General features: G+C 51.2%; 5 protein-coding genes across 5 annotated transcripts; 1 reads left to right on the top strand and 4 right to left on the bottom strand.

Annotated features, from left to right (window-relative positions):
• Positions 1-4289: 4289 nt before the first annotated feature.
• LOC130483414 (5'-nucleotidase domain-containing protein 2-like) lies at positions 4290-32562 on the bottom strand. The gene is made up of 14 exons (XM_056856178.1): positions 32488-32562; positions 26236-26420; positions 23986-24060; positions 22016-22071; positions 21411-21504; positions 20202-20330; positions 16699-16759; positions 15450-15552; positions 13145-13246; positions 11711-11792; positions 10380-10466; positions 9431-9571; positions 8687-8751; positions 4290-4566 (listed from the first exon to the last, which is right to left on the bottom strand). Exons 1-14 carry the CDS (start codon positions 32504-32506, stop codon positions 4305-4307), a joined length of 1461 nt encoding a protein of 486 aa, XP_056712156.1. The 5' UTR covers positions 32507-32562; the 3' UTR covers positions 4290-4304.
• A 7331-nt stretch (positions 32563-39893) lies between these two features.
• LOC130478241 (protein bicaudal D homolog 2-like) lies at positions 39894-61035 on the bottom strand. The gene is made up of 9 exons (XM_056850395.1): positions 61022-61035; positions 54865-55084; positions 53778-53990; positions 53001-53153; positions 50882-51298; positions 44525-45292; positions 42970-43121; positions 41933-42134; positions 39894-39899 (listed from the first exon to the last, which is right to left on the bottom strand). The coding sequence occupies exons 2-9, from the start codon at positions 55075-55077 to the stop codon at positions 39894-39896; spliced, it is 2124 nt and encodes a 707-aa protein (XP_056706373.1). The 5' UTR covers positions 55078-55084; positions 61022-61035.
• A 6179-nt stretch (positions 61036-67214) lies between these two features.
• TKTL1 (transketolase like 1) lies at positions 67215-84321 on the bottom strand. The gene is made up of 14 exons (XM_056856157.1): positions 84212-84321; positions 81966-82083; positions 81420-81533; positions 79586-79683; positions 79018-79209; positions 78393-78520; positions 78091-78284; positions 77156-77320; positions 75981-76137; positions 74512-74642; positions 73200-73283; positions 70511-70607; positions 70177-70296; positions 67215-67387 (listed from the first exon to the last, which is right to left on the bottom strand). The coding sequence occupies exons 1-14, from the start codon at positions 84319-84321 to the stop codon at positions 67215-67217; spliced, it is 1881 nt and encodes a 626-aa protein (XP_056712135.1).
• On the top strand, positions 84320-97455 carry TEX28 (testis expressed 28). The gene is made up of 6 exons (XM_056850384.1): positions 84320-84378; positions 87036-87133; positions 89719-89801; positions 92963-93660; positions 95224-95359; positions 97144-97455. The coding sequence occupies exons 1-6, from the start codon at positions 84320-84322 to the stop codon at positions 97453-97455; spliced, it is 1386 nt and encodes a 461-aa protein (XP_056706362.1).
• Positions 97456-99888: 2433 nt separating this feature from the next.
• Positions 99889-104419, bottom strand: LOC130483468 (green-sensitive opsin P521). Its single transcript, XM_056856230.1, has 6 exons — positions 104270-104419; positions 103078-103374; positions 102511-102679; positions 101489-101654; positions 100437-100676; positions 99889-100094 (listed from the first exon to the last, which is right to left on the bottom strand). Exons 1-6 carry the CDS (start codon positions 104376-104378, stop codon positions 99978-99980), a joined length of 1098 nt encoding a protein of 365 aa, XP_056712208.1. The 5' UTR covers positions 104379-104419; the 3' UTR covers positions 99889-99977.
• Positions 104420-104688: the final 269 nt, after the last annotated feature.

The following is a 104688-nucleotide window of genomic DNA, read 5'->3' as shown; positions in this document are numbered from 1 at the left end:
CGGAGAGATCGGGTGTCTTGGGGGCCGCCATCCCGGCCGCAGGGGACAATTACCAGCAGATCATTGTCTCCGACGTCGTCGCTGCTCCCCGGCCTGCCACCCACGGCGGGCAACGGAGCAAGCGAGAAGACACCAAGAGGGAAACCAGATCCCACTCCTGAAGTGGCAGAGCGGAGAGAGCCGAGACTCCTGCAGAGAGGTCGATTCCGCAACCCAGAAAGGTGCTTTGTGATCCGAAGCTGCAAACCCCTTCTAATTCCACCACCGGGATGCTCAGTTATAATCCGCACATACTAAAAAGCCATCAGAGATCAGATCAATAGTATCTAGACCACACGGAGCGGAGAGAGCTCAGACTCCTGATTACAAGAGAATTACTCGGCTTTAAGGTTGACAATGAGGAAATTGAAATTGTTCAAGACTTTCCATTCCTTGGCTCCATTATCAACCAAAAGGGAGACGGCAGCCAAGAAATCAGGAGGTTGAGATTGGGAAGGGCAGCCATGAAGGAGCTAGAAAAGATTTTGAAGTGTAAGGATGTGTCACTGGCCACCAAGATTAGATTAATTCATGCCATCGTATTCCCTATTACTATGTATGGGTGTGAAAGCTGGACGTTGAAGAAAGCTGATAGGAAGAAAGTAGATTCCTTTGAAATGTGGGATTGGAGGAGAGTGTTACGGATTCCGTGGACTGCCAAAAAAACAAGTCAGTGGGTTCTCGATCAAATCAAGCCTGAACTGACCCTAGAAGCTAAAATGACTAAACTGAGGCTGTCGTACTTTGGGTCACATTATGAGAAGATGAGAGTCACTGGAAAAGACAGTCATGCTAGCAGGGCAGCAGGAAAAGAGGAAGACCCAACAAGAGATGGATGGACTCTATAAAGGAAGCCACAGCCCTCAGTTTGCAAGACCTGAGCAAGGCTGTTAAGGATAGGACGTTTTGGAGGACATTGATTCATGGGGTTGCCATGAGTTGGAAGCGACTTGATGGCACTTAACACACACACACATACCACTCAGAAGGGCCAAACAACACCTTATTTTGGGTAGTTTCAGGGGGGAGCCATGTTGGTCTGCAGACTGCGGGAGAAGAGCCAGATTTGAGTCCAGGAGCACCTTAGAGATCAGTAAGATTTTCGGGGTACGAGCTTTCGAGTCAAACCTCCCTTCGTCAGATGATGAATTTCATTTTGGGGGATGTGTGATCGGAGGCCCTGATGAATAAACCTCAAATAGCAGCTAGGAAGCTGACCCCGCTTAGCTTCCCACTTACAGTAACGTATGGAGTTTTCAAGGACAGTGAGAAGCAGAAGCGGTTTGCCATACCCTTCCCTAGCAGCATCTTCCATCCATCTTCCATCCAAGCCCAGCAAGGGGCTTTCAAGGTAAGTGAGAAGCAGTTTGCCATTGCCTTCCTCTGCAGTAAGAACATAAGAACATAAGAAACGCCCTGCTGGATCAGACCCAGGCCCATCAAGTCCAGCAGTCTGTTCACACAGGGGCCAACCAGGTGCCTCCAGGAAGCCCACCAACAAGACGAGTGCAGCAGCACCATCCTGCCTGTGTTCCACCGCAAGTACCTTCCAAGTACCAACCTGATGGCGACTCACCAGCTAACAGCTGTGATGTAGCACAGCAGACAGAATACCTACTTTCATATATAACAGTGATACATGTCGGTACTTTTCTCAAAAGAATCAAGCAATCCCCACCGAAACCTCATAAGGCAGAAGAGTTGCTGAACCAAGGTTGCCAACCTCCAGGGGGTCCTGGAAATCTCCCGGAATTACAACCGAGCCCCGGTCTACAAAGATCAGTCCCCCATGGAGGAAATGGGTGGTGAGCTCTAGGGCATTAATACTCTGCTGAGGGCCCTCTCCCCGCCCAACCCTGCCCTCCCCAGGCTCCACTCCCCAAATCTTCAAGAATTTCCCAAGCTGGAGTTGGCAACCCTTTGCTAAACAGATGGTTCAGTGGACGGGGCTCAGCGCCCTTTGTAGCACAAACAAGACAAACCATGCAAAATAATAAATCCTGCTAACGTGCAAAATTTACTCAGGCCACAGAATTTAGGTTACCATGCCCCAACATTTTAAGCCGAAACACCTATTTGTTCACAGACCAATGGAAAGGAATTCAGTAGCAAAACCACCCCATTTACCAAGTCTCTGATATATACATCAGGAGTAGCTTTCACAAAAACCTTTATTAAAGTTATAAAATTTCAGTTATCAGCTAAAAACATCCTGTCTCTCCCCTCCCCTTAGCAACTCTTGCTTCTAACCCTTCACTAGGAAGCGGGATCTGTCCCTCCCGCGCCGCCCCCCCCCATAACAGTACCCTGTACCCCTTTGCTGTTGCAAACACAACCCACCCAACCAGGATGGGGGGAACATAAAACTTCACACATTACAGCAACATCTATGGGTTTGCAGAGTCTCAAAGTTAAGGAGATGAGAAACTTGTAGGGGAAAGTGGGAAGAAAACTCTGAAGGTCTCCCTCCTTTGGCAGATGCTGAATGTGTTGGGGTGGAGGGAGCATCTCAACGCAAGCTGAAGGCTGAGACACCCCCCCACACACTGTGCGCATGGATTTAAGTAAACAAAATTCCCAACTTGCTAGGGCAAGGCACGGGAGACAGTGGATCCTGGCCCGCTAACAAATTCCCACTGAATGACATGGCGACTGCTAGTTGCTGAGATCCTCATCAGGAATGCTGGACTAGAACAAAGCTTTTTAAACTGTGGGCCGCGACCATATGGGGGTCGCGTAACTTAATGTGGGGGGGGTCGCAAAAAATTTGGCAACAGTAAATGGTAAAACTATATGTATACCAAAGAACTGTTTTAAAATAAATCCCTTTATGATTTATTATCAGTAAATGTTTGGTTTGTATACCTATTTTATATACCTATATACCCGGGGTTGCGTAAAAATTTCTTGGGCGAAAAGGGGTTGCGAGTCAAAAAAGTTTAAGAAGCCCTGGACTAGAACAGGGGTCCCTGATGTGGTGCCCGTGAGCGCCACGGCACCCACAAACACCTTTCCTGGCACCTGCCGAGTTTTGTAGAAAGCTGGCGGGGCCAAGGGGGGGTCTTTTCTCCAACAGGGCTTCTGATTGGCTGTGCAGAATTTCCCCCGCAATTTGCTTCAGCAGCTGCTGCCACTACGTCACAAAGATCTTCACCGCCCGACTAAAGGTGTATTGCAAGACAATATTTTTAAATAACACGTTCATTTTAAAAAGCATTCTGTGAAACGGAGCTTCTGTCTGAAATGTTGAAGGCTTACTATTAGAGTTATGCTTGACCTCACTCCCGGACATTTTGTGGTTGAGCCTGCCCCGTTGTGTCTGAAGAAGAGTTTGTTTTTATACGCCGACTTTCTGTTCCGCTTAAGGAAGAATCAAACCGGCTTACAATCACCTTCCCTTCCCCGCAACAGACACCCTGTGAGGTAGGTGGGGCTGAGAGAGCTCTAAGAGAGCTGTGACTAGCCTAAGGTCACCCAGCTGGCTTTGTGTGGAAGAGCGGGGAAACCAACCTGGTTCACCAGATTAGCGTCCGCCGCTCATGTGGAGGAGTGGGGAATCAAACCCGGTTCTCCAGAATAGAGTCCGCTGCTCATGTGGAGGAGTGGGGAATCAAACCCGGTTCTCCAGATTAGCCTCCATCACTCATGTGGAGAAGTGGGGGATCAAACTCGGTTCTCCAGATTAGCCTCCATCACTCATGTGGAGAAGTGGGGAATCAAACTCGGTTCTCCAGATTAGCCTCCATCGCTCATGTGGAGGAGTGGGGAATCAAACTTGGTTCTCCAGGTTAGCCTCCACCACTTATGTGGATAAGTGGTGAATCAAACTTGGTTCTCCAGACTAGAGTCCACTGCTCAGGTGGAGGAGTGGGGAAACCTACCTGGTTCACCAGATTACCATCCACTACTCATGTGGAGGAGTGGGGGATCAAACCCGGTTCTCCAGACTAGAGTCCACCACTCCAAACCACTACACCACACTGGCTCTCCAAAGGTACCCGCAGGCTCAAAAAGGTTGGGAACCCCTGGACTAGAAGGTCTTTAATCTGATACAGCCAGGCATGTCTGAAACACAATGAGAATAATTTAGCACTGGCCTGTTAGGCCTTGACAATTAAGAGACTGCTTGTGTGCACTCTTGTTTTGCAAACGGAAAACATGTCGGTGGAACAACAGGACTCTAACATAAGAGAGCCGGACTTAAGTCAGCCCGTGGCTACCCTAGGGGACGTGAAGCCGTGGGGCCACAGCCCCCTGCTTGGCCCCTAGCGGATGTGCGCCATTTCTTCGAGGAAGGGCGTCTTCATGCAGCCGGTGCACAGCTGGTCCATCCAGAGTGGCGCCTCGTGCTGCAGCGGGGTGCGTCGCGGGTAGAAGGTGTAGTTGAGGTCGTAGTTCAGCAGGCAGCTGAGAGAGGCCATGTAGATGTCCGAAAAGCGGCACAGGCGGCGCGAGAAGTACGTGGGGTTGTGGCACGTGCGGAAGATGCTTCCAAACTGAGGGTTGAAGAGGTTCTTGGTGAGAGCTCTGCAGGGGGGGGAGGGGGACAGAAGGGAAGAAGAGTCAGACAGCAGTTATAGGATTAAAAAATTAGGGTCCAGAGTAGGGTTGTGCATATTCGAAAATAAAGCCAAAATTAGCCATTTCGGCAATATCCGGGTTTTACCGAATACCAAAACCTGGGGATCTCCCTGAAGCCGAATACGTGATTCCCGAAAAAGCCAAATAAATATTCAGCTTTTTCGGGTTCGGCTATTTGCCTTTGCTCAGATAGACTATAATGGACCTGGATTTTTCGGTAAACCCAGAAATAAAGCTGAAATACTATTTTACCAGTATGGGTATTCGGCTTATCCCGGGTCTGTGGGAAAGAATTGGGCCCAATAAACCCGAACCTGAAATTTACTGATTTTTTTTGCACAACCCTAGTCCTGAGAGTTGGAAACGTGGCATTCTCAACTGATGATTAATCAGCCACAAAAGGGCTCCGTGGCTCTGTGGAAACAGCAGGATACAGCCCTGGCCACCAATTGAAGCTTTCTAAAAAACCTCAGCTTTCATTTAGTCTTTTTTTAAAGTCTCTAGTCCTCAAAGCTGCAAAGATAGGCTCTAAAATGTGTGGGCTGGGTCTGTATTCCCAGAAGTTATGGGATGAAGTTCCCAGTGTGCAGAGGGGTGGGCACGCGTCCGTGCCTTTGCCCCTCCCTGTAACCAGCTCAAGCAGAACACATTAGAATCATAGAGTTGGAAGGGACCACCAGGGTCATCTAGTCCAACCCCCTGCCCAATGCAGGAAAGTCACAACTACCTCCCCCCGCACCCCGACTCCACACCCAGAAGATGGCAAAATAAACCCCCTCCCGGATCCCTGTCCAATCTGGCCTGGAGGGAAATTGCTTCCTGACCCCAAAGTGGCGATCGGCATTTCCCCAGGCATTTAAGAAAGGGCCAAACACTGATGTAACCCCTCCTGCCCTCCCTCTCACGATCTGCCTAAGTTCACACAATCAGTATTGCTGACAGATGGCCATCTAGGCTCTGCTTTAAAACCCCCAACGAAGGTTATGCGAAGTCAGTCAGAGAAACTTTGTTAATTCACACCATTTAACCAGGTTGCAGAAACCAGCCTTTCTTGGAGCAGAATCTGGGTTGCCCCCACTGCAGGATTTTATTTTATTTTTCAAGCCCAGCGTATACACAGCCGTGGACTAAGGAGACGCGCGAGAAGGAGGGCAGCACAATCCAGGTTTGGGGCAACCCTGGGCAAGGGAGTGCAGACTAGGCTCCATCATCTACACCGGCTCATGTGAGGAAGAGCAGAGATCCAAGCAGGAGGCCGCTGCAAGAGCTATCCAGTTGCAAACTCCGGCTGCGGAAATCCAATTCCACCAACCGATACAGCACACGACCGCAACGCCTCCACCTGTAATTCTCTCTTGGAATTTCCTGTGTGTGCACTCAGAAAAAGGAAACTCTGGCCCCCGCTATTCAGCACCCAAAGAAAGGCAGCCTAATTGTTCTTAAAGATCTATAGGCTCAAGAGTGGCACTTCCAGTGGTTATAAATACTAAACTACGGTAAAAGTAGAATTCACAAATTTCCAGAGATCATAACAATCCTCTACCTCGACACCGGCTCAACACAGAACGCCACCACCCCTAGAAAACGATATGGCAGAGCTTGAGAAGGTGCAGAAAAGAGCAACCAAAATGATCAGGGGGCTAGAGCATCTGCCCTATGAGGAGTGGTTAAAAAGCTAAGGGCTGTTTACCTTGGAAAGAAGGCGGTTAAGGGGAGACATGACAGAGGTCTATAAAATTACGCATGGTATGGAGAGAGCGGACAGGGAGCTTTTCTCCCTCTCTAATAATACTAGAACGTGGAGTCATCTGCTGAAGCTGGAGGGTGAGAGACTCAAAACAGATAAAAGGAAGTATTTCTTGACGGAACGCTTAGTTAAATTGTGGAACTCCCTGCCCCAGGATGTGGTGATGGCTGCCAACTTGGAAGACTTTATGAGGGGAGTGGACATGTTCATGGCAGAGTACAAACCCTCTTCCTCTCCCTTCAGTCACAGAGATTAAGGTTTTCCTACACTGAGCGACCTCTTGCTTAAACCAATTAAAACTTGAGAAGGAACCACGCTCCAGGATTTTCAGACTAACCACGCAGGCCTGGACGTGTCCTTTACAGGGTACTTAGAATGCAAACACACTTGCTCGGGTCATTTGGTCAGCCCGCTGCCGTCTCCTTGGGGGGAAAGAAGCAATGCAAACAGAGCCGTGGATCGCTGCCTCGGCAGCCAAATCTCCAGCCCGCCAAGAACAAATAAAACTCAGCAAACAAACCAAAATTCTCACACGTACGCAGAGCGGTTGTCGCCTTACAGCTTCACCACCCGCGGCCCAAATCCTGAGGCCCCCAAATTATGGATCCTCCTGGATTGCAGTCAACTCTCATTGAATCCCTGCAGAGTAAGGCTGTGAACAGAAAGCTGAGGGGTTCTTTTACCAGCAAGGTGGAAATGGGCAAGGCTGAGATAAGAAGAGAAGAATTTCTTCCCAATTCCCTGAGGCTCAGGGAAAGAAGTTACCAGGAGATTGAAAACAGAAAAAATACAACTTCTTCCAGGGACTGAGGGAATTCCCCAAAGGCACCTTATCTTTAATTTTGTAATTTATTGATAGCTTGCTTTTCTCCTCAATGGGGACCCAAGAGGCTGACACAGATCTCTTTCATTTTACCCTCACAACCACCCTGTGAGGATCCAGGAAGAAGGACAGCACTTCAAATGAGCGCTTAAAACCCCCTTAACTTGGGAATGGGAATAAGTCTTATTGAGCTCAACAGGATTCACTCTGAACAGGGGAAAGGATCATATTGTGACTCTGCAACCGAACAAAACACGTCACATGCCCTCGGAAGCGGGTCCGCCAGAAAGCCCCCTGGGCAAGCCACACAAACAGAAGAACTTAAGGAAAGCCACGCTGGATCAGACCAAAGGCCCATCTAGTCCAGCACTCTGTTTCCACAGAGGCTGACCAACTGCGTCTAGGAAGCCCACAAGAAGGATGGGTGCTGTGGCATCCTCCCGCCCCTGCTCCCCAGCAACTGAATCATAGAATTACAGAGTTGGAAGGGACCACCAGGGTCATCTAGTCCAACCCCCTGCACAACGCAGGAAATTCACAACTACCTCCGCCCCACACATACCCCCAGTGACCCCTGCTCCATGCCCAGAAGATGGCAGAGGTGCCCTCCCTCTCATGATCTGCCTAAGGTCATAGAATCAGCATTGCTGGCGGATGGCCATCTAGTCTCTTCTTAAAAGGGAAGGAGAGCTCCCCACCTCCTGAGGAAGCCTGTTCCACTGAGGAACCGCTCGAACTGTTAGAAAGTTCTTCCTAATGTCTAGATCACTGGTTCCCAACCAGGGGTCCGTGGACCCCCAGGGGTCCGCGAGAACTAAATTAAGGTCCGCGAAACAAAGTTATAAACCCATAATAAATTAATATTTTCAATTAAAAGTTCTCTATTATAAAAATATATATTCAAATATTATTCTAAGTTTAATGTTTAACTAACAGTTATGATTAAAGTTTATTTTCAAATTCTCAGAATTTTTATTTTGAACCTTGGGGTCCCTGCACCGAACAAAAAAATCCTAGTGGTCCCTGGTCAAAAAAAGGTTGGGAACCACTGGTCTAGACGGAAATTATTTTGATTTAATTTCAACCCATTGGTTCTGGTCCGACCTTCTGAGGCAACAGAAAACAACTTGGCAACTGGTTTAAAGATGCATACTGCCTCTGGTACCGGAGGGTGTAGATCTCCATCGTGGCTAGTCACCACTGATAGCCTATCCTCTATGAATTTGCCTATTCCCCTTTTCAAGCCTTCCAAATAGGCAGCCATCACCACATCCCGTGGCAGTGAGTTCCACAGTTTAACTATGTGCTGTGTGAAGGAGTACTTCCTTTTGCCTGTCCCAACAAACGCTTCCGATTTGCCAACGTTTCCTTGCCTGTAGTCGTCTGCAGGCAAGTCCTGCCTTCCACCATGTGACCAGGCAAGCAACTCTTTGCAAGCCTGGATTGAGGGCAGCAAAGCCGAAGAAGAGAAGAAAAGAGAAGCCATAACGCTCTACCTGAGTTCCTGCCGCTCCTTCATCCAGTCCTTCAGCACTTGCTGGGATTCTGAGTCCTGGTACATCTTAAAAAACAACAACAGTTGGTTAGACAGGCACCCCCCCCCCAAGCAGCGAAACACAATTGCTGCAGGAGGAACCTGCCATTTTGACCCTCTGGCAACCAAGCAGAGCAGGAGAACGCCTCTGTCGTGCAGAGGTTAGAGTATCGGACCACGATCTGGGAGACCCAGAGTTCGCTGGGTGACCTTGGGCCAGTTGCACACTCTCGGCCTGTCCTACCTTGCAGGGTTGTCGCGAGGATAAAATAGAGGGGACGAGAACAATGTAAGCCACTTTGGATCCCCATCGGGGAGAAAGGCAGGGTACAAGAAGAAGAAAAAGAAGGAGAGTTGGGTTTTTAGATGCCGACTTTCTCTCCCACTTAAGGGAGAATCAAACCGGCTTACAATCAGCTTCCCTTCCCCTCCCCACAACAGACACCCGGGGAGGTAGGTGGGGCTGAGAGAGCTGTGACTAGCCCAAGGTCACCCAGCTGGCTTCATGTGGAGGAGTGGGGGAATCAAACCACTGCTCTTAACCACTACACCACGCTGGTAGGTAAACAAGAGTGTTGGCTGGCTTTTAGGGGGCTCACTTGCAAGGCTGTTGTGGAGGGGCCCATAACGCCCCCCGGTCCTCAGAAGCGCCCTCCCCCTTCCCATCCAGAGTGACACGGTTGCCCTGTGGCTTCATGGCTCCTACCTGCATACGTTCCAGCAACCCAGTTAAGGCCTGCAGCCAGGTGAGTGCTTGCGAATACTGCTCGGTGTTCACCATTTTGGTCTCCGTCTCCAGCTCAGGAACAATGGCTCCCGTACGCCAGCCATGGCGCAGCATGAGATCCTAGGGAGGAAAGAAGAAGCAGAAGCAGAAGAAGCAGCAGCAGAAGAAAAAGAAGCAGAAGCAGAAGAAAAAGAAGCAGAAGCAGAAGAAAAAGAAGCAGAAGCAGAAGAAAAAGAAGCAGAAGCAGACAAAGAAGAAGTGGAAGAAGCAGAAGAAGAGTTGGTTTTTATAGGCCAGCTTTCTCTACCACTTAAGGAAGAATCAAGCTGGCTGACAATCACCTTCCCCTCCCCGCGACAGACACCCTGTGAGGTAGGTGGGGCTGAGAGAGTGTGACTAGCTCAAGGTCACCCAGCTGGCTTCGTGTGTAGGAGTGGGGAATCGAACCCGGTTCACCAGATTAGCCTCTGCTGCTAAGGAGGAGGAGGAGGGGAATCGAACCCGGTTCTCTAGATCATAGTCCACTGCTCCAGACCACCACTCTTAACCACTACACCATGCTGGCTCTCAGGAGGCTCACAGCACCCTCTTCCACCCCAGCTAGGGTTGCCAGCCTCCAGGTGGAGCCTGAAGACCTTCCAGAATTACTACTCATCTCCAGATGACAGAGATCAGTTCCCCTGGAGAAAATGGTATTATATCCCAATGAGGTCCCTCCCCTCTCCCAACTCTGCCCTCCTCAGGCTCCCCCCCCCACACAAGTCCCCAGGAATTTCCCAACCCAAAGTTGGCAACCCTAACCCCAACCCGCACACCGTTTCCAGAGTGGAGAAGAGATTTAAAACATCTCGGGCTCTCTGATTCCACCCCACCCTCTCTTGCCCGTGGGCTCATTCATGACCCAGAGAAAGAGGCCCTGGATTCTCACCGCCAGGTCACTGTAGAGATGGTCTCCAAAGTAGAGGACCTTGGATCCACGCCAACCCGTCAGCCGGAGGAAGTCAAAAAGGTTGCCCTGGTGCAGGAAAAACGGAAGACGTTAATAATCGTTCAACCAGCAGTTGAGGGACCCCCCTGATATCTGCTGTGCATACCTTGAAGCATTTGGGTGGCACCCACTAACTCCTAGACCAGGGGCCCCCAACCCTTTTCAGCCTGCGGACACCGCTGGAATACTGGGGTGGGCGCAACCATAAAAAAATGGCTGCCAACCACGAGATATCAGGGAGTGAGGTTCTGCCTAACTCGAATAGCGACTGCTCAACATCTCACGCAGAAGCGCTGCTTAACGGGATGCCTTTTAAAACGAAAGCATTGTTTTAAAAATATTTTCTTGCGTATACACCGCTTGTCTTCAGTCATGCTTATGCCAGGAAAGGGAAGGTAGAAATCAAATAAAATAATAATTATCCTAGTATCCTAGACACTATGCGATTATTCAGTTCTGCAATGCCTCCATTTCTTTGTAGGTGTAGTTTTAACTGACTGTAATTTTAAATATTTTTAGTTAAACATGCCTTATATTTTTGTTATACATGTCATGCTTTACTGTTCTCCCTTTAAAGTATGCATGACATTCTGCTAGCTGCCAATTCTCTCCTACCCCTGGCATATACAAGAAAACCACTCTTCAATGACATTGGGGGGGACATTGGGTGCCTGACAAAAATCACTCTTCAATGAAGGGGCCCAGAGAACCAATCCCATGCCACTGCTGAATATATAATCCCAAGGCCTCTGCTGCAGTCCCTCTATCTGGGCAAGACCACGCTGAGGGGCCATCTAGATTCCCCTCAAATTGTACCCTTTGCCCTTGTTCTTGTTCTAGGCACTTGTAGCTTCTCTACTCACTGGGGCCGGACATTAGGTGCCTGACAAAAAAAAAAACAGGAATTAGGTTTCTGGTTATTAAAAGGTAAAGGTAGTCCCCTGTGCAAGCACCGGGTCATTACTGACCCATGGGATGAAGTCACATCCCGATGTTTACGAGGCCGACTTTGTTTACGGGGTGGTTTGCCAGTGCCTTCCCCAGTCGTCTACCCTTTACCCTCCGCAAGCTGGGTAAACTCATTTTGCCAACCTCGGAAAGGTGAAAGGCTGAGCCAACCTTGAGCCGGCTACCTGAAGCTGACTCCCGTCGGGATCGAACTCAGGTCATGAGCAGAGCTTTTGACTGCAGTACTGAAGCTGACCACTCCGCGCCATGGGGCTCCTCTCTAGTTATTAAGAGGGGTAAAATCCCGGAAGGGTCTCTTTCACCTGCTTGTACACCTGCCCCTTTTCCAACTTGTTTATTTTGTCCCACTGGAGATCACCGTTGCTGTCCAGTCGCCGGAAAGGTCTGAGGACACAGAGAGAGAGTTTTGTGAAAGGGGGGGGGAGAGCTATCAAGACTTTCATGCTCATCTACCTGTACGTTTTATGCAAATCCCTACATGAAGCACCCTTCAGGACCGAGAGAAATCAGCACGTTTAATTATGGTTTTTTTTTAGTGCCATCAAGTTGATTTATGTCAACCCCGTAGGGTTTTCAAGGCAAAGAGACATTCAGAGGTGGCTTGCCGTTGCCCGCCTCTGTGTGGCAACCCTGGACTTCTTTAGGGGCTGCCCCTGCTTAAGTTCCGAGATCCGATGAGATCAGGCTAGCCTGGGCCATCTAACTCAGGGCAAACTGTGTACCATTAAGTCGCCACTGACTCTTTTCCCACCCTCTTTTTATTTCCTTCAGAAAAAAAGAAGAAAAAAACTTAAGCCAGATCAGAATAGGCAAAAGGCGTAATTTATAAATGCATCGCATGTTCATGAAAGTGGACAATCGTTATAAGAACATAAGAAAGGCCCTGTTGGATCAGACCCAGGCCCATCAAGTCCGGCAGTCTGTTCACACAGTGGCCAACCAGGTGCCTCTAGGAAGCCCCCAAACAAGACTACGGCAGCAGTATTGTCCTGCCTGCGTTCCACATCACCTAATATAACAGGCATGCTCCTCTGATCCTGGACAGAATAGGTGTGCATCATGACTAATATCCATTTTGACTTGTAGCCATGGATAGCCCCATAAGGAAAGCCCTGCTGGATCAGACCAAGGCCCATCAAGTCCAGCAGTCTGTTCACACAGTGGCCAACCAGGGGCCTCTAGCGAGCCCACAAACAAGACGACTGCAGCAGCAGCATCCTGCCTGTGTTCCCAAAGCACCTAATATAACAGGCATGCTCCTCTGATCCTGGAGAGAATAGGTATGCATCATGACTAGCATCCATTTTGACTGGTAGCCATGGATAGCCCTCTCCTCCATGAACATGTCCACTCCCCTCTTAAAGCCTTCCAAGTTGGCAGCCATCGCCACATCCTGGGGCAGGGAGTTCCACAATTTAACTCTGCGTTGTGTGAAGAAATACTTCCTTTTATCAGTTTTGAATCTCTCACCCTCCAGCTTCAGCAGATGACCCCGCGTTCTGGTTTTACGAGAGGGGGAGAAAAATGTCTCCCTGTCCCATCTCTCCATACCATGCATAATTTTGTAGACCTCTATCATGTCTCCCCTTAACCGCCTTCTTTCCAAGCTGAACAGCCGTAAGAGTTTCAACCGCTCCTCATGGGGCAGTTGCTCTAGCACCATGATCATTCGTTTCAATTCCACCACCCCCTGCCTTTGGCCCAGAAATGAGATCCCAAGCCGGGGCATAACTCACTTGACACAATCGTTGAAGAAATGAGGTTTGTCTGCCTGGACGATGACCACGTCAAAGAATTCCCGCCACTCTTGGCCCACCATGTACCGCATTCCTTTGTCACTGGGGAGGAGAGCAAAAGAGGAAAGCAGGGAGAGATGACGTGAGCGACGACTGACAGCAGAGGGTGCTCCGCTACCGTAGATCTATGCGCTCCGGGAACAGAACTCACGGGCATGCGGGAATTCTGCTCCAAGCGGCTCCCGCAACTAGGGACAGGTGCTGCCCAGCCGTTTCAAAAAGAAGAAGAAGAAGAGTTGGTTTTTATATGCCGTCTTTCTCTACCACTTAAGGAAGAATCAAACCGGCTCACAATCACCTTCCCTTCCCCTCCCCACAACAGACCCCCCCCCGTGAGGTCGGTGGGGCTGAGGGAGCTCCAAGAGAGCTGTGACTAGCCCAAGGTCACCCAGCTGGCTTCATGTGGAGGAGCAGGGAAACAAATCCAGTCCACCAGATTAGTCTCCGCCGCTCGTGTGGAGGAGAGGGGAATCAAACCTGGTTCTCCAGATCAGAGTCCACCGCTCCAAACCACCACTCTTAACCACTATACGACGCTGGCTTATGTACAAAAAGTTGTATATAAAAATAAACTATTCCCCACCCCACTGTCTAAAGGTCATCTGCCTATCCAAGCTGCCTTCAACTTGGAGAGCCGGCGTGGTGTAGTGGTTAAGAGCAGTGGACTCTGATCTGGAGAGCCAGGCTTGATTCCCCACTCCTCCTCATGAGCAGCGGAGGCTAATCTGGTGAACTGGATTTGTTTCCCCACTCCTACAAATGAAGCCAGCTGGGTGACCTTGGGCTAGTCACACTCTCTCAGCCCCACCTACCTCTCAGGGTGTCTGTTGTGGGGAGGGGAAAGGAAGGTGATTGTAAACCGGTTTGATTCTTCATTAAGTGGTAGAGAAAGTCGGCATATAAAAACCAGCTCTTCTTCTTCTCATTCTTCTTCATAGTATTCAGATCAAGCTGCTTTTAAAAGCCGAGGGAATGGTTTGCTGGAACAACTGGTAACTTCTTCCTTATAGCTGGGCTTTGGTGATTTTCTAGGCACTGTGGATCCAAACAGAAGTTTGGAAGAAAGCGTGGTGTAGTGGTTAAGAGCGGTGGTTTGGAACGGTGGACTCTGATCTGGAGAACGGGGTTCAATTCCCCACTCCTCCACATGGGCGGCAGATGCTAATCTGGTGAACCAGATTGGTTTCCTACACATGAAGCCAGCTGGGTGACCTTGGGCTAGTCACAGCTCTCTTAGAACTCTCTCAGCCCCACCTACCTCACAGGATATCTGTTGTGGGGAGGCGAAGGGGATTGTAAGCCTGTCTCCCTTAAGTGGGTAGAGAAAGTCGGCATATAAAAACCAACTCTTCTTCTTCTTCTATTTAAATACAGAAAGGCACTATTTTCCCCTACAGGCTGCAGTACCTTAAAGACTAGCCGTTTTATTGATTAAACGTCTTTGGGCTGGAGCTTGGCGTAGTTGATTTTATGTGCAGCTTTCTAGTCCACAAGGTTTTGTGCAAAAGTCTGCAACGGGATGGGACGGGGGGGGGGGAAGCAAACCAACACTCAAGGGGCCTGGGGGACCTTTGCCAGACCTTCTGGCAGACTGGGGCTTGTGGTGGCAGAGGGCAGGAAGCCACGCAACTCTGCATGACTATGCAAGATCAACACTGAAAGAGAACCCATTGTTTCTCTCAGAGTATATAGACACACTGTTATGACCTTTGGCAGGGTCTGTCATCGGGGTGGGGGTGGGGATAGATAGAATGGCCATTTGACCTGGGCCTAAAATGTAGACGTTTGACATTATCTCCAAATGAGGTTATACACGTAGAAGAAGGAAGAGTTGGCTTTTATATCCCGATTTTCTCTACCTTTAAGGAGTCTCAAAGCGGCTTACAATCGCCTTCCCTTCCTCTCCCCACAACAGACACCTTGTGAGGTAGGTGGGGCTGAGAGAGTTTGGAGAAAACTGTGACTAGCCCAAGGTCACCCAACTGGCTTCATGGGGAGGAGTGAGGAACCGAACCTGGTTCTCCAGATTAGAGTCCGCTGCTCATGTGGCGGTACAGTCCCCGAGATACACTGACTGGATTGAAAAATGTTCATCATGCAACTTTAAACCTGTTTCCCATTACTGGGATTTCTTAATTTATTTTTTTTTAGATCAGAGGAGCCTCAAAACATGGAGGTGGCTCGGCACCTCTCTTGACCTCAGAGAGGCCCTCGCCGTGGGACAGAAATACGAGCACAGACTCACACGAAGCTGAAAGGGCTGTTGGTGATCAGGAAGAGTTTCTTGCCGCTGTCGGCCAGGCGATGGAGCACGGCGTAAGTCTCGTCCCCACGCAAGATGTACTTCTCTGCAGCCAAAAGAGAGGCCCACGGGCATTACTGAAAAATGCTGTCGGAGCAGGGGGAAACTAAGCTGTTGAGTAGAAGCTAAGACCATCTGGTGATGTTTCCTTTTCAAACAAATGCTGCCATTCCAGAGGCTATGGGGTGGACGGTTCCTTTAAATAAAAAGGTAAAGGTCCCCTGTGCAAGCACCGGGTCATTCCTGACCCATGGGGTGACGTCACATCCCGACGTTTACTAGGCAGACTTTGTTTACGGGGTGGTTTGCCAGTGCCTTCCCCAGTCATCTTCCCTTTACCCCCAGCAAGCTGGGTCCTCATTTTACCGACCTCGGAAGGATGAAAGGCTGAGTCAACCTTGAGCTGGCTACCTGAAACCGACTTCCGTCGGGATCGAACTCAGGTCGTGAGCAGAGCTTGGACTGCAGTACTGCAGCTTACCACTCTGCGCCACGGGGCTCATGTAAGGTTCCTTTAGCACTGTCTTTAAGGTGCATGCTAGGGCCGGTTCCAGGTATTTTGTTGCCCCAAGCAAGATATGCCCGTGCTTTCCTGGGTTTGTGCCGCCACCAATGTCTGGGGACAGGCCAAACCCTTGCACTAACCTAGATCCATCCCCAGTAATTACTTGGGTATCTCGGGCAGAAAACTGGCCCTTTGTGGACACTTCTAGGGACAGGATTGTTGAGCAGGGGTGAAACATTGCTAGAAGGCCAAGGAAGTTCTCCTCCACAGAGCCCTGGAGGCATGTGTTGTTGTTTTTTGCCATCTTCTGGGCATGGAGTAGGGGGTCACTGGGGGTGTGGGGGGGAGGTAGTTGTGAATTTCCTGCATTGGGCAGGGGGTTGGACTAGATGACCTTGGTGGTCCCTTCCAACTCTAAAATTCTGTGTTTGCTCTGCTCTCAGACTCAGGCTGGAGTGCGGGAGTCTGCAATTTTGTGGGAGCACAGAATTACCAGCAGAATTCAATTCCTTAAAGCAGCAAACCTTTCTTTTTAAAAAAAAGAACATCTTTCTAGTCCTTATTGTTGTGTGTTTGGCGATGCCAGCTAATTGTGTAAAGGATGAACATGTGTTAAATGGGGGCAAGCTCAGAAGATCTGGTAAGTCTGTTCCAACCTCCCCCGCACCGCCGCAGATGGAGACTCACCCAAGTCCTGCATGATCCACTTGTACATGAAACCTTTGATGTGGACATCTCGGATGGCGTCCTGTTGAAGACATGAAAACGTGGGTCCCGAAACAAGTTTAGTACTGCATCCACGGAGGCGGGCAGGCAATTCCTGAGCTTTTCTCACAACCCGGAAACTGGCTCTGGTAGAAGGGATGGGAAAAGGAGACTGGGCATCTTTCTTTCCCCCCCTTCCTGTCCATCTGTCCCTTATGCCTTCCCTCCCCACCACCACCCCAATCTGTTTCATCTTATTTTATTAATTTGAGGTCCATCACTCCCTCTGCATATATAAGATTAGTAGTGTGCCCTGCAAAAACATCTCTTTCTGCTGGGAATTTATTTGGCGCTTTGAATTTGGCTATTGAGTAAATCTCAGCGCCGCTACAACTAATTGTTATTTTAGTATATTATGTATTTTATGGTATGTATTTTAGTCATGATGTGAGCCGCCCTGAGCCCAGTGTTGCTGGGGGAGGGAAGAAGAAGAGTTGGTTTTTATATGCCGACTTTCCTAATGTCTAAACCGAAACTCTTTTGATTTAATTTCAACCCGTTTGTTGTCTAGCTCTTTTTGTTGTAAGGAAAAGTGCAGAATACAAATTTCCCTTGATAACTGCACAATGAAAATGGCTACAGGCTTTTTTTTAAAAAATAAAGCTGGGAACTAGTAGGTAGTGGCAACAGATCATTAAAATGTTATGGCGATTGGGAAATACCTAATGTTTTTAAAAGCCCTCCAACTCGGGGAGGAATATCAGCCGGGGGTGGGGGGGCGGCTAAGGCTAGGCGTTTACATGGAAAACTTGTATGTGGATGCTCTGTTGGAGCTGCAAAAGCATCCGCATTCGCAATAGCAACAAGAAGTACAAGGTGAATGATAGGAAGCAGCCTTTGCCCCTCTCCAACTGGTCGCCTGCCTTCTATTTCTTGGATCCCCTCCAAATGTCACCAAAATAACAGCACCTTCCTGACAGTTGCTATGACTCCTTCGTTGGAACAAGTTTGAAAATACATTGAAACGTGCGAGGGGCGACTGCTGTAAGCTGATCTGAGGCCATGGGATAGAGCAGGAGGAATAAATAATACAAACATGCACAGACAGGTGCTGAAATGCTCACATGGTGAAGACACAGAATGACAGAACCAGAAGGAAGAGGAAGAAGAGGAAGAAGAGGTGGAGGAAGAAGAGGTAGAAGAAGAGGAAGAAGAAGAAGAGGTAGAAGAAGCAGAGGAAAAAGAAGAGGAAGAGGAGGAAGAAGAAGAAGAGGTAGAAGAAGAGGAAAAAGAGGAAGAAGGGGAAGAATAGCAAGAGGAAGAAGAGGAAGAGGAAGAGGTAGAAGATGTAGAAGAAGCAGAGGAAGAAGAGGAGGAAGAGGAGGAAGAAGTAGAAGCAGCAGAGGGAAAAGGGGAGGAAGAATAGCAAGAGGAGGAGGAGGAAGAGGAAGAAGAGGTAGAAGAAGCAGAGGAAAAAGAGGAAGAAGAAGAGGAGGAAGAGGTAGAAGAAGCAGAGGGAAAAGAGGAAGAAGAGGAAGAGGAAGAATAGCAAGAGGAGGAGGAAGAGGAGGAGGAAGACCCTAACCTGAGCCAGAAGAAAATCATTTCTCAAGGTGATCCCCGAGATATTCTGTTTCCATTCTTAAAGCAAGCTTCTAGCCCTTACGAAAGCATAACGAAGTCACGGGAGCAGTGCTATGCACAGATCTTGCGCCCGGCTTCCCCATTATCGGCAGGTGCAAAACAAAGATATGGAAAAACGGCCTGTGTTTACGTAGTTTGGCCTGCATTTACATAGTTTAGACCAACTGCAGATTCAACTTCTGGGTGCAGAATTTTGAAATAGTCGTTCCAGCATATAGGACACACGGGCAGGAAATCTTTTTTTTCTCGCTTGTGCCGTTTAAAACAAAGCACATGAGCCAGACCCACCAAAGACTCCGGGAGGGATTTTAGGAAGTTCCTTCTCTCCGTCGCAACCAACCCCACCGCTCCGGTAGCCACTGGACCCGCAAGCCTCCTCCAACAAAATAAATTCCTGATTCCCCCCAAAAAACAGCCCCAACGAGACCCTCTCCCCTTTCCAAAGGCAGCCAGGGATAGAAATCTGGAGCCCCGTCTTCCTATTCTATTTTCGAACACAACCCCGATGCACAAAATCATCAGCAGCATTGTTGTGCTTGGGAAGAAGAAGAAGAGTTGGTTTTTATATGCCGACTTTCTCTACCGCTTAAGGAAGAATCGAACCGGCTTATACAATCTCCTTCCCTTCCCCTCCCCACGACAGACACCCTGGGAGGTAGGTGGGGCTGAGAGAGCTGTGACTAGCCCAAGGTCACCAAGCTGGCTTCATGTGGAGGAGCGGGGAAACAAATCCAGCTCACCAGATTAACCTCCACCGCTCCTGTGGAGGAGTGGGGAATCAAACCCAGTTCTCTAGATCAGAGTCCACCGCTCCAAACCGCAGCTCTTAACCACTACACCTCGCTGGCTCTCCATAGGGTCTTGGGAGGCGGGACAGCGAAGAAAACATCTCTGGGTATTTGCTTAGCGCAGATCTGATATGGGTGGAAGCAGACAGAGCGTCTCCATGAGCCTGCCATTGCCTCCAGGGGGACTGTTCTCTTTAGCCTGGAGATCAGTTGCGACTCCGGGAGATCTCCAGGCCCCACCTGGCGGTTGGCAACCCTAGCCCGCTTCCAGAGCAACGCCGGCAAAAGAGGGAGGGGTCCTTGTGTCAACGAGGATGCCAGCTCTGACCTCTGGTCCCAGAGAGGCCAAGAGGCAGGAGGGATGTTTTGCAAGAGGGGCCGTAAAAACGCTCAAAACCCAGACCGCGTGTCTCCGAGCAGCTGGATTCCTCGATAAGCCCCCGCGGCCGCTAAGCAAGCGGCCCCTCCCAGCTTTTCCTCCGGCTCAGGACGGCCTGTTCTGATGCAGCGGGACAGAGAGAAACGTCATTCCCCCACCCCAAAACACAACAAGAACGCCAGAAGATCACGGCCCAAGAAAACCACCACCGCAGCAATTTGCCTACAGGGCAAGCACAGAACAAAAAGTCCGGGGACTAAAGAGAGCGCCTGACTTCCCTGCTTCCAAAAGTTACAACCCACCTAATGGTTCCCTCCTCCTCTAATTGGGGAATAAATCCACCCGTTCCTGGCACCCGCCGGCCCGCCTGCAAATCTGCAGTCCAGAAGAATCTGTTCCACAGCCAACCAACCAACTTAGGGTTTCCAGCTCTGGCATGGGAAATTCCTGGAGATTTGGGAGCATGGTTTGGGGAGGGAAGAGTTTGGGAAGGGGAAGGAGCTCAGCAGGGAGGTGATGTCCCTTTAGGACTTGCATGTCTCCTAGACTGTACGGCAGGGGTGTCGAACTCATTTGCTACGAGGGCTGGATATGACATAAATGTTATAAATGCAATTGGAAAAGCTGACCCTAAGAAATAGACTCCGGGAGACTTGGGAAGGAACCCGACATACCGTGACGTCTTTGTAGAGATGGATGGGATCGTAATCGATGTCGTTGCTGATAAAGAAGTCGTTGGCTACGGCCAAGAGGGTCATTTCCGGCAGGGAGAAAATGTCCATGAACTGCTTGATGGCCGGGCCCTGGAAAGGAGGCAGAGAGCAGGGGAAGGGTCGTGGGAAACCCATCTTTTTTTTTTCCCCTTTCGAGAACCAGACAACCCTCAGCCAGGGCTTTCCAGCCCTCTGTTGCTCATTGCACAATAAATCAGGCCCCGGCAATGACAAAAATTAGCCGAGGAGACAAAATCATCAACGGGGCTTCCGGGATCCCAATCACTGCCCCCAAGGTGGAATCCTGCTCCCATTATTCTAGGTGCTCGCTAAAAAGCCCACAATTAAGAAAGTTATCCAACAAGGACGTTAACCAATATTACACCATTTCTTCTGCCTTTACATCAGAGATGTGAAGATTTTTTAAAACTGGGCTGACAGAGTCACAGAGCTTAGATCATAGAATCGTAGAGTTGGAAGGGACCACCAGGGTCATCTAGTCCAACCCCCTGCACAAGGCAGGACATTCACAACTACCTCCCCACCCCACACTGCCAGTTATCCCTACTCCATGCCCAGAAGATGCCCTCCCTCTCATCATCTGCCTAAGCTCATAGAATCAGCATTGCTGACAGATGGCCATCTAGCCTCTGCTTAGAAACCTCCAGGGAAGGAGAGCTCACCGCCTCCCGAGGAAGCCTGTCCCACTGAGGAACCGCTCTGACTGTCAGAAAGTTCTTCCTAATGTCTAGACGGAAAACTCTTTTGATTTAATTTCAACCCGTTGGTTCTGGTCCGACCTTCTTGGGCAACAGAAAACAATATAGATCGGGGTCCCCAACAGGGTGCCTGCCAACACATTTTTTTTAAAGAAGTGGGTAGGGCTTTTGCCCAGCAAGGCTTCGTGTGGAGGAGAGGGGAAACAAATCCACTTCACCAGATTAGCGTCCGCCGCTCATGTGGAGGAGTGGGGAATCAAACCCGGTTCTCCAGATCAGAGTCCACCGCTCCAAACCACCGCTCTTAACCACTTCATAAACACAGGTTAGGGCACCTAGGATAACATAAACGGCACCAGCCGGCCCCTTTCAGTAGGGAATCAAGACGGATTCAGTAGGGAATCAAGACCCTGCAAAGACCCTTTGGGGCTAGCCAGCGAAGGAAGCCTACCTTGCCGTAGAAGCCACTAGCCTGGTGCAGGGGGATATGGTGGGTGCCGTCATACATCTCCAGCACCTCCTCATCTGGTACAGGTTTCAAGCCCCTGAAGGAGACAAAAGGAGTCAAACCCCATCGATTTCAAATGGAACTGGAGCCAGCGTGGTGTAGTGGTTAAAAACGGTGGTTTGGGGCCATTTATGCAGGGTCCACGCTCACTGCTGATTTTTTAAATCCGACCTTTAAAATGACAATTCACATTCCCGATGCAAGAGGAGAAAGTCAAACAAATTCCACCACCACCCCGCTCCCTGCTCCTTTGTTCCTTCGTTTGCATAGCCATTAGCAGTAGTAGTTTGCATAGCTCAGCAGAGGCTGGGATTCTGCACGCTTCCTTCGGTGAATGCTTCCATGCGGGGGCGGAGCAAATACAAAAGGTCATTAGAGGGGCTCTTAAGAAAAGCGAAGCAGGTACGCGCCGGTGACCTCTGGAACTAGCTACTAATTACCAAGCATAAATGGCCAAAGTCAGGTCCAGAAAACAGGTCCAGAAGACAGGAAATCTCCCTTTCCATCCTGTTGTCAGCCGCACAGAGGCTGACCTGAGCGACACTTACCGGTACACGGTGCCCAGCTGGATGTAGTGAAAGGCATCTATCTTCATGAGCAAGCCCTACAGGGGAGGAGAAAGAGGAAGTCAGCACGAATAGCCCTCCTAGGACCTTTGCCCTAAGGGCTCCAAGAGCTTCCCCTGGCCTTGCAAACAAACCCACAAATGATTTCTGGGCTCTGGGAGAATACTAAAAGTCTAGGGTAGAACCCATGCATTGTTTCCAAGCCCAACGGAAAATGCTAAGTCTTCCCATTAGGTCCTAGACAGCTTGAGGCAGGGACACTTATTTACCTATGTACTTCATTTATACCCTGCCTGTCGACCCAGAGTGACGTTCCCCCCACCTCCTTCATTTTATCCTCCCAACAAACTCTGTGAGGTAGGCTAGGCTGAAAGTGGGTGACTCGCCCGAGGTCAACGGCGGCAGACCGGGGATTCGAACCTGGGCCTCCGAGATCCTCCTCCATCGCTTGAGCCACTATGGCCACGCTGGCTCACTTGGAAGGACCCCCCTCTTCTCATTGTACCATCCACTCCGCCTGTTAGGCTTCTTTTCTTATGCTCTGTCCTCAGGGCCCTGCCTGCAGAGGTGAGGAGGACTGGTGACCAGAGACAGGGCTTTTCGGTGGTGGCCCCTCACCAGTGGAACACTCCTGCCTCAAGGCTCAGCTGCCACCTCTCATATTTTCCTTCCGTCACCCGGCCAAAACATGTCTCTTCGCGCCAGCTTTTTAGCCTTGAGCTCTTGAGGCGGCCGTAGTTTTCTTTCAACCGCCTGCTATCGGCCTGAGGGCCATTTTAGGCATATTTAACTAGATGAATGTCAGGTTTATCCTCCCTTTTTGCCCCTCTGCAGGCTCCTCGCTTATTTTACTTTGCTAGTTTTTAATGCCGGTAACTCTCCTGTTCGTTTTGCGTATGATTTTGTCGCCACACTGATTTGACCTCACGAGCCGTCGAGAGGAGGTCTCTTTTTTAATTATTATTATATTTTTGTTTTCAGCTTACAAACTACAAATTACAAGCACAACGTAAAACATGGCATTGACAAAACCCATAACATATACAACATCACGCTTTACCAGATGTGCCTTCTTATGCCTAAATTGACCATCTATTCAATGAATTTCTATTTCTACCATCTCTTCAACCCTGCTTTTTTGTTATCGCCAAGTAATTTATTTGAGATTAGTCTCTAAACCACTGGTTCCCAACCAGGGGTCCATGGACCCCCAGGGGTCCGCGAGAACTAAATTAAGGTCTGCGAAACAAAGTTATAAACCCATAATAAATTAATATTTTCAATTTAAAGTTCTCTATTATAAAAATATATATTCAAATATTATTCTAAGTTTAATGTTTAACAGTTATGATTAAAGTTTATTTTCAAATTCTCTGAATTTTTATTTTGAACCTTGGGGTCCCTGCACCGAACAAAAAAGTCCTAGTGGTCCCTGGTCAAAAAAAGGTTGGGAACCACTGCTCTAAACTATATTTAATCTGCATTCTAATACGAAAAACTTTTTACTATTACATATCTTTGTGTCTTATACATCTATATCTCATATTTCATAGAATCATAGAGTTGGAAGGGACCACCAGGGTCATCTAGTCCAACCCCCTGCAGAATGCAGGAATTTCACAACTACCTCCCCCACACACACCCAGTTTAATATCTATATTAAATAGTTTAATATGTATATATTAAACTATTCGTATCATTTTTACAAATTATGCATCTGTTTATTTTCTCTAATAATGCTGCTTGGTTGATTTAAACTTTATGTTTGTACCTATATTTTTAACATACTGAACATAACTCTACTTAAATCGTTCTCATACTTTCTAAAAGTTACACGTTTGCATATTCATACTAAGGTTTCCGTTTTCTTTGCAATTCTTCCGTGAGGAGGTCTCCGGAGAAGCGGAACGGTCTAAATAAATAACAAGATTAGCTTCCTGGGCCTCTCTCACCTTGGCAATGTCGTAGTGCAAACCCCGGATTGTAAAGCTGGGCCAGTATTCGTACTTCAGGATGCCCTTTGGATACTGAGGAGACCAAAACAGACAATTAGCATTGGGGGGAGCGGGATTTTTAAAAGCCACCAGCATTTCAGGAGAAGTAACATTCTGGTGGAAAGGCAGATTGATGGAAGCATTTCAGAAGAAATGGATATCTTATTTTGATTATACAAAGCGGAAATCATAATTTAAGAGAAGGGTGGAAATATACTCGCGCATCACAGCAATAGTAATATAAAGGCAGTAGATTCTCTGTATACATGAAATAGTTCTGTTTGGAACAGCGTGCGGAGAATGAAAGTAAAGCCCAGATGAAAAGGCACGATAAAAAACGGTTAAAATTATTTGCAAAAACGGGAAATATGAATTGTATCAAGTATGGTATCGACAGATAGCTAGAAGGGCAGTGGAAATAGTGATGAAGGGTTTAGAAAGATCACTAACGAAACAATTTTCCTGCATGGTTTGAAACATCAGTTCAAAATGAATCCCCTGGAAGACTAATTATACTGTATGTATGGGAATAAATGAGTTTGCTATGTGTATTTCCCCCCTCCCTGAAAATGTCAATAAACAATATTTTTTTTTTAAAAAAGAAGTCACATTCTGGCAGGGTTTTGTGTAAGAGTTTTCCTTGACTTGTCAACACAGGTAAAAACACCTGTGAAGGCGTTTTATCTCTGTTTCCCAGAGACGGGCGGGCTCTCAGCAGGAGACACGGCACGCCCATGGGCAGAGACACGTTCTACCCATTCCTCTAAGGAAGGGGCACGCTAGCTGCACCAATTATGACCATTTTTGTTGCCCGTGCATATGCCCGTACGTCAGGTGGCGGTGGACTGCGGTTTAAACCCAAAGGGCGCAGGCAAGTGAAGGAAGCCGACCTCTGTGGAAGTAAAAACGAACCGGAGAGGAGACATATTAGAACGGTGAAGTCATGAAGGCTCGGTAGGTTATGCTGCGATTGCAAAAAACAAAGAGGAGTAAGTGACCTCGAAGCCAGAACTAACTGGTACGGATCAACCCGTGCCAGCTGCAGAGAAAAGATACTAAAAAGTCTGTTTCACCGGAAAAATCCCATGTTTAAGATCTAGTTGCGCATGCTTATCTGGGGATCTGTGAACATACTGAAGAGCCCCACGGTGCAGAGTGGTAAGCTGCAGTACTGCAGTCAAAAGCTCTGCTCATGACCTGAGTTCGATCCCGAGGGAAGTCGGTTTCAGGTAGCCGGCTCGAGGTTGACTCAGCCTTCCATCCTTCCGAGGTCGGTAAAATGAGTGCCCAGCTTGCTGGGGGTAAAGGGGAGATGACTGGGGAAGGCACTGGCAAACCACCCCGTAAACAAAGTCTGCCTAGGAAATGCCGGGATGTGACGTCACCCCATGCTTGCACAGGGGTCTACCTTTACCTTTATAAGACAGTGGTTGCCAACCTTTTTCACTTGGGTACCCCTTGGCAGCCCATTTCCATAAATTGTACCCCTCATATTAATAAAATGTTTGTAATGAATATAGTCGCTGTTATTTCAAATGCCTTTTCCTGCCATTATTCAATTTTTTTTCTTGAAGAAGAGTTGGCTTTTATATGCCGACTTTCTCTGCCACCTCCGGAAGAATCAACCCGGCTTACGATCACCTTCCCTTTCCCCTCCCCACAACAGACACCCTGTGAGGTAGGTGGGGCTGAGAGAACTGTGACTAGCCCAAGGTCACCCAGCTGGCTTCATGTGTAGGAGTGGGGAAACCAACCCGGTTCACCAGATTAGCCTCCGCCGCTCATGTAGAGGAGTGGGGGATCGAACCCGGTTCTCCAGATGAGTCTACTGCTCTTAACCACTATACCACGCTGGCTCTCTTGTACCCCTAAATGTCCTGGTTTGTACCCCTGGGGGTACGTGCACCCCAGGTTGGGAAACATTGGCATAGGTAAAGGTCCCCTGTGCAAGACCGGGTCATTCCTGACCCATAGGGTGACGTCACATCCCGACGTTTTCAAGGCAGACTTGGTTTGCGGGGTGGTTTATTGGCTTACAAAATTATTTTTAGCGGTTTTTTCCTCACCACCTCCACCTCAGCTCTGATACCTGGCATGAGTCAGGTCAGGAATGGAAGAGGAAGACGCGGCTGAGCAACAAAATAAAGCACTGCGCCATTGCTCCGATGACCAGTCGGCAGGAGAAAGGGGCGTCCGCATCCTGCGTACCTTATACTGCTCCACGAGGATCTCCCGAGCGGTGTTGTAGATCTGGGAGTGAAGAGCGGGAGAGTAGAGCGCCAGGGTGTAGTCATAGTCAAAGCCATAGACCTCGATGGTGCTCAGAGAGATCTCGTTGTTGGCATAGATGGTCGAAGGGTTCAGGAGATTGCACACCCCGGGCGGGAGCAAGTCTGGAGCAAAAGACAAAGGTGTGAGAGGGCCAGAAATTACAGCTCAACGCCCTAACGGGATGCCCCTTCCAGAACAGGTCTGACAAAAGGACCCACATCTAACCTGGCAACCTTGGGCCAGTCGCACACTCGCAGCCTAGCCTACCTCACAGGGCTGTTGTGAGGATAAAATAGAGGAGAATGGTATGAACACACGAAGCTGCCTTCTACTGAATCACACCCTCGGTCTCTCAAAGTCAGCACTGTCTGCTCAGACCGGCAGCGGCTCTCCGGGGTCTCAGGCGGGGGTCTTCCACATCACCTACTTGCCTGGTCCCTTTAACTTGTCACTGACTAGCCCAGGCCTTTCAAGTTGGCGGCCATCACCATATCCTGGGGCAGGGAGTTCCACAGTTTAACTACGTGTTGGGTGAAGAAAAGAGAAACTGGCTGGCCACTGTACGAGACGGGATGCTGGACTAGACGGACCATCCCTGGTCTGACCCAGCAGGGCTCTTCTGACGTTCTGCTGCTCAAAATGCCACGCGGCTTCACTAGTGCTCAGCACGGCTTCTGCAAAACCACAAAGCGGGCAGCGTCTGCGGGCAGCACCAAGTCTTGCAAACATGGGTCTCGGGCCGCTCAGAGGTTCCGCTGCAAAAAAAAACCACGCAGCAGCACCCGTTCAACCGGAGCTCCGCTGTTGTAAACATCATCAGAGTCGAGTAGGCACGCTCACGCAGACGCCGATTTCTTCTGGGTGATGAGTCAGCCCGTCTGGGAGCACGGAGGACACGTTGCCCTCTGTTTCGCGTCTCCCCCCCCCTCCCAGCATCCCCCCAACTGGTCTAGCTGGAAATAAATCCCTGCAGTCAGCACAAATGTCACCCGTTCGCTAGAATGAGCACGGGCAGGGCAGAAGGGAGAGCTGCCGGGCGACCCCCAACGCAAGACGGCGAGCTGAGGTCGGCACAGCCCCAGGGGAAGGGACTGGCAGTGCCCGAGAAAGGAAGCCGAGGAATCTTTGGGCACAGCCGTGTGAAGGAGGAGGAGGATGGAAGGGAGGAAGAGACGGGAGAGGCAAGATCAGCCTCTCAATGAAGGGGAAACCGGGGATCAAAGCCCCATCCTGCTTCCAAATAAGTAACATTTTTCCACCTGTAAAGTGGGATAGGACGAAACACAGAAGAACAGTTGGTTTTTATATGCCAACTTTCTCTACTACCACTTAAGGGAGAATCAAAGTGGGTCACAATCACCTTCCCTCCCCACAACAGACACCCTGGGAGGTAGGTGGGGCTGAGAGAGCTGTGACTAGCCCAAGGTCACCCAGCTGGTTTCATGTGGAGGAGTGGGGAAACAAATCCAGTTCACCAGATTAGCCTCCGCCGCTCATGTAGAGTGGGGAACCGAACCCAGTTCTTCAGGTTAGAGTCTGCCGCTCATATGGAGGAGCGGGGAATCAAACCTGGTTCCCCAGATCAGACTCCATCGCTCCAAACCACCACTCTTAACCACTACACCACGCTGGCTCTCAATAATGTCCGTTCCAATAGCCCTTTACTCTGGATTTATTTTTAAAAAGCGCCTGTGTGGATTCACAAAGGTGAGCTAAAATCATCACTGAACAAAACGGCCTGGAATTCCCTCTTGGGTTAGATTTAATGTCTAACTGAGCTAAGGTCACTGGGCCCAGCCAACTAGCGGCATTTCAGGGCTGCAAATTCCCAGGAATATTCCCAGGGAGTTCAAGCACCAGTCCCTCCACCCATGCATGTAATGTGCCCTCAGGTCACAGCTGACTTATGGCGACCTTGTAGGGTTTTCAAAGCAAGTGACTTTCAGAGGGGGTTTGCCATTGCATGCCTCTGCAGAGCAACCCTGGGCATCCTTGGTGGTCTCCCATCCAAGTACCAACCTCACCCCACCCTGCTTAGCTTCTGAGATTAGACAGGACAGGGCCAGCCTGGGCCATCCAGGTCAAGGCAAGAGTCGAACAGAGGTGGTTTGCCATTGCTTGCCTCTGCAGAGCGACCCAGGACTTCCTTGGTGGTCTCCCATCCAAGAACTAACCAGGGCTGACCCTGCAAGATCCAACAAGATGGGGCTAGCCTGGGCCATCCAGGTTAATTAAGGCAAGAGAACAGAGATGGTTTGCCAACGCTTGCCTCTACAGAGCAACTCTGGACTTCCTTGGTGGTCTCCCATCCAAGTACTAATGAGGGCTGACCCTGCTTAGCTTCCAAAATCTGGCAAGATCAGGCTAGCCTGGGCCATTCAGACCAGGGCAGACACACAGAGGTGGTTTAGAATCATAGAGTTGGAAGGGGCCAACGGTCATCTAGTCCAACCCCCTGCACAATGCAGGAAATTACCTCCCCCTCCCCAACACACCCCAGTGACCCCTCCTCCACGCCCAGAAGATGGCCAAGGTGCCCTCCCTCTCATCATCTGCCTAAGTTCATAGAATCAGCACTGCTGACAGATGGCCATCTAGCCTCTGCTTTAAAACCTTCAAAGAAGGAGAGCCCACCGCCTCCCAAGGAAGCCTGTTCCACCGAGGAACCGCTCTAACTGTGAGAAAGTTCTTCCTAATGTCTAGACGGAAACTCTTTTGATTTAATTTCAACCAGTTGGTTCTGGTTCGACCTTCTGGGGAAACAGAAAACAACTCGGCACCCTCCTCTATATGACACCCCTTCAAGAATTTGAAGATGGTTATCATATCACCCCTCAGTCTTCTCCTCTCCAGGTTTGCCCTGGCCTGCTTCTGCAAAGGAACCCAGAACTTCCCTGGCAGTCTCCCCATTCAAGTATTAACCAGGGCTGACTCTGTTTAGCGCCTGAGATCCGATAAAATCAGGCTAGCCTGGGCCATCCAGGTCAAGGCGTAGACAAACAGATGCGGTTTGCCATTGCCTGCTTCTGCATGGACTTCCTTGGTGGTCTCCCATCCAAGCACAGGGCCAACCCTGTTTCGGTTTTATGACCCAACGACAGATCTAAAGAACAAAACAAAAAGATTCCTTTTTCCCCTGCCGCAGAAAAAGGTAACCAGATTACAAAACGCAAGCAATTAAATCCGCTGAGTTCTCTTCCCTCTGGAAACAGCCCAAGTTCAGCTCACAAGTCCTGATAGTCTGCGGCCTCAAGAACAACAAACAATCCCGTAGCACCTTGAAACACCGTCTCTTGCAGCAAGCGGGGGGGGGGGGGGAGAGAAACTTCCCAGGCCAGGAGCGAATAATAACAATGTGCCACCAAGTTGCAACTTGACTTATGGCGACCCCAGGACCACATGGTTTTCAAGGCAAGTGGCGTTCAGAGGTGGTTTGCCATTGCCTGCCTCTGCGTAGCAACCCTGGACTTCCTCGATAGTCTCCCATCCAAGTAATAACCAGGGCTGACCCTGCTTAGCCTCCAAGATCTGATGAGATCGGGCCAGCCTGGGCCATTCATGTCAGGGCACAGACAAACAGAGGTGGTTTGCCATTGCCTGCCTCTGCGTAGCGACCTGGTCTTCGATGGTGGTTCTCATACAAGTACTAACCAGGGGCGTCCATGCTTAACTTCTGAGAACTGGCAAGATGGGACTTGCCTGGACCATCCAGGTCTGGGCAGAGAAAACAGGTGATTTGCCATTGCCTGCCTCTGCATAGCAACCCTGGACTTTGTTGGCGGTCTCTCATCCAAGTACTAACCAGGGTCCACCATGCTTAGCTTCTGAGATCTGGCTTGCCTGGGCCATCCAGGTCTGGTCAGAGGAGGGGCTGTGGCTCAGTGGTAGAGCATCAGCTTGGCATGCAGAAGGTCTCAGATTCAATCCCTGGCATCTCCAGTTAAAGGGACTAGGCAAGTAGAAGAAGAAGAGTTGGTTTTTATATGCCAACTTTCTCTACCACTTAAGGGAGAATCAAAGTGGCTTACAATCACCTTCCCTTCCCCCTCCCCATAACACCCTGTGAGGTAGGTGAGTCTGAGAGAGTTGTGACTAGCCCAAGATCACCCAGCTGGCTTCGTGTGTAGGAGTGGGGAAACCAACCCAATTCACCAGATTAGCCTCCGCCGCTCATGCAGAGGAGTGGGGAATCGAACCTGGTTCTCTAGATCAGAGTCCATCGCTCCAGACCACTACAGCATGCTGGCTCTCAAGTAGGTGATGCGAAAGACCTCTACCTGAGACCCTGGAACATCCCCAAGAACAGATACCAGTACAAGGTCTGGTACATGGTCAACTCCACAGGCTTTGAGTACATCATGTTCATTCTCATCCTACTCAACACCATAGCGCTGGCTGTACAGGTGAGAGCGGGTGGCAGACGGCAGAAGGGGGCAGTGTCCGTGAAGGGGAGGGGCTGTGGCTCGGTGGCAGAGAATCTGCTTGGCATGCAGAAGGTCCCAGGTTCAATCCCCAGCATCTCCAGTTAAAGGGACTAGGCAGGTAGGTGATGTGAAAGACCCCTGCCTGAGACCCTGGAGAGCCGCTGCCGGTCTGAGTAGACAATACTGACTCCAATGGACCAAGGGTCTGATTCAGTAGGGAAGGGGCCGTGGCTCAGTGGCAGAGCCTTTGCTTGGCATACAGAAGGTCCCAGGTTCAATCCCCGGCATCTCCAGTTAAAGGGACTGGGCAAGCAGGTGATGTGAAAGACCTCTGCCTGAGACCCTGGAGAGCCACTGCCGGTCTGAGTAGGCAATACTGACTTCAATGGAGCAAGGGTCCGATTCAGCATATGTTCAACAGAGGTGGTTTGCCATTGCCTGCCTCTGCGTAGCAACCCTGGACTTCCTTGGTGGTCTCCCATCCAAGTACCGACCGAGGCCCACCCTGCTTGGCTTCCGAGCTAGGAGACTGTGCTAGTTTGGACTAACAAAAGGATCTGGGCCAAAATAAAGCCCCGGCCGCCAAGGACTCTTCTTCGTTGTTTCTCTCCCCAGCAGTGGGCTCTGGGAAGCCCTGCGCTAGAGACCAGACACAAAGGCGGCGGGAAGCGGGGGGAGATCACTCCCTCCCACCAGCCTGCCAGCCCCACCATGCAAAACAAGGGGGCGGGGCTCGGCTGCCAGACCTGCCTGGAGAAAACTCCCCATAGACCCAAGGGGTGGGGGAGACCGTCAGAAAGAACCGGGTCAGCCGGATCCCAAAGGGGAGAAATGATAATCGGCAGCAGAAGGTCTGGGGAGGCGGACCGCAATCCCTGTAGGCCAAGAGGCTGATCCCGCAGGCTGTAGGGTGGTCGTCCTCCCGATGGGGCCTGGAGATCTTCCGGAGAGAGATCTCCAAAGAGAGCAAAAGCCCCCCTGGAGGAAATGGCCACTTCCAAGGGCAAGACTCCATCGATGCATTTATGCATGGGGGGGTTTTGCCTCGGATTTGCATTCTCGATGCACATTTTTCCCCCATCCGAATTCTCGACACTCAACAATAAGCCCCCCAAGCAGAGTCTGGCGAACTCGGATGGGGGAAATGTGCATTTGGAGAGTGGCAAACCCAAGGCAAAGCTTCCCATGTACAAATGGCCCAGGCCTTCTAGATGCACATTTCCCCCATCCAGATGCTCAAAACTCAACCATAAGCCCCCCAGGCAGAGAACTCGGGAGGGCACAACGTGCATCTGGAGAGCCGCAGATCCAAGGCAAAACCTCCCATGCATAAATGCCCCCAGAGTTGGAAGGGACCTTCAGGGTCATCTAGTCGACATTTCCCCCATCCAAATGCTCAAAACTCAACCATAAGCCCCCCAGGCAGAGAACTCGGAAGGGCACAAGGCGCATCTAGAGAGCAGCAGATCCAAGGCAATGCATCAATGCCCCCAGAGTTGGAAGGGACCTGCAGTGCCATCTAGTCCACCCCCCTGCACAATGCAGGAAACTCCAAACTACCCCCCTCCACACACACCCAGTGACCCCTGCTCCATGCCCAGAAGATGCCCAAGATGGGGAAAGCATCGAGAGAGAAGCAACCCCAAGGCGAAACCCCCATGCATCAATGGCCAAAGGTCTAGCGTCGATTCGAGGCCGAGCCCCCTCCCCCCGCCCGACCTCCAGGGCTTTGGCAGCCGGGAGTTGGCAACCGGGGGGGGCTCACCCTGCACCAGCCGCTTCATCTCCCCATAGCGCGCCCAGAGGAAGCTCTTGCGGTCCGGGGGGCCGGGGGCCGGCGCGCCGCTGGAGAAGGCGCCGTAGGGCGGCCGGGGCGGGGGGGCCTCGGCCCCGAGGCGGGTGCAGTAAGAGGCCGAGGGGGCGGCCAGGCGCCGCAGCGCGCCCAGCCCGGCCATGGTGCCAGCCGCCTCTGCGGGGCGAGGGGAGGGGAGGGGAGGGGAGGGGGGCGGAGGCTCCGCCCCGGCGGGGGAGGGGCTCCGTGCGGCCCCCTCCCCTCGAGGCGATTGCCTCCTGGAAGGGGGGGTCCTCGGAAGGAAGCCCTGTTGCTTTGGAGGCGAGCCCAAAGGTAGTGGGGGGGGGTAAGCTGAAAGAAGAGCCTGGCTGCATCTGGCCAGATGTTACCGAAGAAGAAGAAGTCCAGTTGGGTTTTATACGGCCCTTTATGCCTGTTAGGTTTTGCCTCTCTCAAGATCAGTGGTTCCCAACCTTTTTTTGACCAGGGACCACTAGGACTTTTTTGCTCGGTGCAGGGACCCCAAGGTTCAAAATAAAAATTCTGAGAATTTGAAAATAAACTTTTCAAATGTTAGTTAGTTAAACATTAAACTTAGAATAATATTTGAATATTTTTTTATAATAGAGAACTTTTAATTGAAAAGATTAATTTATTATGGGTTTATAACTTTGTTTCACGGACCTTAATTTAGTTCTCGCGGACCCCTGGGGGTCCACGGACCCCTGGTTGGGAACCAGTGCTCTAGATGCACGTTTTCCCCATCCGAGTTCTCAAAACTCTGCATGGGGGCTTCTTGTTGAGTTTTGGGAACTGGGATCGGGAAAGGGTGCGTCTAGCGAGTGGCAAATCCAAGCCAAAACCTCCCATGCGTAAATGGCCTTAGATGCACGTTTTAGCCATGTGAATTCTCAAAACTGCATGGGGGCTTATTGGTCATTTATGCCTGGGAGGCTTTGCCTTGAATCTGCTCCTCTCTTGATGGACATCTTTCTCATCTGGATTCTCAAAACTCTGCATGGGGGCTTATTTTTGAGTTTGGAGAATTTGGATGGGGAAATGCGCATCTAGAGAGGGGCAGATCCAAGACAAAACCTCCCATGCATAAATGGCCTAGGACGACTTTCTCTACCAATTAAGGCATAATCAAACCGGCTTACAATCGCCTTTCCTTCCCCTCCCCACAAGAGACACCCTTTGTGAGGTAGGTGGGGCTGAGAGAGCTCAAAGAGAGCTGTGACTAGCCCAAGGTCACCTAGCTGGCTTCCTGTGTAGGAGTGGGGAAACCAAACCGGTTCTCCAGATTAGCCTCCGCCGCTCAAGTGGAGGAGTGGGGAAACAAACCCGGATCTCCACCGCTCTTAACCACTATACCGTGCTGGCTCTCTTTTAAAAAATGTCTGCTTCAGGGAACAGAATTGGAGGAGAAGAGTTGGTTTTTATATGCCAGCATACAATCCCCTTCAGCTCCCCACAACAGACACTGTGTCTAAACCAAACCGTCCATAAAACAGTTAAATCTCATTAACACCCCCCCCAATAATGGCAATATTCTGACTCTGGAGCATTAACATCTGTGCCCCCAGCTTCAAAAATAAGGACATAAGAGCACAGGAAAGGCCCTGCTGGATCAGACCAAGGCCCATCAAGTCCAACAGTCTGTTCATGCAGGGGCCAACCAGGTGCCTCTAGGAAGCCCACAAGCAAGACGACAGCAGCAGCACCATCCTGCCTATGTTCCACAGCACCCAATAGAATAGGCCTGCTCCTCTGATCCTGGAGAGAATAGGTATGCACCATGACTAGTATCCATTTGGACTAGTAGCCGTGGATAGCCATCTCCTCCATGAACATGTCCACTCCCCTCTTAAAGCCTTCCAAGAGGCTAGATGGCTGTCAGCAATGCTGATTCAGACCCAGGCCCATCAAGTCCGGCAGTCTGTTCACACAGTGGCCAACCAGGCGCCTCTAGGAAGTCCACAAACAACACGACTACAGCAGCATTGTCCTGCCTGTGTTCCACAACACCTAATATAATAGGCATGCTCCTCTGAGACTGGAGAGGATAGGTAAGCATCATGACCTGTATTCCTTTAGACTAGTAGCCATGGATACCACATCCTCCATAAGAACATAAGAAAGGCCCTGCTGGATCAGACCCAGGTCCATCAAGTCCAGCCATCTGCTCACACAGGGGCCAACAAGGGGCCTTTAGGAAGCCCACAGCAGCATTATTCTGCCTGAGAATAGGTATGCATCATGACTAGTAGACATTTGGACTTGTAGCCATGGATAGCCCTATTATCAATGAACATCTCTCACCCTCCAGCTTCAGCAGATGACCCTGCATTCTCGTATTATGAGGGAGAAAAGCTTCTCCCTGTCCGCTCTCTCCATACCTTGCATAATTTTATAGACCTCTATCATGTCTCCCCTTAACCACCTTCCTTCCAAACTAAACAGCCCTCATTGCCACAGCTTAAGGAGGGGCTGAGAGAGCACTAAGAGAGCTGTGACTAGCCCAAGGTCACCCAGCTGGCTTCGTGTGTAGGAGTGGGGAAACGAATCCAGTTCACCCTATTAGCCTCCGCTGCTCATGTGGAGGAGAGGGGAATCCAACCCGGTTCTCCAGATCAGACTCCGCCGCTCCAAACCACCACTCTTAACCACTACACCACGCTGGCTCTTAACTTCAGTCACACAGTGTAGATCCTTGCGCTGTGATGGCAGCTGCTGCCAAAGCAACATTTTAAAAAATCTGCATGGCCAATTGAATCTCCAATAGTTAATCAGAAGCCTTGCTGGGCAAAAGCCCTACCTGGCCCCACCCACTTCCTCAAAACACTTTGGCGGGTGCCAGAAAAGATGTCAGGGGGCCTCATGGCACCCATGGGCACCACGCTTGGGACCCCTGTTGTGTAGTACAGCAACAAACTCCATGGACCACCTAGCAGCCCCCTCCCAAGAGCCAGCGTGGTGTAGTGGTTAAGAGCGGTGGTTGGAACAGTGGAGTCTGATCCGGAGAACCGGGTTACATTCCCCACTCCTCCACATGAGTGGCGGACTCTAATCTGGCGAACTGGATTCGTTTCCCCACTCCTCTGCATGAAGCCAGCTGGGTGACCTTGGGCGAGTCACAGCTCTCTCTGCCCCACCTACCTCACAGGGAGTCTGTTGTGGGGAGGGAAGGGGATTGTAAGCCTGGTTGAGTCTCCCTTAAGTGGCAGAGAAAGTCGGCATATAAAAACCAACTCTGCTTCTTCCAAGCACAGATGAAGATGATTCTCATTTTATCTTCTCCTACAAGAGCCCCTTGTCCTATATACCCGCTTCCAGACATCCATTTGGCCCGTTTCTCACTGCACCGTTGTTGATACGAGAGAAGGCCAAGCCGACAAGCTGCATGGACAGGCTTAGCCGGACGGCGGCGTCTCCTATCTGCAGAGCAACAGCAGAACTGTTTCCTTCCATAGAGCAGTGCATCTTCAGGCTGTGGAGGGGGGGATTTAAAAAAAAAAACTAGACAGGCCTGGCTAAGCTCCTACTGCCGCTTCCACCCCGTGCCTGGCACTGTCTCGGCTCGAGGCACAGAAGGGGCCTTTCAGGACAGCCCAGCGTCCAAGCCAGCGAGAGCGCCGCGCTTGGCAAGAGAACAAACACGCACCTCTTTCCCTGGCATGAGAGAAAAACCAGACGCGGCAGTTCCATCGATCCTGTCGCGAAGGGGCACGATCGACAAGGAAAACCTTTTCCAGGTGTGGGGTGTGATTCTGCAGAGCGAACGAACTCCACCGGCGGTCAGCCCACAAATAATTTTAGGATACGCAGTACCCAGCTTGCTGGGGGTAAAGGGGAGACGACTGGGGAAGGCACTGGCAAACCACCCCGTAAACAAAGTCTGCCTAGTAAATGTCGAGATGTGACATCACCCCATGGGTCAGGAATGACCCGGTGCTTGCACAGGGGACCTTTTACCTTTAGTCCCTGTGGATCAAAGGGTGTTCTTGTCGACACCCCTTAACTATACATCACGAAATTGTACCTGAGCTACACCTACTACGATAGAAGGATGCAGAGGACCAGACAGGTCACCTAAGGCAGTGGTTCCCACGCTTTTTGAGTCATGGAGCACTTTTCAGGAGAGAAAACCTGTCACAGAGCACTGATTTTCACCTAGCACCTATATCGCTTTACTCTGCTCTGGTTAGACCTCACCTGGAATAGTGTTCAGTTTTGGGCACCACAATTTAAAAAGGATGTAGACAAGCTGGAACGTGTCCAGAGGAGGGCAACAAAGATGGTGAGGGGTCTGGAGACCACAAGTCCTATGAGGAAAGGTTGAAGGAGCGGGGGATGTTTAGCCTGGAGAGGAGAAGACTGAGATTGGAGATGATAACCATCTTCAAGTACTTGAAGGGCTATCATATGGAGGATGGTGCCAAGTTGTTTTCTGTTGCCCCAGAAGGTCGAACCAGAACCGATGGGTTGAAATTAAATCAAAAGAGTTTCCCTCTAAACATTAGGAAGAACTTTCTAACAGAGCAGTTTCTCGGTGGAACAGGCTTCCTCGGGAGATAGTAAGCTCTCCTTCCCTGGAGGTTTTTAAGCAGAGGCTAGATGGCCATCTGTCAGCAATGCTGATACTATGACCTTAGGCTGTTCATGAGACAAAGGGCATCCTGGCCATCTTCTGGGCACGGAGTAGGGGTCACTGGGGGCGTGGGTGGGAGGTAGTTGTGAATTTCCTGCATTGTGCATGGGGTTGGACTAGATGACCCTGGTGGTACCTTCCAACTCTATGATACTAAACTGAAGGACAGTAGTATTTTTCTTTCCAGTCTCTTCACGGAACACTAGATGTTTCGCGAAGCACCGAGCGCTCGGTGGAGTACAGTTTGGGAACCGCTGACCTAAGGGAACTTGCAGTGTCAGAGATCGATCGGTGAGCATTTTAAAAGGGGGGAAAAACGATGAACTCTTCAAGAGGGGTTTTCTGCACTGTACAATATGGCTCTAACTTCCTTGGGTAAATGATTGGAACTGACGTCTCTACTGCTGTGTATAACTTACTTAAGTAGGATCCTATTATGTAACTTTGGTACCACTTAATGTGTCCTGTGAATACTTTTATTCTGTGCTTCAGTTCTGTCTGGTTGGTTCCAGATTTGTACAATCCTAATGCACTGGTTAAGAGGCCCATGGCTCAGAGGGGTAAGCTGCAGTACTGCAGTCAACAGCTCTGCTCATGAGAACGGAAGTCAGTTTCAGGTAGCCGGCTCAAGGTTGACTCAGCCTTCCATCCTTCTGGGGTCGGTAAAATGAGTACCTGACTTGCTGGGGGTAAAGTGTAGATGACTGGGGAAGGCAATGGCAAACCACCCCATCAACATAGTCTGCCTAGTAAACATTGGGATGTGATGTCATCCCATGGGTCAGGAATGACCAGGTGCTTGCACAGGGGACTGTGTGTGTGTGTCAAGTCGCAGCTGACTTATGGCAACCCCTTTTGGGGGTTTTCATGGCAAGAGACTAACAGAGGTGATTTGCCAGTGCCTTCCTCTGCATAGCAACCCTGGTATTCCTTGGTGGTCTCCCATCCAAATACTAACCAGGGACTACCCTGCTTAGCTTCTGAGATCTGATGAGATCAGGCTAGCCTGGGCCATCCAGGTCAGGGCCACAGGGGACTACCTTTACCTTTAATGCACTGGTTATTGAACATCCCATTTTATTGACTGTACTGACTCACTATGCGTAATCCACCTCAGCACCCTGCGAGAAAGGTAGACTACAAATAAAAGGTAAAGGTCATCCCCTGTGCAAGCACCCGGTCATTCTTGACCCATGGGGTGGCGCCACATCATGACGTTTCCTAGGCAGACTATTTTTACAGGGTGGTTTGCCATTGTCTTCCCCAGTCATCTTCCCTTTACCCCCAGCGAGCCGGGTACTCATTTTACCGACCTTGGAACTATGGAAGGCCGAGTCAACCTCAAGCCAGCTACCTGAAACCCATTTCCAGTGGGATCAAACTCAGCTGCTGAGCAGAGCTTGGACTGCGGTACTGCAGCTTACTACTCTGTACTATGGGACTCTTGCACTATAACATAAATAAAAATAAATATGTTTGGATCTAGGCACCATTCACATAAATATATATGCTGTTCTTGCCCTGGCGATATAGGTAAAGACCAAGAATAGCATTTGTAATGCGTGTGTGTGTGTGTGTGTTAAGTGCCGTCAAGTTGCTTCCGACTCATGGCGACCCTATGAATCAGTGTCCTATCTTTGACAGCCTTGCTCAGGTCTTGCAAACTGAGGACCGTGGCTTCCTTTATAGAGTCCATCCATCTCTTGTTGGGTCTTCCTCCTTTCCTGCTGCCCTCAACTTTTCCTAGAATGACTGTCTTTTCCAGTGACTCCTGTCTTCTCATGATGTGACCAAAGTTATGACAGCCTCAGTTTTGTTGTTTTAGCGTCTAGGGTCAGTTCAGGCTTGTTTTGATCTAGAACCCACTGATTTGGGGTTTTTTTTGGCGGTCCAGGGTATCCGTAACACTCTCCTCCAACACCACATTTCATAGGAATCTACTCTCTTCCTTTCAGCTTTCTTCAATGTCCAGCTTTCACACCCATAACAGGACAACACAAAGACAGTTGGATTTTATCTCTTTTATTTAAGTTATTTTTGTATTTCCAGTTATGATCAAGTGAGAAAAAACATCAAGGAATCCAGGAGAGCCATTTGAACGCAATATTCAGGGGCTCCCCTAGAAAGTTTCTGTACTGTTACAACACCGCTAGTGGGGAGGGGAAGACTCTTGACACTCATCTTGTGTCCCCCCCAACCCACTACAATAAACGTTCCATGAACTGAATGGACCTGTTTTCCTTCAATCTGTGCAAGGAGCAAAACCAGTCCACAGCTATGTGCAAAACCAAGAAAGTGGGGTAGAGCTTAAGAAGTGAACCTGGTGAATAAAACAGGACAAGGAGGAAGGGTGTTTTTTTGAGGGGGGGACCACACCCAACCTCCTCTCAGCCAGCCGACACAAAACAGACCCTGGTCATTAAGGCAGACACTTGTGACTTTTTACACCGGAGCTGATGAAGGCACAACGTTACAGGCGCTTTGGGAGGGGGGGGGAACAGTGCCAGGGGTGAACCCAGGGAGGGGGAGTCTTTCAAAAGGCACCGAGGGACAGAAATAATCTCTGGCCAGAGGTTTCCTCCGGGGTAAGGATGCTCCTGGCGAGTTCCGAGCTTTTCCCGTTTTGCCACACACACACAAAAGGGATCGGAGTCCCGTGGTCACGCTGAAGGCCATCTGAATGCCAAGTTAGAATTGCATAGAAGCCTTGCACCGGATGCGGATCATCTCATCTCTGGAAGGGGACAAGGAAGAGAAGGACGGAGTTTAGAAGAGGGCTGCCACACTTCTACTGCACAGCAGAGCAAAAGCAGCAGGAATTCACTTACGGTACTAACCGTTTCTACCGCACTGTATAGATCAGTGGTCCCCAAAGTGGGCAGTACCACCCCCTGGGGATGGGGTGGGATTACCTAGGGGGGCATTAAGAGCCAAGAGGGCAGCAGGGGGTGCTAGAGGCGGGCCCCTTCAACTGTGTTGTTCACTAATTTACAATAGATCAAGCTATGGCACCATGCTGGCAAATTTGGTGGAAACTATCAGAATTTCCCCCCAGACTTTGAAGAGCTGGTACCACTGAATCAAGTTCATCAGTTTTGTTGAATAAATTTCAGCTAAAAAGTTTTAATTTGATTTTGAATAGATGTGCAATTGTTACTGTTTTAAACTTTTATTGTTATTATCTTTACTGAGTCATGCAAACCCCTATTTTGAATAGTAGGATAGGGGGCGCTGGGGTTGAGTTTGTGAAACCAAGGGGGCGGTGGCCCGAAAAAGTTTCGGAACCACTGGAGATTGTAGCTTTCATTTTTGGGAGAGAGCACGTTTCTAGCCCTCATAGAGGACTTTTTGGGGGAAAGGTGTAGACGGTTTTTAGGAAGCACTCCAGGCAACGGAGCTTCCTGTGTCTCACACAGCTACTTGTTCCTCTTGTCTTGGCTGTCAAATGAACACATGAAGCTGCCTTATCCTGAACCAGAGCCACGGTACATCAGAGTCAGTATTGTCTACTCAGACCGGCAGCGGCTCTCCAGGGTCTCAGGCAGAGGTTTTTTCAATCACCTGCTTGCCTGGTCCCTTTAACTGGAGATACTGGGGATTGAACCTGGGACCCTTCTCCATGCCAAGCAGAGGCTCTACCACTGAGCCACGGCCCCTCAAATGGGCTTACATAGCATGTCCCGTTGTGCTTCGTGGCTGACTCTTCCTGCCTCATCCCTTGCCCTTAACTCTGCAAGCACACTGAAATCACTGTTGCTTCCGCAGCAACTGTGGGCAACGATTAGGGTTGCCAACCTAGCCCGCCCTCATTCCCAGTCCAACCGGGCTCAGGGCGGGTTACCACCTTTAAAATCAACAAAGTCATAAAATGTTAAAATCAATCAAAACACAGCAAACATAGCAGTGAAACAAGAGGGCAATTACAATAGTAGTAGGCCAGACAGCAGACTCCCCCACCCCCCAGATGACAAGGAGGGAAAAGGGGGATGGGGGAGGCCAGTACGATGGAGAATTCAGAATAGCTAGAGCTGCCCTCATAGGCCTGGTGGGACAGCTCGGTTTTGCAGGCCCCGCGGAATTCTTTCAAGCCCCACAGGGCCCTGATGTCACCAGGAAGACTATTCCACCACGCCAGGGCCAAAAAAGCCCTGGCCCTCGTTGAGGACAGCCGCACATGCTTTGGGCTGGGGACCACCAGTAGATTATTATTAGTAAAGAGCTCTCGGGAGAAGGGGGTATACCAGGAGAGGCGGTGCCATAGGTACGACAATCCCAGGCCGTGTAAGGCTTTAAAGGTCAAAACCAGCACCTTAAACCTGATCCGATACTCCAGCTGGAGCCAGCACAGTTGTTTTAGCACTGGTGTGATATGATCTCGCGACGAGGTCCCCGCGAGGAGTCTCGCCGCGGCATTTTGCAGCCGCTGGAGCTTATGGTCAGCCTCAAGGGCAGCCCTGCGTAGAGTGAGTTACAGTAGTCTAGCCCAGAGGTGACCGTCGCGTGGATCACCGTGGCTAGATCGGGGCGGGAGAGGTAAGGCACCAGCTGCCGGGCCTGGCGAAGATGGAAAAAGGCTGCCTTGGCTACGACTGTGACCTGAGCCTCCATTGGTGGTCCTGACCCTGGTGGTCCTGACCCTGGTGGTCCCTTCCTGCTCTGATGATTCTATGACTCTCACACACACCCTGGCAGTGCCCTGCCTGCAGCGAGCCAATCATCCCCCCTGCAGCTCTCCCCCTGCCCCCCTCCAGCTGTTCCTGTCCTCACCGCAGAGCTCTTGGCTGCCCTGAGGGTCCTCCGCCTCACCCCTATCACCTCCACTGGGCTCTCCAGGGACTCCAAGCGCTGGGTGAGCGCCAGCTTCTGCTGGATGGCCATGCGCAGCAGGGAGCTCAGCGTCTTCTTCTCGTCCTCGGCGGCCGCCAGCTGCCGCTGCATCTCATCCAGCTGGCTCACGTACTGGTCGCACCTGGGCAGGCGGAGGAGAGTCGAGGCTAAGTCGAGAGGAGCGCCCAAAAAGGGCCAACCCACGGAACCTGCAGCTGGACTCGTGGTCTCAGCCACCTTGGGTGCCACACCGCCGACATAGAATGTTTTAGTTAACTGGGATTCTTGGCTTAGCTTTTAAGAATGCCTCTTTAAAGTGTCTAGTCTTGACTGCAGAGCTTGCTTTTGTGGCCAACGCCTGGTGGAAACAGGGCCAACTCCCACCAGGTTATTCACCTGACCTCACCCTGCGCCTGGTGGAAACAGGGCCGACTCACAAAGTTTTTCACCTGACTTCACCCACACCTGGTGGAAACAGAGCTGATATCCCCAGGTTTTTCACCTGACCTCACCCCCGTGCCTGATGGAAACAGGGCTGACTCCCACCAGGCTATTCACCTGACCTCACCATGCGCCTGGTGGAAACAGGGCCAACATCCCCAGGTTTTTCACCTGACCTCACCCCACACCTGGTGTAAACAGAGCTGATATCCCCAGGTTTTTCATCTGACCTCACCCCGCGGCAGGTGAAAACAGGGCCGACATCTTCAGGTTTTTCACCTGACCTCACCCTGCGCCTGGTGGAAACAGGGCCGACTCTCACCAGGTTTTTCACCTGATCTCACCCCGCGACTGGTGGAAACAGGGCCGACTCCCACTGGGTTTTTCACCTGACCTCACCCATTCTTATTACTGCCCCCGCCCCTTTTACAGCACTGCTAGCGCAACGCAAGTGTCCTCTCCGGGGCAACTCTGCTCCATGACACCAGGGCAGGCCCGCCTCCCTCCCCAGTCTCTCCCCGCCCAGGGCTCCTAACCTGCTGGCAAACATGGCTCGCAGCGAGCAGAAGGTCGCCGCATCCTCCTTCAGGGCTTTGAGCTCGTGACGCAGCTTGGCCATCGTCTCCGACACCAGCACCTTCTCGCCATCGTACTGGCCCTTGAGATTGGAGAGGGCCGCCTCCGCTGTCTGCAAGGGGAAAGGCCAGGGAGGTTGAAAGGAGGCCCAGGTGAGGCAGATCCGCCCTCGCCCCGGTTCCCGGCTCAGCCGCTTTGCAGACAGCATTGATGCTGGCATGGGAGCCAGGCTTTTTCTGCCTAGTGTTTGCTCAGTACAGGGCAATCACGGAGGGGAGCCATCAAAAGCAGGACAAGAGATTCCTCAAAGCAGCTGTGTTTTCATCGTGGGGGAAAGTGCCGTCAAGTCGCAGCCAACTTATGGTGACCCCATAACGGCAAGAGACTTTCAGAGGTGGTTTGCCATTGCCTGCCTCTGAATAGTAGCCCTTGATTCTTAGAACATAAGAAAGGCCATACTGCAGGGGTGGGGAACGTCAGGCTCGGGGGCCGTATAAGGCCCGCGAAATCATTTGGTCTGGCCCTTCATGGGTCCTGGCAGATCTTTAGCTCAGAAGGATGCTGCCCTGCCTGAATCTCTTGGCCCCAGCTGGGGACAGCAGAGCTCAAAAGCGAGTCGCTCTATGTGGCAGACACTCGGAGCCGCCTCCAGTCGTGCCTCTTGGCTAAACGTCTGACCAAATACAGCAGGCTAATTTTAAGTTGATAATTTTGTGTGGCCAGCGAACGATGTTATAAATATCTAAATGGCCCTTGGCAGAAAAAAGGTTCCCCACCCCTGCCATACTAGATCGGACCAAGGCCCATCAAGTCCAGCAGTCTGTTCACACGGTGGCCAACCAGGTGCCTCCAGGAAGCCCACAAGCAAGATGACTGCAGCAGCATTACCCTGCCTGTGTTCCACAGCACCTAATGTAATAGGCATGCTCCTCTGATCCTGGACAGAATAGGTATGCAAAATGACTAGTATCCATTTTAACTAGTAGCCATGAATACCCCTCTCCTCCGTAAACATATCTACCCCATTCTTAAAGCCTTCCAAGTTGGCAGCCATCACCACATCCTGGGGCAGGGAGTTCCACAACTTAACTATGCGTTGTGTGAAGAAATGCTTCCTTTTATCTGTTTTGGATCTCTCACCCTCCAACTTCAGCAGATGACCCTGCATTCTGGTATTATGAGAGAGGGAGAAAAGCTTCTCCACTCTCTCCATACCACACATGATTTCATAGACCTCTCTCACGTCTCCCCTCAGCTGCCTTCTTTCCAAGCTAAACAGCCCAAAGTGTTTTAACAGCTCCTCATAGGGCAGTTGCTCTAGCTCCCTGATCATTTTGGTTGCTCTTTTCTGCACCTCCTCAAGCGCTGCAATATCCTTTTTTGGGTGTGGTGACCAGAACTGTACACAGCACAACTCTTCCAAGCCCGCCTGTAGGTTTACGTCTTCTCCACCCCCTGCCCCATACCAAGAACCAATTCCCACTGTAGCCAGCCCACACCCCCGGTGCCCCCTACCTGCTTGTTGGCCTTCAGCACCGTGCGCAAGGTGGCGATCTGCTCCCGCTTGGTGCTCAGCAGGGACTTCAGCTTCAGCACCTCCTCCACCAGCGCCTCCTTGTCCCGCTCCAGCTCCACCCCGCGCCCCGCGGGGCTCTGCCGGTGCGCCAGGGCCAGCGCCATCTGCAGATGCTCCAGCTGCGCCCGCAGGACACCCAGCAGGCTGCCCATGTGGAGGGGCTCCAGGCCGCAGGGCGAGCCAGGGCCGCTGCTGGGGGACCGGTCCCCGCTGCTGCTTGCCTCCCGCTCTGCCGCTGGGAGCTTCCTGGAGGACCGCCTCCGGGATGCTCCCTGGGCCCCGCGGCCGTCCCGGTAGTAATCCAACACCACTCGCTGTGGGGTGATGCTGTGGCAGGTGCAGATGTGGTGGTACAGCCCGGCCAGCTCCTCCGAGAAGCCCAGGAGCTCCTCCTGGGCCTGCGCCAGCCGTGACTGGCACTCCAGGGCGACCCGCCGGGCGACCCGCAAGTCCGCTTCCAGCTGCGTGGCCACCTCCCGGTCCCGTTGAGCGGCCAGCCGGGCCTTCTCCACCGCCTCGCGGCAGTCCTCCCTCTCCTGGAGCGACAGCCCAGCCCCGCCGCCACGAGGGCCAGCCTCTGGGGCCTGATGGTGCTCCGCATCGCGGCGGCTGTGCACCTGCTGCTGGGCCAGGGCCTCCTTGGTGGTGGTGAGCTGCGCCTTGAGCTCCTGCAGGTCGGAGGCCAGCGAGGTCTTCTCGTTTTCCACCTGGGGACACAAGCAAACAAGATGTGGCAGAGGTGGGAGAGACTGCGCACAGCTGCCGGATCGGTGGAGGCTGACAGGACACTGCGGGCGAGCCGCGAGGCTTAAAGGTACTCTTTCATACTGCTGCGTACAAAGGCCGGCATGGTAGCCAGAAGCAAAAAGTCCGGAAAATATAAATAGAAGTAAAAATCCAAGGCCCAAGCGTACACACTAAAAATTATGTAATTTCAAAATATGTATACTTTTTAAAATTAAACACTTTATTGATATAACATATCATAAATACAATTCAATACATACTGCCCTTATTAACTACAACAACCAGTCAACTGTACTCAACCTTACATTTCCTGTTCAAAAATACTGCCAGTTATGATATATTAAATTTGAAGGAAGTTTATCAAGGTCAGTCAAATACTGAACTATCGGAAACCAATTTTCTACAAAACTGGAAGGGCTATCCTTATTTAAGGAGTCGAAACCATCTTGGATTTTTCCCATATGTATACGTGTCATGAGTTAGCCTCTGATGAAGGGGAAATGGAAGCCAGAACAGAGGGACATCCTCAGGCAGAAGTCCCACAGGAACAAACACAGGGCCTACAGCCTGCCAGAATAGAGGATCAGCCAAAGTCAGGAGATGACTCACCATGCCTGCAGCCTGCCAGCTCAAGGACTCCAGTTGGACCTGACACCTTGCAACACGCAGTGTCTCCAGAGGCCTCGCCAAGGCCACTGGAGCAGAGAAGAAAACAGGTCCGTCTGGCAATGCAGCAGAGATGGCAGAGTGCTAGACTGAAGGCTTTATAGAGGAACCTCCTCAGTAGCAGTGATGAGGAAGAGCAGGGCTGAAGCACCACCTGTGAACTCAGCCGAATCAGCATCAGCTGGCTCTTCTACAGCAGCAGGGGAAGGGATTTAAGCCATCAGTTAGGCTTGGATGTTGTGCAAGCAACTTGTCACCAACCCCCTTGTGTACCGGCCTTGTTTCCCTGCTATCGTTTGGATTCCTGGTATCCTGACTTCTTGGACTGGCTTTGACTAACTCCTCGGACTTCCCTTGCCGGTATTGAGATCTTGGACTTTGCCTGAACTGTGAATGACCTTGGACTGTTCCCCAAACTACGCTTCCAGCCCTCGCTCCTTGCCTGCACCACGACAATACGTTGATTTTAGGATAATACCACATATAACACATACAGGGCATTGCAACAGCCTACCAAATTGACATACTTGTATACCATAGTAAGACACAAAATAACATAATTATACTCTGACCATGTGTGTTTTGGCCATACAACCGAATGTGAAATTGGATTTTAATCCTGAAAAAAATGTATACATATTTTGTACTTATATAATTTTTAGAGTGCATAACCTTGGGCCTTGGATTTTTACTTTTATTTATATTTTCTGGACCTTTTGGGTACTTAATTCTGGTGTTTAGGGTTATTTTTTCCCCTTTGTTGTTGGTGTGGTAGCTAGGAGCACTGTCCATCAGACGCATCTGATTTACCAACTCTCTCAGTTACCTAGACTCGGGCCCTCTGGCCTTGCTGATCCACGCTTCTCCAACCTCCCGGCTGGACTACTGCAACACTCTCTGGGGCTGCCCTTGAAGACCACAGTACCCACAGACACCATGTTGGAGACTCTTGCGTTAGGGGAAAGGGGTGGCCAGGGGCTACGATGGGCATGCACGTTGACAGTGACTTTCAAAGTTCCCTAGACAGGCAGCTTACCACCACACCAAGCATAGCATTAAAACCTGGAGTGAAGGGGATATTCTAGTCCAGAGGTTCCCGAACTGTGCTCCATGGAGCACCTGGTGCTCCACGGAGCACTTGCTGCTCTGCAAAACATCTCCTAGTCGTCCGTGAAGAGACTGGAAAGAAAAATACTACTGTCATTCGGTTTAGTATGTAGGTGCTAGGTGAAAATTAGTGCTCCGTGACGATTTCTCTCCTGAAAAGCGCTCCATGTCTCAAAAAGTTTGGGAACCTCTGTTCTAGACAATGCAAAGGTGAAAGGGCCATGCCTTTCCAGCCATCTGCAAGGATGGTGCCGCTTCCACATCTGCTTCTGTGAGAACACTGGCAGAGCTAATCTTCTCTGCAGACTGGCAGACTCAGAGGGGAAGGCAGAACAGGGCAGGGCGAGAGCCCGGGCGCCAGCTGGGCAGGATGTGCGGCTGCTCAGAATAACTTACAGGGGCTTCCTGCCGTGAGCCCAGCAGGCAACCAAGACACGCCTGGCTCCAGGCAAATGCCGGCACGTCCCCTAGATGTGAGCAAAGGCTCCGGCATTCTGACACCGGGCAGCTAAGACACCCTATCAACCCCAAAGGAAGAGAAGCCTGAATGTAAAGAGCATCCCCCTAAACATTTACCATTATACAGGCTTGAACACATGAAGCTGCCTTCTACTGAATCATACCCTTGGTCCATCAAAGTCAGTATTGTCTACTCAGACCGGCAATGGCTCTCCGGAGTCTCAGGCAGGGGTCTTTCACATCACCTACTTGACTATTCCCTTTAACTGGAGATGCTGGGGACTGAACCTGGGACCTTCTACATGCCAAGCAGATGCTCTACCACCGAGCCATGGTCTCAGGCTGAGGTCTTTCACATCACCTAAAGCCTGATTCATAACTGGAGATGCCAGGGATTGAAACTGGGACTTTCTGCATGCCAAGATGCTCTACCACTGAGCCACAGCCCCTTCCCTAAGGAGGACTGAACACATGAAGCTGCCTTATACTGAATCAGTCCATTGGTCCATCAAAGTCAGTATTGTTGACTCAGACCGGCAGCGGCTCCAGGGTCTCAGGCAGAAGTCTTTCACATCACCTACTTGCCTAGTCCCTTTAACTGGAGATGCCAGGGATTGAACCTGGGACTTCCTGCATATCAAGCAGATGCTCTGCCACTGAGCCACGGTGAATGTAGGACAACCCTACAGGGCTTGGGACTGTGGGATCTGAAAGACCATCTTCTCCCATATGTTCCTGCCTGAGAATTAAGATCGCAAGGAAAGGCCCTCGTGACCATTCCAGGGACTATAGAAGCTTGTCTGGTATGCACATGAGAGAGGGCCTTCTTGGTGGCAGCCCCATAATTATGGAACAACCTCCCCAGGGACATACGCCTCGCCCCCTCTACTTCAATCTTTATGAGGTAGTTGAAGACAGTTTTATTTAGGGCTGCATTTGGTTAAGTTTACTAGCAGTCCTGTGGTTTTAACTTTTGAGTTTTATGGCTTTTTAAATGTATTTTCTTTTATGGGTTTTATCGATGTTGTAAGCCACCTTGACCTCTGTAAGGAAGAAAGGCAGTTAATAAATGTTGTAAATAAATAATAAATAACCTCCTCTTTTCCTTGATGGCAGACCTGGGAAAAGGCAGATCTTTATTTTCAGTAAGCACAGTATTTCTCCTTGCGTGCAGTGGGCCACCATACTAATTCCCATCTGCAAATCCCCATTTAAGGTTTACTTCTAGGTCTTTCCCATCCGCAAGTCTCTACAGCATCCCCACCACTAGTTCTAGTGTGCAGCTGGTCAGTTTATTATGGGATATGCATTGATGAGCAGCTATGACACCTCACCCATAAGTTATACAACTGTTCCAGTTGCGACTGCCGTAGGGCATTTTGCAACCCGCGTTTTTTGTCCAGCTGCTAATAAGCAGCTCCATGTGAGGTGAGACTGGACTACTTTAGACTGAAGGCTAGGAAAGCCGGCCCCACAAACCTAGCTGGTGGCAGCAACTGCCCCTGGCCTTACACGCCCGGGGGAAAGAGCCCCATAGAATTCTCTCTGCAATGCACGGAAGAAGAAGAGTTGGTTTTTCTATGTCAACTTTCTCTACCACTTAAGGAAGAATCAAACCGGCTTACAATCACCTTCCCTTCCCACATGTGCGGCTGCTAGCTTTAAACAGAGAACACCCCACCCCTCCCAGTTTTGTGCAATACATCTCCCTAGGGCAGGGGAGGGGAACGTTTTTTCTGCCAAGGGCCATTTGGATATTTATAACATTCGCGGGCCATACAAAATTATCAACTCAAAAATTAGCCGACCAATACGTTTCTCCATGGCCCAGATGGGAAAGGGTTAACACAGTTTCTTGGGTGGTCCTAGCAGCTCCATAGCTCAAGACTCTTCTGGAAGGGGGGGGAAAGGTTCCTTTTCTCGGCAAAACAAACTCACATCTACCTTGAATAGAGGCTATTCCTGTCCGTGGGAGGGGGTGGATCGCCAGTCTTAGATCCTTCTGAGCTAGAGATATGCCAGGACCCACGAAGGGCCACACCAAATGATTTTGCAGGCCTTAAACGCCCCCCGGGCCTGACGTTCCCCACCCATGCCCTAGGGCTTAGGAGGGTAGCCGCACCGGAACCAAGGGGGCGGTAGCCCAAAACAGTTGAGGGACCACTGGTATAAATGCTAAAACCTGCTCTCATGAAAATACAGTGACAGGCCCATATGAAGCTTGCAGGACATAATTTTTTGTAGTTACATTTTTGCATTAATTTAGCAACAGAAGAATGAAAAGTAATTCCTAGAGTATTACACACGTAATAAAATAAATATCAAGCTTGTAGGATAGATATGATGCAAAAATGTAACCATAAAAAAATTAATTTAGCAACAGAAGAATGAGAAGTCATTCCTACAGTATTACACACATAATAAATACCTATCACTAACCATCAATTTGTAAAACGCTATTGTCAAGTTGCAGCTGACGCATGATGACCCTGTAAGGTTTTTGTGTCAAGAGACAAACACAGAGAGGTGGTTTGCCGTTGCCTACCTCTGCAAAGCACTACCACGGCTGATGTAAAATTAAGAACTCCTTGGAATTAATTACAAAGAGTCTTATTGCTGAAATGTTTGGAGGAAAGCAAAAAACCCAACTCTAGATGGCCATGGTCTTCTCTGGTCATGGCCCCCTTTGAGCAAAATTCACTCACAATTAGATCGGTTTACAAAAACGTGGTTAATAAATGAAGGTAGTTTCAGAGGGTAGCTTGGACTCTCGAGTGCACATACCCCCCAAAACTTTGGTAGTCTCTAAGGTGCTACTAGATTCGAACCTAGCCCACCACAGGGCTGGTTCTGCAACAGCCAGCTGCCTGGCTCGGGCCATAAAGAGGGAGCCGTGATATTTCGCCATAGCACAGCCGACGCCACCATCTGACAGGAATGCAATTATGCATAAGAAAAGTCCTGCTGGATCAGACCCAGGCCCAGCAAGTCCAGCAGTCTGTTCACACAGGGGCCAACCAGGTGCCTCTAGGGAAGCCCACAAACAAAACGACTGCAGCAGCGTTATCCTGCCTGTGTTCCATAGCACCTAATATATTAGGCGTGCTCCTCTGATCTTGAAGAGAATAGGTATGCATCATGACTAGCATCCATTTTTACTAATACGTAGTATTTTACTAATACTAGGATGTAGACCTCTATCATATCTCCCCTTAACCGCCTTCTTTCCAAGCCTTAGTGTTTTAAGTGTTTTAAGAGTCTTACCACAGCTCAAGGCACACCTCTCACATACCCCTGCCCCCTTTCAACCCCCTCACCTGGAGCAGCTGCTCTTGCAGCTTGTGGATCTCCGCCAGGCTAAGCTCGCTGAAGAGGTCGGCCACGAGGCCAGGGGCGGGCTGGACAGGTTGGGGCGTGGAGGCCCTGCCGCCCCTCAGGGCGCTGCCGTTGGCAAAGCCACTGTCCAGCTCCTCGCCTTCCACCTGGCTGTGGCTCAGGTCCTCCAGGTTGGCCTGCAAGCTGCTCAGCGAGGCGTGGTGGCCCCGGGAACAGGTCGCCAGCTCCCGCCGCAGCTCCTGCTTTTGCTCCCGCTCCGCCTGCAGGGCCTCCAGCGCCTCCTGGAGCTGGTGCTCCGCTAGGTCCCGCAGGCGCCCCAGTTCCGACAGCTGGGTCCCCGCCAGTGCCAGTTCCTCCTCCCGGCATCTGAGCGCACGTTTGACGCTCTCGAACTCCACCTGAAGAAGGAGGAGGAGTTGGTTTTTATATGCCAACTTTCTCTACCACTTAAGGAAGACTCAAACCGGCTTACAATCACCTTCCCTTCCCCTCCCCACAACAGACACCCTGTGAGGTAGGTGGGGCTGAGAGAGGTGGGGTAGTCTAGCCCAAGGTCACCCAGCTGGCTTCATGTGTAGGAGTGGGGGAATCAACCTGGTTCACCAGATTAGCCTCCGCAGCTCATGTGGAGGAGTGGGGAATCAAACCCGGTTCTCCAGATCAGAGTCCACCGCTCCAAACCACCGCTCCAAATCACTACACCATGCTGGCTCTCTCCCCACCAGGGGACGCCATAAGAGGACACCTGGAGGGGCGAGACAAGCCGTCAGCACCAGCAGATGCCTCCTTACAGGTCTGCCTCTCCTTTTATGTCATCTGACATTTATTTGAAACATTTATTAGCAGCCTTTTTTTCCTTAACGGAGCTCGCAGCAGCTTAAAACAGGTTTTTTTTGGCTGCCAAGTCACACCTGTCTTATGGCGCCCCCTGGTAGGGTTTTCAAGGCAAGGGACATTCGGAGGTGGTTTGCCATTGTCTGCCTTGACATCACGACCCTGGTATTCCTTGGAGGTCTCCCATCCAAATACTTGCCAGGGTCAACCCTGCTTAGCTTTTGAGAGCTGACGAGATCAGGCCCTTTTTTCCGGTTTATTTATTTACTTACTCGATTTCTTGCCCGCCCTCGCCAGCCAAATCCAGGCTCAGGGCGGGTTACATCGTTTAAGATATACATTACTGCATGCCAGTCATCAAAATTAAAACAATAAAAAGCAATAACGTTCCACTTAAAACAAGCAAGCCCGAGTTGGCGCTCCACTTTCTGCTGACTTGACTGAGCAACCAGGTAGGCCACCCCTCAGATGGAGATCAGCAGATAATACAACGGGGGGCGGGGGATAGGGAGGCCAGCAAGTATCATATCCGTGGCTGCCCTCAACCATAGGCCTGGCGGAATAGCTCTCTCCTACAGGAACTCCTTGATGTCTTCGCAGGGCCCTGATGTCACCGGACAGAGCATTCCACCAAGCCGGAGCCAAGGCCGAAAAGGCTCGGCCCTTGTCGAACAGCCGCACACTCTTAGGGCCGGGGACCACCAGCAGATTATTATCAGCAGATAATAATGCTCTTTGGGGGCATACCAGCATCTGAAATCAGTTTCTTGTGCACCAAGACAATAGAACAAGATCCCAGAAGAGAAGTGAAAAACCATGAATGTACAGGAGTCTTGTAAGCCCGCTCTTGAGTTAACATTTCGATTCCAGAAAAAGACCTGAGCTGCTGCCCTTACTCACACCAAGCCCTGCAAAGGCCAGAAAAGAGACATGCGCAGCTAAGGCTGCAAACGCCAGGTTGGGAAGCTCCTGATGATCGGGGGGCGGGGATGGAACACGAAGAGGACCTCAGTGGGAGAGAAAACTATGGAGTCCATCCTCCAAAGTTGCCATTTCCTCCAGGGGAACTGATCACTGTCATCAGAAGATCAGTGTCATTCTGGGATTTCTCCAGGGGCCCCCCAGGAAACTGGCTACCCTATGCACAACTGCCACGTGTTGGCCCCTATATGAGTCACGCTTGCTTTCAGATCAGGTGCCCGGTCGCTAAAGAGACAGACCCGTCGGCCAGTGCTGGGTCACTGGGGAATGGGCCCTGGCCAATACCTGGCTGCCCTTGAGCACGGAGATCTGCTTCTGCAGGGAGATGTTCTCCTCCTCCAGCTCCGTGCAGTCCTGCAGCTGGCGCAGCTCCCTCCCCTTGGCCTGCTTCAGTTGCTCGCGCAGCCGGACGCGCTCAGAGTCCATGCTTTGGCATTCCTGACGCAAGGAAAAGAGCAGCCAAATTCAACACAGAAGGGCTTACAAAAAATCACAACACAGGTAAAGATCCGCAACAAATGTACGGTACAATTCACTTCATACACTACAATGCTTATTTCTATTTATCCAGTGATGAATTCAAGTATAGTCCCTTATAACATATGTTCTAGGAAGCCCACAAACAAGACAGCTGCAGCAGCATTATCTTGCCTGAGTTCCACGGCACCTAATAGAATAGGCATACTCCTCTGATCCTGGAGAGAATAGGTCTGCATCATGACTAGTATCCATTTTGACTAGTAGCTATGAATTCCCCCTCTTCTCCATGAACATGTCTGCTCCCCTCTTAAAGCCTTCCAAGTTGGCAGCCATCACCACATCCTTGGGCAGGGAGTTCCACAATTTAACTATGCGTTAAACTATACGTTCAATCCTGCTCATTCAACCTTTCGTTATAGCTATACAAGCCCAGGTTTCCCAGCTTCACAGCGGCAGGGACTGCTCAGGTGAGGACAGGGCTCGCAGCAGCTAGCGAATGGTCATCGCATTCGGCTGGTGTATAACACTGCAGGCAACCCACACTGCAGGCAACCTCCCCGTTCTCCATCTGGCCCAAGTTACCTTCCTCAGGTCCTGCAGGGCCGCACCCAGGCGTTCGCTCTCGGCTGCAGTGCTCTCCAGCTGGGACCTCAGGTGCTTCACGTCACCCTGCAGCTCCTCGATGCACTGATTCAAGTCAGCCTCCTTGCAGGCCGTCTCTCGGAGAAGATGCTCTTCTCGGCTCTCCCCGTCAGCCGCGGCCCTTTTGTGAATGCTGTGCGACTCTGTCAAGGCCTGGGGAATACATGAATATACATGTACCCGACTTATCAGTCCATCAAAGTCAGTATTGTCTACTCAGATTGGCCATTGGCTCTACAGGGTCTCTGCTAGAGGTCTTTCACATCACCTACCTGCCTAGTCCCTAACTGGAGATGCCAGGGATTGAACCTGGGACCTTCTGCACGCCAAACAGAAACCTTCTACCCCTGAGCCCCGGCCCTTCCCCAATGTTTACACATGACGCTGACTTATACTGAATCAGTCCATTGGTCCATCAAGGTCAGGACTGTCTACTAGGACTGGCAGTGGCTCTCCAGGGTCTCAGGATGAGGTCTTTCACATCACCTGCTGCCTGGTCCTTTTAAGTGGAGATGCCAGGGATTGAACCTGGGACCCTCTGCATGCCAATTAGATGCTCTGCCATTGAGCCATGGCCCCCTCCCCAAATATGAAGCTGCCTTATACTGAATCAGACCCTTGGTCCATCAAAGTCAGTATCATCTACTGAGACCGGCAGTGGCTCTCTAGGGTCTCAGGCAGGGGTCTTTCACATCACCTACTTACCTAGCCCCTTTAACCGGAGATGCCGGGGATTGAACCTGGGACCTTCTGCATGCCAAGCAGTGTGATAACGGTATCCTTTTCAGGACTGGCATCCTGGGGAGGAGCCCCTTTTAGAGTTGCCAAACTCCAGGTGGTCTTTCACATCACCTACTACCTAGTCCGTTTAACTGGAGGTGCCGGGGATTGAACCTGGGACCTTCTGCATGCCAAGCAGAGGCTCTACCCCTGAGCCACCGCCCTCCAATAGAGAAGAGGCAGGGAGATCACAGGAGAACACGCTACCCACGCCTGGCCCAACAGCACAGACCAAGACTTCGCTCACCTCCTTCATGCGGGCCATCTCCAACCGCATCATTTCCAGCTGGCCTTCCAGCTCCCCGCAGTGCTGCTTGAGCTCGCCATTCTCCTCCAGCACAGCCAGCCCGTACTCGGCTGCCTGGACCTTCTCCTGCGTTGCCTCCCGTAGCTCAGCAGACAGCCGCTCCACCTCGGCTTGCAGCTTCACCGGGTCCGGGGCCATGGAGGCTGCCGGCATGCCGCCCCTGGGGAAACAAGAGGCAAGAGTCAGCCTGGAGACATGGGTGAAAAGCAGGCTGGAGAAAGGACGCCTCCACCTGGGGATCAAAGACAGCACCCACTCAGTCCACATGAGAATAGAAGGCCATGCCGGATAAGACCCAGGCCCATCAAGTCCAGCAGTCTGTTCACACAGGGGCCAACCAGGTACCTCTAGGAAGCCCCCAAACAAGACAACTGCAGCAGCATTATCCTGCCTGCATTCCATCTTATATAATAGGCATGCTCCTCTGATCCTGGAGAGAATAGGTATGCACCGTGACTAGTATCCATTTGGACTAGTAGCCATGGAAAGCTCCATCCTCCATAAGAACATAAGGAAAGCCCTGCTGGATCAGACCAAGGGCCATCCAGTCCAGCCATCTGTTCACACAGTGGCCATCCAGGTGCCTCTAGGAAACCCACAAAGACGACTGCAGCAGCATTGTCCTGCCTGTTTTCCAATACACCTAATATAATAGGCCTTTTCTCTCTTTTGAATCTCTTACCCTCCAGCTTCAGCAGACGGCCCCACGTTTTAGTATTACGAGAGAAGGAGAAAAGCCCTGTCCGCTCTCTCCATACCATGTCTCCCTTTAACCGCCTTCTTTCCAAGCTAAACAGCCCTAAGCGACTTCAAGGGATACAACTCTGGCTAGGACTGCACAGCTAATTTGCTTCGGCCCAGGAGAAAAGCCCCCGCCACTTAAAGCCCATTAATTAATTATACACCGTAGATGCTTATAGGTTTTTATGATGGAGGAAAGGCAGCCGGGTCATATCGTGCCATGCGCCGCTGCGTGCTCCAGAGGCCTCCTGATACTTCCATTTTTATCCAGTTTGCCTCCAGCTCCTCTCCTAGCATGGTATAAATGGGCGGCTTCAACAGAGCCAAAGGAGAAGACAGTGGTCCCCCTGTGAGAGGCAGAACAAGAAGCTCTCATTCGTACACACAACCCCCCTTTCCTCCACCCTGGCTGTAAGACATATAGCTGAGAAGAGACGCCCAGCCTTTCTTCTGGAAGAAACTCGGGAGCAGAGAGCTCAAGGCTCGGAGGGAGCCACTGAGAAGACGTCTGTGTGCATCCCTGGCCTCGCCCCATGAAGCAGATGGAGAGACTGCGGACTGGCTTAATATAAGAACATAAGAAAGACCCTGCTGGCTCAGACCAAGGCCCATCAAGTCCAGCAATCTGTTCTTCAGCACCTGTTATAATATGCATGCTCCTCTGATCCTGGAGAGAATAGGTGCGCATCATGACTAGTATCAATTTTTACTAGTAGCCATGGGTAGCCCCATCCTCCATAAGTACCTAAGACCAATGCCCATCAAGTTCAGCAGTCTGTTCACACAGGGACCAACCAGGTGCCTCTAGGAGGCCCACAAGCAAGACGACTGCAGCAGCATTACCGTGCCTGGGTTCCACAACACCTAATATAATAGGCATGCCCCTCTTATCCTGGAGACAATAGGCATGAACATAAGAACGTAAGCAAGGCCCTGCTGGATCAGACCAAGGCCCATCATGTCCAGCAGTCTCTTCACACAGTGACCAACCAGGTGCCTCTCAGAAGCCCACAAGCAAGACCACTGCAGCAGCATTTATCCTGCCTGCGTTCCACAGCACTTTAATAGGCATGCTCCTCAGATCCTGGAGAGAATAGGTATGCATCATGACTAGTACACATTTTTATTAGTAGCCATGGATAGCCTTCTCCTCCATGAACATGTCCTCTCCCCTCTTAAAGCCTTACAAGTGGCAGCCATGACCACATCCTGGGGCAGGGAGTTCCAGCATTTAACTATGCTTTGTGTGAAGAAACGCTTCCTTTTGTCTGTTCTGAATCTCTCACCCTCCAGCTTCAGCTTCCCTGACTACAGGAGGAACACAGCAAAGCAGGGGGCTCGTGAAATGATACGGGGGCCCGAGCAGTAACGAGTTAATGTCAGATCCGATGGGTCCAACTCATGTAGAATATAGAAGAAATGCCAGGATTAGGTCACCTTCAAAGTGCAGCCAGGGGCTTCTCGGAGGTTCCCCAGCGCGGCAACTGTCACCCTCTGCAGGACCCTAAACTCTGGAATTCAGAGTGACGTGACATCTGTCCGGGAAGAGCGACGCACGCTTTCAGCTCTCTGGGGGCGGGTCACCAATGACAGGCTGAACAGGCGCTCTTGGGAAACTAGCAGCCCATACCCTTCCTTTGGAACTCACTCTACGGAGAATGCTTTAAGGGAGACTTTTTAAAAAGGGGGCAAGCGCTCGTTTTCAAAGCTGTGCTTCCTGATCCGATAAACCCACAGCAGGGGTCCCCTGCCATGGCGCCCACGGAGACCTTTCCTGATGCCAGCCAAGTGTTTAGAGAAAGAGCAGGGCTTCCGAGCCAGCGTCGTGTAGTGGTTACGAGCGGTGGTTTGGAGCGGTGGACTCTGACCTGGAGAACAGGGTTTGATTACCCCACTCCTCCACATGGGCGGTGGACTCTAATGTGGTGAACCGGGTTTGATTCCCCACTCCTCCACACAAAGCCAGCTGGGTGACCTCGGGCTAGTCACAGCTCTCTTAGAGCTCTCTCAGCCCCACCTACCTCACAGGGTGTCTGTTGTGGGGAGGGGGAAGGGAAGGCAATTGTAAGCCGGTTTGATTCTGAAGTGGTAGAGGAAGTCGGAATATAAAAACCAACTCTTCTTCTTCTTCTGATTGACCACTGGAGATCTCACTGACTGTGCAGATTAAAATAACATTTTTTGGCAACAACTGCCAATAGAAATCACAGTGCTGATTCTGTTCTCTAGTTCTTCTTGCCCCGGGTATTTTTAAAGTTTCTCCTTTTGTCCCCTGCACTTGGGCTTCGGTTAAGGATGCGCGCGCATGGGGTCCCCCTTCTTACGACAACCATTTTGTGGTTCTTTCACATCACTGCTTGGCCCTTTTAACTGGGGATGCCAGGGAGCGAATCTGGGATGTTCCGCATGCCAAGCAGATGTTCTATCACTGAGCCACGGCCCCTCCCCAAACACACGAAGCTGCCTTATACAGAGTCAGACCATCAGTCCATCAAGGTCCACATTGTCTACTCAGACTGGCAGCAGCTCTCCAGTGTCTCGGGCAGAGAAAGGTCTTTCACATCACGACGGCCTGGTGTTTTCCACTGGAGATGCCGGGGATTGAACCTGGGACCTTCGGCGTGCCAAGGAGATGCTTTACCACTTAGCTACAGACTCTCCCCATAGCGAGGGAAACACATAACTGCTCACCAAGACCAACAGATGCAAAGGCGAGAACCGTCTTCTACTGCTGTGGTAATCAGCCTTGCGTCACCCTAGTGACTAATAGTTACTGTCTCCTTCGGCAAGCACAGAGGGCGGGAGGAGAGATGTTGCTGCCTGGAGAAAGGCCAGAGGAAGACTTCTGCTTTCAGCGAAAGGGCTGACACACAAGCAGACCAGCCCAGCTTCATCGGGAGGAGGCAAGAAGCTGCACTGTCAAGGGCAGAGCAATATGGAGGAAAGCTCATGCCCAATTTGCACTGAGGAATCAGACTTGAACCCAGGCCACACGGCTTCAGAAAGCGGGTGGTCCATCTGAGGTGAAGGGCAGAGCAGCAAATCATTGCCCGGCCTCTTTAAGGCACTTACTGCAACTGAAAGCTTCCATGTGGAGGAAATATTTTTATTTAACGAAGGCACTGACCCTATGAGGAAGACAGTTGAGCCAGAAATCTTCTCCACAATATGCCCATCTTGATACGATAACCATCTTCAAGTACCTGAAGGGCTGTCATAGAGAGGAGGATGCAGAGTTGTTTTCTGTTGCTCCAGAAGGTCAGACCAGAACCAACGGGTTGAAATTAAATCAAAAGAGTTTCCGTCTAGACATTAGGAAGAACTTTCTAACAGTTAGAGCGGTTCCTCGGTGGAACAGGCTTCCTCGGGAGGCGGTGGGCTCTCCTACACTGGAGGATTTTAAGCAGAAGGATTTTAAGCAGAGACTAGATGGCCATCTGTCAGCAATGCTGATTTTATGTCTTTAGGCAGATCATGAGAGGGAGGGCAGGGAGGTGTGCATCAGTGTTTGGCTCTTGTGGCCCTTTCTTGCATGCCCAGGGTAGTGCTGATCGCCACTTCAGGGTCAGAAAGCAATTTTCCTCCAGGCCCGATTGCCCAGGGATTTTAAGGTTTTTTTTTTAATTGGCCATCTTCTTGGCATAGAATGGGGGTCACTGGGTGTGTGTGTGGGGGGGAGGTTGTTATGAATTCCCTGCATTGTGCAGGGGGTTGGACTAGATGACCCTGGTGGCCCCTTCCTACTCTATGATCACTCTGCATCCACCAACAGGCAGAAGGGGTGCTGCCCAGATACAAGGGAGAAGAAGGCCAAAGCTGAACAGGCAAACCCAGGTGAGGAGGCCTGGATTAGGGAGAGAGAAGAGCTTCACCCCACGGCTACCAAGCAAGACGCAACCAAGGCCACAGATCAGGGCAAACTGGACCGAACATTCATTGTCGTGGCTTCTGCCCAGTCCTGCACACACATCCCTGATGTGTGTCTGCACAGAAGACTACCTGAACAACAGTTACAGGTTAAGGGGCTGTGGCTCAGTGGTAGAACATCTTCTAGGCATGCAAAAGTTCCCAGGTTCAATCCCCGGCATCTCCAGATAAAGGGACCAGGCAAGTAGGTGATGTGAAAGTCCTCTGCCTCAGACCCTGGAGAGCTGCCGCTGGTCTGAGCAGGCAATACTGACTTTGATGGACCAAGGGTCTGATTCAGTAGAAGGCAGCTTCTTGTGTTCAACCCTGATACACCACCTGATCACATCCTTCCGGCAACCACCCCCTGCTTAACAGCGAGAGCGCACATGCATGGAAAACATACACCCTGCCCATAAGTACATACAGGGAGGATGGGGCCCCAATGCGATTGCAGCATTTTACATGATTTTGAAGCCGATACCTAGAAAAACCACCACCTCATGCAGGGGGAAAACGTATCCAGAGCAGCTGTTACCTCTGCTCCCAAGTGCAGGAGGAAATTGCCTCTCACCGCACTCCACCACCAGCATGCAAAAAGTGGAAGAAAGCGCCTTTTTCTCCCCCCCACCCCCAGATCAAACCACATTGGGCCAAGTTTTAAAACAATCTGAAATAACTGATTCTGGTTCAACAATTCCTTCTTTTTTTAACCTAGCACTTTTTAACGTTCACCCTACTTTCAAGGACACTAAGCACAGTCCCCCCCCCATTTTATGCTTACAACAGTCCTGCGAGGTAGGCAGAGCTAAAAGAAGGCTACTGTCAAGGACAGTACTACTTTCAAGGACAGCAAGCGCAATTTCCCCCCCACCACCACTTTATGCTTACAACAGTCCTGCGAGGTAGGCAGGGCTAAAAGAAGGCTACTGTCAAGGACAGTACTACTTTCAAGGACAGCAAGTGCAGTTTCCCCACCACCACCACTTTATGCTTACAACAGTCCTGCGAGGTAGGCAGAGCTAAAAGAAGGCTACTGTCAAGGACAGTACTACTTTCAAGGACAGCAAGCGCAGTTTCCCCCCCCACCACCACTTTATGCTGACAACAGTCCTGCGAGGTAGGCAGGGCTAAAAGAAGGCTACTTTCAAAGACAGTACTACTTTCAAGGGCAGCAAGTGCAGTTTCACCACCACTTTATGCTTACAACAGTCCTGCGAGGTAGGCAGGGCTAAAAGAAGGCTACCGAATGGGCCAAGGTCACCGAAGGAAGCTTCCCTGGACCCAGACCTCAGACTGACACGCCAAATCCCTGCCTTACCGGCTCACGCGGGATTTCCGACTCTGCCAAAAGCGAGCGGGGTCAGACTAGAGGACCTCGAGGGAACCCGCCGCCAGACTTCCGATTTCTATCTCCGCGCGCGCGCCGCCCCCCAGGTCTGGGCCTCACCTCAGAGGAGGGGCGTGGTCCGCCTCGGCAGCCAATCAGAGAGCGAGCAGGGAGAGTCCCGGGGGAAAACTTCTGAAGGGCGTCAGTTTTCCTCGGCTGAGGTCCGTTATGCGCTAAGCGGCGACCGCGCCGGGCGGCACCAGCGGCGCCGACGTCTGACCCACCCGCCTCCTCCCTCCCCCTTTATAAGCCCCGCTCCCTTCCACCCTCCCCGGACGTTTGAAATTCCTCGCGCGCCTAAACGGGAGGCTCTCCTGTCCATTACGGCTGATTGACACGCGAGGACGCGCTCGATTGGTCGCTTCGGGGACCCCGGTTTGGCGGGTGGCGGCTCTGATTGGCCGCCTCTGACGCCAAACGGGGCACGGTCATCTCTAATAGGCCAAGGAAGTTGGCGGGGTACGCCTTCCGAAGCCACGCACCCTTCTCTCGGTTTGGCCGCTCTCTCTAGACCACGCCCATGAACTTTGCCTTCATGCTAACGGAAGTCTTTCGCCCCGCCCGCCTGTTCTTACGGCCACGCCCCTTTACTGGCTTTCTAACGGTCGAGGGGAGGCCGGGATATTGGTTGAATGGCATGTCTACGAGCCAATGAGAATTCAGCTTTTTTGCAGCGAGGCCTCTGCGAAGGGCTTCAGGGATCGCCCTCATATTCCTGCCCTCCCACATCTGAGTGAGGTGAGGGAGGGTTTTAAACACAGAATTATATATAAATATATTTGTGTGTGTTTCCTCCACCCTGTAAGAAACGATCCTGGTCAAGCTAATGGGGCCTAAGGTGGCCACATAGTGTAAAAACAGAAAAGGGGAGGCAAACATAATTTATGTGAAAATAAATTCTGTGACTCTCTGGAGGAGGGTTGCCAACCTCCAGGTACTAGCTGGAGATCTGCTATTACAACGGATCTCCAGGCGAAAGAGATCAGTTCCCCTGGAAAAAAGGGCTGCTTTGGCCATTGGACTCTATGGCGTTGAAGTCCCTCCCCAAACCCCGCCCCTCCTCAGGCTCCACCCCCAAAACCTCCAGTTATTTCCCACCCCGGAGCTGGCAACTCTACTCTGGAGTGACCCTGGACACCTGTTAGATTTTGCTGCTACAGTAGGGTTGCCAACCTCCAGGTAATTGTTACACAAATACACATAAACAGGTTGCAAAAAACACATCTATAATGAGTAATGAAGATGGAAAGAACAAAACAAGTGCACAACATGAAAGCTTAGCAACTAAGTGATTGGTTATGTACAAATGTACAAGCATGAAACAGTCTATTGGTGTGTATCTGGAGGCAAAAAGTCCTGAGTTTCAAAATTAATCAGTTCAGCAGGATATCCAATAGTAGGTATAAATCCAAAAGCTAGGGGACGGCCGTTTCACATTCGTTTCTTCAGCCCCACATTGCATCATTCATTTTGTAGTAAGTCAATTACATATACAAGTCCATTTCAATTCAACATTCTGCAGCAGCACTGTCAACAGGTCCCCAATGGGATACTAGTGTGGTCTCCTTTGGGGCTCGAAACGATCGTCTCCTCGTTGCCAACTCCTCTTCACCTGTTGAATTCATAACTGGAGACTTCCTGCAATACTTATATGGGACTTTGAACCTTGACTTAATCAATTTTTTGCTAATTTTGTAAACAATATCCTCTTTGTATAGTCACTTTGTATGTGTATTGTCATATGCTCATTACTGATATATATAAATATCGTTTTCACTTTTGCATACATTGTTGCTCCTGTACTGAATTCCTTATCTCCATTATATTAGTGCAGTGGTGCCTTTTCTTCTCCCACCTGGAGGTTGGCAACCCTGGCTGACTGACATGTGAAAGGGGCATAATCCGGGGCCCTCTCAAACACCAGAGCATTTTCAGAGGGGTACGTGTCTGCTGCAGCAAAAAAAAAAAAAAAAAACCCAACGCTTTTTGCAAAAAAAGCCTCCAGGGCTCAATGACCATGAATTTAGAGTCAATGTGTATAAACTGCTTTTTCCTGGCTCAGCTGCCCAAAACAACCCTACTAAAATAAATCCCCAAAACAGAAGAGCCGTGAAAAACAGTAAGGCTGCCATCAACAGGCAACCCGTTTCATCTCAGACTCCGCAGCATTTGCACCGACGTTTCAAATAAAAAAAAAAAAAAAAAGGAAGGAAACCATCCCAGGATGTGGAAACCTCCTCCCGTCATGTCATGTGAAGTTGCGGCAGTGACACGAAGCAGTTGCGCGGGTGTTTTGTAGCCCTCATTCTAAATCACAAACCCCCGCACCGTTGTAACTTCTCATTTCACAAAACTGCATCAAACCTTTTGGGTTCCGCCCCCCCACCCGGCCCTTACCCCCTGGGGGGTAGGGGTGCCAGATCCGGGTTGGGAAACTCTTGGGAGATTTGGAGGTGGAGCCAGAGGAGGAAAGGGACCTCAGTGGGGTACAAGGCCACAGCGCCCACCCTGCAAAGTAGCCATTTTCTCCAGGGAAATTGATCTCTGTCATCTGGAGATGAGTTGTAATTCCAGGGTAGGGTTGCCAGGTCCCTCTTCGTCACTGGTGAGATGTTTTTGGGCTGGAGCCTGAGGAGGGCGGGGTTTGGGGAGGGACCTCAGTGCCATAGAGTCTAATTGCCAAAGTGGCCATTTTCTCCAGGTGAACTGATCTCTATCGGCTGGAGATCAGTTGTAATAGCAGGAGATCTCCAGCCACAACCTGGAGGTTGGCAACTTTATTCCAGGGGATCCCAGGTCTAATCTGTAGGCTGGCATCCCTAATTTTCAGAGACAACGCCATGTTCATCTGTTGCAGTAAAACCACTGCTTCTTGAAAAAGCTCACTTTCCTGGGGGGCAAAATTAACATTTATTTTTAGTACATTTAGAACTGCTTTTTCTGTAACTCAGCTAATAGAAACAGCCCAATCCTAAGAACACTTTCTTGGGAGTAAACCCTATTGGATTGACCTAAGTAGGATTCTGTATAGACCTCTTCAGGATTGTTCTCTAAATCCCAAAACAGAACAGCCATGAAAATCAATTTGGCTGCAATCCACTGCACGCTTTCCTGGAAGAAAGTACCATCAAACGCAGGCTGTTACTGCACTTGTATTCCCACCGATGTATTAAGAGTTTGAAAACGTTATAAAAAATACTGTTCACACTTTGTTTGGCCCTTTAGGTGTGAAGACGTCTTCCAAACATTTATAAGCCATGGTATCCAAAAACCCTTTTAAAGCGATGTTTTTTATAACATTTTCAAACTCGAGACTTACTTGTGAGTATAGGAATGCATGACCCTATATCCAAATGCCATCTGAAAAGGAAAAGCTTATGAAACCTACAAACTTCTTGTCAGAGTTCTGTCATGTGGCACAAAGGACTCTGTTCTTATCCGCTAGTTGCCATTACCTATTGATCCAATCTTGCCTTGCTTGTGAACTAATATAGGGAGAGGTCCCATACAGAGCTTTAAGGGTTAAAATCAGGATTTTTGAATTGGTACTGGAAACAAATAAGGAACAATTGGGTACAGAGCAGTTCTTCGGTGAAACAGGCTTCCTCAGGAGGTGGTGTGCTCTCCTTCCTGGAGGTTTTTACGCAGAGGCTAGATGGCCATCTGTCAGCAATGCTGATTCTATGGCAGGCAGATGATGAGAGGGAGGGCATCTTGGCCATCTTCTGGGCAAGGAGTAGGGGGTCACTGGGGGTGTGTGGGGGAGGTAGTTGTGAATTTCCTGCCTTGTGCAGGGGGTTGGACTAGATGACCCTGGTGGTCCCTTCCAACTCTATGATGCTATGATTCGAAGACCAGCTACAAGTATCTTCTGATGCTGTCATAGCATTTGGGGCTTTTGGACACATGCTGAGCCTAGAATCATGGAACGGGAGCCACCTTCAGTCTCTCATTATAGTCACACCTTCCTGCTGCTATGGCTGACCAGCTTCCCATCCTCGGTGAATCACCACTGGGTGAGGCAGTGTTTTTTTCGGGCAAAGAGAAGAAAACCGTGTCCAAGACACACTGCAAGATGCCAGATCCGCTTTCCAAGAACACGCTGGCATTCCAGCAACTCTATCAATGGCGGGCTTTAATTTTGCTTTTGTAGAGTGCTCATGAGTCAACCTGCCAAGTCACGCAAGAAACGTCAAGACTTATACAAAAGAACCGAGCCACAGGAGACATTCCTCCGACATCAGGTGCATTGTGCCAGCACTTCCAGAAGATAAATTTGCCTGACCAACACACTTGGGGTCAAGATCTGTGTGGCTGGGAACAGAAAACAAGTGGCAGTTTAACCTATCGGCCTCTGTATACTTGTGTGTATACAGAACCACAAGTAATTTTAGGAGCAAGTAGTAATTGGGGCACTATGCAAGTCAGAGGGATTAGTTTCATTGCAATAATAGTAATCATGCACCATCAAGTCGCAACTGACTCATGGCGACCCCAGGACCATGGGGCTTTCAAGGCAAGAGATGTTCAGAGGTGGTTTGCCATTGCCTGCCTCTGCGTAGCAACCCTGGGCTTCCTTGGTTGTCTCCCATCCAAATACCAACCACAGCTGACCCTGCTTAGCTTCCGAGATCTGACAAGGTTGGGGCAGCCTAGTCCTTCCAGTTCAAGGCAAAATATGTACAGAGGGGGTTTGCCATTGCCTGCCTCTGCGTAGCAACCCTGGACTTTTCTCCCATCCAAACACTAACCACGGCCACCTCTGATCTGATGCGATCGAGACAAACCAACTCATGGTGAACTCCATCCATGGGGTATTCCAAGCAGATGTTCAGAGGGGGTTTGCCATTGCCTGCCTCTGCATCGCAACCCTGGACTTTCTTGGTGGTCTCCCATCCAAGCACTGACCAGGGCCCACCCTGCTTAGCTTCCAAGATCGGGCTAGCCTGGGCCATCCAGGTCAAGACAAGGGATGAACAGAGGTGGTTTGCCATTGCCTGCCTCTTCGTAGCAACCCTGGACTTCCTTGGTGGTCTCCCATCCAAGTACTGACCAGGGCTGACCCTGCTTAGCTTCCATGATCTGATGACATCAGGCTAGCCTGGCCCATCCATGTCTAGGCAAGGGACGAAGAGAGGTGGTTTGCCATTGCCTGCCTCTGCATCGCAACCCTGGACTTCCTTGGTGGTCTCCCATCCAAGTACCGACCAGGGCCCCCCCTGCTTAGCTCCCAAGCCCTGATGAAACCAGGCAGAGATGGGCTATCAGGCTGCTGCATTTCATTATAAACCAGTTTACCTGTGGCATGCTCAGGCGAGAAATTGTATGGCCTGTGATAAGGATTATAATGGATTAATTTCATACACAACTGTGGCATTTGGGTTATTTGATGGTATTGGGGAGGGGTTCAAAATTAGTTTGCTCTGGATTGTAGGTATGAAGTTTGTAGGCATTTTCAACGTGTAACCGCCGCCGTTCAAAATCTTATGTAAGAAGCCAACGTTTAAAAACTTATATAGGGGCTTGTGGGAGGGGGTTGCAGGAGACAACATCGGAGGGCCCCAGTCGACTCCTTCTTGCCCAGTCGACGAATCAGCCACAAAATTCAGTCAAGGGGTGGTTTTGGTTTTTAATTGAACCTGCTAGAGGAACACTGTTGGTGAACAGCAATTCTTGAAGTGTAAACAGGAGACGTTATCTTGGTCACATTCAAGTCTGATTAGGACAACAGAATAAGTAGCACAGCAAGAGCAAGGGCTTCTGTAAGTTGCATTTCTTCAGGAAGGAACTAACAATGCGTCCTTAATCTCCCACTAGAAGACAACCCAGGGAAACATGACCGCCCCCAAGCAGCAGGCCTGAGAAAAGAGAGAAACGCCAAGTAGGGTACGATCCAGACCCGGGAACCAGCAAACTCAGGTAAGACAAAACAGCTTGGTCCACATATCATTGGCTTTTTGGCCCAATTAAGCTACTCACATGTGAACAGGATGGCTCAGTAAAGAGGAGGGGGAAAGATTTTAAGCACAGAGAGATCCTAGGAAGTGTCATTCTCACTCAGGAAAAGGTTCACAAGCCCACGGAAAGCTCCTTAGCAGCATGTGTCAAATTGCAACAGGAAACGAAAGCAATTTGGGATTGGGAACTGAGCGGGGTTTGTTAACAAAGAGCTCCCCCTCTGCCCTTCTGGAGGCTCCCATTTTTCACACCTCGGTGGGCCCTTACCCCCCCCCCGCCTGCCCCAAAGCCAACATCAGTTGGCAAAGCTGCTCTTCACTGCCGCCACAATCTTCTTGGCACTGATCCCAAACAGATCGAGGAGCTCGGCTGGTTTTCCGCTCCGAGGCACTCCCGAGACGGCCAGGCTCTGGACGAGGAGGCCGGGTTCTCCCGAGACGGCCGCTGCCACCGCCTCGCCGATACCTCCTAAAGAGGGAGAGAGAGAAGAAGAGTTGGTTTTTACATGCTGACTTTCTCCACCAGTTAAGAGAGAATCAAACTGGCTCACAATCACCTTCCCCTACCCTCCTAACAACCTCCCCTGTGAGGTAGGTGGGGCTGAGGGACTGTGACTAGCCCCAGGTCACCCAGCTGGATTCATGTGTAGGAGTGGGGAATCTAATCCAGTTCACCAGATTAGCCTCCGCCGTTCACATGGAGGAGTGGGGATCGAACCCAGTTCTCCAGATCAGAGTCCACCGCTCTTAACCACTACACCACGCTGGCTCTTTCAATAGGCATCCCCTTTGCAGAACAGACCTGAGTCTACCTGGTTCAGAGAACATCTGTATACAAGGGCACCAAGACCCAAAGGCACCATCTAACCCCCTGAAGATAGTTCTGAGAAGGTAGAAGCTGCCTTATCCTGAATCAGACCCCCAGTCCATCAAAGTCAGTATTGCCTCCTCAGACCGGCAGCAGCTCTCCAGGGTCTCAGGCAGAGGTCTTTCACATCACCTACTTGCCTAGTCCGTTTAACTGGAGATGCCGGCGACGGAACCTGGGACCTTCTGCACACCAAGCTGATGATCTACCACTGAGCCATGTTCCCTTCATGGCATTATACTGAACCAGACCCATCTGCAAATAGGGTTGTCTCCTGATAACACTTCTGCTCCCCCCCACATTCTCCCACATGTGCCTGCGCAGGAAATGAGATCACAGGCAGAGGCCCCCAACTGTCCCATCAATCCGTGAAGCTTGTTTGGCGGGTACACAAGAGAGCCTTTTTGGTGGTAGCCCCAGGATTATGGAACAATCTCCCCAGGGAGGCGCGCCTGGCCCCCTCAGTGTCAGTCTTCAGGAGGCAACTGAAGACAGTTATGGTTAAAAGTGCATTTGGTTAATTTACTGGCAGTCCTAAATTGTGGTTTCAAATTTTGGTTTTTAAAAAAATGTATTTTATGTATTGTTTTATGCATTTTTTCATATTGTAAGCAGCCTTGAGCTCCCTAAGAAGAAAGGCGGCTAATTAATGTTTTAAATATAATAAAAATAAATATTCCTGACTTTCAGGCCAAAGTTTTCAGAGAGATAAATGCGAACTGACCAGCAGTCGTCCCAGGGCCGGTTACCCATCCTAGACCCAGAATCCCCACCGCCAAAAGACACAGGTTTATTTGTCTGATTTTTATCCAGCCTTTCGTGTACGCCCTGCTTTTCTCTCCAACGAAGACCCAAAGCAGCTCAGTTTTCCTCCCCTCCACTTCATCCTCACAACGACCCTGCAAGGTAGGTTAGGCCGAGAGTAACTGATGACGCAAGCGAGCTTTTCAGCAGGGTTTTGACCTCGGTTGTCCCACTCTGACCACCACAGTGGCTCCCCGTGGCTTTGACAGCCGGCCAGAACTTGCTGCCACGGGAGGGGTAATTACATCAAATCAATATATCTAACAGTCAACAGCCACGAGGTGACTTGCTACCACGTGAGTTACAGGACTCACTGAGAACTAGCGCCTTGCTACTGTTCAACAGCAACCACCCCATGAAAGCAGTCAGAGTTTCAGATTAGGATCTGGAACACCCCGGCGCGAATCCCCACTCATGCCGTGGAATGCCAAGGTGACCTTGGGCCAGTCACTCACTCTCGGGCTAACCTATCTCACAGGGTTGTTGTGAGGATAAAAGGAGAGGAGAGGTGAATGACGTAGGCTTCTCTGGGTCCCCGCTGGGGCAAAGGCAAGGAGTCAATGAAGTAAATGAATAATGAGATGGAAGGCCGATAAAAGGTAGGTCAGCTGGTGATTGGGAAGGAAGCAGGGAAAGGATAAGGGGGCTGCCAGGAGGAGGGAAAGAGTGGGGAGGGGGGATACGATGGAAAGGGGGGTTGCTTCTCAAGTCAGATAAAGGAAGGTGAGGTTGGTTGGTGGCCAAGAAAGAAAGAAAGAAAGAAAGAAAGAAAGAAAGAAAGAAAGAAAGAAAGAAAGAAAGAAAGAAAGAAAGAAAGAAAGAAAGAAAGAAAGAAAGAAAGAAAGAAGATACTGAAGATATGATTTGTTGCTTCATTTATTAACTGATATACTGGTGTTGCATCGCTGGAAAGGAAGGAAGGAAGGAAGGAAAGTGACAGGCTAGCGGGGCTTTCAGGAAAGGAAAAGAGGAGGGGGGAGAAGAAATGAGATGCACCCAACAAATCCTCCCCCCCCCCACTTTTAACTGTCTATTGCCACAATGTAGTAGGTCCACTGGGGGAAAAAGAAAGAAAAAAAAAACTATCCAGCCCTGTTTATTACAAAGTGGGGTTGAGACTTACTTTCCCCCCCTAAATGAATCTTGGGAATTCACCGGAACGAGATCATGGCCACTGATCATTATGACACTATTAGAATCTAGCAGTTGTTGATTTTTTTTAAGGCCTGAAAAGACCTCTGGTGGAGGGGGGAGGTGGTCGGAAATTGGCCCCAGGCAGGTAAGGCAAGGGTGCCTGTGTGGGTGGGAATCGGAAAAATGCAGACTTGAGTCCCGGCGGCTTGCTAATCCTTGGACTGGGTTCTTTCTGTAAAGATTGTACCAAACCGGGTTTGAGAGAGAATGTACTGAGGAAAGGGCTGAGGGGTGGGGTGGGAAACCTGAAAAGTGGACATTTGTGGGGAAATGTCATGTGGATGCCCCCTCCCCCCCCAAAAACCCTGCCGTGGCGTGGAAGCCAAAGTGGAGTCCGCCTTTGCGTGGGGACAGCCTATGGCCGAAGCAACTACATCAAGACAGCCGCTCACCCTCTCTGTAGTGGTCTTCAACAGTGATGATCCGGCCCCCCGTGGCTTTGGCATTGGAGATGATGGTCTCCGCATCCAAGGGCTTGATTGTAAAGGGGTCGATGACCCGGATGTGGATGCCTAGAAGAAAGCACAAGCCGCCCTGAGAAGGCTGGAGCAGAGACCAGAGAGAGGAGGGGGTCCCGGACCCTGCCCTGCCTTCTCAGAGTCCAGGGTTCCACTCATCTTGTTCGTGGCTTCCTGGAGGCACCTGCTTGGCCACTGTGTGAACCGACTGCTGGACTCGATGGGCCTTGGTCTGATCCAGCAGGGCCTTTCTTATGTCCTTATGTACCTTCTTTGGCCAGCTCGTCGGCAGCAGCCAGGGCTTCGTGGAGGGTGACGCCCGCTCCGATCACGGTCACCTTGTCACTGTTGCTTTTGCGCACCACCTGAAGAGAGACAAAAAGGTACACCGCGTGTAGCAGATGGCGGAGTCACTGAGAGACCCTCTCTTTTTTTGCCGTTCAGTCACAGCGGACCTATGGTGACCTTGTGGGGTTTTCCTAGCAAGAGATGTTCCTCTGCGTGGAAACCCTGGACTTCCTTGGTGGTCTCTCATCCAAGTACTAACCAGAGCACACACTGACTTAGCGTCTGAGGTCTGACAAGATCAAGCTAGCCTGGGCCATTCAGGTCAAGGCAACGCAAACTGCCCCACATTCAGGCTTCAGTTGTTCCCTCATGTAAAGAAAAATCTTTCTGATCCCAGAAGAGATGATCCGACTCTGCTTTCCACCTGCAACTCGCCTTCTGACTGCTATGGACACCATGTGCGAGCTGTGATTGGTGCAGGGTCCACAGCTGGCCCTCATGCTGGCCTATGAACACACACATGCTTTCTTTCAAACCACAATAAGAAATGGCTGGGTACTGTAAAAGTCGGTATAACTAGAAAAAAAATCACCGAAGTTGCAAACAATGCAAGACAATGTACAAAATATAATTACAAAAATGACAATACAGAGAATACACAAGACAAAACACCTACAACAATAAACAGTGGGGAAACACTGAGAGCGTATATCCCCGTGCCTCGGACCTGGCAAGAATATGTAGGAAACGTCTGCAAATGACGCCAACAAAAGGAATCAATGTCCAACTCTGAAAACGACATGAAGCAGCTTTCCCACGCTGCTGTGCATGCACAAGGTGTCCAGGTGCGATGACACATAAACCTTCAGTACGTGTGATCTAGATCAAGTTGACACGTTTCGCTATGGGCTTCATCAGCCTGAAATAGGCGCCAGGTCCGAGGCACGGGGATACACGTTCTCAGCGTTTCCCCACGGTTTATTGTTGTAGGTGTTTTGTTTTGTGTATTCTCTGTATTGTCATTTTTGTAATTATATTTTGTACACTGTCTTGCATGGTTTGCAACCTGGGTGCTGTTTTTTCTAGTTATACCTTCTTTCAAACCACAGCAGCACTGGGACCCTTATAAAAACATGCAACCATCATCAGCAACGTCCACCCCCAATACTCCAATAGCAAATGCCTGCAGTGCCCCAACAATCACATGTCTTCCTCTTAAGAAGTCCTTGCACAGGTTACGAACACTTGGATTTGCCCGCATTACGTGCCATCAAGTGGCTTCCGACTCATGGTGACCCTATGAATTAATGTCCTACAAAACATCCAATTGTTAACAGCCTGGCTCAGGTCTTGCAAACTTTACTGAGTCACTGGGCCTTCCACTTTTCCTACTGCCTTCCAAAGTTTCCTAGCGTTATAGTGTTTGCCAGGAAGTCTTGTCTTCCAGATTTAGGGAGGATGATTTTTGCCATCTCCCAAGCCGTGCAAATAACCGCCCCTTTCCAGCTTTCCCCCATTCCAGTCCTTGACCATAGCCTCGCTAACATCCTTTCTACGGGAGCCAGACAGAAGGGTCTCGCAATCCGTCTCCACTGCTGAAAACAGAGGCAGTCCATCCCAACCTTACTGGGAAGGATCCTACGGCTGAACTTCACCCCTGGCCTACCCCGGCAGCTTGGTGTTTCGTAGGGCCAAGACTAGTTGGATCTCTGCCCCCTAGTGGCAGAAACATGTCAGTGAATGGCACACAAACACTCCCCCACTTCTTTTCTGGCCAGACCAGCCTTGCTTTCGGAGCTTTTGCCAACATCCTTGACCTAAGTTCCAACCCTGACTCTAGAATACAAGACCGCTACTGTCAAGTCTGCGAATGCCACAACTACGAGGCCTGGGACGAAGAAAAAGAGTTGGTTTTTACATGCTGACTTTCTCTACCACTTAAGGGAGAATCAAACCGGCTTACAGTCGCCTTCCCCTCCCCATAACAGACACCCTGAGAGGTAGGTGGGGCTGAGAGAGCTGTGACTAGCCCAAAGTCACCCAGCTGGTTTCGTGTGGAGGAGTGGGGAAACAAATCCAGTTTACCAGATAAGCTTCCGCTGCACCTGTAGAGGAGTGGGGAATCAAACCCGGTTCTCCAGATCAGACTCCACCGCTCCAAACCCACAGCGGCCTGCTGTTTTGAAAGATCCACTCAACAAGGCCCGTTTGCCCGCATGAAGTCCTTTAAGGTAGAGGTTCCCAAACTGTGCTCCACAGAGCACTTGGTGCTCCGCGAAACATCTCCCAGTGCTCCGTGAGGAGACTGGAAAGAAAAATACTACTGTCGTTCAGTTTAGTATATAGGTGCTAGGTGAAAATCAGTGCTCGGTGACGAATTTCTCTCCTGAAAAGTGCTCCATGACTCAAAAGGTTTGGGAACCACAGCATTAAGGGATCACAGAGAACTTCAAGAGATTCCCTTGGAAACGGATTTCGATGGAAGGACACTTTCTTCCATGTTAGCCCCTATCAGAGCTCACACCTGCAGTCTCCCCACCTCCCAATCCTGCATATCTGACAACGGGATCCCTGTGACTTCAAGACTGAAAGAGAGTCAGAACACATGTCCCTGAAGTTCTGGCGCCCAGGCCACCTTCACCGATGCCAGGTATTACGGCCCTGTTTACCTTGGCCTTGCCTATCGCAAACTTTTCGTCCTGGGAGTATATGATCGCCGTCTCCGGGCGGCTGGTCCGAATGAAGCAGATCCCCTGAGGAGCAAAGATCACATTTCAGAGGCATGTCAAGAGAGATTTCAAAGGAACACACATTCTGGGACGCCGAAGGCACATTATAGAATGATAAAGTTGGAAGGAACCAACGGGGTCATCTAGTCCAACCTCCTGCACAATGCAGGAAATTCACAACTACCTCCCCACCCATACACCCAGTGACCCCTACTCCATGCCCAGAAGATGTGGGGGACGGACCTTCCAGGATCCCTGGCCAATCTAGCATGGAGGAAAATTGCTTCGATTAGGATTCAGAAGTTGGCATGTGCACATGAACACATGAAACTGCCTTATACTGAATCAGACCCTTGGTGCTTCTAAGTCAATATTGTCTACACAGACAGGCAGCGGCTCTCCAGGGTCTCAGGCAAGGGTCTTTCACATCACCTACCTGCCTCATCCCTTTAACTAGAAATGCCGGGGATTGAACCTGGGACCTTCTGCATGCCAAGCAGATGCTCTACCGCTGAGCCACAACTCCTCCCTCTGCATTTTAGTGGCACGTTAGAGGCCACCTAGAAGAGTGGCAGACTCCAAGCAGACTGAAGGCATGCATGTGGAACAGGCTTCCGTATCAGACATCTTCACTCTCGCCACTGTTGGATTCTTAGCTTTATGATAAGCCCTCAACACGCTCTGAGCACATGAAGATGCCCTATACTGAATCAGACCATCAGTCCATCAATATCAGTATTGTCTACTCTGACTGGCAGCGGCTCTCCAGGGACTCAGGCGGAGGTCTTTCCCATCAATTGCTGCCTGGTCCCTTTTAGCCAGAGATGACAGGGATTGAACCTGGGACCTTCTGAATGCCAGGCACAGGTTTTTCCACTGAGCTATGGCCCCTCCCCAAAGGATCTCACATGAAGTTGCCTTACACTGAATCAGACCCTTGGGTCCATCGTAGTCAGTATTGTCTACTCAGACCGGCAGCATCTTCTCAGGGTCTCAAGCAGAGGTCTTTCACATTACCTACTTGCCTGGTCCCTTTTAACTGGAGATGACGGGGATTGAACCTGGGACCTTCTGCACACCAGGCAGATGCTCTGCCGCTGAGCCAAAGCCCCTCCTCTGCAACAGCGTGTGTGCACGTCTTGCATGAGGAAGCCAGTAGGAAGAAAGGTGATTCCTCATGTAGCATCTTCACTTTACCAGGCGCTGAAGAAGTCAATTCAGAGGCAGGGAGACCGGCTGGGCATCCACATACCTTGGTGTTTGCTGCCAGACAGACCGCGTGTTCGGTGGAAACGGCGTCGCTTGGGTAGAAAACGGTGCAGCCAGGGACCGTTCTGAACATGGCTATGTCTTCCAGCGCCATCTGAGAGGGGCCGTCTTCACCTGGCGGGAAAGATCACGGAAGGAAGAGGAAACTCCATGACCCATCTCGGCCACACAGGAGAGAGGAACGGAGTCCTCCGATTATCTCTGGTGTGCAGTCCAGAAAAAACAAATGCAAAACTGCAGAGCTCCCAGTATTAAGAAGGTAATACGAACTGTGCGAATTGTGCAACGGGGTTGGGAAACCGACACAGATTTCATCTCGGAGGCCTACGGAACATACCATCAAACCCACGCCTCCAATTGCGGGACGGAACTCCGCCCAGATTTAGTAGGCAGTTGTTCAACCAGGTCGGTTTAGAAGGGGAATCAGGGCATACACTTCCAAAAAGCCTCTCTTAGATGCAGGAGCGTGCTGAGCGGGTATTAGTCACAGCAAGTTGGTTTAGTACATCCAGTAGGGCGGAAATCAGCTATACAGGAAGGGGAACGCATGGCACAAGCTCCAAGATGCACGAACACACACAAAATCCACGTTGCCTCAGAATATTACCCTTGCACAGCTTACTCATCCCTGATGGAGATAAGGCTAGGAAAAAGATCGGCCAGCAATTAGGGCAATAAAGAGCATGTACAATCCTGGTGAAACCATTCTGTGCCCACGCAATCCAAATCCTGCAACTTGTGCAAAGTAAGCAAAGTTGCCTCTTTTTGGGGGGTGGGCTGATTGTGGGAGGGGCAAGGAGCCACCGACACTCTGTTCCTCAAGCACGGGAAATCTCATTCAGCCACTCTTGGGGCTTTTCGGGTTCTCTCTGCAACTGTAAAAGCTAGAAACAGAGGAGGGGATGTTTAAATGAAAACTGGGGTTCTCGGAACACAGATTCCAGAACCACTGCTACATTAAGAACATAAGAACCTCAGGAGAGCACTGCTGAATCAAGACCAGTGGTCCATCTAGTCCAGCATCCACAACCAGTTCCTCTGGAGGGCCAACCCCAGGGCATAGAGGCCAAGGGGCGTTTCACTGATTCTGCCTCCTGGGCACTGGGATTCAGAGGTTGACTGCCTCTGAAGGTGGAGGTTCCCTTTCGTCACCATGGCCAATAGCCACTGATAGACCTCTCTCCTCCATGAATCTGTCTTAAAAGCCCCCTTTAATGCCATCTATGCCTGTGGCCATCACTACATTCTCTTGCAGAGAATTCCACATCCTTCATGGACACAACCGCAGCCATGTAGGACGCAACTCAGCATCCTGTTTTCAACTGTTGCCGGTCAAATGCCGCAGGGAAGCCCACCAGCAGCGGAGTCACGGCATATGCCACAGGCCCGTTGGGTTTCCCTCGAACAAGTCGTTTGCTAGTTCAGCCCCCTGAAATTCTCCTGCGGACGTACCAATGGAGCAGCCGCTGTGAGAGCCACAGAGGTTGATGTTCGTCTGCGAGATGGCACCCATGCGGATGTGGTCAAACGCCCGGGTGAAGAACGCGGCAAAGGTGCTGGCGAACGCGACCGTCCGGTCCCTGGCGGCGCACCCCAGAGCCACGCTGACCTGCCACAGAAGACCAAGGAGGGGGGGACGGGACAGAGATGGCAACCACTCTTTGATAAATACACGTGATTTAAAATCAAGTTAATATTTTTGGATGCTAGATGCTATAGACAGTTTTAGGATATAAACCAGATAATATCAAGTATACTTTCAAGAAGTCGATAACTGCTTGTTCCTATAAGATGCTAGAACGTTCTTTCCAGATATTATTTACTGTGGATATAGTTGACACAGCGATAACCGACAAATAGCAGGTAATTGAGGCTTATACCAATCGAGCGGTTGTAACAGTTAGCAATGTTTTTCATTGATTGTATTAAAAAATGATAATGGTTTAGACTAGTTTAGTTTCCTCATAGCTAGTTCAAATCAAACAACCTTTATTGGCATATTCTCAGAAATATAGCATAGCCAGTGCACAAGAATCCTCATTCCATACATTTTCCATATAAATATGATTTGACAACAAGACAACTAGTCTTGACAACTTCCGCATAAACATGTTCTTTTCTCAAAGGGGATATTTTTAAACCTACTCTTTAATACCTCCGAGGGGAGGGCATTAAGTGACGAGCATAAAAGCCCTCCGTTGGAGGGGGTCCTCGAGTGTATCAAAGGACTGCTGTAGTTTCCCATATTTAACCTGTAGACCTAATTTAAGAGGGGAGCTTGTTAGTGGGATAGATGGACATATTATTTGTTGTTCTTGGTCTAAAATTCTTTGATAGTACTGAATGCTCATTTTTCATCTAACCTTGACAGATCCTCTAAGGATCTGCCTTAGAGGATCTGTCATACCTAGTTCTTTGGGGGTATGATCGATCAGCTGAGCTTGAGAACCGTCAATTTGCGCATTATGACCTTTCCCCCAAAAAAATGTCTTTTCCCTTTCTTCTTTCTGTATCCATATATTGAAAATTTCTTTAAAAAATTAAAAAAGACGGGGGGGGGGGGAGATCACCGTAGGTCTTATTCCATGGGAGGACGACCCCCTCCCATCTTCACGTTTGAGACTCACCATGTTCTGCTCGGCGATGTAACACTCAATGTAGCGCTCGGGATGGGCCTTCTTGAAGAGTTCCGCAAAGGTGGAGTTCTTGGTGTCGCCGTCCAACGCCACCACACGGCTGTTGGCGGTGCCCAACTTGGCCAGGGCCAAACCATAGGCCTTGCGGGTGGCCACCTGGGGAAGAGAAAGCCTGGTCACGTGCCAGTCAGCTGCGGAGCGCCAGCGGCTTGCCAGCAAGACGAGACACGTCAGTGGCCAACTGGTAGAGATAACACTCCCGTGGGGGACTCTGTATTTATATATATATTTGCATGTAACAGCTCTCTCTCTCTCTCACACACACACACAGCCAGCGTGGTGTAGTGGTTAACAGCGGCGGACTCTAATCTGGAGAAGCGGGTTTGATTCCCCACTCCTCCACATGAGCGGTGGACGCTAATCTGGTGAACTGGGTTGGTTTCCCCACTCCTCCACATAAAGCCAGCTAGGTGACCTGGGCCAGTCACAGCTCTCTCCGAACTGTCTCAGCCCCACCTACCTCACAAAGTGTCTGTGTGGGGAGAGGAAGGGAAGGAGATTGTAAGCTGGTTTGATTCTCCTCAAAAGGTAGAGACCAACTCTTTTTCTTCAATCTTTTTAGAAGTTTTAATTTTTTAAAAAAGTAAAAAAAAAAAAAAAAAACAAGAAGGAAAAAACCCTCATTTATATCCTGTGTTTCACCCCAACAGGGACCCAAGTCAGCTGACACCTTTCCATTTTATCCTCCCAACAACCCTTCAAGGTAGGTTAGGCTCAGAGAGAGTGACTGGCACAAGGTTACTCAGCAAGCTTCCATGGCAGGGCAGGGACTTCACCAGATCTTAGCCCTACTGTGTTGGAACCTCTATGGCAGAAGCCAAGACTCTGAAGTGCCAACGCTGAAACCAAGCTGAGCTACACAATACCTTTTCCCCAATTTTGAAGGCTGGTGGAGAAGGCATCTTAATGTCCACAATGCTGATCTGCGGGACATCCTCGGCAGGCGGCTGGATAGACACGACTTTGTTGGTCTGGATTTGGGCCTGGATCGCGTTGATCACAGAGTCCGCTTTGTCCTTGGGGATGGGCTTTCCGTGCCAATTGTCCCCGTCCTCCACCCCTGAGACAGAGACCATCCGGTTACTCACTGGCAGCCATGCTGCCATGATCACCATGCAACCACAGCGCCCTCCCCAGGCCCACCCCCAGGCCAAGAGCCCCCGCTCACCTGGGATCCCTCGCCCTTTGAAAGTCTTGGCCACAATGGCCGTCGGCTTCCCCTTCGTCTGGCTAGCTTGCCACAGGGCCCGGCTAAGTTCCTCCACGTCATGGCCATCCACCACATAGGTATTCCACCTAGCAAGATGAGAGAAGAAGTTATGTTTCGTGCACCCCTTTTCCAATGGTTTTGCTGGTCCGTCTGCTAAGGATCCCTTTTTCAGACTGGCTGTGTGCCTGCCCTCTTCAGTAAGGGGACTCCTTGTTGCTCTTTTTTTTGGAGGCTGCAAAGAAGAAGAGGGGTTCGTATCCTACCCCTCGGCTCAGACTTTTTTGAAGCCTTCCTCCCACAGGGTTGCCAATTTCCAGGATGGGGGCTGGAGTTGTCCCAGAATTACACTTGATCTCCAGATTTCAAAGGTCAGTTTCCGTCGAAGACAGCGGGTTCGGAGGGGGGACTCTATAACACCACAACCCAGTGGAGGTTCCTCCTCTCTTTAAACCCCACCCTCCCCCAGGCCCTCCTCTCTTTAAACCCTACCCTTCCCCCCAGGGGAAGAAAGAAAGTGTTTTGTGCGCACAAACAAAGTAGCCACCTCGCTTGAAAGAGGGTCAAACCAGCCGACGGCGCTTACCCAAAGGCTTCGCAGCGCTTGCGGTAGGCTTCGGTGTCGTGGCGGAGTGGGGCCGCCTCGCTCTGCCCCAGCCGGTTGATGTCAAAGATGGCCACCAGGTTGTCCAACTGGTAGTGGGATCCAAAGGCCAGGGCTTCCCACACGGAGCCTTCGGAAGATTCTCCATCGCCCAGCAGGCAGTACACTCGGTAGCTGGGTGAGGAGACAGTGAAGGAGATTAGGGGGCTCTCCCGCAACCCACTACTGATCTTCCCCGTCCCTTACAGCACTCAGTTCCAGGACCCATTCCAAGATACTTCACATGAACACATGAAGAGGCCTTCTACTGAATCCGACCCTCAGCCCATCAAAGTCAGTATTGTCTACTCAGACGGGCAGCGGCTCTCCAGGGTCTCAGGAAGAGCGAGGTCTTTCACATCACCTATTTGCCTAGTCCCTTTAACTGGAGAAGCCAGGGACTGAACCTGGGACCTTCTGCATGCCAAGCAGAGGCTCTACCACTGAGCCAAGGCCCCTCCCCAGGAGCGGCAACATACAGACCTCTCCCCGTTCACCTGCAATTCCTCACCTGGCCTTGTCGAAGTATTTGCCCGTGTAGGCCATGCCACACGCGGCTCCCAAGCCCTGGCCTAGCGATCCAGTGGCCACGTCCACAAAAGGCAGCCTCTGTTAAGGCAAGAGAAAAAAAGCACACGTTACACATGAACATGCTTTACACTGAATCAGCAAAAGCCCACAATAGCACCTCTTATCATCAGTTACAATGAATCCAAATATAAGTTTATAAATTACAATCTTTTAAATTAAGCATACAGCAAACAGGTTGTCAACTGGCCACCAGGTAAAGCACAAAATAAACATATGCTTAAAAAAAAATTCAAGTTGTAGGTAAGTCTAACAAAGATAAGTGTACATTACCAGGGGAATTAAAACCTGATTGTATTTAGAAACATTAGTGCTTTAATTTGTTACTTACCTACAACTTGAAATTAAAGCATATGTTTATTTTGTGCTTTACCTGGTGGCGAGTTGACAACCTGTTTGCTGTATGCTTAATTTAATAACGATTGAAATTTATAAACTTATAACTAGATTCATTGTAACTGATGATAAGAGGTGCTATTGTGGGCTTTGCAGATTTTGCATTTTTAGTACCTTTATTCCACTTATTCAGTTCAATACCTTTATTGGCATATATTCCCCTTATTATATTTATACTGAATCAGACCCTCGGTCCATCAAGGTCAGTATTGATTACTCGGACTGACAACCAGCTCTCCAGTATCTCAGGCAGAGGCCTTTCACATCGCTTACTGCCAGATTCTTATAACTGGAGATGCTAGGGACTGAACCTGGGACCTTCTGCACACCGGGCAGAATGCGGGCCGTTTTGTGCCAGCCATCCTACAAAGAACTGACCCACGTCCTCTCTGGCTTCAGGAAAACATGCACTTCACTCTGCGTGTTGTCACAGGCACAAGCGCATGTTGAAGAGCTGCACTTGGCTTCCCAGGTTTGGCCCCACGCATGCACCATGCTGCTCTTGAGATATGCGGTTATGCTGTCATCGCCTTCTGTGGTGTCTGCATATAGGACAAGGTCAGTTCCTCGGGCAGCATTCCTACGTTAATGTGTCCAAGCCCACACAGAAGAGCGCTTGCCTAACCCCTCCACACATGCGGTTTCTCCTTCTGGTTGCCCACAGCGGGCCAGCCGCAGGAGCCCAGTGTGTAGGACCAGCCAGAGAAGAAGAGTTGGTTTTCATATGCCGGCTTCCTCTGCCTTTTAAGGAGAATCAAACCAGCCTACAATCGCCTTCCCTTCCCCTCCTTACAAGAGAGACCTTGTGAGGTAGATGGGACTGAGAGAGTTCGGAGAGAACTGTGACTAGCCCAAGGCCACCCAGCAGGCTTAGAATAATAGAGTTGGAAGGGGCCATACTGGCCATCTAGTCCAACCCCCTGCTTCATGCAGGATCGGCCTAGAGCATCCCTGACAAGTGCTTGTCCAGCCTCTGCTCAAAGACCACCAGCGACGGGGAGCTCACCACCTCCCTAGGCAGCCTATTCCACTGTCGAACAACTCTTACTGTAAAAAATGTTTTTCCTAATATCCAGCCGGTACCTTTCAGCCAGCAATTTAAAGCCATTATTGCGAGTCCTCTCCTCTGCTGCCAACAGGAACAGCTCCATGCCTTCCTCTAAGTGGCAGCCCTTCAGATACTTCAAGAGAGCAATCCTGTCCCCAGTCAACCACCTCTTCTCCAAACCAAACATTCCCAACTCCCTCAGACTTTCCTCGCAGGGCTTCATGTGGAGGAGCGGGGAATCGAACCCGGTTCTCCAGACTAGAGTCCACCGTTCCTACCCACAACACCACGCGTGTTCCAGGAAGCCACTTACAGGGGTGGGATGGCCTTCCAGGTTGCAGTCAATCTTCCGCAGTTTCAGCAGCTCGGACTCTTTAAGGTAGCCGGCCTCGGCCCAGGCCGCATAGAGGATGGGCGCAGCGTGGCCCTGCCCGAGGGGAAACAAAGCAGGCGTTAAAACAGCCCCCAAACCATCAAGTCTGCAGGCTCGTTGCTCTGGAATGCGGGCGCCGTCCACGGTGCCCTCTTCGTTGCAGCGCAAGGAAGCAGCCACACACAGGACAGTTCCCACTGTCCAGACTGCTGGACTTGATGGGCCTTGGTCTGATCCAGCAGAGCCTTTCTTATGTTCTTATGAAATAATAAATTTGTAGTCTTGTGGTGCTGTAAGGAGATGGGGAAGGAAAGGAAAAGGGGACGCAAGAGGTGGGAACTGAAAGCGGGGTTTTTTTTAGCATCAGTGTCTTGCATTGGGCAGCAGAAGAAGCATATTGACTCTAAGTAGAAGCTAAGGAAAAACAGAAGAAAAACCAGAGCCGGGGCCTCCGCACGGGGCAGGCGAGCGCGCCGCGTTCCTCACCTTGGAGAGCACGAAGCGGTCGTTGCTGGGGCAGGCCGGCTCGCTGGGCTTGTAGCGCATGGTGTGGAAGAACAGGACGGACATGATCTCGGCGGCGCTGCAGCATGACGTCGGGTGGCTGCGGGGGCAAAAGGCAGCGGCGGTGACCCAAGCGGGCAGCCCAAGGGCCCCTGAACGGCACCCAGGGCTGCCAAGCACCAGGTGGGGCCTGGAGAGCTCCTGGAACGGCCTGTGATCTCCAGACTACAGAGATCAGCTTCTCTGAAGAAAATGGCTGCTCTAAACACCCGGGAAGCTGCCTCATATTGAATCAGACCCTTGGACCATCAAGGTCAGTATTGACCACTCAGACTGGCAGCAGCTCTCTCCAGGGTCTCAGCCAGAGGTCTTTCACCATCATCTACTGCCTGGTCCTTTCAATGGGAGAGGCCAGGGATTGAACTGGGGACCATCTGCATGCTAAGCAGATACTCTGCCACTGAGCCATGGCCCCTGCCCAAACACACGAAGAAGAAGAGAAGAATTGGTTTTTCTATGCTGATTTTCTCTACCTTTTACGGAGTCTCAAACCAGCTTACAATTTCCTTCCCTTCCTCTCCCCCACAACGGACCCCTTGTGAGATAGGTGGGGGCTGAGCGAGTTCAGAGGGAACCGTGACTGGCCCAAGGCCACCCAGCTGGCTTCATCTGGAGGAGTGGGGAATCGAACCAGTTTCTCCAGGTTCGAGTCCTCTGCTCCTAACCACTACACCACGCTGCCTTATACTGTGCCAGTGTGTCAAGGCCAACATTGTCTACTCGGACTGGCAGTGGCTCTCCATGGTCTCAGGCAGAGAGGTCTGTCACATTACTTACTTAGACCTTTTTTTTTTTTTAACAGGACATGCCAGTGCCCGACCCTTGGACCTACTGCGTGCCAAGCAGATGCTCTACGGCTGAGCCCCGGCCGCTCCCCAGTGGCTTTGGAGGGTGGGCTCAGTGGCCTTATGCCCCCGCAGGATCCACCCCCAAATTGGATTTGGCACCCTACTGTGCAACCAACCAACCAACCCCATCAACCCAAAGGGAACTCTAGCTTTAGAAGAAGAAGAGTTGGTTCTTTATAAGCCGACTTTCTCTACACTTAAGGGAGAATGAAGCGGGCTTACAATCACCTTCCCCTCCCCACAACAGGCACCCTGCGAGGTAGGTGGGGCTGAGAGAGCTGTGACTAGCCCAAGGTCGCCCAGCTGGCTTCATGCTTAGGAGTGGGGAAACAAATCCAGTTCACCGAATTAGCCTCGTCCGCTCATGTGTCAGAGTGGGCAATTGAACCAGATTCTCCAGTTCAGAGTTCACTGCTCCAAGCCACCGCTCTTAACCACCACACCACGCTGGCTTCAGTGGGAAGCCCCACCACTAGGGACCTCTGCCCTATTTAGCAGGGCAGCTCGTGTGAACCCGGCTGGAAACGTGCAGAGAGGGCTCTGGTGGCTCATCTGGATCCCCCCCCCAAGGCAGCCAGCAGAGGGCCAGGGGAGCAGAGGAGGGGTGGGGGGAAGGGGTGCCAAAGAGCTGGACCCCCAATCCTTCCAACCACCCACCCCCGGCTACCCGGAGCAAGCAAGGCAGCCTGGAACTGGGAGGGGGGCTCATCTGACACCCCCCCCAGGCAGCGGGCCAAGGAAAGGGGGGCCAAAGAGGTGGACCCCCCCACCCTTCCATCCACCCAACCCTTCCACCCTCCAACCCCGGAGCAAGCAAGGCAGCCTGAAACCGGGAGGGGGGGGCTCATCTGACCCCCCCCAGGCAGTGGGCCAAGGAAGCAAATGGGGGAGGGGGGCCAAAGAGTTAGACCCCCCACCCTTCCATCCACCCAACCTTTCCACCCTCCAACCCCGGAGCAAGCAAGGCAGCCTGGAACCGGGAGGGGGGGCTCATCTGACCCCCCCAGACAGTGGGTCAAGGAAGCAAGGGGGGAGGGGGGCCAAAGAGTTAGACCCCCCCCACCCTTCCAACCACCCACCCCCGGCTACCCGGAGCAAGCAAGGCAGCCTGGAACCGGGAGGGGAGCTCATCTGACCCCCCCAGGCAGCCGGCCAAGGAAGCAGGGGGGGGCAAAGAGGTGGACCCCACCCCACCCTTCCCCCCTCCAACCCCGGCCACCCGGAGCAAGCAAGGCAGGCTGGAAGCGGGCGGGGGGGGGGGGGGCGACCCCCGGCCAGATTGCCCCCCCCGGCCCCCCTGCAAGCGGGGGGAGGCCTGACCCCGAGTTGGAGGCGCAGGTGGCGCGGATGGAGTGGACGCGGAGGCGGCCGGCGGCGTCGCGCAGCGCCTGCAGGCTCTTCTCGTCGGGCTTGGGGTAGCTGCCGGCCATGGCGCCCAGCAGCCGCGCTCGCTTGCACGCTCGCTCGCTCAGCCGGGCAGGCAGGAAGTGAGCCGCGCGGCGGAGGGAGGAGCGGGGGGCCGGCGCTGCGTGCGCACGTGGGGACGCGGCCCAGCTGCCTCGGGCCAATGCCTTCGCCGCCGCCCGCGTGATCCCGGGCCCGCGTGGCCCCCGCCACCTCCCCGGGGGCGGGGGGGCTGGCTGGCTGGACCCTGGCCCGAGACCTTTGCGAAAGCCCGAGCAGGGGTGACTCCGGATCTCGGGGGAGGGGAGGGGAAGCCGGGTTCCAGCTGGCACACGCAGCCGGGGAGGGTCCCTGGCCCCAGCGTGGTGTAGTCGCTGTGCTCTGGTGATCTGGATCCCCGGGTTCGATTCCCCTGCTGGGTGACCTTGGGCTAGTCGCAGCTCTCTCGGCCTCGCCTCCCTCCCAGGGTGTCTGTTGCGGGGAGGGGGAGGGAAGGCGGTTGTCGGCCGGTTGGATTCCTCATTAAGTGGGGGAGGAAGTCGGCATAGAAAGACCAACTCCTCTTCTTTCCCCTCGTGCAACTGCGGTCAGGATCTGGCCCCCGCCTCCTAGCCCCAGCGAGTCTAAACTTAAGGTTGCCCTCCTCCATTCGAAGAAGAAGAGTTGGTTTTTATATGCTGATATAGCTTACAAAGTAAAGAGTGGCCCTGGGAACGTAATCTTCACAAATGTAAGAGAATGGAAAGAGATTCCTATACTTTGCCATGAATCCCAACACTGCATTGAACTCACGGGGAAAAGAGGATCGATACGGTTGCCAGTTCTGAGTTGGGAAATTCCTGGCAAATTTCCCAACTTACAATCTTCCTCTCCCCGCAACAGGCACTGTGGGGCTGAGAGAGCTCTAAGAGAACTGTGACTAGCCCAGGGTCCCCCAGCTGGCTTCATGTGGAGGAGTGAGGAAGCCAGCCCGGTTCACCAGATTCGAGGCCACCGCTCCAAACCACCGCTCTCAACCACTATGCCACGCTGAAGCCTGGAGGTCTCCTGGAATTGCAACTGACCTCCGGCCTACAGAGATCAGTTCCCCTGGAGGAAAGGGGCAGCTTTCTGACTGTGGAGTCCAGGGCATGAAATCCCCACGGAGATCCCAGGTCCCACCCCGCCCGGGTTCCACCACCCACCACCACCACCACCCCCCGCAAATCGCCAGGAGTTTCCCAACTCAGAACTGGCAACCGTATCGATCCTCTTTTCCCCGTGAGTTCAATGCAGTGTTGGGATTCATGGCAAAGTATAGGAATCTCTTTCCATTCTCTTACATTTTTGAAGATTACATTCCCAGGGCCACTCTTTACTTTACTGGGTACTACAACCCAGTAATAAAAGCTTTTTTCCCCTGGGACAAACCATGCTTTAGGCTCCTGGTGGCGATTTCCATTATAAATGTTTCTGCACCAATAATAACAACAATAATAATAAAAAAAAACACAGAGCTGCTCGCCCTGCATGAAGAAAACTAGCGCGTCATTCTATATTTCCGCACACAAAGTGTTTTTCTCTGTCTGAGAATTCGTAAATTCCTCCCTGCCTATAGCCTGACCTGGTATAATAAGGGTCTTTCCTCTTCCCTGTTCTAGTAAAGGTGTAAACTGGCCCATTTGCCCGCTAGGGTTGCCAGCTCTGGGTGAGGAGATTCCTGGAGATTTGGGGGGTGGAGCCTGGGGAATGTTTGGGGAAGGGACCTCAGTGGGGTATAATGCCATGGAGGCCCCCCACCCACCCCCTCCAAAGCAACTATTTCCTCCAGGGGAACGGATTTCTGCAGTCTCTGGAGATCAGTTGTAATTCCAGGAAATTTCCAGGCCCCACCTGGAGGCTGGCAACCAACTGCCTGTTGACTGGGGAGCGAATCCTAAGACATAGTGTGACTTATTTCTGAGTCAAGTAAACAACTGATGGCCATAATCCAGTTTAGGAGCCTGCTTATGCGTAGCTCAGGGAACATTTTTCTGGACTTTTTATTTTACAGAATGAAGTCGTGGGGGCTGCAGTTCAAGGGGGGGGGAGACCCTCCTATGGGGATCTGTGCCTCAAGCCGGTTGCTGGAGACGCAGCAGATCATTTTCTAAATAAATAATAAAACAATACCTAATTCTGTCTCCTTGTGCCATTTCCCCATCAAGGATCACCACTCCCTGACCTTTTATTCCCATTGGGAAAAACATATAGAAACTCATTTTCTCCCAGCGTGGTGTAGTGGTTAAGAGCGGTGGATTCTAATCTGGAGAACTGGGTTCAATTCCCCCACTCCACATGAGCAGCGGACTCTTATCTGGAGAACCGGGTTCGATTCCCCACTCCACATGAGTGGCGGACTCTTATCTGGAGAACTGGGTTTGGTTACTTGCTCCTCCACATGAGCGGCGGACTCTTATCTGGAGAACCGGGTTCGATTCCCCACTCCTTCACATGAGTGGCAGACTCTAATCTGGTGAACCAGGTTTGATCCCCCACTCCACGTGAAGTCTGCCGGGTGACTTCTGTTCCTTGGCCATCGGTTTATAGGGCTGGGTCCCACAAGGTTCCACCTTGTCCCCCATGCTGTTTAACATCTCCATGACACTGCTAGGAGGGGTCGTCCAGAAATCAGGGACGGAGGTGCCATCAATATCAGGAGCTAGGTAGATCATACATATGACGCCCCTTGGTGCAGCTACTCTGTTGGCTGGCCCATCAGGTACTGGGTTCAAATCAAGGCATCGGCTCTCGCATACAATGCCCGTTATGGCCTAGGGCGATCATATCTGAAGGACCGCCTCTCCTATGTCCAAGAAAGTCAGGAAGGCTCCCATTCTCCTGCCTTTCTGCAAACCACGCAAAACCAAATTATTCAGGAGAGCATTTAGGTAACAGCTACACTGTAATGGGATGGTTCACAATGATTCTGTGATAAAGGAACTGGACTGTGAACCATAGTATTGTGTAAACGATGTATTACCTGTTTGCTATATATTTTGTCCTGTTCTCACTGCGTCGTTTTATATTTATGTAATACCATTTTCTGCACTGACATATCTTGTTTGATATTAATGGTTTGTTTTGGATCTCTGTAATCCTGGCCCTCTTACATTGCTCATTAGATGTCTCCTCCTATTGATTGCATCGATTTGCAATGTGTAATTTGCCCTTGAGTCTCAGAGAGAAAGGGGAACTATAAATAACGCGAATGAATAAATAAAATATGCAAGTGACAATCCGCTGTTGTCTCTCCTTTCGATCTGAACTTTGGTCTGAAGGAGGAGAGGAGAGCTTAATCCAGGCCAAAGGGAAGTGATGTGGATTGGATGTAAAACCAATTTCGGAACGGGCCAGCCAGCGCCGAAGCAGCAAGCTCGTAACTGGCCTAACTATGTGTTACATTTTAAACTTGTCTTCCATGAGGACTTGAGAGCCGGCGTGGTGTAGCGGTTAAGAGCAGTGGACTCTAATCTGGAGAACTGGGTTCGATGCCCCACTCCTCCACATGAGCAACGGACTCTAATCTGGAGAGCCGCGTTGGTTTCCCCACTCCTATACATGAAGCCAGCTGGGTGACCTTGGGCTAGTCACAGTTCTCTGAGCCCCACCTACCTCACAATGTGTCTGTTGTGGGGAGAGGAAGGGAAGGAGATTGTAAACCGGTTTGATTCTCCTTAAAAGGTAGAGAAAGTCGGCGTATAAAAACCAACTTTTCTTCCTTGTTAGATGTCCACTGAAAGGTTCAAAACAGATAAAAAGAAGTATTTCTTCACACAACGGATAGATAAGTTGTGGAACTCCCTGCCCCAGGATGTGGTGATGGCTGCCAACTTGGAAGGCTTTAAGAGGAGAGTGGACTTGTTCATGGAGAAGAGGGATATCCATGGCTATTAGTCCAAATGGATGCTAGCTATGATGCATACCTATTCTCTCCAGGATCAGAGGAGCATGCCTATGCTATTAGGTGCTGTGGAACACAGGCAGGATAATGCTGCTGCAGTTGTCTTGTTGGTGGGCTTCCTGGAAGCACCTGGTTGGCCACTGTGCGAACAGACTGCTGGACTAGATGGGCCTTGGTCTGAGCCAGCAGGGCCTTTCTTATGTCCTTATGATAGGGCTATCCATGGCTACTAGTCATTACGGATACTAGTCACGATGCATACCTATTCTCTCCAGGATCAGAGGAGCATGCCTATGCTATTAGGTGCTGTGGAACACAGGCAGGATAATGCTGCTGCAGTTGTCTTGTTGGTGGGCTTCCTGGAAGCACCTGGTTGGCCACTGTGCGAACAGACTGCTGGACTAGATGGGCCTTGGTCTGAGCCAGCAGGGCCTTTCTTATGTCCTTATGATAGGGCTATCCATGGCTACTAGTCATTACGGATACTAGTCACGATGCATACCTATTCTCTCCAGGATCAGAGGAGCATGCCTATGCTATTAGGTGCTGTGGAATGCAGGCAGGGCAATGCTGCTGTAGTCGTCTTGTTGGTGGGCTTCCTGGAAGCACCTGGTTGGCTACTGTGCGAACAGATTGCTGGACTTGACAGGTCTTGGTCTGATCCAGCAGGGCTTTTCTTGTGTTCTTATGTTCTCAAGTGCGTGGGGCCCCAAGCTTGGATCAGGACCATGGCATGCAGAGAGAAGCAGTTTCTGCTTCTCCCTCCTGTGCCGTTTTCTGGTCCCAAAATGGCCCTTAGTCGGTGTCCGGGTTCAGGCAGCTCCCCCCACCCCGGGGCAACAGGCAGCGAACGTAGGCCAAGGCACCGTCCCAAGTCAGCACACAAGAAGTTAGGGATTCAAGCACCAAAACAGGAGAGCTAATCCAGAAAGCACAAGCCGCCTCACGGTCCAAGGCCAAGCACATGGCGTCCTGCGGAGCAGCGCGACGACAATGACAAAAGGGAGGCGGAGCCAACTATTAAATGGTGGCCGCAAGAGGCGGAGCCAACTGCGATATGTCCGGGCGGGAGGCTATGCATAACTCTAACTCTCCAGTGTTTCAGGCAGCAGCTCCGTTTGACGAGATGCCTTTTCAAATGAACATATTGTTGAAAAATACGTTCCTGCATATACACCGCAGCACAGTGAAGATCCTGGTCCTGAAGATCCTTCCAAAATATCCACGCAGCCAATCAGATCTCTAATGGCCAATCAGAAGCCCTGCTGGGATTGGCTTTGTCACCCACCTGGCCCCGCCCACTTTCTAAGAACACTTGGGTGCCAGGAAAGGTGTTGGCGGGCACCATGGTGGGAATCCCTGTGTTACTGGAACAACTCTGCGTAGGATTGCTTAGTTGGCTAGTTGCCATGGGGTGCCGTTGGCCAGGGCAGGCTACACCATGATCTGGGCAAGGTAGGAGGGGGTTGGCGCTTTGACCCACACGTGTGTCTCCATGCAGCATCCATGGTGGATCTCCACGACCCATCCAAGGAAGAGTTGTCCCAACCGGCAGAAAGCTCTACCAGCCAGCAGCACAGTTCAGTGAGTAATGTTCTCATCCCCGCGGGGTCATTCATGCGGTCGGTTAAGGAGTACACCGTGCACAAGGCAGGCAGGGGGTTTCGTTTAGCCCTTCCAGTGCGGCACGTAGGGTTGCCAGCTCTGGGATGGGAAATCCCTGGGGATTTTGGGGGGTGAAGCCTGGGGAGGGTGGGGTTTGGGGAGGGGAGGCAGCTCAGCAGGATATAATGCCACAGAGTCCACCCTCCAAAGCCGCCGTTTTCTCCAAGGGACCCGGTCTCTGGAGTCTGTAGATGTTGTAATTCCGGGAGATCTCCAGGGGCCACCTGGAAGTTGGCAACCTTGGCGGCAAAGTTGCCAGAAAGGAGAGGTTTCTTTGAGCAGCGTTAGTTATCTGGACCACTCTGGTTTAAAGCTGACTGAAAAAAAACGGAGAACCGTTTTTGGGTGAGGTGACTATTTCTTCCGACATAGGGAAGATATGTTTTTAAAGTATTTATTTTTAAAACCGTGAGTCCAGCTATGTACAAAGCTCAGGAGCCAAATTTCTGTCATCCTAGCCCATTTTTTTCTTTTGACAAAGAGTCCATGTTTCCTTCTTAATAGTCTATGGTTTCTAAGGTTGCTTCCTGACCCCAAAGCGGTGATCAGGTTTTCCCCAGGCATGTATGAAATTTTCCCACCCAGTATTTCCCACCCTCCACAGCAGCCGTTTTCTCCAGGGAAACGGATCTCCGTAGTCGGGAGATCAGTTGTAATAGCAGATCTCCAGGCCCCACCTGGAGGCTGGAAACCCTAGAGACCAAAAGACTTCTTGGGGTCACCCAAAGTCTCGGTCCTTCACCAGGCAAGAGCTATCGGAGCCGAAAGGCACAGCCGATGTTTCGCTGGATCGGAGGTTATCCCTCACAAGAGGGCCAGGCAGAGGAGGTGAGGGCAGCCGTGCGGCAGAAAAGCCCGTGAATGGCCCTCCCGCATCCTCTGCTGCTTTCCCTGGCAGAGAAATGAGAGGCTTTGCTAGTCCTGCCTGGTGCTGAGATTCTTCTGCCGAGAGAAGCTTTTCTCCCACTCTCATAATACCAGAACGTGGGGTCATCAGCTGAAGCTGGAGGGTGAGAGATTCAAAACAGATAAAAGTAAGTACTTCTTCACACAACAAATAGTTACACTGTGGAACTCCCTGCCCCAGGATGTGGTGATGGCTGCCAACTTGGAAGGCTGGAGAGGGGAGTGGATATGTTCATGGAGGAGACAGCTATTCATGGCTACTAAATGGATACTAGTCATGATGCATCCCTATTCCCTCCAGGATCAGATGAGCATGCATGGAACATAGGCAGGACAATGCTGCAACAGTCTTGTTTGTGGGCTTCCTAGAGGCACCTGGTTGAACACTGTGTGAAGGCTGGACTTGATGGGTCTTGGTCTGATCCAGCAAGGCTTTCCTTGTGTTCTTATGGAGGATGGGGCTCTCCATAGCTACTAATACAAATGGATGGTGCAGACCTATTCTCTCCAGGAACAGAGGAGCATGCCTATTATCTTAGGTGCTGTGGAACACAGGCAGGGCAATGCTGCTGCCGTCGTCTGGTTTGTGGGCTTCCTGGAGGCACCTGGTTGGCCACTGTGTGAACAGACTGCTGGACTTGATGGGCCTGGGTCTGATCCAGCGTGGCCTTTCTTATGTTCTTATGATCCTGATCCTCTGATAAGAGTGGGGAGCGGTGGATGGTGCTTAAAGCTATAATTCCATTAGGGGCTGTGATATTAGCCCCGCTTAGCCGGGATCAAGGAATCGGCAAGTGTTGATGGTGAACATCCTGACCAAGGGGGCTAGCTTGGGTCAAGCAGAAAGGATGAGACATCAAGGCAACTGTCTTGCTCGGCACCTTTGGGTTGCCAACTCTGGGTGGGGCGATTCCTGGAGATTTGGGGAGGGGGTGGAGCCTGGAGAGGGTTCGGGGAGGGACCTCAGCCGGGTATAATGCCATGGAATCCACCCTCCAAAGCATCCATTTCCTCCAGGGAGGTATTGATCTCTGTAGCAGGGTGGTGGCTGGAGATCTCCCGCTATTACAGCTGATCTCCAGCCGACAGAGATCAGTTCCCCAGGAGAAAATGGCCACTTTAGAAGGTGGACTCTATGGCATTATACCCTGCTGAGGTCCCTCCCCTCCCCAAACCCCGCCCTCCTCAGGCTCCACCCCCAAAACCTCCAGATATTTCCCAACCCCGTGCTGACCACCTTGCTCTGTCGTCTGAAGATCAGCTGTCGTTCTGGGAGGTCTCCAGGTCCTGCCTGGAGGTTGGTAACCCTAACCCTTTCCAACTGCAGGTCCATTATTTACTGTCAAATATTTATGGCCCAGTCGAGTTTTAACTAATTGTGTTTTTTTAATAAAGATAATTTATTAAGACAAAATGAGAATATAACAATAAAAGAAAATGGAAATATAACATTACTAAAATCTCATAATACAAATTCTTGGGGGGGGGGGACTAAAACTGCTGCTAATACAACTACCCATAACAGTGAACCAAGCAATACTCTATTTATCCAAAATCCGCATGATTATTACATCACTACCTCTCTGCAATTTACACATTTGGAGTGTTTTTTTCCATCTTTGAACCTGTTAAATTCCAGCGAGCGTCCAGTTGTTCTGTATTTTTGTCATTATTAGAATACATCAACTTAATTAAAGCATAGGTTTTAACTAATTGTGGCATGCATTAAATATTAGAAGGGAGAGTGCCAGTCGATTTAGGAGGGAGGGTACATGGCGTTTGTAGGATCAATGGCAGAGCGCATTTAGTAGGATTACCAGGTCCGGGTTGGGAATTACCTGTAGATTTTGGGGGTGGAGCCTGAGGAGGGCGGGGTTTGGAGAGGGGAGGGGCTTCAATGCCACAGAGTCCAATGGCCAAAGCGGCTATTTTCTCCAGGTGAGCTGATCTCTATCGGCTGGAGATCAGTTGTAATAGCGGGAGATCTCCAGCCACCACCTGGCGGTTGCTACCCTAGCATTTAGCCCTTCCAGTGCAGCACATAGGGTTTAGACAAGTACAACCTGAGTGCAATGCGGAACAGGAACCCAGGATGGCCCAGAGCATTTGTGGGTCACTGGAACCTCTGCCTCTTTCTCTGATCTCATTGTCCCCACTCTTCCTCTCCGTTGCAGACAGAGGTCCTTCGAGACCGCAGCCTCTCTGTGGCTACCACCGCTAGCCATGGACGGCGCTCCTCGGTGAGCTCGACCACCAGCCGCAACCAGCGGGATGGCCTCTACCACCGCATCTTCCACCTGTCCGAGCTGCTGCGAGTGGAGAAGGCCCACCGGGACGACAACACCTCCAGCTACGTGGAGATGGTGAGCAAGGCCGACCCGGAGAAGGCCAGCTTCATCCGGCAGACCTTCGAGCGGATCAACCAGCGGTCCTCCGCCAACATCGCCCATCTCGAGCAGCGTCTGCAGGACTGCTGGCTCCAGCTGAAGAAGCAGGAGCAGAGGGCCGTGGTGGCGCAGGAAAGCAACACCAGTGCCTCCTCTTCCCAGCAGCAGTTCTTCTCCCCGAAGGGAAGCTTCTCCCGTCCGGCCTCTTTCAGCTTGCCCAGGCTCCGCAGCTCGAAAAACAGCACCGCTGGGGAAATCCACAGCCTTTCCCCCATAGAAAGCGAGGGGAACAGTCCCACCTCGGAGACCAGCGCCAAGCCGTTCCTGGATGAGCTGGGCGAGCTGAAGCTGAAGGAGGTCAAGGGCCAGCTGGCTGAGCTGAAGGACACTCACAGGGCCCTGGAGGACGAGTGGCGGAAGGCGGAGAAGTCGTGGAAAGACAACAAATGGGAGATGATGGAACTGCTGCAAGAAGAGAAGAAGAGGTGGGCGGCGGCGTTCTTGAGGGCCTTGCGATCCCACTCACCTGATACCCCACTCTAGGGTTGCCAGGTAGCTCCTGGCAACCGATGAGGGGTGGGGTGTGTGTGTGTGGTCTTAACCGGGCAAAATCTAGGCCTGGGCCTCGATGTCAGCGCAATGACGTCACTTCCAGAAGTGACATCATCATGTTTGCGACAGTGCTCATGAGAATCAGGCCCCAGGACACTTAGACCCCCTTAGGATAAGGGTATCAAACATAAGGCCCGCGGGCCGGATCTGACAGTGTGAGAGACACCCTGGTATTTGGCCACAAACTCTATGGTAGAAGCTGTTTTTTACCATACAGTTTTGCCCAAATAGAACGTTTCCCACCCCGTCGCAGTGTGATAACGTCACTTTTGGAAGTGATATCCCTTTCAGAAGTGATGTCATCACGCCGACAAAAAGGCCAATTTTTGCCTTGTGAAACCCCCCCCCCCGCCAGCTGAACGTAAAGCATACTTAGTGTCACCACGAATCCCACTTGGCAAGGTTCCCATCCCTTCTAGAGTCAGGGCAGGGGTGTCAACCGTTACGAGGGCCGGATATGACATAAATGTCACTTGGTCGGGCCGGGCCATGCCTCGCCACCCCAGATCAGGAATGGGTGTGTGTGGCTGCCTTGGCTGGCTTGCAGGTTGGAGAAGAGCTCTCAAGGAGCCGGATACAGCCCACAGGCCTTATGTTTGATACCCTTATCCTAGGGGGTCTAAGTGTCCTGGGGCCTGATTCTCATGAGCACCCACAAATTTTAGAAGAAGAAGAAGAGTTGGTTTTTATCTGCCGACTTTCTCTACCACTTAAGGGAGAATCAAACCAGCTTACAATCACCTTCCGTTCTCCTCCCCATAACAGACACCCTGTGAGGTAGGTGGGGTTGAGAGAGCTCTAAGAGAGCTGTGACTAGCCCAAGGTCACCCAGCTGGCTTCATGTGTAGGAGTTGGGAAACAAATCAAGTTCACCAGATTAGAGTCCGCTGCTTGTGTGGAGGAGTGGGGAAATCAAACCTGGTTCTCCAAATTCAAATCAAACCGGATTAGAATCAAATGCGGTCCTCCAGATTAGCCTCCGCCACTCATGTGGAGGAATGGGGAATCAAATCTGGTTCTCCATATCAGTGTCTGCCACTTATGTGGAGGAGTGGGGAATCAAACCAGATTAGCGTCCAGATTAGCGTCCACTGCTCCAAACCACCGCTCTTAACCATTGCGCCATGCTGGTGTAATTCTCCCTATCCCTCACCAATATCCCCCCCATGATGCTTGTTGTCCTTGGGGTCTACGTTCCTTCCACTCCTGTGCTATTCCCCAGCCTAGTAGCCAACAGCGACCCCCTTTCCTATTGTCAGCGGGAGTGTCGAATGAGGAAGCTGAGCCAGCTCCGCCGTAATCCATTTCCTGGCAGCGCCGTAAGCTCTGTGTGTAACAAGATCAGCCACCTGCCCCGGTGAAGGTGTGGAGGGCAGGGAGTGCGGAACCCGCAGCCCGATTTGCCAGGCCTCACCCAGCCCGCCTTGACTCTCCAGGCACTACAACTTGGAGGTGCAGGTCAACGACATGATCCAGGTCAATCTCAGCGAGATCACCAACCTCAAGCAAGACTTGGCCTGCACCGAAGAAAAGATGGTCTACCAGTCTTACGAACGATCCCGGGACATCTGGGTAAGCCCCCAAGCATCTTTAGAAGCCTCTGGGACAGGGGTCTACAGCGGGGTGCCTGTGGGCAGCATGGCGTCCACCGACAACCGACCAAGTGTTTACAGAAAGTGGGAGGGGCACTTGCCCAGCGGGGCTCCTGATTGGCCACTGGGGATCTGATTGGCCGGGCGGATTAAAATGACGTTGTTTCAGTGGCCGCTGCCAGCACGGTGTGGGTTTTAGTCTCTCTCGCTCCTCTTTCCCGGTGTGTTTTATCAATTACCTCCGTCCTCCCCGGCACTTGAGCTTCCCCTGTGTGTTTGGCTCCACCTCCCATGCCAGCCGTTTTGTGGCTGCGCCCACCACCCTCTGCCAGGATTCCAAAGGTGCCCACAGGCTCAAAACGTTTGGGGGTTGCTGCTCTGGGACTCTGCTAGAAGGGGTTCAAGAGGAGGGTTGCCAGGTCCCTCCTTGCCACCGGCAGGAGTTATTTGGGGCGGAGCCTGAGGAGAGTGGGGATTGGGGAGTGGTTTGAACTTCAATGCCATAGAGTCCAATTTCCAAAGTGGCCATTCTCTGCAGGGGAAACAGACCTCTATCGGCTGGAGATCAGTTGTAATAATGGGAGATCTCCAGCTAAGACCTGGAGGTTGGCAACCCTATTCAAGAGGCAGAGTGAGCTAGACATTGCAGGCCACGACAGGGCGTGTCTTGATGGAGCCGGGAAGGAAGGGGACGCAACAACCAGTCTGATCATGGGATCATAGAGTTGGAAGGGACTGCCATGGTCATCAACCCCCTGCACAATGCAGGAAATTCACAACTACCTCCCCCCTACACACACACCCAGTGACCCCTACTCCATGCCCAGAAGATGGCCAAGATGCCCTCCCTCTCATCATCTGCTTAAGGCCATAGAGTCAGCATTGCTGACAGGGTGGTCCTGTTCCTTTTTCCAAAAACCAGAGCTCCTGCATGCCCAAAACACCTGGTGAAACATTTTATCAGCCCCACTAACCTTTAACCCCAGGGAGATTTTTAACACATGCCCGTCTGCTTCTAAGGGCACAAAATAGAAACTTTACCGCAGACAAGGTAACATGCCTATCATTACCAGCCAAGATGTACAACAGATGAAAATCATGTGAACAGCAAGGGAACCTGGCTCAATAAAGGCAATATATATTTAGCTCTGACAGACGAATACAAATAACAGATAAATACAAAATGAGGTGTTTTGATTACAGCTCTACCACAAGGGCAGAGTTTCTGGGGGCGGCTAAGACCCTTCTGCAAGCGATAAAGCATTTTACTCTAGGAGGAAGAAAAATTGGCGAATAATTGGGACCAAACCGGCTTACAATCACATTTCCTTCCCTTCCCCACAACAGACACCCAGTGAGGCAGGTGGGGCTGAGAGGGCTGTGACTAGCCCAAGGTCACCCAGCTGGCTTCATGTGTAGGAGTGGGGAAACCAATCCAGCTCCCCAGATTAGCCTCCGCCGCTCATGTGGAGGAGCGGGGAATCAAACCGGGCTCTCCAGATCAGACTCCACTGCTCCAAACCACCGCTCTTAACCACTACACCACGCTGGCTCTCACCCTGTCCCTAGTGGAAAGACAATCAGCCCGCGATGGAAGCATAGTTGTAAATGTGATCATTTGTCCAATGCCTGGCAACCTGTCCCCTCCCCATGGGTGTGGGAATCCACTCATGACTACATGATAAGGGGTTCAACCACCGTGGAGACAGACAGCCCGAAATCTAGACTGGTCCTGACCCACCTTCTCCCCTTTTGCTTTGGTAGGAGGTCCTGGACTCCTACCAGAACCGGCTGGCCAAACTGGAGACCCAGCAGCAGGTCCAGCAGCTGGAAGCCATGGATTTGCCTCAGGCCAGCGTGTACAAACTGTACGGGCAGCTCATCAACTTGCTGCTGACCTTGGCCGCCATCCTCCTGGTGTGCGTCTCCACTATCTCCGCCTTCACCCTGCCTCTCCTGCGCACCCCGTGGCGCGCCCTGGCTACCCTGGCTGCGGTCGCCGGTGCGCTGCTGGTCTGGAACTACTTGCGTGTCATCAGCCATCTGGAATGGAAATCGTGGTGGCCCTCTGTGTAGTCCGGGTGGGGGACACGGGGCCGTGCGTCTCTCTGATGCTTCCCGGCCCTCCCCGCTATCAGTAGTTATTGTTTTTCATACATAGAGCCAGAGATATATTTATATATATATTTATTAAAACCACATGAGTCTGTCCCTTTGTGCTCTCCCGTGTGCCTGATTCTTAGATAGAAGAAGAAGAAGAAGAATTGGTTTTTATATGCCAACTTTCTCTACCACTTAAGGGAGAATCAAACTGGATTACAATCACCTTCCCTTCCCCACAACCGTCACCCTATGAGGTAGGTAGGGCTGAGAGAGCTCTAAGAGAGCTGTGACTAGCCCAAGGTCACCCAGCTGGCGTCGTGTGGAGGAGTGGGGAATCAAACCAGATTAGCCTCTGCCGCTCGTGGAGGAAGAAGAAGAGTTGGTTTTTATATGCCGACTTTCTCTACCACTTAAGACTCAAACTGGCTTGCAATCACCTTCCCTTCACCTCCCCACAACAGACACTCTGTGAGGTAGGTGGGGCTGAGAGAGCTGTGACTAGCCCAAGGTCACCCAGCTGGCTTCATGTGGAGGAGTGGGGAAACAAATCCAGTTCACCAGATTAGCCTCCGCCGCTCATGTGGAGGAGTAGGGACTCAAACCCGGTTCTCCTAGATTAGGGTCCTCCACTCCAAACCATCGCTCTTAACCACTACACCACGCTGGCTCTCCCATTGGAGGAAGGTTTTTTAGGCTAGAAGAGAGCTTCATTCATGGCTAAGCAGAGTGGCAGGATACAAGATTCTGTTTTGGACAGCTGAAAGCAGGACCCTCACGAAGCCTCCCGCCCTGCCCCGATCGGCACAGCGCGCAATCTCCTCCCGTGCTGCTGTGTGTCCATTCATTCAGACGGAATTTGCACAGGAGGACTTTCCGAAACGGTTGTGCCCCACGGGTTGGATCTGTTTCTTTCCCACCCTGCCACCCTTAGCGTTGCCCCAAACCCACCCACTCCAGGTAACCACTTCTCTTTGCTTGTACGAAGGCCCGGAAGAGCTACCAGACTCCAGGTGGGACCTGGAGACCTTCTGGAACTAAGACTGATTGCCAGGTAGGGTTGCCAACCTCCAGGTATTTGCTAGAGATCTCCTGCTATTACAACTGATCTTCAGCCGATAGAGATCAGAGTCCCCCCGCTTTGGCAATTGGACTCTATGGCATTGAAGCCCCCTCCCCAAACCCTGCCCTTCTCAGGCTCTACCACAAAAACCTCCAGCCGGTAGCAAAGAGGGACCTGGCAACCCTATTGCCAGATGACAGAGGTCAGTTTTCCTGGAGAAAATGGCCACATACCCTGCTGAGGTCCCTCCCCAAACCCAGCCCTTCCAAGGCTCCACACACACCCATCTCCAGGAATTACCCGGGAAATTACCCAACCTGTATAGCCCTCCCAGTTTGCACTCCCTGATATATGATGCACAAACGCACATACAGACACCCCTCTACCGACACCCACACAGACACCAGTGGATTGCGCAGTACAGAGGATAAGAACTGAGCTTTTGTAGAGAAGTTAAAAACCTTTATTCTCTAGCTCGCTCTTCTGCTTGTGTTTCTGCTTGTACTGAGATGATATGGTAAATATTCTTCTTATTTTTTTTGTCGTTTTTTTTCCCATTGCACTTCTAGCTAAACATCCCAGTTAGGGGGAGACGAGAGACTTTCGTATCAAACACTATGTACAGAAACGGTTCCAGGCGGGCCCTGCTAGGGAGAAGCACAAAAACCCCGGGGCATCTAAGGTGGCTTGTGCCGGTTCTCTGCGTTTTCGGCCCCCCGTGTCGGAAGCCGCTCCTAAGGAAGAGCTAGAAATTCAAGACACCCAACCTCGCTGGGGGCCCCAGACACCTCGCAGGGGGACACGCGCTGCATTTCTCTGGCCCCCGTTGGATGCGCTCCCTGGCACCAGTGAAAACCTCCGAGCAAAAGGGAAATCAGGCCCTGCTTGGTCAAACAGGGGGCTGTCTCCCGGTGGGGGACCCATCCGCCTGTCCTTCCATGAGATGGGGTGGTTTGGGGTGGGGGGAATGAGCACTGCTAGGGCCTTGGACAGACTCGCTTTACAAAAGCTATACGCTCCCCCCAGGGAGGCCCCCTCTCTTGTGCCCCCTTCTGGGAGACGGGGGACGGGTGGGGGAGACTATTCAAGGGTGGCGTTTGAAGGGAAGGAAGTCCAAGCGACGCCTGAGGTCCTAGGGAGTGGGGCGGAAGCTGGGGCACGGGGATCCTGCGTCCTTCACCCCAGCCCCCTCCAAAAACAAACCTCGGAGGAAATCAGAAACAACCTCCCCCCACCAGTCCAACCACAGGAGAAAGAACAGCTCTCAAGTCTGGGACAAATTCTAGGTCCGAAGGAGAGGGGCTGTGGAGGTCGTAGGCCAGGGGGTCCTACGCTCAAGGGGGAGTCCTTATAGCGGTGGAGGGAGAAGAGGTTCTCATTGGGGCGCTCCTGGGAGGCAGAGTCCTGTATTGGTGTCCATCTAGGCAGGGGGCTCTTATGCTGGCGCGACGGAGGAGTTGGAGACAGAGGAGACCTCCGTGCGGGATGTGGTGGAGGCTTCGGAGCCGTCGTCCACCTTCTTGCCAAAGAGCTGCATTATGCAGTTACGGAACTGCCGGAAGGAAAAGAGAGAGAGAGAGAGAGAAAGGAGGGGGGGGTTAATCGGCAGGGACCGCTCCACGGTCCTAACCCATCCATTCATCTGTAAATCCTAAATAACCCCCTGCTAAGGTTGCAAGCTCCTGGTTGGGAAATGCCTGGAGATTTTTGGGGTGGAGCCTGAGGAGGATGGGGTTTGGGGACGGGAGGGACTTCAATGCCATCGAGTCCAATTGCCAAAGTGGCCATTTTCTCCAGTTGTAATAGCAGGAGATCTCCAGTTACTACCTGGAGGTTGGCAACCCTACCCCCTGCCCCTCTCTCCCGCTCTCCATTTGGGGATGGAGCCAATTACCTGTCTGTTCATGAAGACGTAGATGACTGGGTTATAGATGGTGGCGCTCTTTGCAAAGTAGGCAGGCAAGGCAGCGGCGAGAGGGTGGAAGGCATAGCCAGGGTTGGCAGCAGCAAAACAGACGAAGCTGGTGTAGGGGCCCCAGCAGACGATGAAGCAGGCAATCATGACCACCACCATTCTGGTCACCTCCCTCTCAGCCTTCTGGGTGGACTCCGACTCTTTCTGCTGGGCAGCGACCTGGGCAAAGAGGAGGAGAGGTTGGCTTCAAGAGTTGTGACCCCCCCCCCCCATCCCCGAACCTGGCAGGTTTCAGTCTGTCTGTGTTGTGGAGGTTGGGGAACAAACCTACACTAGGTAAGCCAGGGGAAAGGGGTCCCTGCAGGAAATTGTTTCCTAGGAATGGGGTCCCCGCAGGAAACTGCGTCCTGAATTATCCACTCTGATAAATTTCAGTTGGGATATCTGCTTCAGGGCAAGGTCATTCGTACTTGCAGGTAGCAGAGAAGAAGTGAAGACACCCCAGATATTAGGGTCATTTCGTTGAGGGCAGGGGCTTGCCAGGGAATTAAGCAGGATTTAGGGGGTCTGTTATGAAAACAGAAGTCCAAGTCTATTCTTGAGATTTTTCTGGAGATACAACAGTAGAGAGGAGGGCTTCAAGAGGCATGACCCCCCCTCCCTGAACCTGGCAGGTTTCAACCTGTCTCCGTTGTGAAGGTTGGGGAACAAACCTACACTAGGTAAGGCAAGACAAAGAGGAAAGGGGTCCCCGCAGGAAACTGTGTCCTAACGTGAGGCCTAATGTGAGTCACGGTATGATCCGGGTGGAGTCCGGGAGATGATGGAGCGCCCGAGAGACCAAGAGGGGAGGCCTGACAGAGAACGAATTGTTTCTAGCGGGGAGAGAGGGACCGGTTATGGATTCCAGTGTCAGAAGGAAGCGGGCACTCTGCAAAGGGCGGTGGGCAAAGGCTCTTGTCATGGGTTGTAATGGAGGGAGGACGTGCGGCGTCCAGCCGGGAGGGGAAGTCCAGGGGGAGGGTGCTTACCGCACGGATAGCCATCATCACTTGCAGGTAGCAGAATATGATGACCGAGAGTGGAAAGAAGCAACAGCTGACCATGAGGGCAAGCATGTAGGACTGGCAGCCGAGGTCGACGTTGCCACTGAAGACATCGGGACCGCAGGATGTCTTCAGACCATGGGGCCAGAACCTGGAGGACAGGAGTGGGGAGAGCAGGCGTGTTTTCGTATGCAAAGCTGCAGTGATCTGTGAGCCTCTTCGAGCAGCTAATCCTGGTTCTGGCAGAAAAGTTCCCGATGGGAGGCATTTGTCATGCCGATGAACATTCTGGCCATGACGGGTTTGCCATGAACACAGCGGCAAATGATGTCAGGGCGTCCTTTGGTGAAAATGCCCCAGTCGGAGATGGGGCGTGAACTAAAAGCCCTCAATTTGGTTTCCTGCCCAAACATAACAGCCCTCTGATAACCCCACTCCCCTCCAAATACCAGAAGCTATATCTCATTACCCCTAAACTACAAATGCAACATTTTGGCCCATAGATCCTCTTGACAATGTGAAGAGCGACATGAGCCCATAACGCTAGGTACTTTACTCTGGTCTGAGCTTATAGCTCCACATACAATACGACAAGAAGAAGAAGAGTTGGTTTTATATGCCGACTTTCTCTACCACTTAAGGAGAAATCAAACCAGCTTACAATCACCTTCCCTTCCCCTCTCCACAACAGACACCTTGTGAGGTAAGTGGGGCTAAGAGAGTTCAGAGAGAACAGGGTCACCCAGCTGGTTTCATGTGAAGGAGAGGAGAAACCAACCCGGTTCACCAGATTAGCCTCCACCGCTCATATGGAGGAGTGGGGAATTGAACCCAGTTCTCCAGATCAGACCCCACCGCTCCAGCCCACTGCTCTTAAATGCTACACCATGCTGTAGTCAAGTCCCCTAAGGTCCCCATGATGTTCCTCAGTCCCAGCCTGCCCATTTGCCTGCACTGTGCTCTGCTCTTTCAACTGTTGCCGACTGCCCCGTGTTCCCCATGCTCACCTACTCCAGCCAAAGATGGGTGGTGCAGACCAGCCCCAGGCCCATACCCAGGAGAAGACAATGCCGATCATGGCTAGTTTGCCATCAAACTTGATGTTTCCAAAGGGCTTGCAGACAACGAACCAGCGTTCCCAGGAGATAATGGCCAGAGACCAGAGGCCTGTGATACCTGTGTGGGAAGGAGGAAAGAGGACATCTTTGCCCAGGGCCTCCCAAAACCTGGAACCAACCCTGATCAAGGCCCTAGCTAAAGGGGCTGTTGCTCAGTGGGAGAGCATCTGCTTGGCATGCAGAAAGTCCGTGGCTCAATCCCCAGCATCTCCAGTTAAAGGGACTAGGCAAGTAGATGACGTGAAAGACCTCTGCCTGAGAACCTGGAGAGCAGCTACCAGTCTGAGTAGACAATACTGACTTTGATGGACCATGGGTCTGATGTGTTAAAAGGCAGACACATATGTCCATATGGTAGTGATTTCAGAATAGAAGAAGAGCCGGGAGCAGTTGCGTCAGGAAGGAGATTGGAGGGAAGAAAAATATGGGAAGGAAGTAATCCAGTAAGTCTCTTACCGCAAGCGGACACAAGGTACCCCTCTATCACGCACAAAGGATGGCCGAGGATGAAGTATCCAAAGATCTGGTTGATCACGCTGATGCCGCTGGCAATGATTGTCTCAACCAGATCCACAAATGCCAAGTTCACCAGGATCCAGTTGAGCGGATGCCGTAGCTTCTTGAATTTGGCGGTGGCCACCAACACTAACCCATTGGTGAAGCAGGAAGCGACGACGACGATAATCATGAAGAAAGAGACCAGGTGGTAAACCCATCGTGGTGCGATGTGAAAGTTTGGACCGTCGAAAGGACCTGCGGGGAGGGGAGGGGAAGGGAGGGGAGGGAAGGGTTGGGGGTTAAGAGGATCCCAGCAAGGGCTGCCAACCTCCAGCTGGGGCCCGGAGATCTCCTGGAATTACAACTGATCTGATCTCCAGGCTACAGAGAGGTGACCCTGGAGAAAATGGCTGTTTTGGAGGGTGGACTCTATTGCATTACCCTGCCAAGGACCCTCCCCAACCCCCCCCCCCCCACAAATCTCCAGGAATTTCCCAACCCTGAGTTCCCAGCCCTAAATTCCCGGCTCCCAGCCAGCAATGCTGTGGTAAATGAATCCACCAGGAATCTATCCTGCCAAGACCGGTCACCTTTCTAGCCTTTCTTCAGGTTCCTAGTCCTGCAGACCCTCAAGAAAGTGGATGAGTTTACATCTCTCCCCATCTTGCAGACTAGGACTTCCTCCAGTTCCCAAGCCAGCTGTGAACTCCACCTGGTCAGTTCCTCAAGAACCTTCCAGAATCTTCTGCAAAACGCTCTGCCAAATTCCACTTTCAGGAACCAGAGCTTTATGGATGAGGAACCCCCCCCCCCCGGGTACAAAGTAGGGTTGCCAGCCTCCTGGAGGGGCTTGGTGATCTCCCAAAATTACCGCTGACCCCCCAGGCTACAAAGATCAGTTCCCCTGGAGAAAGCGGCTGCTTTGGAGGATGGTCTCCATGGCATTATACCCCCCCTGGGGTCCCTCCCCTCCCCAAACCCCACCCTCCCCCAGGTTCTGCCCCCAAATCTCCAGGGATTTCCCAAGCTGCACTTGGTGACCCCCAGCACCAGGCCCTTCCCTGCTTCCCCAACCTGCCAAGGTCCATCTCAATCCCCCAGAAGACCTTCTGCCCGATCCCCTCCCTTGGGCGGCCCTCGCAGGGCTCACCCTGGGTATTGTTGGTGTTGGTATAAACGAACACGCTTCCTCGAGTGGTGTCGTCATCGTCTCTGCCCCGGCGGGCTGCAAAGACAGCCACGTTCCAGGCTTCCGTCATGGCCCCTGCTTCTTTGCTGGGGTTTTTCCCCTCTTTTCTCTTCCTGCCCTTTCCCTCTCCCCCACTCCCTCTTTCCCGCTAGAGTCTCCCTCTTCACTCTTCCTCTCGTCGTCCTCGTCGTCTTCTTCTTCCTCTCTTCTTTCCCCCCCTCTCTGTTACTCAGCCTCTCCCCTCCACCCGTCTGTGCCTGGGCCCTGGCGCTACCCAGTTATATAGCCACCCCCCCAGGCAGATTAAGGCCCCGGCTTGGACAGCAAGATCCCCAAAGCCCTTAAAGGTTTTATCCCTTAATTGGGCCGCGATTTGGCCC

This window comes from Euleptes europaea, chromosome 1, assembly GCF_029931775.1.
Source record: "Euleptes europaea isolate rEulEur1 chromosome 1, rEulEur1.hap1, whole genome shotgun sequence".
NCBI classification, from domain to species: Eukaryota; Metazoa; Chordata; class Lepidosauria; order Squamata; family Sphaerodactylidae; genus Euleptes; species Euleptes europaea.
Note: the sequence above shows the minus strand (reverse complement) of the source record. Positions and strands in the feature narration are given on the sequence as shown.

What these genes read in the sequence shown, in the direction of transcription:
- LOC130483414 (XM_056856178.1), bottom strand. An exon ending in ATCTCTACAAAGACGTCACG is followed by an intron (nt 16,760 to 20,201) that starts GTATGTCGGGTT and finishes TGTCTTCAACAG; the next exon opens with GACGCCATCCGAGATGTCCA. An exon ending in AACAGCCCTTTCAGCTTCGT is followed by an intron (nt 13,247 to 15,449) that starts GTGAGTCTGTGC and finishes TCTCCTCCCCAG; the next exon opens with TGACAAAGGAATGCGGTACA.
- LOC130478241 (XM_056850395.1), bottom strand. Translation starts at nt 55,077, where the DNA reads ATGCCGGCAGCCTCCATGGCCCCGGACCCGGTGAAGCTGCAAGCCGAG. An exon ending in CCCTGCAGGACCTGAGGAAG is followed by an intron (nt 53,154 to 53,777) that starts GTAACTTGGGCC and finishes TCCTTGCGTCAG; the next exon opens with GAATGCCAAAGCATGGACTC. An exon ending in CCGTGCTCAAGGGCAGCCAG is followed by an intron (nt 51,299 to 53,000) that starts GTATTGGCCAGG and finishes CTCCTTCTTCAG; the next exon opens with GTGGAGTTCGAGAGCGTCAA.
- TEX28 (XM_056850384.1), top strand. Translation starts at nt 84,320, where the DNA reads ATGGCGCCCAGCAGCCGCGCTCGCTTGCACGCTCGCTCGCTCAGCCGG. An exon ending in CCAGCCAGCAGCACAGTTCA is followed by an intron (nt 89,802 to 92,962) that starts GTGAGTAATGTT and finishes TCTCCGTTGCAG; the next exon opens with ACAGAGGTCCTTCGAGACCG. An exon ending in CTGCAAGAAGAGAAGAAGAG is followed by an intron (nt 93,661 to 95,223) that starts GTGGGCGGCGGC and finishes TTGACTCTCCAG; the next exon opens with GCACTACAACTTGGAGGTGC.
- TKTL1 (XM_056856157.1), bottom strand. Translation starts at nt 84,321, where the DNA reads ATGGCCGGCAGCTACCCCAAGCCCGACGAGAAGAGCCTGCAGGCGCTG. An exon ending in TGGAAGGCCATCCCACCCCT is followed by an intron (nt 79,684 to 81,419) that starts GTAAGTGGCTTC and finishes TTGCCTTAACAG; the next exon opens with AGGCTGCCTTTTGTGGACGT. An exon ending in CGACGAGCTGGCCAAAGAAG is followed by an intron (nt 70,297 to 70,510) that starts GTACATAAGGAC and finishes GCTTTCTTCTAG; the next exon opens with GCATCCACATCCGGGTCATC.
- LOC130483468 (XM_056856230.1), bottom strand. Translation starts at nt 104,378, where the DNA reads ATGACGGAAGCCTGGAACGTGGCTGTCTTTGCAGCCCGCCGGGGCAGA. An exon ending in CAACACCAACAATACCCAGG is followed by an intron (nt 103,375 to 104,269) that starts GTGAGCCCTGCG and finishes CCCTCCCCGCAG; the next exon opens with GTCCTTTCGACGGTCCAAAC. An exon ending in TGATGATGGCTATCCGTGCG is followed by an intron (nt 100,677 to 101,488) that starts GTAAGCACCCTC and finishes CTCTTTGCCCAG; the next exon opens with GTCGCTGCCCAGCAGAAAGA.